The sequence below is a fragment of the Dromiciops gliroides genome, chromosome 2 (assembly GCF_019393635.1).
Source record: "Dromiciops gliroides isolate mDroGli1 chromosome 2, mDroGli1.pri, whole genome shotgun sequence".
In the NCBI taxonomy this organism is placed as follows: domain Eukaryota; kingdom Metazoa; phylum Chordata; class Mammalia; order Microbiotheria; family Microbiotheriidae; genus Dromiciops; species Dromiciops gliroides.
This window is the reverse complement of record NC_057862.1, coordinates 269,804,079-269,948,257: the sequence shown is the minus strand read 5'-3', so window position 1 is coordinate 269,948,257 and position 144,179 is coordinate 269,804,079. Positions and strand designations below refer to the sequence as shown.

At 36.8% G+C, this 144,179-nt stretch overlaps 1 pseudogene; it reads right to left on the bottom strand.

Annotated features, from left to right (window-relative positions):
• Positions 1 to 86,163: 86,163 nt before the first annotated feature.
• On the bottom strand, positions 86,164 to 87,423 carry LOC122742605 (annotated as a pseudogene).
• Positions 87,424 to 144,179: the final 56,756 nt, after the last annotated feature.

Here is a 144,179-nt window from a genome sequence, read left to right as displayed (position 1 = left end):
CAAGAACTCAAGCAATTCAATATAAGTTATACATGAGTAGTCATGGAGAACATCTCCAAATAGCCTGGTTGTGAGAGAAAACAGACAAAAACAAAACTTCAGATTAAGGAACTATCAAAAAAAAATATGCTTCAATCGGTTTTCAGATACCATCAGTTCTTTCTCTGTAGATGGATTGCAATTTTCATAAGTCCTTCAGAGTTATATTGGATCATTGCATTATTGAAAATAAATCACATGCTTCCCAGCAGATCATCTTACACTACTGCTGTTATTTTGTATACAGTACATTTCATTCTGCTTCAGTTCATGTGGGTCTTTCCATGTTTTTCTGATAGCATCCTGTTCATCATAACCTTATGTAGAACCTTAAACTTGATGAAGAATTTTCTTCACAATAGCCCAGCAGTAGGTACCATACATTTAGCCATTATAGTCAGTCATCATAACTATTTCCCTCCATCCTATTCCCTTCCCATGATATTTACTCTATTTTCTATCTTCTTTTACCCTATTCCTTCTCAAGAGTGTTTTTCTTCTGACTGCTCCCTCCCCCATTCTTCCCTCCCTTCTTTCACCCTTCCCTCCTTATCCCCTTCCCCTCCTACTTTCCTGCAGGGTTAGATAGATTGATTACTCCTCCCAATTGGGTGTGTATTTTATTCCCTCTGAGCCAGCTCTGATGAGATTAAGGTCTTTGAGCTGTGTTCTAAATTTTCTTCCTCCCTCCTCAACCCTCCCTATGAAATCAAGCAATTCAATATAAGCCCTACATGTGCAGTTATGCAGAACATCTTCACTGTCCTTGAAAGTTTTTTGCTTTTTACTGCTCCCTCCCCCAATCTACCCTTCCTTCCTTCCCCTCTTCTACCCCCAACCTCCACTTTATCTCCCACCCCTCCCACTTTCTCTCAGGGCAAAATATATTGCTATACCCACTTGAGTATGAATGTTATTCCCTCTTTGAGCCATTGCTGATGATAGTAAGGTTTACTCACTCTCCCACTCCTTCCCCCTCTTCCCCTCCGCTCTGTAAGCTTTTTCTTCTTTCTTTTATATGAGCTTATTTTTCCCAATCTACCTCTCCCTTTCCCTTTCTTTCAGTGCATTCTCCTTACCCCTTAAGTTTATTTTATTTTTTGTTTTGTTTTTTGTTCTTTTGCAGGGCAATGGGGGTTAAGTGACTTGCCCAGGGTCACACAGCTAGTAAGTGTCAAGTGTCTGAAGCCAGATTTGAACTCAGGTACTACTGAATCCAGGACCGGTTCTTAATCCACTGCACCATCTAGCTGCCCCACCCTTAACTTTATTTTAAAGATGTCATCATGGTTTAGCTTGATGGCACAATGGATAAAGCACCAGCCCTGGACCCAGGAGGCCCTGAGCCCAAATCTGGCCCCAGACATAACACATCCCACCCTGCCTTGCCCCACAAAAACAAGGATAAACAAAAAATAAATGCTTTACAGATATCATCCCTTCCTATTCAGTTTAGACGTGTGTCCTCTGTCTAAATGTATTCCTTTCAGCTGCCCTAATACTGAGAAAGTACTTATGAGTTAGAAGTATTATCTTCTCAAGTAAGAATGTAAACAGTTTAACCTTTTAATATCCCTCATGATTTCTTTTTCCTGTTTACCTTTTTATGCTTCTCTAGGGTCTTGTATTTGAAAGTCAAATTTTCTATTCAGTTCAGGTCTTTTCCTCACAAATGCCTGGAAGTCCTCTTTTTCATTGAAGTCCCATTTTCCCCCTGAAAGATTATACACAGTTTTGCTGGGTAGGTGATTTTTGGCTGTAGTCCCAGTTCCTTTGCCCTCTGGAATATCATATTCTAAGCTTCTGGTCCTTTAATATAGGTGTTGCTAGTTCTTGTTTTAGCCTTAGTGTGGCTCCACAGTATTTGAATTACTTTCTTCTAGCTGCTTGCAATATTTTCTCCTTGACTTGGGAGCTCTGGAATTTGGCTATAATATTCCTGGAGGTTTTCTTTTTGGGATCTCTTTGAGGAGGTGATTGGTAGATTATTTCAATTTCTATTTTACTTTCTGCTTCTGGAATATCAGGGCAATTTTCCCTGACAATTTCTTGGAAGATGATGTCTAAACTCTTATTTTGGTCATGGTTTTTAGGTAGTCTAATGATTTTCAAATTATCTCTCCTGGATCTATTTTCCAGGTCAGCTGTTTTTCCAAGGAGATATTTCACATTGCCCTCTGCTTTTTTATTTATTTGGATTTTCTTTATTATGTCTTGGTTTTTCATAAAGTCATTAGCTTCCATTTGTTCAATTCTAATTCTTAGGCAATTATTTTCTTCTGAGAGCTTTTGTATCTCCTTTTCCATTTGTCTTTTCAAGCTGTTGACTTTTTTCTCATGACTCTTCCGTATCTCTCTCATTTCTCTTTTCATTCTTTCCTTCCTTTCTCTAAATCTTCCTTCTATCTCTCCTACTTTCTCTTCAAAGTCCCTTTTGAGTGGTTCCATGGCCTGAGACAAATTAATATTTTTCTTGCAAGCTTTGGATGTAGGGGCTCCGATAGGTTGCTATCCTCTTCTGAGGGTGCACCTCACTATTGCTTGTTGCTAATGAAACTTTCTATAGTTCTCAACTTTCTTTGTTTGCTCATCTTGCCATTTTTTAAATTGGTTTTTAACTCCCTTTTACAGTGGGGCTCTACTTCCAAGTGACAGTGTCCCAAGGTTCAGAGGGTCCCAGTTCTTTTGGTTTGAGGCAGGACAGGTTTTTTTTTTTTCTCACCTGACCTGTTCTTTTGTCCAAAGATAACCTCAAGCCAACTTGCTAATTAACCAGCCAGCAAAACTTCGTGTGTGCTGTGGTTCTTACCTCCAACAAGCCTGTGCCTCTCTCTCACCCAGACCTCCTGCTGCTCAAGATTTCTTCCTGGTTCCTCACTGGGGTGGGATAGTCGAATTCCTCCTTGGGTCCTGCATACACCCCTGCATTTTCCACACATCCCACCCCCCTGGCCAGCCATTCAGCCCTCTCACTTGACTGTAAGCCTAGTTCCAGAAGATGCCAGTGCTGCAGCTGATTCAGAGGCTGGAGGGTAAGTTTCTCTGGTGCAGCCTGCCTGTGGACTGTGTCAGTGTGATCACGGGGTTGGATTCTTCTCGCAATTCAGCATAGCCCCTTCTAAGCTGTCTTTGGCTGGAAAATAAACTCAGTCCATCTTTTTGTGGGTTTTACTTCTCCAGAGGTTGTTTTATGGTTGTTTTGGGGGTAATTGTGTCAGGAGCTCTGTACATTCAAAGTCTTTCCTCTGCCATCTTGGCTCTGCCCTGGAACTCCCCTGGTTTTTTTCTTAAACCCAGCTCACTAGAAATGGTACCTGGTGGTTTAAAAGTGAAAGAAAACTTACCAATGCATTGCTTCTTCATAGCTTATGACTCTCATCACCTTGTGATTTATTTCTTTGTTGTTGTTCTGACTGCATTACCCCATGAACCATACTACTGTACCTGGGGTTTTCTCAGCAAAGATACTGGAGAGCTTTGCCATTTCCTTCTCTAGTGGATTAAAGTAAGAAGAAGTTAAGTGACTTGCCCAGGTCACACAGCTTGTAAGTGTCTGAGGCCAGATTTTAACTCAAGTCTTTCTGACTCCAGGTTCAACACTCTATGCACTGAGCCACCTAACTGCCTCCTGTAATTTATTTCTACTGGATCCTAAATTCACATACCAGATTTGTACATCATAATGCTTCTTTTGTATTTTGTCTTAACAGCTCAAAACCCCCTCGTTTGGTTTTCACTGATCAAACCTTTCATTTCTTAAAAGTGAGGAATGTTCTCTCCCTTATCCTCTTTCTACTTGTAAGTATTAAAATACATATAGTTTAACATTTCTACTACTCAACAGGGTTTTTCAGTAGGTAAATAATATCTAAATTGAAACTAACAGAAAAATAAATGGCAAGCTTGCCCACCCAGCAAACCAGAAGAGGGGTGAGATAGTTTTACCTGGAGGTAAAAGTCTGTCCCACCCCTTGACCTGGTTCTTAATGACCCAGATCTGGGAATCACTGGCACTGGTACTATATTCCAGCATAGAATCAGTTCAAATCTTGTGTTATCGTCTTATGTTTTATCTTTTAGTAGCTTCCATGTTTTCTTAGGTGCTTGAATCTTGAGTCTTTTTTAAATGCTTGCTCTGCTCTGATGTTTTCCAACCTTTTTTCCCATGAAAATAAGAGGGAAAGTCAAGTTTAGATGGCAAACTCAATCTGTCTAGTATTGTGCTTTCCCCCCACTCTCTCTACCATCACAAATTTAAGTTTAGTTAGAATATCTACCTCAGATCCATTCTCTTATTACCCTAAACTTACTGAAATCTGCTTTTCAAAAGTTCATTTCCTCTTTATTCTTCCTTCAAAGACATCAAAAAGTTTTAAAAAGTTTTTCATCTACCTTGCCATTCTCTCTTTTTTTTTTTTTTTGCGGGGCAATTGGGGTTAAGTGACTTGCCCAGGGTCACACAGCTAGTAATTGTTAAGTGTCTGAGGCCGGATTTGAACTCAGGTACTCCTGAATCCAGGGCCAGTGCTCTATCCACTGTGCCATCTAGCTGCCCCCCTTGCCATTCTTCTTTAGGATCAGGGGTAGGGATTGAAACCTACCATTTTTATTCCATTGCCATATATTATATATTTCGAGATAATTTCCAAAAAGAGAAAGAATTGGTGAATTAGGTTTTATGGATTGTTCCTTGTGTACATAAGATATTCAACTTTTATACTGAGGACATGCCAGTATTTTTTCTGGATTTCTGCCTCTAGTTCTTCTATTCTTCTGGTGGTGGAGAACTCAAAAGTCAAATTTTGGGGCAGCTAGGTGGCACAGTAGATAGAACACTGGCCCTGGAGTCAGGAGGACCTGAGTTCAAATCTGGCCTCAGACACTTAACACTTACTAGCTGTGTGACCCTGGGCAAGTCACTTAACCCCAATTGCCTCCCTAAAATTAAAAAAAAAGAAGTCAATTTTTTTGAGATTCTTTTTGAGGTGGGAAAGTGATACCAACCCAGGTGGGTTTGTTAGTATTCTGAAGGACAGCTTTGTAATGATGTGTACATTCAAGGAGTTGTGACTAAAAGATCTGAGAGAGAATTGAAAAGGGAGACATACCAGAGAGGAATCAGGCATGATTTGAATGGTGGATGGGTGGTGTCCAGAGCCCTAGGCATATAAGAAGTGACTCACTGAAATGTCAACATTTCTCTTTATTCATAGTACCTGCATCCCCAGAAAATGCTGAATGGACTTTCTCAGATGAGATCATTCTCTCTCTGAGATGAAATTTGACTTCATTTCTGGATAAGAGTTATATGTACTCATTTATCTAAATTTATCAGGATGGCTTCCCCAATTCCTGTTTTATTTGCTTACTTTGCTTGCTATTTGTACTTGTCATGGTGGGAAGGTAGTTAAACTTATAGAAATTAAAATGTTACTCTCCAGGGTTGAGGCAGACCTACTCCACTTCCCCCAGGAAAAGTGGCTTTTATTTTGAACTTCAACATATGAATTATGCCTCTTGACTAAAAAATCTAATGTGTGATAGGTATAATTTTAAATTCCTTATTCCCCTTGAAAACAAGAGAGCATGATATTTTGTCCAACTATATGCCAACAAATATGACAATCTAAATGAAATGCATGAATATTTACAAAAATATAAACTGCCCAAATTAACAGAAGAGGAAATAAAATACTAAATAAGCCTATTTCAGAAAAAGAAATTGAACAAGCCATCAATTAACTCCCTAAGAAAAAAATATCCAGGGCCAGATGGGTTTACAAGTGAATTCTACCAAACATTTAAAGAAGAATGAATTCCAATACTACAAACTATTTGGGGCAGCTAGGTGGCACAGTGGATAAAGCACCAGCCCTGGATTCAGGAGGACCTGAGTTCAAATCTGGCCTCAGACACTTGACACTTACTAGCTGTGTGACCCTGGGCAAATCACTTAACCTTCATTGCCCCCCCCACACACACACACACACAAAATACTACAAATTATTTGGAAAAATAGGTGAAGAAGGAATCCTACCAAATTCCTTTTATGAGACAAATATGGTGCTGATAACTAAACCAGGAAAAATAAAAACAGAGAGAGAAAATTATAGACCAATCTCCCTAATGAATATTGATGCAAAAATTCTAAATAGAGTATTAGCAAAGAGATTACAGCAATTTATCACCAGAATAATATACTGTGATCAGGTGGGATTTATACCAGGAATGCAGGGCTAGTTCATTACTAGGAAAACTATCAACATAGTCGACCACATCAATAACATAACTAACAAAACTCATATGATTATTTCAATAGATGCAGAGAAAGTTTTTGGAAAAATACAGCACCCATTCCTATTAAAAACCTTAGAGAGCATAGGAATAAATGGAGCTTTCCTTAAATGGTCTTTTTTTTTTGTGGGCCAATGAGGGTTAAATGACTTGTCCGGGGCCACACAGCTAGTAAGTGTCAAGTGTCTGAGGCTGGATTTGAACTCAGGTGCTGCTCCTGAATCCAGGGCCGGTGGGAGCTTTCCTTAAGATTATAAACATTATCTTCTTAAAACCATCAGCAAGCATTATATGCAATGGGGATAAGTTAGAAGCATTCCCAATAAGATTAGGGGTGAAACAAGGATGTCTATTATCACCATTACTATTCAATATTGTACTAGAAATGGTAGCCTTAAAAATAAGAGAAGAAAAAGAAAGTGAAGGAATTAGAATAGGCAAGGAAGAAACAAAACTATCACTCTTTGAAGATATGATGGTAGAGAATCCTAAAGAATCAAATAAAAATTACTTGAAACAATTAACAACTTTAGCAAACTTGCAGGATATAAAATAAACCCACATAAATCATCAGCATTTCTATATATGACCAACAAAGTCCAGCAGCAAGAGATAGAAAGAGAAATTCCATTTAAAATAACTGTAGACAATATAAAATACTTGGGAGTCTACCTGCCAAGGCAGGAACTCTATGAACACAATTACAAAATACTTTTCACACAAATAAAATCAGATCTAAACAAATAAAACATAAATTGCTCATGGGTAGGCTGTGCTAATATAATGAAAATGAAAATTCTACCTAAATTAATTTACTTATTCAATGCCATACCAAACTACCAAAAATTATTTCATAGAGCTAGAAAAATAAAAACAAAATTCATCTGGAAGAACAAAAGGTCAAGAATATCAAGGGAATTAATGAAAAAAATGCAAAGGAAGGTGGCCTAGCTGTACCAGATCTAAAACTATATTATAAAGAAGCTATTATCAAAACTATTTGGTACTACATAAGAAATAGAGGGGTGGATCAGTGGAATAGGTTAGGCACACAAAATACAGCAGTAAATGAATATAGCAATCTCCTGTTTGATAAACCCAGGATAAGAACTCACTATTTGACAAAAACTGCAAGATAGTATGGCAGAAACTAGGCATAGACCAACAACTTACACCATATACCAAAGTAAAGTCAAAATGGGTACGAGATCTAGACATAAAGGACGATACCATAGGCAAATTAGAAAAGGAAGGAATGATTTACTTGTCAGATCTATGGGGAGGGTAGAATTTATGACCAAAGATGAGATAGAGAATATTAAAAAATGGAGCAAGAATCATTTTGACTACATTAAATTAAAATGGTATTTCACAAACAAAACCAATGCAAACAAGATTAGAAGGAAAGCAGCAAGATGGGAAACAATTTTTACAGACAGTGTTTCTGAAAAAGGCCTCACATCTAAAATATATAGAGAACTAAATCAAATATATAAGAATACAAGTCATTCCCCAATTGAGAAATGGTCAAAGGATATGAACATGTGGTTTTCAGATGATGAAATAAAAGCTATCTATACCCATATGAAAAAAGTTCTCAATCAATACTGCTTAGAGAAATGCAAATTAAAACAACTCTGATGTACCACCTCACACCTAGCCAATTGGCTAATATGACAAAAAAGGGAAATGATAACTGTTGAAGAAGATGTGGCAAAATTGTCCACTGTTGGTGGACGTGTGAACTGATCCAACCATTCTGGAGAGCAATTTGGAACCATCCCCAAAAGGTTATAAAACTGTGCATACCCTTTGGCTCAGAAATACCATTACTAGGTCTATATCCCAAAGAGATCATAAAAAAGGAAAAGGACCCGCATGTACAAAAATATTTATAGCTGCTCTTTCTATGGCAGCAAAGAGTTAGAAATTGAGGGGATGCCCATCAATTGTGGAATGGCTAAACAAATTGTAGTATATGAATGTAATGGAATACTAATATGCTGTAAGAAATAAGCAGATGTATTTCAGAAAACCTAGAAGGACTTACATTAATTGATGCTGAATGAAATGAGCAGAACCAAGACAACATTGTGTGATGATCAACTGTGATAGACTTAACTCTTCTCAGCAATGCAATTATCCAAGACAATGCCAAAAGATTTATGGTGGAAAATGCTCTTCACATTCAGAAAAAGAACTATGGAGGCTGAATACAGACCCAAGCATACTATTTTCACTTTTGTTGTTACTCTTTTTGTTATTATTCTTATTATTTCTTGTGTTTTTTCCTTTTGTTCTGATTCTTCTCTTACAACATGACTAAAGTGGAAATATGTTTATCATGGTTTTAATGTATGAAATTGCTTGCTGTCCTCAGGAGGGTGTGGGAGAAAGATCTGGAACTGAAAAAAATATCTTTACATGTAATTGGCAAAATAATTAAAAGAAACAAATTTTTTAAAAGAAAAAGAAAAGAAGAGAAGAGAGTAAGAAAGTGATTGCCTAAGCACAGGCATCCATTCTCCTGCTCCCCTCAAGGTTGTATGCTTCTTGATCGATCTATCTATCTAACCCCAGTTGTGCACAGGCTCTATGTTGTGTGGTCAAATTGTTACATGTGGGAGCTTGTCCACAAGAATAATTTCACATAATACATTTCTCTGGCAGATTTTTTAAAAAATTGTTTTAAAGCATTGGAGTTATACCTGGGATTCTAAAATCACACTGAAGTTAACCTCAGGCTTCCTCATTGTAATTTTTTTTTAAAATCTGGTGCTTTAGTAGTGATTTCAGTTTGAATAGCCCCTGGTTATATGCTTCAGTCATAAAAATTTTTTTTTTTAGTTTTCAACATTTGTTTTTATAAGATTTCTAGTTTCAAATTTTTCTCCCTCCCTACCTTCCCTCCCCTCCCTCCCCCCCTCCCCAGGACAGCAGGCAATCTGATGTAGGTTATATATGTACAATCAAACTAAACATATATCTGCATTAGCCATGCTGTGAAAGAAGAATCAGATCAAAAGGGAAAAACCTCAAAAAAGGAAAACAAAAAGTAGAAATAGTTTGGTTCAATCTGCATCTAGATTCCACGCTTTTTTTTTTTTATTTGGATAGGATTTTCCATCGTGAGTCTTTTGGAACTATCTTGGGCCACTGAATTGCTGAGAAGAATTAAGTCTATCACAGTTGATCATCCCACAATGTTGTTGATACAGTGTACAATGTTCTCTGGTTCTGATCATATCAGTCAGTATCAGTTCATGTGAGTCCTTCCAGATTTCTCTGAAATCCATTTCCTTATCATTTCTTCACATTGTTGTTTTTTTTTTTTTAAACTTTGTATTCTGGGCAGCTAGGTGGCTCAGTGGATAAGGCAGTGGCCTTGGATTCAGGAGTACCTGAGTTAAAATCCAGCCTCAGACATGTGATACTTACTAGGTGTGTGACCTTGGGCAAGTCATTTAACACTCATTGCCCCGCAACAAAACAAAACAAAATAACAACAACAACAACAATAACACCTTTGTGTTCTAAATTTTCTTCCTCCCTCCTTCCTCAAAACTCCCTATGGAATCAAGCAATTCATTGTAAGTCATACATGTGCCAAGCATCTTCACATTAGTCAAGCTGTGAAAGAAAATAGACAGAATAACTTTAGAAAGAGGAACTGGAGACTTCCAGGGCAGAGACAAGATGGCGGAGGAAAGGCAGTAAGCTCTCAAACTCATGACACAATCACTCAAAAAAACATCCATAGGACAATTTGTGAAGCAGCAAAATCCACAGAAGAATGTGCTGAAATCATCTTCCAACCAAGGACAGCTTGGAAGGTCAGAAGGATGGAGTTGCTTTGCTGAGACAGGAGTGGAGCCCAACCCCACAGTCACCCTGACACAGTTCCAGTCCCAGGAAGGGCTCACCAGAAAAGAACACCCCCAGAGCCGCTGAATCAGCTGTAGTGCCAGTGTGTTTTGGAACTAAGCTCACAGTCAGGTGAGAGAGCTGAGCCCTTGGCAGGGGGGAGACTACAGGGATCTATGCTGGTGCTGAGGCAGAACTTGGGTTTTTCACCCCTGCTGGGAATCAGAAGGTAAGCTTGAGTAGCAGTGGCCAAGGTGGGGGAGGGACACAGGTTCGTTGGAGCTGAAAACCACAACACACAAAGTTGGTTGATTAGCAAGCTGGTCTGGGGTCATCTATGGACCAGGGAAGAGACCAGGCAAGTGAAGAACCTGCTCCTTAAATAATACCACCTGGGACTTCTTAAGCTTGGGATACTGCAGCCTGGAAACAGTGCCCCACTTTAAGGAGCTAAAAGTCAAGTAAAAGAAAGGCAAGATGAGCAGACAGAGAAAGGTGAGGACCATAGAAAGTTTCTTTAGTGATAAGAAGATCAAGGTTCACCTTCAGAGGAAGATGTCAATGTCAGGGCCCCTATATCTAAAGATTCCAAGAAAAATATGAATTGGTCTCAGGCCATAGAGGCTCTCAAAAAGGACTTTGAAGATAAAGTTAGAGAGGTAAAAGAAAAAAATGGAAAGAGAAATGAGGGTAATGCAGAAAAAACGTGAGAAAAAAGTCAACAGCGTGAAAAGCCAAATTGGCCAAATGGAAAAGGAGGTACAAAAGCTCTCTGATGAAAATAATTGCCTAAGAATTGGGACTGAACAAATGCAAGCTAGTGACTTTATGAGAAACCAAGACACAAAAAACCAAATCCAAATGAATAAAAAAAAAAATAGAAGGCAATGTGAAATATCTTCTGTGAAAAACTGCTGACATGGAAAATAGGTTCAGAAGAGATAATTTGAAAATTATTGGTCTACCTGAAAACTATGATCAAAGAAAGAGCTTAGACATCATCTTCCAAGAAATGGTCAGGGAAAACTGCCCTGATATTTTAGAAGCAGAAGGTAAAATTGAAATTGAAAGAATCTACTGTTCACCTCCTGAAAGAGATCCCAAAAGGAAAACTCCTAGGAATATTATAGCCAAATTCAAGAGCTCTCAAATCAAGTAGAAAATATTGCAAGCTGCCAAAAAGAAAGCATTCAAGTACTGAGGAGTCCCAGTTAGTATAGCACAAGATCTAGAAGCTTCTACATTAAAGGACTAGAGGGCATGGCATATGATATTCCAGAGGACAAAAGAATTGGGATTACAACCAAGAATCACCTATCCAGCAAAACTGAGTATAATCTTTCAGAAAAAAAAATGGGACTTCAATGAAAAAGAGGACTTTCAGGTATTCATGATGGATAGAACTGAACAGAATGGCAAATTTGACTTTCAAATACAAGACCTGAGAGAACAATAAAAAATTGGAGTTGGGGGACACACCTAGGGTCATGCAGTGGGTGACTATCTTGTGTCTGAGGCCAGGATTTGGCTGGGATTCCCCTGGGTCTAGGATGGATGCTTTGTCCACTGTGTCGCCTAGCTGCCCCATGATGACATCTTTAGGGTAATGCAGTTGGGGAAGGGGAAGGGCAGAGGTAGCATGGGGTGAAATCCCACATGAAAGAAACAGGAAAGGGTTTATGGAGTGGGGGAAGAGATCAGGGCAGTAAATGAATTTTACTCTCATCAGAATAAGCTCAAAGACCTTACTCTCATCAGAGTTGCCTCAAGGAGGGATTAACACACACCTACCCAATTGGGTAGAGTAATATATTTAATCCTGGCAGTAAAAGGGCCTAACACTCATCAGAATTGCCTCAAAGACCTCAATCTCATCAGAATTGACTCAAGGAGTGAATAGCATGCACACTAAATTGGGTGGAATAATCTATCTAGCCCTACAGGGAAATAAGAGGGGAAGGGGATAAAGAGAGAAGGGCAAAAGAAGGGAGGTCAGATTGGGGGAGGGGACAGACAGAAGCAAATCTTTTTTGAAGAGGGATATGGTGAAAGAAGATAGATAATAGAGTAAATATCATGGGGAAGGGAATAGGATGGAAGGAAACAGTTAACAATAGTAATCGTGGGCAGCTAGGTGGCACAGTGGATAAAGTACAGGCCCTGGATTCAGGAGGATCTAAGTTCAAATCTGACCTCAGACACTTGACACTTACTAGCTGTGTGACCCTGGGCAAGTCATTTAACCCCAATTGCCTCACCAAAAACAACAACAACAACCAAAAAAAAAAAAAACCAACAACAACAAAAAAAACCCCAATAGTAATCGTGAAAAAGAGAAAAGGGAAAAATTGTACAAAAAATATTTATAGCAACTCTTTGTGGTGGCTATATAGGGAATCAGGGGAATATACATCAATTGAGGAAAGACTGAAGAAGCTGTGGTATATGATTGTATTAGAATGGTATTGTGCTATAGGAAATGACAAACAGGATGATACCAGAAAAACCTGGAAAGACTCATATGAACTGATGTATAGTGAAGTGAGCAGAACTGGGAGGAAATATATTTAATCTTGGCAGTAAAAGGAAATATATTTAATATATTTAATATAATCTTCTGTACATAGTGACAGCAGTACTGTTTGATGAGTAATTGTGAATGACTTAACTACTCTCAGTAATACAATGATCCAAGGCAATCCCAAGGGACTAATGATAAAGCATACTACCACCCCAATAGAAAGAACTGAAAAAAAGAGCATTTGTGGATTGTACATATATAACCTATATCTGATTGGTTGATGTCTTGTGGAGGGGAGAGAAAAGGGAGGGAGAAAAATCTTATGAAAATGAATGTTGAAAACTACCCTTACATGTAACTGGAAAAAATAAAATGTTTGTTACATGAAAATAAATAAAAACAAAGAAAAAATGAAAAGAATGGAGTAAAAAAAAATTTTTTTAATTTAAAAATGAAAGAGGAACTAACAAATAAAATTATACTTCAATCTGTATTGAGATACCATTAGTTCTTCCTCTACTGATGGTTTGTATTTTCATATGACCTTCTGATATCATCCTGCTCATCATTTCTTTCACAGTTACTATTGCTAACTGTATTACCCTCCATCCTATTTCCTCCCCTTGATATTTTCTCCATTTCTCCATTTTCTATCTTCTTTCACCCTATCCCTCCTCAAAAGTGTTTTGCTTTTTACTGCCCCCTGCCCCAATCTGCCCTCACTTCCTTCATCCACCCCTCCCTTTGCCCCTTCCCCTCCCACTTTCCCTCAGGGCAAAATATATTACTATACCCATTTGAGTGTTTATGTTATTCCCTCTTTGAAGCCATTCTGATGAAAGTAAGGCTGACTCACTCCCCCACTCCTTCCCCTTTTCCCCTCCACCCCATAAGCCTTTTCTTGTTTCTTTTATGTGAGCTTTTTTTATACCCTTCCACCTTTCCCTTTCCCTTTCTTCCAGTGCATTTCTCTTACACCTTAACTTTATTTTAAAGATGTCATCATGGGTCTGTTAGGTGATACAGTGGACAAAGCACCAGCCCTGGATCAAGGAGGCCCTGAGCCCAAATCCAGGCCCTAATATAAGTCACCCCATCCTGCCTGAACAACAAAAAACATGGAAAAATGCTTTACAGATATCATCCCTTCATATTCAGTTCACATCTGTGCCCTCTGTCTATATATATATATATATATATATATATATATATATATATATATATATATATATATATATTCCTTTCAGCTGCTTTAATACTGAGAGAGTTCTTATGAGTTAGAAGTATTATCTTCTCAAGTAAGAATGTAAGCAGTTTAACCTTTTAATGTCCTCCATGATTTCTTTTTCCTGTTTACCTTTTTATGCTTCTCTAGGGTCTTGTATTCGAAAGTCAAATTTTCTCTTCAGTTCAGGTCTTTTCTTCACAAATGCCTGGAAGTCCTCTTTTTCATTGAAGTCCCATTTTCCCCCCAGAAACATTATACACAGTTTTGCTGGGTAGGTGATTTTTGGCTGTAGTGCCAGTTCCTTTGCCCTCCAGAATATCATATTCCATGCCCTCCAGTCCTTTAACATAGAAGCTGCTAAATCCTGTGTTATCCTGACTGTGGCTCTACAGTATTTGAGTTCCTTTTATCTAGTTGCTTGTAATTTTCTTCTTGACCTGGGATCTCTGAAATGTAGCTATAATATTCCTGGAAGTTTTCCTTTTGGGATCTCTTTCTGGAGATGATATATGGATTCTTTCTATTTTTATTTTACCCTTTTCATCTAGAATATCAGGGCAATTTTCCCTCACAATTTCTTGGAAGATGATGTCTCGACTCTTATTTTGGTTATGGTTTTCAGGTAAACCAATGATTTTCAAATTATGTCTCCTGGATCTGTTTTCCTGGTCAGCTGTTTTTCCAAGGAGATATTTCATATTGCCCTCTATTTTTTCATTCAATTGGATTTGCTTTACTGTATCTTGGTTTCTCACAAAGTCACTAGTTTCCATTTGTTTAATCCTAGTTCTTAGGCAATTGCTTTCTTCAACAAGTTTTTCTATCTCCTTTCCCATTTGACTTTTCAAGCTGTTGGCTTTTTTCTCATGACTCTCCTGCATCTCTCTCATTTCTCTTTCCATTCTTTCCTCCCTTTCTCTAAATTTTCCTTCTATCTCTCCTACTTTCTCTTCAAAGTCCCTTTTGAGAGCTTCCAAGGACTGAGACCCATTCATATTTTTCTTGGAAGCTTTGGATATTGGAGCCTTGACTTTGTTATTATCTTCTTCTGAGGGTGTATTCTGGTCTACCCCTCCCCCACAAAAGCTGTCTACTGTCAGCTGTTTTCTTTGCCTACTCATCTCATACAGGAAGTAGATGTCTGATTGAAATCAGATTCTCTATAGCCAGAAGCTTGGTGTGCCTGTGACCCTCCCCCACTGGGCTGCCACCTCGATTCAGCTCACTGGTTCAGAACCAGTGCACTTCACCTCAACTCCAGGAGAGACTACAGCTACTTCACCTTGGCCAACTGCTGAACCCCCTCACCAGTCCATGATCTAAGCCTCAGAAGATGCTGGAGTGGTGAAGACTCTGAGGTGTCTGTTCCTGGGAGGGTCTGGACCATTGGCTGAGGTCCTCTTTCTGCCTGATAAATAGGTTATTTCAATTGCTATTTCTGACTGGAAAATAGTCTCAATCTGTTCTTATGTGACAGGCTGTTTTGGGGTTTTTTATGGCATTATTTGGGAGTGAATGGATGGATTTGTCAGGAGCTAGGGGAAATCACAGCCTCTCCTCTGCCATTTTGCCTCTGCCTCCCCCCAGTGATTTTTATTAGGCAGATGGCTTTCAATTTCAATATTCTCTGCTTTGTTGTTATTCAATCTTTCAATCATGTCAGAGTCTTTGTGACCCCATGGATCATAAAGCTCGACAAGCCCTTCTGTTCTCCACTATCTCTCACTTTTTTTTTTGGTGGGGCAATGAGTGTTAAGTGACTTGCCCAGGGTCACACAGCTAATAAGTGTCAAGTGTCTGAGGCCAGATTTTAACTCGGGTTCTCCTGAATCCAGGGTTGGTGCTTTATCCACTGTACCACCTAGCTTCCCCCTCTCCACTATCTCTTAAAGTCAATCCAAGCTCATGTTCATTGCTTCCATAGTACTATCTATCCATTTTATCCTCTGCTGTCCCCTCCTCTTTTTGCCTTCAGTCTTGCCCAACATGAAGGTCTTTTCCAGTGAGTCTCATCTTCTCCTTATGCGGCCAAAGTATTTAAGTTTCAGCCTTTAATCTTCTTTGTTTTTTGTTTTTGTTTTTGTTTTTGCAGGGCAATGGGGGTTAAGTGACTTGCCCAGGGTCACACAGCTAGTAAGTGTCAAGTGTCTGAGGCTGGATTTGAACTCAGGTCCTCCTGAATCCAGGGCCGGTGCTTTATCTACTGTGCCACCTAGATGCCCCCAGCCTTTAATCTTCTAATGACTAGTCTGAATTAATTTCTTCAAGTATTGACTGATTTGATAACCTTCTGTCCAAGGGACTCTCAAAAGTCTTCTCCAGAGCTACAATTTCAATGCATTGATTCTGCAGTGCTCAGCTTTCCTTATAGTCTAATTCTCATGGCTATACATTGATACTAGAAAAGTCATAGCTTTGACTATATGGACCTTTGCTGGCAAGGTGATGTCTCTGCTTTTTAGAATGCTATCTAGCTTTGCCATAGCTTTCCTTCCAAGGAGCAAGCATCTTTTAATTTCAAGGCTGCAGCTGCAATCTGCCGTGATCTTTGAGCCCAAGAATATAAAGTCTTTCACTATTTTATTTCTTCTTTTTCTGTTTTCCCAGAAGTGATAGGACCAATTGCCATGATCTTAGGTTTTTTTTCTGTTAAGCTTTAAGCCAGCTTTTATATTTTCTTCTTTTACCCTCATCAAGAGGCTTCTTAATTCCTCTTCATTTTCTGCCTTCAGGGTGGTATCATCTGCATATCTGAGATTGTTGACATTTCTCCTGGTAACCTTAATTCCAGGTTTTGTTTAACCCTGCCTGACATTTTGCTTGATATACTCTGTACATAAGTTAAATAAATAAGTTGATAATATATACAGCCTTGTTGTTCTCCTTTTCAATTTTAACCAATCAGTTGTTCCATATTTGGTTCTAACTGTTGCTTCTTTGCCAGAATACAGGTTCCTCAGGTGACAAATAAGTTGATCTGGTACTTTTATCTCTTTGAGGACTTTTCACATTTTGTTGTGAACTACACAGTGAAAGGCCTAAGTGTAGTCAATGAGTTCCTTGCTTTCTTCACAATCCAGTGAATATTGGCAATTTGGTCTCTAGTTCCTCTGCCTCTTCATAAAAACAGCATTCTCTTCCTCTGATTCTCAGTTCACATATTTCAGAAACCCAGCTTGCAGAATCTTAAATATAATGTTGATGGTGTGTGAAATGAATGCAGATGTTTGGTAATTTGAGCACTGGCCTCATTTACAGTTGGGATGTCAATTGATCTTTTACAATCCAGTGGCCATTGTTGAGTTTTCCCAATTTGATAGCATATTTAGTCCAGTATCATCATTTAGCATCATCATTTAGAATTTTAAATAGCTCAGCTAAAATTTTGTCACCCCCACTAGTCATATTGATAGCAGTGCTTCCAAATGGCTACTTGAATTCATTCTTCACATAGCTGACTAGATCAGTAGCCACACCATTGTAGTTATCAGTAGTGTTAAGTTCTTTCTTGTATAGTTCTTTTTCATATTCTTGCCATCTCTGTTTAATCTCCTTTGCTTCTGTTAAGGTCCTACCATTTTTGTCTCTTATCATACACATTTTTGAATGAAACATTCCCTTGATATCTCTAATTTTTTTCATCCTTGTCTTTCCCAATCTATTGTTTTCTTTTATTTCTTTGCATTGCTCATTTAAGAAAACCTTATCTCTCCTTGTTTTCTATGAAATTATTCATTCATTTGAGTTTATATTTCTCATTTTCTACCTTTTCCTTTCCTTCTTTCTTCAGTTATTTGTAAAGCCTCCTCAGCCATTTTGTTTTCTTGCTCATCTTTTTTTTTGGAATGTTTTTGTAGCTTCTTCCTGCTCACTATTGTGAACCTCTGTCCATAGTTCTTCAGGTATTCTGTCTGCCAGATCTAATCCCTTAAATCTATCCATCACTTCCACTTCATTATGTTATTTAGGTCATACCTATATGGTCTGATGGATTTTCTTACTCTAAGTTTGAATTTTGCAATAAGAATCTCATGATCTGAGTCATTGTCAGCTCCAGGTCTTCTTTTAACTGACTAAATAGAGCTTTTTCACTTTGGGCTGCAAAGTATATAATCAATCTGATTTCAATATTGATCATCTAGTGATGTTCATGTATAGAGTCACCTTTTGGGTTGTTGAAAAAGAGTGTCTGCTATGATCAATGAGTTATCTCAACAAGACTCTATTAGTCTCTACCCTGCTTCATTTTGTATTCCAAGGTCAAACTTTTAATCTCCTCCTTTAGCATTCCAATATCCCACAATGAATGTGATATCTTGTGTGTTTGTGGATGTGTGTGTGTGTGTGTGTTATTTATAGAAGATTGTGAAGCTCTCCATGGTGATCATGATGATTTCATGGTGATCCATGATGATCAATGTTGGTCCCTTTGGTATCAGTGGTTGGAGCATAGCATAGACTTGTATTACTGTGAAATAGTTTACCTTGGATTCAAACAGGTAGTATCCCATCATTTTTTAAATATTATACATTATACCCTAGTACTGCTTTTGTTTTGATTTGGTTTGGTTTGGTTTTTTTGAGGCAATTGGGGTTAAGTGACTTGCCCAGGGTCACACAGCTAGTAAGTGTCAAGGGTCTGAGTCCGGATTTGAACTCAGGTCCTCCTGAATCCAAGGCCAGTGCTCTATCCACTGCACCACCTAGCTGCCCCCCCAGTACTGTTTTTATTGACCATGAGGGCTACTGTGTTTCTTTTTTTTTTAAATTTATTTATAGTTTTCAGTTCCAATCTCTATCCCTTCTCCCCTCCCTCCCCCCTCCCTGAGATAGCAAACAATCTGATATAGGCAATACATGTATGATCATGCAAAACATCACCATATTTGTCACTTTTCCAAGCAATTAAATCATAAAAAATGTAAAAAAAAGTAAGAATGTGAAAAATAGCATGCTTCAGTCTGTTCTATCAATATCAGTTCTTTCTCTGAAGTTAGATAGTATGTTTCATTAATAGTCCTTTGGGATTGCCTTGGATTATTGTATTACTAAGAATAGTTAAGACATTCACAGTTCTTCATCAAACAATATTGTTGTCTCTGTGTACAGTGTTCTTTTAGTTCTATTCACTTCATTTCATACATGTCTTTCCAAGCTTTTCTAAAGTCATTCTGCTTTTCATTTCTTATTGCACAATAATATTCCATCACCATCATATACCACAATTAGTTTAGCCATTCCCCAATTTAGGCACATTCCTTTGATTTTCAATTCTTAGCCTCCACAAAGAGAGGTGATAGAAATATTTTTGTACAAATAGATTTTTTCTTTTTATTGGGATATCTTTGGGATATAAATGTAGTAGTGGTATTGCTGGATCAAAGGGTATGCAAAATTCCATAGCCTTTTGGGCAAAATTCCAAATTGCTTTGCAGAATAGTTGGACCTTTTCTTAACTCCAGCAACAGTGGATTAGCATCCCAGCTTTCCCACATCCCCTCCAACAGCCAGTATTTTTGTTGCCACTCTGATAGGTGTAAAGTGATACCTCAGAGTTGTTTTAATTTGCATTTCTCTGATCAATAATGATCTAGAGCATTTTTCATATGATTATTGATATCTTTGATTTCTTTGTCTGAAAACTTCCTGTTCAAATCCTTTGACCATTTATCAATTGAGGAATGACTTGTATTTTTAAAAATTTGATGCAGTTCTTCATATATTTGAGAAATGAGGTCTTTATCAGAAATATTTGTTTCAAAAATTCTTTCCCAGTTTTCTACTGCCCTTGTAATCTTGGTTACATTAGTTTTATTTTTGCAAAAGCTTTCTAATTTTATATAATCAAAATGGTCTATTTTACATTAAATTTTATTCTCTATATCTTCTTTGATCTTAAATTCTTCCTCTGTCCATAAAGCTGACAGATAAACAATTCCATACTCCCTTAATTTTCTTATGGTAGCATCCTTTATGTGTAAATCATGTATCCATGCTGACCTTATTTTTGTATATGGTATGAAATGTTGGTCTATACATAGTTTTTGCCATACTGTTTTCCAGTTTTCCCAGCAGATTTTGTTAAATAATGAATTTTTGTTCCAAAAGCTTGGATCTTTGGATTTATCATAGAGTAGAGTACTACAGTCATTAACTATGGTGTAGTTTCCATCTATTCTATTCCACTTATATACCTCTCTATTTCTTAGCCAGTACAAGATTGTTTTGATAATTACGACTTTATAGTACAGTTTGAAACCTGGTACTACTAGACCTCCTTCTTTTGTATTTTTTTCATTGTTTTCCAAAATATCCTTGAAATTTTGTTTTTCCAGAAGAATTTTATTATTTTTTCTAGTTCTATAAAATATTGTTGATAGTTTAATTGGTATAGCACTAAATAAATAAATTAACTTAGGTAGGATTGTCATTTTTATTATATTGACTTTACCTATCCATGAGGAATTAATATTTTTCTAATTGTTTAGATCTGACTTTATTTTTGTGAAAAATGTTTTGTAATTCTGTTCATATAGTTGCCATGTTTGTCTTGGGAGATCAGCTACCAAGTATTTTATATTGGCCACAGTTATTTTAAATGGAATTTCTCTTTCTATCTGTTGTTTCTAGATTTTATTGGTTATATATATATATATATATATATAAATGCTGATGATTTATGTGGATTTATTTTGTATCCTGCAACTCTTCTAAAATTGTTAATAATTTCAAGTACCTCTTTAGTTGATTCTCTAGGATTTTCTAAGTATAACATCATATCATCTACAGAGTGATAGTTTTGTTTCCTCATTACCTATCCTATTTCCTTTAATTTCTTTTTCTTCTTATTGCTCTATCTAACATTTCTAATGCACTATTAAATAATAGAGGTGATAATAGTCATGCTTGCTTTACACCTGATTGTACTGGAAAGGCTTTTAGGTTATCCCCATTACGTACAATACTTGCTGATGTTTTTAGGTTAAATAGTACTTATCATTTTAAGGGAAGCTCCTTTTATTCCTAAGCTTTCTAGTGTTTTTAATAGGAATCATTGCTGTATTTTGTCAAAGGCCTTTTCTGCTTTTATTGAGATAATCATATGATTTCTATTGCTTTTGTTATTGATATGGTCAATTATGCTAATAGGTTTCCTAATATTGAACGAGCCCTGCATTCCTGGAATAAATCCCACCTGGTCACAGTGTATGATCTTTGTGATATATTTCTACAATCTATTTGCTAGTATTTTATTTAAAATTTTTGCATCAATATTCATTAGCAAAATTGGTCTGTAATTTTCTTTCTCTGTTTTCACTTTTCCTGGTTTGGGTATCAGCACTATATTTGTCTCATAAAAAAAGTTTGGAAGGACTCCTTCTTCACCTATTTTTCCATATAATTTATGTGGTATTGGGATTAATTGTTTTTTTAAATGTTTAGTAGAATTCACTTGTGAATCCATCTGGTCCTGGGAATTTTTTCTTGGAAAGTTCATATCTTTTTCTAAAATTGAGTTATTTAAATATTTTATTTCTTCTGCTAATCTGGGTAATTTATATTTTTATAGAAATTCATTCACTTCATTTAGATTGTCAAATTTATTGGCAGATAACTGGGCAAAATATTTTCTAATAATTGTCTTAATATTCTCTTCATTGGTGGTGAGTCCACCCCTTTAATTTTTTATACTAGTAATTGGGTTTTCTTTTTTCTTTTTTTTGATCAAATTAACCAAATGTTTATCTATTTTATTGGTTTTTCTCATAAAACCAACTTCTAATTTTATTTATTAATTCAGTGGTTTTCTTACCTTCAATTTAATTCATCTCTCCTTTGATTTTCAGGATTTCCAATTTGGTGTTTAGTTGAGGATTTGGGGGGGGGCGTTTGGTGAGGCAATTGGGGTTAAGTGCCCAGGGTCACACAGCTAAGTGTCAAGTGTCTGAGGTTGGATTTGAATTCAGGTCCTCCTGACTCCAAGGCCAATGCTCTATCCATTGCACCATCTGGCTACTCCTGGGGATTTAAAATTTGTTCATTTTCTAGTATTTTTAGTTGTATGCCCAAATAATTGATCTGCTTTTTCTCTGTTTTATTGATCTATGTGGTTAAGGATAGAAATTTTCCCCTAGGAACTGCTTTGGCTATGTCCCATAAATTTTGTTATGTTGTCTCATCATTGTCATTTCCTTTAATGAAATCATCAATTGTTTCTATTATTTGTTCTTTGACATGCTTGTTTTTTAGGATCATATTATTTAATTTCCAACTGGTTTTTAATCTCACTTTCAATTGTCCGTTATTGAATGCAATTTTTATTGCATTATGATCTGAAAAGGATGTATTTATAACGTCTGCTTTTCTGCATCTGGTTGTAAGGTTTCTGTGCCCTAATACATGATCAATTTTTGTGTATGTTCCATGTACTGCTGAGAAGAAGGCATATTCCTTTCTCTTCCCATTCAATTTTCTCCAGAGATTTATCATATCTAATTTTTCAAGAATTTGATTCCTTTCCTTAACTTCTTTTTTGTTTATTTTGTGGTTAGATTTATCCAATTCTGAGAGGGGAAAGTTAAGGTCTCCCACTAGGATAGTTTTATTATCTATTTCCTCCTGTAAGTCATTCAACTTCTCCTTCAAAAATTTAGATGCTATAGCATTTGTTGCATATATGTTATGTATTGATATGACTTCATTGCCTATGGTACCTTTCATCAAGATATAGTTTCCTTTTTTTATTTCTTTCACCTAGATCTATTTTTGCTTTTGCTTTGCTTGAAATCATAATTGCTACCACTGCTGTATTTGCTTCAGTTGAAGCATAATAGATTTTGTTCCAGCCTTTAACATGTACCCTGCATATATCTGTCTCCTTCAAATGTGTTTCTTGTAAACAACATACTCTAGGATTGGGGTTTTTAATCCATTCTACTATCCACTTTCGTTTAATGGGTGAATTCATCCCATGCACATTTATAGTTATGAGGCCTAACTATTTATTTCTCTCCATGCTATTTTTCACCTGCTTATCCCTCTCACTTTGACCTCCCCACACTCTCCCTTCCCATAATTGTTTTATTTATGATCACCACCTTCCCCAATATCCTTGTATCAGTTCCCCCTCCCCATTCTATTATCACCATCCCCTTTTTTAAACTTCCTTTTAGGTTAAGATAGATTTCTATATCCAACTGAGTGTTTGTTATTGAGCCAGCTATATAAAGCTATATATATATATATATATATATATATATATATAAGCTATATATAAAGAATATATATATATATACTTCCTAATTATTCTTATACTACAATTTTTAAGACATACAAAAATTAACATCCCTTCAATATTACTTTTTTTTTTTTGCAGTGCAATGAGGGTTAAGTGACTTGCCCGGGGTCACATAACTAGTAGGTATCAAGTGTCTGAGGCCAGATTTGAACTCAGGTCCTCCTGAATCCAGGACCAGTGCTTTATCCATCTATCTGCCTCCCAATATTACTTTATAACCACATCCTCATGACATATATTCCTAATTGCTCTAATAATTGGTCTTATAATAGAGTTATTGAGAAATATTATCTTATCATATAGAACTAGAAACAGTTTAGCCTTATTTAAATTTCTTACAGTTTTTCTTTCTTATTTCTGTTTTACTTTTTTATGTTTCTCTTGAACCTTGTATTTGTAATTCAATTTTTTTATTCAACTCTGGCCTTTTAATCATAAATGCTTGAAAGTCCTCTATTTCATTAAATGTCCAATTTTTCCCCCTGAAAGAATATATGCAGTTTTGCTGGGTATGTGATTCCTGGTTGCAAACTTAACTCCTTTGCCTTCTGGTATATTATATTCCTAGCCCTGCAATTCTTTAATGTGGAAGCTGCTAAATCCTGTGTAATTCTGACTGTAGTTCCATAGTATTTGAATTGTTTCTTTTTGGCTGATTGCAATACTTTTTCTTTGATCTGTGAGCTTTGAAATTTGGCTATGATGTTCTGGGAAGTTTTCATTTTGTGGTCTCTTTTAGGCAGTGATTGGTGGATTCTTTCAATTTCTATTTTGTTCTTTGGTTCTAATATTTCAGGGCAATTTTCTTTGATAATTTCTTGAAAGATATTGTCTAGACTTTTTGGTTTTTTGGTCATGGCTTTCAGGTAGTTTAATAATTCTTATATTATCTCTCCTAGATCTATTTTCCAGGTCAGTTGTTTTTCCTATGAGAAATTTTACATATTTTTTCTATTTTTTTGCTCCTTTGATTTTTTTTAATTGTGTTTTGGTGTCTCATAGAATCAGTAGTTTCCATTTCTTCAATTTTAATTTTTAAATAATAATTTTCTTCATTGACTTTTTGTATTTCCTTTTCCATTTGGCTAAATCTGTTTTTCAGAGAGTTATTCTCCTCAGAAAATTTCTATAGACACAAAACATGTTCCCCAAGAGAATAGCACTGGGATTTCAGGTTGTACGGGCAACATTTGTCTTAAACTCATAGAAGCTGTCTTAATCAGAAAAAAGTGACTAGAGCATCAGAGGATCTAGGATGAATAGAATCTTAGAAAAGTTAGATATAATAGACCCCTGGAGAAAAATGAATGGGGAAAGAAAAGAGTAAATGTTTTTCTTAGCTGTACATAGCACCTTCACAAAAATGGTCATGTATTAGAGTATAACATCTCACAACTAAATGCAGAAAAATTAAATATGTCTTTTTCAGACCATAATGCAATAAAAATTACATTCAGTAAAGGGGTATGGAAGCATACATTAAAACTTAATTATAGAAAAAAATCAATTTCTCAGTGATAAGCTGAGCTAATATAATAAAAATGACAATTCTACCTACATTAATTTACTTATTCAGTGCCATACCAATCAGACTAACTAAAAATTATTTTATAGAGCTAGAAAAAAACAATAACAAAATTCATCTGGAAGAACAAAAGGTCAAGAATATCAAGGGAACTAATTGTAAAGAATTAATTGTTATTTGAGGTTTTTATGCCTTGGCGAGCACTGGCCTGGGGCTCCGCAAACCACACGGTGCTCCACCCACTGATTGTAGCCGTTGCCAGGGCTCTGGCACCTCACATCATCACCACTCGCCAATGCCTACATGGGCCTGGCAAAATTATAATGATTGGAAGCCTAGTGAGGGTAGTCATGTGACTGTCAGAGCGGCCATCCCATTGGCTGGGACTGTGTGGGGTGTTTCTAGGTTTGGGGGAGGAGAATTGGGCATTCTAGGTGGAAGCTGGAAAGCAACAGGCGTTCTGCTGCATATTTTCAGCCAATTCCTGGGTGGTGGTATTTTTCAGGTATTATAATTTTCCTTTCCCCATTTTATTTCCTTTCCCTTGATCCTACTGATCCTGTTTGTTTGTTCTTGTTAAAATATATCTTGTTCAGTTTTGAGGGAGGCTGCTGGTTTCCTTCCTTGCCCCAATATTGTGGCGAGCTGCTTAGCTAGCATTCCCCAATTAAAAATCGGTCCACACAGCTTTTGGCGAGCCAACCAGGAGTTGATTAACCTAGTGAATTTCTTTAACCCACCCCCCACCCCCTTATTTGGCCTGGGGGACCTTCTTGCCCCTCCCCCACTGCCCCCTTAGGCAATCTCCCTTGCTCTTAAAAAAAAAAAATCTTAGCATTTATCTTGCTGGTCAGAGAAAAGCTGGTTCATTTTGAACTGCACCATGATTGAATATTTGGCTCCCACCTTGTATATTCTACTTGGCATATTTTGGGACATCATATTGTCCCGATTTAAACTGTTGGCCTGCTCAATACTTATTCATGGCATTGCTGGTTTCCTCCTCACAAACACAGTAAAAAATCTTTGGAACAATGGTATGGGAGAGTTTATCTTTCCCACTGAGCATATATACAATTTTACTGGAAGCATTACAACTAAATTTGAACTTTACTGTACCACTATCATTATAACTCAAATGGCTATAAATTTTATTCTCGTTATTGTCATTATTGCAATGTGGTATTTTTTCCAAAAAAGCTGTAAAGAGAGGAAGGGATATGATCATAGTAGACCATGTGTTCAGAGGGATACCAGTACAGGTCCCTCTATTGGAGATGACCTGAGTTCAGAAATAGATTTAGACCAGGTTTTAGAATCAGATCAACAGAAACTGCTCCCCTACAGAATGTTACAGCCCGCAGAGGAGCACAGCATAAAATATATAGTTCATTCAGTCCAAAGGATCTGGGCACATAGAAGAAACTTATACCTAGGTTTGATCAGAATCTGAAGTCAGGAATTTTGCAGTTAAGGTCTATATTTAATACATATCAACCCACTTGGGCCGATGTCACTTGTCTTATGGAAATTATACTATCCCCAAGTGAAATTGCAGATATTGTCACAGCAGGAAATTCCTTGGTGGCCTCTGGGGAAGTGTTAATAGACTGGCCTCTCCAGGAGCCAAACTAGGATTATAATGATCCACAGCAATTCCAAGAATTAAAAAATGTTAGGGAAACACTACTGAAAGGAATGGAATCCTGTTCTAAGAAAGTTGACAACTGGCAAAGGTTTTTTAAATTCACTCAGGAGCCTAATGAACAACCTAATAGATTTCATGATAGACTTTGTGAAGCTGCTAGGCAATTTACAAGACTGGACCCACTAGACTCAAAAGATTCCTATATTGTAAGGAATACATTCGTATATCAATCATTGCCAGAAATACGTAAATTTTTTATGACACAGTGTCCAGGCTGAAAATATATGGCTGTAGAAAGGCTTAAAGAAATTGCCACCTATATCTTTGAGGTGAATGAAGACAGTATGGCTAAGCAAAGCATTCTGGCACCAGCACTTTCAGGTCAGGCATTTAAAGGTCAGGACAAATTCCCTAAGGTGTGTCAGTACTATGAAAAACAAGGACACTCATTGAGAGAATGTAGAATTAGAATGTGGAATATTTTTTCAGGAGAAACCAGAATAATTATGGAAATTTTTACCAGAAAGGAAACAACCAAGATAATTACAGACCTTATTACAACCAGAATCAGTATAATCGTAGACCCTATCAGGGAGGTACAGAAGTACAGAATCAGAATCGGAGTAACTCTAGAATCCCTCAGAGGGAGACACAGGACTGACAGTGTCCAGGGGAGGAGTGGAAAATAAATACAGAAAGCTTTACTTTTCCAGATCCTGAATTTTTGAACCCCCTTATACCAATCCATTTACCTCCCCAGAGTAACATACCCCATGTGACCCTGAAAGTTGGGGACACGTATTATGATTGTCTGTTAGATACAGGAGCCTCTAAATCAGTCTTAGTGCATAAACCTGACCCTAGATGCAATGCTATTAGATCTTTAAATATGGTAGGAGTCTCAGGTAAGGCCCAAAGAGTGGCAGAATTAACCCCTTGCATGGTATCTATGGGGCCTTTAACTGTAGAACATTCATTTTTACTTATGCCCGATGCCCCTGTAAATTTATTAGGTCATGATCTCCTTTGCAAACTTAGAGCAACCATATCTTGTGCTCCAGATGGGCCTGTCTCTCTGTGGTCACCAGAGGATACTGTTCATTTATTACCAATTTTGATTGCAGATGCTCAAGGAGCAGTATGGGATACATCCAAAATCCCCTCTGACATTCCTGAGTCCCTCTGGGCCTCATCCTCTACTGAAGTGGGGATCCTTAAATCTGCTATGCCAGTCACTATTAAAGTTAAAGGGGGACCACCTCCATCCATTCCACAGTATACATTGTCTAAAGAAGCTATAGAAGGGATCATCCCTATAATTGAGGCTCTGAAAAAGTCAGGATATTATTGTCCCATGCCATCATTCTCCATGTAATACTCCCATTTTGCCAGTTAAAAAACCCAAGCCTGGTGCAGATGGCAAACCTGTTTATCGTTTTGTACAAGATCTTAGAGCTATTAACAATTATGTTATTCCTAGACATGCTATAGTCCCTAATCCTGCCACCATAATTTCTTCAATTCCATGTGAGGCTACATGCTTCACAGCGGTAGACCTCTGCTCTGCCTTTTTCTCTATACCAGTGCATGAGGACTTCCAGTATTTATTTTCCTTTACCTGGAAAAATACACAGTGGAGCTGGACTAGACTCCCATAGGGATTTGTGGACAGTCCTACATTATTTTCTCAAATTTTACAACAGGACCTGGCCTCTCTTACTTTTAAAGGTTCCACTTTAGTGCAGTATGTAGATGATTTACTTTTAGCCTCCCCTGATGCTGACACCTGTCAGGAAGACAGCTGCCATTTATTATTAGAACTATACAAGAGAGGCCACAAGGGTCTCTAAGTCAAAGGTGCAATGGTATTTACCTCAGGTAGAATACTTGGGCTTCATTCTGGCTGCTGGAACTCACTCTGTCTCTCCTAAGCGAGTCCAGGCTATTCAACAACTCGTTGCTCCCTCTTCTAAGAAGCAGTTAAGGGCCATTCTGGGAGCAGCTGGGTATTGCAGACAATGGATACCCTCTTTTGGTGAAATTACTAAGCCTCTTATAGTTCTAACCAAAAATTCTGTCCCAGAACCTTTATAGTTGGATTCCCAGCATCTCTCAGCTATAACAGAATTGAAGCGGGCATTGTTATCAGCACCTGCACTAGGACTCCCAGATTACAGTAAGCCTTTTATTCTTTTTGTGCATGAACAGAAGGGAGTGGCTTCTGGGGTCCTGACTCAATCATTAGGACCTGTCCAGGGTCCAATAGCTTATTATTCCAGCCAACTAGATTCTGTGGCCTCTGGGGTGCCACCCTGCCTCAGGGCAGTGGCAGCTACAGCCCTTTTGGTAGATAAAGCCTCTGATTTGGTCCTAGGTAATCCTCTTACAATACAATGTCCCCACAAAGTAGAGGCCCTCTTACTATGCCATAGAACACAAGCCTTTTCAGATCAAAGGCTGGCTAAGTATGAAGTAACCCTGCTAGGTCATGAAAATGTCACTTTAAAACGCTGTACAGTCCTTAACCCAGCAACACTGCTCCCTAACTTACCACTCTTGGGGGAGCCGTTGCATGACTGTGCCTCTTTAGTTGATATGGCTGAGAAACCCCATGATGACCTTTTGGATACACCTTTAGAGAACCCTGATATTGTCCTCTATATGGACGGTTCTTCGTTTATGAAAGATGGCACCTGTTTCACCTGCTATAGTTTCTGATTATGATATCATCTGGGCAGCTTCTCTGCCTTCACATTTTAGTGCACAAGCTGCTGAACTTGTGGCTCTTAAACAAGCCTATAACACAGCCAAACAGAAGAGTGCTACCATTTATACCGACTCCAGATATGCCTTCGGTGTATGCCATGCTGTAGACATGCTTTGGATACAGAGGGGCTTTCTAACATCCTCTGGCAAAGCTATTGCTAATGGAGACCTTATCAAGGACCTCCTATCTGCCCTGAAACTTCCCTCTGCTCTAGCAATTGTACATTGCCCTGCCCACACAGGGAACAGTGACCCTGTTTCAATGGGGAATGCACAAGCTGATTCAGCAGCCAAGCTCACTGCTTTAGAAGCCCCTGAGCATGTATTTAACCACTCACCTTCTGAGGATGTTTCTCTCCACCTAACTTATGATGATTCTGAAGTAGAAAGGTGAAAAAGGAGATTCAAGGCTAAACAGATCAATGGATTCTGGATGTCTTCTGAGGGAAAACCACTTCTCCCCCGGAAATTCTATCACCAGGTATGCCTCTCTATTCACAAGAAAGGCCATTTTGGCACACAAGGCATTGTGGACTCAGTTAGAAGGACCTGGTTAGCACCAGGTATAACTAACATAGCATCTCAAATCTCCTCGGGCTGCTCCACATGTCAGTCTTACAATCAACATGTTTTCCGTGCTAAAGCATATGGAAGGCGCCCTTTGGCATATACACCTTTTGAACATCTACAAATTGACTTTATTTCTATGCCCAAAGCAGGACAATATAAATTTTGCCTTGTTATTGTTGACCAGCTCACTTGATGGGTGGAGGCTTTTCCTGCCCCACAAGCAACTGCTGGCTTTGTGGCCAAAACTCTCCTTAAAGAAATTGTTCCTCGCTTTGGGCCACCAGCATACATTGACTCTGATAGAGGTACACATTTTACAGACTCAATTCTCTCCCAGATTTATTCTTTCTTGGGAGTAACTCCTAAATTTCATACTCCTTACTACCCTCAAAACTCAGGTCAAGTTGAATGTATGAATAAAGATCTTAAGAGCATGATTGGCAAATTATGTACTGAAACCCATTTAAAATGGCCTGATGTTCTACCCTTGGCATTATTCTATCTGCGCAGTAGACCAAGAGGTGAACTCCACATATCTCCTTATGAGATACTTTTTGGTCACCCTCCTATCCAAGCTAAAACTTTTTCCCCAGTCTATATATCACTGGTGGGAGGTGATACTTCTGTTGCTTCCTATATACAGGAACTACAAACTAGGCTATGTGAACTCCATGAAGTAGGAGTTGCTATACAAGCTGGTCCTTTAGACTTTTCCTTGCATGATTTAAGTCCTGGAGACAATGTATATATTAAGAATTTTCAGCAGACCAGTGGGACCCAGCCCGCTTGGGAGGGACCTTTTCAGGTATTATTGACAACTTCTACTGCTATTAAAATTGGAGAAAAAGAATCTTGGATTCATTGTTCCCATGTGAAGCCCATACCATTTGTGGGTAAAGTAATTTCAGATAAAATTCAACCAGCTGCTAAAGAGCAAAGAAACCAAACAGAGCACAGGGATAATAGACAGTTCCAATTTGCAAGCATTATCACTCAATTGCAAACCCTGGGGCTCAAACTCCGTAAGGTATCAGGAGATGGAAACTGTCTTTTCAGAGCCCTTGGAGACCAGTTAGAAGGTCATTCCAAAAACTATCTCAAACACAGACAAGAAACTGATAATTATATGCTCAGTCATAAAGAAGACTTTAGGTCTTTTATAGAAACAGATATTCCCTTTGAAGAATATGTTGCTGATTTGAAAAAAGCTGGTACTTGTTCTGGGAATGACACCATTGTAGCCTTTGCCAAACATAACCAACTGAATGTAATCATTCACCAGTTGAATGAACCTCTGTGGCAAATTTGTGGCACAGACAAAGTCGATGCTAAAGAACTCCATATTTTCTACCATAATGGTCATTATGACAGCATTAGAAGAATGAATGATGATTCAGAAACCCCTGCCACTTTGGCATGCAGAGAATTGGGGAACCAGTTTAAAAAATGTGGTGTACCCCAAATTCTAGCATTATAAGCTTTTACCTTAAACAAGCTTTTCCTCCTACAGGTGAAGAACTTCTCCACCAAGAGCACATGGCTCTGTCTTCTAGAAAGGGTTATTGAACCTTATTGCTTGATTTATAAGGCAATTAATGAAAATATTGAGTCTCACTGATGTTTTATTTCCTTTTGATAAATTGTTTATCATTTCAAGTATCTGTTATTGTCATTGTATTAGATAGAGAATTCATGGACAAGATGATGTGGTTTACTTGCTTAATGAAGATTCTGTAATATCAGCCATTTACATTCATTTATCATTTGTATGTCATTGTGGCTATGTATACTCTGGATATAGTTTGGGATTATATACATATATTTCAAGTATATCCTAAGTTATGCAGTGTAGCATGCATTTTTACCATCAAATTGTCTTTGGTGAAATTAATACGAGATTTATGATTTATGGAAACTTACCATTTCAGAGACTAATTGCTCTTACAATGAGCTTAATGGAGATGGTTCAACTCCACATTGCAGGCCCTGGAGAGAATATATGTACAACAGGAGAGACAGGTACATGTAAGATACCCTGATAGAGGCTGAGTGAACAGCCAAATAGATTCAGGAAGTCCATAGTTTGCTTATGAGAGCAGCTATGTAGAGCACAATTGCTAGACATAGTCCAGTTTCTTCCTCTCTCACTCCAAAAATGTTCTAGTGTCATGTTAGCCCTAATGCATGCACCTGGTTTAACTTAACTTGGCTTCTTCACTCAATCTGGTGGCATGGTCAGAATCGATCCACCTGAGACCTAGCACAATTATTAGATGTCTATGCACCACGAGATGTGGAATGGTAACCTTTCCATAACATTTTCAGGTGCCATCATGGACACATAACTAAATTTGGCCTTGATCCAGACATATAGTGGTAAAAAATGCTAGTAATGTCATAACTGTCTCAATTTTGCATTGCGTATGGATATGAGTATCCTCCAAAGGGGGGACTCCAATATGCTGTATATATATCAAGTTTAAACTTGTTTTGTATATTTTGAAGAACTTTCATTGTTTAATTTGAACGTTTTTGGACAATGCTATGCTAAAGATTAATGAAAATCCAGCAGTTCCAGAGACAACCAGAATCCAGAGACAGCCAGAGGAGGCACAGTGGATAAAACACCGGCCCTGGATTCAGGAGTACCTGAGTTCAAATCTGGCCTCAGACGCTTGACACTTACTAGCTGTGTGACCCTGAGGAAGTCACTTAACCCCAATTGCCTCACTAAAAACAAAACAAAACAAACAAACAAAAAAACTATTTGGCACTGGCTAAGAAATTGAGTGGTGTATCAATTGAATAGGTTAGGCAAAGGAGACACAGTAGTAAATGACTTTAGTAATGTACTGTTTGATAAACACAAAGACTCCAGTTTCTGGGATAGGAACTCAGTATTTGACAAAAACTGCTGGGAAAATTGGAAGATAGTATGGCAGAAACTAGGCATAGACCAATATTTGACACTTTATACTAAAATAAGGTCAAAATGGGTACATGATTTAGACATAAAAGGTGATACCACAGGTAAATTAGGAGAGGAAGGAATAGTTTACCTCTCAGATTTATGGAAAGAAGAATAGTTTATGCCCAAACAAGAGATAGAGAATATTATGAAACGTAAAATGGATGATTTTGATTCATGAAATTAAAAAGTTTTGTACAAACAGAAGCAATGCATCCAAAATTAGAAGGGAAGCATAAAGCTGGGAAACAATTTTTATAGCCAGTATTTCTGATAAAGGCCTCATCTCTAAAATATATAGAAAACTATATAAAATTTATAAGAATATATATCATTCCAAAGTTGAGAAATTGTAAAAGGATATGAACAGGCAATTTTCAGATGAGGAAATCAAAGAAATAAAAATTTCCATAGGAAAAAATGCTCTAAATCACTATTGATTAGAGAAATGAAAATTAAAACAACTCTGAGATACCACCTCACAGTTATCTAATTGGGTAATATTACAAAAAAGGAAAATAATAAATATTGGAGAAGCTGTGGGAAAATTGGAATGCATTGTTGGTGGAGCTGTGAACTAATCCAATCATTGTGAAGAGCAATTTAGAACTATGCCCAAAGGGCTATAAAGCTGTGCATACCCTTTGACCCAGCAATACCACTATTAGGAGTTTTTCCCAAAGAGATCATAAGAAAGGGAAAAGGATCCACATGTACAAAAATATTCATAGCTGCATTTTTTGTGGTGGCAAGGAATTGGAAATTGAGGGGCTTCCCATCAACTGGGGTATGGCTGGACAAGTTGTGGTATATGAATGTAATGGAATACTATTGTGCTGTAAGAAACAATGAGCAGGCAGATTTCAGAGAAACCTGGACTTACTTGAACGGATGCTGAGTGAGATGAGCAGAATCAGGAGAACACTGTACATAGTATCAACAACATTGTGTGTTGATCAACTATGATACACTTGATTCTTTTCAGCAATACAATGGTCCAAGATAATTCCAAAGGACTCATGATGGAAAATGCTCTCCAAACCCAGATAAAAGAATTGTGTAATCTAGATGCATATTGAACTATTCTTTTTCTCCTTTTGGGGGTTTTATTTTGAGGTTTTTTCCTTTTATTCTGGTTCTTCCTTTACAGCATGACTAATGCAGAAATATGTTTAATGTGATTGTACATATATAACCTATATCAGATTGCTTGCTGTCTTGAAGGGAGGGAGAAAAATTTGGAACTAGAAATCTTTTAAAAACAAATGTAACTAGAAAATAATAAAATACTTTTATGATTCAAAAAAATCAATTATAAACTAAATAAATCCAATCCCCAAAAATGAGCACATCAAAGAACACATCATAGAAACAATAAATCATTTTATTTTTAAAAATGACAACAATGAGGCAACGTGCCAAAATTTGTGGAATGCAGTCAAAGGAGTACTTAGGAGAAATTTTATATATCTAGATATATTCATCAATAAAAAGAGAGAGTAGGTCAATAATTTGGGCATGCAACTAAAAAAAAAGTAGAAAAATAGCAAATTAGATATCCCCAATTAAACACATAAGTGGAAATCCTGAAAATAAAAGGAGAGATTTATAAAATTGAAAGTAAAGTAATAAATAAAACTAGAAGCTGTTTTTGGGAAAAAAAACATGAAAATAGATGCCATTATTTAATTTGATTTAAAAAAAGAGAAAACCAAATTACCAGTAACAAAATAGGTGAATGCATCATGAATGAAAATGAAATTAAAACAAGTAGGAGTTATTTTGCCCAGTTATATGCCAGTACAACTGACAATCTCAGTGAAATGGATACATATTTATTCTTTTCCCATGCACTGGTGTGGGCTTAAGCAGATCCAGCAAAATTCCTATTCTCCACACAGAAGCCACTCTAGAAGGTTTCTGAGTTATACTGTACCAAGAGAGTGACAGACACTAAAGACCAATTACATTTGCTAGCAGAAGCTTGACTGACTTTGAGATTCATTACTCCATCCATAACCGTGAGTTCTTGGCTTTGAAATGAGCTATCACTGAGAAGTTCAAAGCTATATACATGGAGCAAAAATCCAAATATGTGCTGACCACAAAACAATGCCATATTTTTACTAGTACCAAGTTTTAATGCTGCTTGCCAGAGATGAATGAAAGCACTGGCATTTTTTTATTTCAGCATCCATTACAGCTCTGATGAGACTGTTTATGCAGGTGCCTTGACCAGAATGCCCTATGACATTGGACCTTGATACCCGAGGAATTGGATGATAAACTAGAAGTACAGCTGAGAAATTGGCACTTCCAATAGACAGCATGCCAAATATATATGTAAAACCTTTTGTCATTGAACCAGTTTTCTTTGCCTCAGTTTTCTAGATGACTGCCTGTGAAGCAGGTGGTTAAATGACCAAGGAAAAGATATGAGCCCTTTTTTCCTGAGACAATGGCAGAAATTAGATTTGAGAATTGGAGTGTTGCTTTAGACTTTGGAACACTGAACCAAGAATAGCTGGTTATATCCAAAGCATACACTACAGTAGGCTTGAATAACTGACTTTGGACATAAGGGTCAAGAAAGGATCCTAGAACCAGTAAGAAACAAGATGACCAGAAGACATGAATCTTGAAGGAATTGTTCAGAAAGTGTAGGTCTGAGGTCAGGGTGAAAAGTCTGTTCAACAGTCCCACTAAGAGATCCATGTTTAAAGGTTTAAGTTTCAATCTCTTATACCACTATTTATGGATTATTGTATTTAAGTTTTTGTGAATGCTAATGAGTCTTTAAGTTTTTTTTCATGTAGAAGAAATAAATAGCTGTCCTATATCTGATCTATATTGCACTTTGTAAAACTTATTGCTCCCTTTTTGGAAGACCCTAGAGATAAGCCTTGAAATCCTTGAGACACAATGTCAAAGCTTTAAGGGATACTTTCTAGTTCTGAAAGTAGTAACTAGTTATACTTTTAATCAAGAGAAGTGAAGTTAATAGAGGGAAACAACTTTAAGTTACTTCTCTGCTAAGCTATACTTTGTAGCTCTTTATGCTTGGAGATAGCAACCAGAATGCCAGACAGTGAAAGAGAGGCAGACATTCCCATGGCATTTCCAAGGAAAAAAATACTACCAGATCCCTTTTAATTGTTGCAATAAACATTTATTTTATTTTTTCCAGTTACATGTAAGGGTAGTTTTCAACATTCATTTTCATAAGATTTAGAGTTCCAAATTTTTCTCCCTCCCTCCATCCCTTTCCTCCCCGCTCCACAAGACAGCAACCAGGTTATATATGTAGAATTCACAAGTGCTCTTTTTATCAGTTCTTTCTATGGGGATGGATAGTAATCTTCTTTATTAGTCCCTTGGGGTTGTCTTGGATGATTGCATTGCTGAGAGTAGTTAAGTCATTCACAATTACTCATCAAATAATTCTGCTGTCACTATGTACAACTTCCTTCCAGTTCTGCTCACTTCACTATACACCAGTTCATATGAGTCTTTCCAAGTTTTTCTGGGATCATCCTGTTTGTCATTTCCTGTATAACAATATTATTCCACCACAATCATATCCCACAGCTTCTTCAGTCTTTCCTCAATTGATTTAAATACCCTTGATTCTCAATTCTTAGCCTCCACAAAGAGTTGCTATAAATATTTTTTGTACAATTTTCCCCTTTCTATCTTTTTCATGATTACTATTGTTAACTGTTTCCCTTCCATCCTCTTTCCTTCCCCATGATATTTATTCATCTTCTTTCATCTTATCCCTCTTCAAAAGGTATTTGCTTCTGTCTGTCTCCTCCCCCACTCTGCCCTTCCGTCTTTTGCCCCTCTCTCTTTATCCTCTTCCCCTCCTATTTTCCTGCAGGGCTAGAGAGATTACTCCACCCAATTGAGTATGTATGTTATTCCCTCCTTGGGCCAATTCTGATGAGATTAAGGTCATTGAACCAATTTTGATGAGTGTTAGGCTCATGTACTGCCCAGATTAAATAGATTACTCCACCCAGTTGGGTATGTATGTTAATACCTCCTTGAGGCAACTCTAATGAGTTTAAGGTCTTTGAGCCTTTTCTGATGAGTGTAAAATTCATTTACTGCCCTGCTCCTCTCCCATCTATTCCCCTACTCCATAAGCCCTTTCCTGTTTCTTTCATGTAGGATTTCATCTCTGCTCTTCCCCCTCCCCCAGTGCATTCCCCTCACCCCTCAATTTAACCTTAAAGATGTCAACATGGGGCAGCTAGCTGATGCAGTGGACAAAGTATCCACCCTAGACCCAGGGGGATCCCAGCCAAAAACCAGCCTCAGACACAAGAAATCACCCACTGCACAACCCCAGGTATGTCCCCCAACTCCAGTGTTTTATGGTTCTCTAGGGTCTTGTATTTGAAAATCAAATTTGCCATTCAGTTCAGGTCTTTTCATCATGAATACCTGAAAGTCCTCTTTTTCATTAAAGTCCCACTATTTTTCCTCTGAAAGATTATGCTCAGTTTTGCTGGGTTGGTTGTAATCCCAATTCCTTGCCCTCTGGAATATCATATTCCATGCCCTCCTGTCCTTTAATGTAGAAGGTGCTACAACCCACCAGGACACTCAAAATAAATGTTTTAATAACCATATTTTGGGGGCAACTAGGTGGTGCAGTGGATAGAGCACCAGCCCTGGAGTCAGGAGGACCTGAGTTGAAATACAGCCTCAGAAACTTGGCACTAGCTGTGTGACCCTGGGCAAGTCACTTAACCCCAATTGCCTCACACAAAAAAATCCATATTGCCTGGGTCAAGAGCTCAGGCTGCAACAGCTTTAGAAGTAGGTAAAGTATAGAGTCTTTTACACCTGGTGTTTTCAGGGGTTGTGAAGATCTATTTGATTTAAAAAAATCACTCTTACTATGCAGTGGTTGAAGACAGAAATCTCCCAATTAGAAATTAATTATTTTCCCTAAAGATTTGCTTCCTGTTAAGTGCAAATGCCACTAAGCTTCTTCTTCTCCAAGTTATATTTTATGTCTAACCAGTAATTTCTTCATTTTTACCTGGTTCTCTCCCAATGTCCTAGCAAGAAGTCTTAGCTCCTGACCTTAATGAAGCTTTCTAATCAGCCACAACAATTTTTTTCTATGTTCTCAACTTCTATCTTGAATAAATAAAGGAAATGAAACACTCTGCAGAGCACACGGTAACCAGCCAAAGCAAGCTCCTAATTGCGTGACTTCATTCCTGTCTGAGATTTGTGCATGCCTTCAACAGGGACTTCAAGGGAAACTTCATTCCTAATCCCCTTCTCAAACATTTTTTCCCTTCCATTGGCTTTTATTTTGCAACTGGCTATTTCAGGAATAGGATGAAAATAGTAACACTCTCTACTTGTATTATACCTTTCCATGGTGCTTTGTCTAATTCACATTGTCCCCTAAAATGCCTATCATCTAAGAGTGAAATATTAGGAAAAGTTTTAAAAGAAAAAAATAGAAATAGAAATATCTCCCTTTTAGTTTCCAGTCATCATAAATAAATAAATATGCTAATAAATCAAAACCCATGGGATTGCTGTTACTATTGTCCCTGTTTTATAACAAGATTGGAAAAAATACCCTAAAGCCCAGTATTTAGCCAGTCATTTTTTTTTTTAGCCAGTCACTTATAAAGATCTTGGCAGGGTCTGGATTAAACCCCTGATTTTCTGTATCTTCTTTTACTGTTCTTATGTCTTGAGTTGTACTATTGCTAGTAACTCTCTACTGTTTCTATTTCCAAAACTGATCTTTAAAAGCCACAGAAGAATGTAGGTATTTTATTTCTGCTAAATAAGAGTTATGCTCACTCAGGGTCAATTCCCACCAATTACTGATAAATTCAAGTTCAGAGTCATTGTTCTTGTGATAATTTTTAAAATTACAATACAATTTACAGATTGTTTCTATCACAGCCACAACTTAGGTTGCATTAAATATGTATGCGCCAAGTAGTATAGCATCCAAATTCTTAGAGGAGAAGTTAAATGAGTTACCAGAGGAATTAGACAGTAATGCTATACTACTAGGGGATCTGAATTTCCCCCTCTCAGAATTAGATAAATCTAGCTGAAAAATAAATAAGAAAGAAGTGAAAGAGGTGAATAGATTACTAGAAAAGTTAGACATGATAGATGTCTGGAGAAAATTGAATGGGGATAAAAAGGAATATACCTTTTTCTTAGCAGTACGTGACACATTTTCAAAAATTGACCATGTATTAGGGCACAAAACATCATAGTCAAATGTAGAAAGGCAGAAATAGTAAATGCATCCTTCTCAGATCATAATGCAATAAAAATTACATGTAAGAAAAAGCCAGGGAAAAGTAGAATGAAAATCAATTGGAAACGAAATAATTTCATTCTAAAGAATAAATGGGCCAAACAAATCATAGAAACAATAACTTCTTCCAAGAGAATGACGATAATGAGACAACATACCAAAATCTAAATGCTTACATGAATAAAAAAGAGAAAGAGGAGATTAATGAATTGGGCATCCAACTTAAAAAGCTAGAAAAAGAACAAATTAGAAATCCCCAATTAGATATTGAACTAGAGACCGTGAAAATTAAAGGAGAAATTAATAAGATTGAAAGCAAAAAACTATAGAATTAATCAATAAAACTAAGAGCTGGTTTTATGAAAAAAACAATAAAATAGATAAAATATTGGTTAATTTGATTTAAAAAAAGAAAGAAGAAAACCAAATTACCAGTATCAAAAATGAAAAGGGTGATGTTACCACCAATGAAATGGAAATTAAATCAATAATTAGGAATTATTTTGCCCAACTGTATGCCAATAAATTTGACAATCTAAATGAAATGGATGAATATTTACAAAAATACAAACTGCCCAGGTTAACTGAAGAGGAAATAAAATCCTTAAATAAACCCATATTAGAAAAAAAAATTGAACAAGCCATTAATGAACTCCCTAAGAAGAAATCCCCAGGGCCAGATGGGTTTACAGGTCAATTTTACCAACCATTTAAAGAACAATTAAGTCCAATATTATACAAATTATTTGGAAAAATAGGTGAAGAAGGAGTTCTAACAAATTCGTTTTATGACACAAATATGGTGGTGATACCAAAACCAGGCAAAGCAAAAACAGAGAAAGAAAATTATAGACCAATTTCCCTAATGAATATTGATGCTAAAATCTTAAATAAGATATTAGCAAGGAGATTACAGCAAGCAATCACCAGGATAATACACTATGACCAGGTGAGATTTATACCAGGAATGCAGGGTTGGTTCAACATTCGGGACACTATTAACATAATCAACCACATCAATAAGAAAATCAAAATCATATGATTATCTCAATAGATGCAGAGAAAACTTTTGACAAAATACAACACCCATTCCTAATAAAAACACTAGAGAGTTTAGAAATAGGTGGAGCTTTCCTTAAAATAATAAGCAGTATCTACCTAAAACCATCAGCAAGTATTATATGCAATGGAGATAAGTTAGAGGGCTTCCCAATAAGATCAGGGGGTGAAACAGGGATGTCCATTATCACCCCTATTATTTAATATTGTACTAGAAATGTTATCTTTAGCAATCAGAGAAGAGAAAAGAATTAAAGGAATTAGAATAGGCAAGGAGGAAACAAAACTATTGCTCTTTTCAGATGATATGATGGTATACTTAAAGAATCCTAGAGAATCAACTCAAAAATTACTTGAAACAATTAACAACTTTAGCAAAGTAGCAGGATATCAAATAAATCCACATAAATCATCAGCATTTCTATACATGACCAACAAAGTCCAGCAGCAAGAGATAGAAAGAGAAATGCCATTTAAAGTAACGGTAGATAATATAAAATACTTGAGAGTCTACTTGCCAAGACAAACCCAGGAACTCTATGAACACAACTAACAAACGCTCTTCACACAAATCAAATCAGATCTAAATAATTGGAAAGATATCAATTGCTCATGGGTAGATAGAGCTAATATGGTAAAAATGACAATACTACCTAAATTAATTTACTTATTCAGTGCCATACCAATCAGACTACCTAAAAATTATTTTATAGAGCTAGAAAGAATAATAACAAAATTCATCTGGAAAAACAAAAAGTCAAGAATATCCAGGGAAATAATGAAAAAAAAATGCACAGGAAGGTGGGTTAGTGGTACCAAACCTGGAGCTTTAGTATAAAGCAGCAGTCATCAAAACTATCTGGTACTGGCCAAGAAATAGAGTGGAGGATCAATGGAATAGGCTAGGCACAGGAAATGCAGTAGTAAATGACACTAGTAATGTAGTGTTTGATAAACCCAAAGACTCCAGCTTCTGGGATAGGAACTCAGTATTTGACAAAAACTGCTGTGAAAACTGGAAGATAGTATGGCAGAAATTAGCCATAGACCTACATCTGACAGCTTATATTAAAATAAGGTCAAAATGGATACATGATTTAAACATAAGAGGTGATACCATAGTTAAATTAGGAGAAAAAGGAATAGTCTACCTATCAGATCTTTGGAAAGGAAAACAGTGTATGACCAAACAAGAGATAGAGAATAGTATGAAATGCAAAATGGATGATTTTGATTACACTAAATTAAAAAGTTTCTTTACAAACAGAAGCAATGCATCCAAAATTAGAAGGGAGGCAGAAAGCTGGGAAACACTTTTTATGGCCAGTACTTCTGATAAAGGCCTCATTTCTAAAATATATAGGGAACTAAATCAAATTTATAAGAATCCAAGTCATTCCCCAGTTGAGAAATGGTCAAAGGATATGAACAGGCAGTTTTCTGATGAAGAAACCAATGCTATCTACTCCCATATGAAAAAATGCTCTAAATCTCTAATGATTAGAGAGATGCACATTAAAACAACTCAGAGGTACCACCTGACACCTATCAGATTGGCTAAAATGACAAAAAAGGAAAATAATAAATGTTGGAGAAGTTGTGGAAAAATTGGAACACTAATGCATTGTTGGTGGAGCTGTGAACTGATTCAACCATTCTGGAGAGCAATTTGGAACTATGCCCAAAGGGTGATAAAGCTGTGCATACCCTTTGACCCAGCAATACCACTTTTGGGTCTTTTGCCCAAAGAAATCATGGAAAGGGGAAAGGGACCCACATGTACAAAAATATTTGTAGCTGCTCTTTATGTGGTAGCAAGGAATTGGAAGTTGAGGGGATGCCCATCAATTGGGGAATGGCTGGACAAGTTGTGGTCTATGAATGTAATGGAATACTATTGTGCTGTAAGAAATGATGAGCAGGAGGAGTTCAGAGAAACCTGGAGGGTCTTGCATGGGATGATGATGAGTGAGATGAGCAGAACCAGAAGAACATTGTACATAATATCATCAAAATTGAGTGTTGATCTACTGTGATGGACTATATTGTTCTCACCAATGCAATGGTACAGAAGAGTTCCAGGGAACTCATGATAGAAGAGGATCTCCAAATCCAGGAAAAAAAAAAAAGAACTGTGGAGTATAGATGCTGAGTGAACCATACTATTTCTTTTTTTTTTGGTGCTGTTGTTTTTCTATTTTGAGGTTTTTCCTCATTGCTCTGATTTTTCTCTTATAACATGACTAATACAGAAATATGATTAATGTTATTATGTGTGTATACATATATATATATATATATATAACCTATAGCAGATTACCTGCTATCTAGGGGAGGGGGCAGGGAGGGGAGGGAGGGAGAAAAATCTGAAATTGGAAAGCTTGTATAAAGAAAAGTTGAGAACTATCTTTACATGTAATGGGAAAAAAATAAAATACTTTATTAATTTTAAAAAAAGAAAATACATTCATTATACAAGCAAAACATACTGATTTTGAAGATAGAATAAGTTTTTAAGACAGAGACAGCCTGAGGATCATAGGTCTCCCAGAAGAACATGATAGCACAAAAACTCTTACTATCATCATAAAATAAATAATAGGAGAGAACTGGCCAGAACTTCTGAACATAGAAAATGAAAGACCATTTGAAAAAAAATTCACGGATTTCTTCCAGAAAAAAAATGCTTTAAATTCTAAGACACAAAGTGGTTAAAATTAACAATTCAGTTCAGAAACAACTTCTATAAGAGATCAGGAGAAAGAACTTCAAATACAAAGGAAAAGAAATTCAAATAATGCAAAATTATTCTGCACCTGCCAGAAAACATAGGAGGGAATGGAATGTGTTCTGAAGAGAAATGTATCAAGATGCAACCTAGAGTGACCTACAATGAAAATCTGAATTTATTCATACATTAAAAAAGATGGATGTTCAATAATAAAGAGGCATCTAAAAATGTTTTTAGAAAGAAAAACGGAACTGAATACCTCTCGAATACCTCAAACAATAGAAATTCAGAAAGAGTTCTGAAAACAGCAATAGCAACAATAAGACAGCAGAAAAGTAGTAAGAAACTTCTTTCTAAAAGTACACAAGGAGAAAGGAGTAAAAACTTAACTTTGGTGACACCCTACCTACAGGCGAATGAATGATTTCTTTTTATGGGACTGCACTGTAACACGGGAGGGATATGCCAGAATCAAATAAGGGGTAAAAATGAGGGGTAGGTAACCACTATGCTCTCAGAAAGAGCCTCCAGGGGTGTGAGTAAGGAGGGGGGAAAGGTTAAAAGAGAGGAGGAAAGGTCTTGTTTCAGTGGAAGGAGAGGGTTCCACTGATGAATACTATCATTAGTAAAGAGAAATGGTATGTTAAGGGAAATTGGGGACTTTGCCTTTGCTTAGGCCTGGAGGATTTGGTGTTGGAGAAGTCTATCTCTCCTACCTCAAGAAGGGAGAGTTGGAATCCATGGGGGCATTTGGTACCTGGGGAATAGGATAGAATGGACACAGGAAGATTTTGAGGCAGATAAAAAAGTAATCAGGGGAGGATATAGAAGCATATAGGCAAAGAAGAGATAAAACTATCTCTGCTGATATTATGATTCATCGGGAAAATCCTGATGTGTCAGCAAGGATCCTAATTGAGACATTTAATAGTATCTGCAAAGTTGTAGGTGACAAGATAAATTCTCAAAAATAGCATTTCTAGGGGCAGCTAGGTGGTGCAGTGGATAGAGCACCGGCCCTGGAGTCAGGAGTACCTGAGTTCAAATCCAGCCTCAGATACTTAACACTTACTAGCTGTGTGACCCTGGGCAAGTCACTTAACCCCAATTGCCTCACTAAAAAAATTTTTTTTAAAATAGCATTTCTATATAATCATAACCAAACACAAGAAGCAATAATAGAAAGGCAAATCCCATTCCAAATAACTAAAAGTGCAGAAAATACTTGGGGGTCAACCTACCAAAGCACACAAAAGACTTTTGTAGATTCAATTATAAAATGCTCCTCAAAGAAATAAACAGCTTAAATAGTTGGAGGAATAATCAGTGTTCATAGCTAAGTCATAACAGTATAATAAAAATAACAATATGGCCAAAATTAATTCATACTTTTAATGCTATACCATTTAAATAAACAAGAGGATATGTTATAAAACTTGAAGTAATAAAAAAAATTCATTCAGTAAAGCAAAAAAGATGGAAAATGTAGGGATGAAGCACTTCCAGACCTCAAACTATATTATAAGGCAGCAGTCACCAAAACTATCTTACATTGGTTAAAAAAAAAAACAATAAGGGGCGGCTAGGTGGCGCAGTGGATAGAGCACTGGCCCTGGAGTCAGGAGTACCTGAGACACTTAACACTTAGTAGTTGTGTAACCCTGGGCAAGTCACTTAACCCCAATTGCCTCAATTAAAAAAAAACTTGACACTATTTGTATTTTTTAATCATTGTCTTGCTAAGACCTCTGTAAATAAAATAAAGAATATAGAAAAATCAATAAGCCATTAACTAGTGTAATTTGGAAAAAGAGAAAGGAAAATCAAATTACTGAAATCAAGAATTAATTAGGCAAATTCACAGCAAATGAAGAGGAAGTAAGAATTATCAGAAATTATTCTATATAATTATACTCCAAAAGAAAACCTGGAAGTTCAAAGGAATTTGGATATCTTCAAAAATATAAAATACCCCAACTATCAACCAAGAATAGAGATTTTAATCTCTAATACCCCAAATATCAACCAAGAATAGATAATTCAATCTCATAATAAGAAATTGAAGAAACCAAGAATTAACTGCCAAAGGAAAAAAAAAAGCACTAGGTCAGGGCAGCTAGGTGGCACAATGGATAAAGCACCAGTCCTGGATTCAGGAGAACCTGAGTTCAAATCTGGCCTCAGATACTTGACACTTACTAGCTGTGTGACCTTGGGCAAGTCACTTAACCCTCATTGCCCCACAAAACAAACAAACAAAAAAAGCATTGGGTCACAAAGATTTACTAATGAATTCTAACAAACTTTTAACAAGCCTTTAATGATTATGCCTCAAAACTAATTTAGAAAAAAAGAAATATAAGATAACTTTCTAAAATCATTTTATGAGGCTAATATTGTCATACTACCCAAACTAGCAAAAGAGAACTGAAGGCCAATCTCAGTGGATATTTATGTACTTTTTTAAAAATACACACAAGAAGACTATAGCAATATAAACAGAAAAATTTTACTATGATCCATTAGATAAATACATGAGATGCAAAAATGACTCAACATTAGGAAAACAATTAGAATAATTAATCAAACAATAAAAACAAAATAACTATGATTGTTTCAACAGATGTAGAAACATTCTGACAAAATAGAACTTGTGTTAAAAAAAATACCAAAAATAATAGGAAGGAGGCTTCTTTAATGTGATCAACACAATGTAATTAAGACCAAGAGTTAACTATTATTTTCTTTGCAATGGAGAACATAAGAAGCTTTCCTGGTACCATTGGTCGTAAAGCAGGGATATCCTTTCCCCCAACATTGATTGACATACCAATATAACTGTGCTAACATAGAAATTTATTACACTACTGAAATTAATCTATATAGTGTTATGCTGTATTTTACCAAGGGGATATTTTTACAGATCTACACAAACCAAAAACAAATATTATTTGAGGGAATAAAAGGTATATCACCTAAAGTAAAATAATGAGAAAAAATATGCCTGAAAGGAGCAAAATGTTATTAAACCTTTGATTATATTATAAACATAAAACTCTTTAATTATTAATACTTGCAAAATAAGACAGAAGTCTTCAGTGCCTACTTGTGTCCTCAGAGTTTTAGGAATAACTCTAGGAAATGGAAGGCAGTTTTTTAGGATCATTACTTATGAAACCTTACTAGTGTGTTTTCCCTATAAGAGGGGAAATTAATATTTATTAGTGAGCTTTTAGTTAGGTGTATTTGATAAGGCAGCACTCTTCGACAAATACATCATGAATTCAGGGAAAACTGGGTTTAAGTTTAGAGAGTGCACATGGCAAAGGAGAAGCTTATAAGTCCTCACTGTATGGAAGACCTTTTCTCTTTTTATGGAGTCCTTATGTACCTTTCTGCTGGGTTCCTGAACTATATTTAGTGGGGCCAGTTTGTCCTTGGTTCCCAAGGTAGATACTATGCTGTCAACCCCTGATATTTTGGTGGCACTGCCAGGACGTCCATGGAAAGTTCAAAATCTTATGACCTCTCACAGTTCACAAACTTATCAAGGCAGGGAGAAGTAGAAATTCTCTTCCTCCTCTCTTCAAGGTATTCTGTCTCAGCGACTTGGCCATGCTTCTACCACTGAACTAATCTGCCATACAAATACTCAAGTTTGTTTTTGTTTTTGTTTTTTTTTCCCAGGGCAATTGGGGGGGGGGCACACAGCTAGTAAATGTCAAGAGTCTGAGGTCGTATTTGAACTCAGGTCTTCCTGAATCCAGGGCCAGTGCTTTATCCATTGCACCACCTAGCTGCCCCTCAAATACTCAAGTTTGAAACAAAATCACTATCTTATGAAATACCATCAGGCAAGAATGTGTCTTTTCAGCCAATCCCAACACAATTATTGTGTAGCATCATTTCATGTCATCCAATGGTTTTCATTGCTTCCAAACTGACTGAGAACTTTTCACTTTTAATTTACTATCTTTAATTGATTTATTGGATCAATACTTCTATTTGATTAAGGTGAATTTAATTTAATGTAATTTAATTTGGTTAACTTTCATGGAGGTGGAGTAACCCCTTCTCCTCCTTACACAATAACTAGTGGGTGTAGCTCATATAAAAAGATAGTGTCTTCTTAAAGAAATGGGGAGCGGAAGTCCATCAAAAATGAGGGGATGTGAATAAATATGGAGAGAGGGAGACAGAATGGAGTTTTATTGAATGTGAACAGTGATAACAGTAAAAGAAGAAGAGAACCTGAAAAACCAGTGTGCTGGTGACCATCTGAAAATGGAAAGTTCCTTTGCGATGTGGGGTGGGGGAAGCCTGAATGCTTATCATATTCCTGGGAGTCAAGGGGGATTGTTTTTTAAATGATGGTTATCTCTGTCTCCTAGCTCCAATCAGGTAGTAACCACACCTAATTGACATTCCTAAAATAGAATTTCATCTCCCCTTACTTCTTAGGTGTGTCAGTCCTGTTGTCTAATTAGTCAATCTAAACTTTAATAGTCCCTTGATTCCTTGATAGGTCTGTCCTGTTATCTGGTCATCTTTGGTTTTGCTTCTCACAGGAGAAACTGCTGATTTATCCTAAACCCCATGTCATCTCCCCACTTCTTTATATCTAAGGGGAAAGGGGGAGAAGATTCTTCTGTAACTGCTTCAAGATAAATAGGGTTGCAGAAATCACAGGGGGAGGAGGGACCTGGTTCAGAGGGTGAGGAGATGTATAGGTAAGCTTTGAGCCTAGGTGAAAAAGACTTAAACAAGAGGTTGAAAAGACAAAGGGCAAAAATCAAAAGGACAAGAACCAATATCAGTATAGGAAGAAAGGGGGTCCACGAAGAGAAAAACCAGGAACCCCAGGATCCCACATTACAACTGAAGAACTGTTCACAAGTATCCATCAAAAAAAAAATCCCACTGTGCACTGTCCATAGTGTTTGCAGGGGATTCAGGGCACTTCTGTGGATTTACTTCCCTGGTTCCAGATGACTTCATTTTGGAAGTCCAAATCTAAATACCCCTTGATTTAAAGTAATTGCAATTTAATTCAATTAATCAATGCCCTCCTCAGGAGGAGCACAGACAGATAAAGATCAAATAAGCATATAAAACTTAGGTTACAGAATACTTTTATAAGAATATGACCACAAATGAACTTACATAAAAGTTACCAAGTTAACTCCAATTGTTATAAAGGAATTAAAGGGATATTTAAATAATTAATTTCAAAAGAGGGTCTGTCAAATAAGTTGTCCATAATAAACCATGTTTGTACTATAAGACAAGCTCTACAGACAGGTGTTATTTTCTTTCTTCTTTTTTTTTTCTGATAAAAGTATTTTATTTCTTTCCAGTTACATGTAAAGATAGTTCTCAACATTTGTTTATACAAGCTTTCCAATTTCAGATTTTTCTCCCTCCCTCCCCTCCCTGCCCCCTCCCCTAGACAGCAGGTAATCTGATATAGCTTTTATATATATATATATATACATATATATATATATATAACATTAAACATATTTTTGCATTAGTCATGTTATAAGAGAAAAATCAGAGCAATGAGGAAAAACCTCAAAATAGAAAAACAACAGCAGCAATAGTATGGTTCACTCAGCATCTATACTCCACAGTTCTTTTTTTTTTTTCCTAGATTTGGAGATCCTCTTCCATCCTGAGTCCCCTGGAACTCTTCTGTACCATTGCATTGGTGAGAAAAATCTAGTCCATCACAGGAGATCAACACATCATGTTGATGGTACTGTGTACAATGTTCTGGTTCTGCTCATCTCACTCATCATCATCCCATGCAAGACCCTCCAGGTTTCTCTGAACTCCTCCTGCTCATCATTTCTTACAGCACAATAGTATTCCATTACATTCATAGACCACAACTTGTCCAGCCATTCCCCAATTGATGGGCATCCCCTCAACTTCCAATTCCTTGCTACCACATAAAGAGCAGCTACAAATATTTTTGTACATGTGGGTCCCTTTCCCCTTTCCATGATTTCTTTGGGCAAAAGACCCAAAAGTGGTATTGCTGGGTCAAAGGGTATGCACAGCTTTATTGCCCTTTGGGCATAATTCCAAATTGCTCTCCAGAATGGTTGGATCAGTTCACAGCTTCACCAACAATGCATTAGTGTTCCAATTTTTCCACAACTTCTCCAACATTTATTATTTTCCTTTTTTGTCATTTTAGCCAATCTGATAGGTGTCAGGTGGTACCTCTGAGTTGTTTTAATTTGCATCTCTCTAATCAATAGTGATTTAGAGCATTTTTTTCATATGGGAATAGATAGCTTTGATTTCCTCATCAGAAAACTGCCTGTTCATATCCTTTGACCATTTCTCAACTGGGGAATGACTTGGATTCTTATAAATTTGATTTAGTTCCCTATATATTCTAGAAATGAGGCCTTTATCAGAAGTACTGGCCATAAAAATTGTTTCCCAGCTTTCTGCCTCCCTTCTAATTTTGGATGCATTGCTTCTGTTTGTACAAAACCTTTTTAATTTAATGTAATCAAAATCATCCATTTTGCATTTCATACTATTCTCTATCTCTTGTTTGGTCATAAACTGTTCCCCTTTCCAAAGATCTGAAAAGTAGAATATTCCTTCCTCTCCTAATTTACCTATGGTATCACCTCTTATGTCTAAATCATGTATCCATTTTGACCTTATTTTAGTATAAGGTGTAAGATGTTGGCCTATGCCTAATTTCTGCCATACTATCTTCCAATTTTCCCAGCAGTTTTTGTCAAATACTGAGTTCTTATCCCAGAAGCTGGAGTCTTTGTAAACCCAGGGTTTACAAAGGTCAAAGGTCAAACACTACATTACTAGTGTCATTTACTACTGCGTTTTCTGTGCCTAGCTTATTCCATTGATCCTCCACTCTATTTCTTAGCCAGTACCAGATAGTTTTGATGACTGCCGCTTTATAGTAAAGTTTCAGATTTGGTACCACTAACCCACCTTCCTGTGCATTTTTTTTTCATTATTTCCCTGGATATTCTTGACTTTTTGTTTTTCCAGATGAATTTTGTTATTATTTTTTCTAGCTCTATAAAATAATTTTTAGGTAGTCTGATTGGTATGGCACTGAATAAGTAAATTAATTTAGGTAGAATTGTCATTTTACCATATTAGCTCTGCCTATTCATGAGCTATTGATACCTTTCCAATTATTTAGATCTGATTTGATTTGTGGGAAAAGGGGTTGGTAATTGTATTCATGAAGTTCCTGGGTTTGTCTTGGCAAGTAGACTCCCAAGTATTTTATATTGTCTACCATTACTTTAAATGGGATTTTTCTTTCTATCTCTTGCTGCTGGACTTTGTTGGTCATGTATAGAAATGCTGATGATTTATGTGGATTTATTTGATATCCTGCTACTTTGCTAAAGTTGTTAACTGTTTCAAGTAATTTTTGAGTTGATTCTCTAGGATTCTTTAAGTATACCATCATATCATCTGCAAAGAGTGATAGTTTTGATTCCTCCTTGCCTATTCTAATTCCTTTAATTCCTTTTTCTTCTCTGACTGCTAAAGCTCACATTTCTAGGACAATATTAAATAATAGGGGTGATAATGGACATCCCTGTTTCACCCCTGATCTTATTGGGAAGCCCTCTAACCTATCTCCATTGCATATAATACTTGCTGATGGTTTTAGGTAGATACTGCTTATTATTTTAAGGAAAGCTCCACCTATTTCTAAACTCTCTAGTGTTTTTATTATGAATGGGTGCTGTATTTTGCCAAAAGCTTTCTCTGCATCAATTGAGATAATCCTATGATTTTGGTTTTCTTATTGATGTGGTTGATTATGTTAATAGTTTTCGGAATGTTGAACCAGCCCTGCATTCCTGGTATAAATCCCACCTGGTCATAGTGTATTATCCTGGTGATTGTTTGCTGTAATCTCCTTGCTAATATCTTATTTAAGATTTTAGCATCAATATTCATTAGGGAAATTGGTCTATAATTTTCTTTCTCTGTTTTTGCTTTGCCTGGTTTTGGTATCACCACCATATTTGTATCATAAAACAAATTTGTTAGAACTCCTTCTTCACCTATTTTTCCAAGTAATTTGTACAATATTGGACTTAATTGTTCTTTAAATGGTTGGTAAAATTGACCTGTAAACCCATCTGGCCCTGGGAATTTTTTCTTAGGGAGTTCATTAATGGCTTGTTCAATTTCTTTTTCTAATATGGGTTTATTTAAGGATTTTATTTCCTCTTCAGTTAACCTGGGCAGTTTGTATTTTTGTAAATATTCATCCATTTCATTTAGATTGTCAAATTTATTGGCATACAGTTGGGCAAAATAATTCCTAATTATTGATTTAATTTCCATTTCATTGGTGGTAACCTCAACCCCTTTCACTTTTTTTTTTTTTAGTGAGGCAATTGGGATTAAGTGACTTGCCCAGGGTCACACAGCTAGTAAGTGTTAAGTGTCTGAGACCAGATTTGAACTCAGGCACTCCTGACTCCAGGGCTGGTGCTCTATCCACTGTGCCACCTAGCTTTCCCACCCCTTTCATTTTTGATACTGGTAATTTGGTATTCTTCTTAATTTCTTTAAATCAAATTAACCAATATTTTATCTATTTTATTGTTTTTTTCATAAAACCAGCTCTTAGTTTTATTGATTAATTCTATAGTTTTCTTGCTTTCAGTCTTATTAATTTCTCCTTTAATTTTCAGGATGTATCTAATTCATTTTAGTATCTAATTGGGGATTTCTAATTTGTTCTTTTTCTACCTTCTTAAGTTGCATGCCCAATTCATTAATCTCTTTCTCTTTTTTATTTGTGTAAGCAGTTAGAGCTATACATTTTTCCCTAAGCACTGCTTTGGCTGCATCCCATAGATTTTGGCATGTTGTCTCATTATTGTCATTCTCTTGGATATAGTTGTTGATTGTTTCTATGATTTGTTGTCTGACCCATTCATTCTTTAGAATGAAATTATTTAGTTTCCAATTGATTTTCATTCTACTTTTCCCTGGTTCTTTCTTACATGTAATTTTTATTGCATCATGATCTGAGAAGGATGTGTTTACTATTCCTGCATTTCTACATTTGACTATGATGTTTTTGTGCCCTAATACATGGTCAATTTTTGAAAATGTGCCATGTACTGCTAAGAAAAAGGTACATTCCTTTCTATCCCCATTCAATTTTCTCCAGACATCTATCATGTCTAACTTTTCTAGTAATCTATTCACATCTTTCACTTCTTTCTTATTTATTTTGTGGCTAGATTTATCTACTTCTGAGAGGGGGAGATTCAGATCCCCTACTAGTATAGTATTACTGTGTAATTCCTCTTGTAACTCATTTAACTTCTCCTCTAAGAATTTGGATGCTATACCACTTGGCGCATACATGTTTAATATTGATATTACTTCATTATCTTATTTTAATTTTATTATTTTAGCAAGATGTAGTTTCCTTCCTTATCTCTTTTAATGAGATCTGGTTTTGGCTGAGCTTTGTCTGAGATAAGGATTGCTATCCCTGCTTTTTTTTCTTTAGCTGAAGCGTAATATATTCTGCTCCAGCCTTTTACCTTTACTCTGTGTGTATCTCTCTGCTTCAAAGGTATTTCTTGTAAACAGAATATTGTAGGATTCTGTTTTTTAATCCACTCTGCAATTCTCTTCCATTTTATAGCAGAGTTCATCCCATTCACATTCACAGTTATTATTACTGTCTATTCCCCTCCATTCTATTTACCCCCTTTGTACTTTCCACCCCTTATTTCACCCTATTCCTCTTCACTAACGTTTTGCTTCTCACCCCTGCCTCCCCCAATGTGCCCTCCCTTTTTATCATCCCCCCTACCTTTTCTTTACCCTTTTCTCCCTTACTTTTGTCCTCCCTTCTATCAGTCCCCCCCTTTCCCCTCTCCTTTTACTTCCCTAAAGAATGAACTAAGTTTCTTTATCCCAATGAACATATATGTTATTCCCTCTTTAAATCAAATCTAATGAGAGTAGGGTTGAAACAATGTTCACCCCTCCCTTCTTTCCCTCTATTGTAATAGGTTGTTTTTTTCACCTCTTCATATAATGTAATTCACCCCATTCCACCTCCCCTTTCCTTTCCTCCCCTTAGACTCCCTTTTTAACCCCTTAATTTTCTTTGTATCATCACATCAAAGACAATTTATATTTATACCCTCTCTGTATAGTCCTTCCCTCTGCCCAAATACATTTACAGTTCTTAAGAGTTATAAGTATTATCTTCCCATGTAGGGATGTAAACAGTTTAACCTAATTGAGTAACTTTTTTTCCCTCTGTTTACCTTTTTAAACTTTTCTTGAGTCTTGTATGTTAAGATCAAATTTTCAATTCAGTTCTGGTTTTTTCATCAGGAAAGATTGAAAGTCCTCAATGTCATTGAATGTTCATCTTTTCCCCTGAAAGAGAATGAATATTTTTGCTGGGTTATAGATTTTTGGCTGCAATCCAAGCTCCTTCGCCTTCCCGAATATCATATTCTAAGCCTTGTGGTTCTTTAATGTTGAAGCTGCCAGGTCCTGAGCAATGGTCCTGACTGTGGCTCCATGATATTTAAATTGCTTCTTTCTGGCTGCTTGGAGTATTTTCTCCTTCACCTGATAATTCTGGAATTTGGCTACAATATTCCTTGGAGTTTTCCTTTTGGGGTTTCTTTCAGAAGGTGATTGGTGGATTCTTTCAATGACGGTTTTATCCCCTGATTCTATAACATCAGGGCAGTTCTCCTTAATAATTTCCTGGAATATGGTGTCTAGATTCTTTTTCTGATCATGGCTTTCAAGCAATCCAATGATTCTCAAATTGTCTCTCCTGTATCTGTTTTCCAGATCTGTTGTCTTTCCAATGAGGTATTTCACATTTTCTTCTATTTGTTCATTCTTTTGATTCTGCTTAAATGATTCCTGGTGTCTCATGGATTCCTTATCTTCCAACTGTCCAATTTTAATTTTTAAGGCATTGTTTTCTTCATTGAGATTATTTGCCTTTTTTTTTCCATTTGGCCAGATGAATTTTTTAAGGAATTGTTTTCTGCACTCAATCTTTGTGCTTCCTTTTCCAAGTTGCTGATTCTTTTTTCATAGTTTTCTTGTTTTGCTTTCATTTCTCTCTCCATTTTTCTTCTGCCTCTCTCAATTGATTTTTAAAATCCTTTTTGAGCTCTTCCAGGAAGGCTTTTTGTTCATCAGACCAATTCACCTTCCCTCTTGAGGCTTCACATGTAGGCAATTTGAGGGTATTTTCCTCATCTGAGTTTGTGTTTGCCTCTTCCCTGTTGATACAGAAGCTCTCAATGGAGAGGGCTCTTTTTTGCTTCTTACTCATTGTTGCAGCTTATTTATTTATTTTTTAAATTGAGGTCTGCTCTGGGGGCACCAGGGTCCTTGTTTTGAGCTTCTTGTGCTGGGGTATAGTGGCTGCGTCACCGGCTTTTTACACTGAGGCCTGTATGGTATGTAGAGTTCCCCTGACCTGGACTTCCTGTCTAAGCATGCTGGGATCAATGGGCCTAGTCACGCCTATCCTGTTCGTGGCCCTCCAGCTGGCAACCTGCCATCTCAGCTGGTGCAGGTAGGTTTTGCCACTGTTCTGCTGCACCACCAAATTTTTAAGCCAGGATCCAGGGGCCTCAGTTGCTCAGCTGTGGCCTGCAGCTTCCTTCTGACTTGCCTCGACCCCCCCTTGGCACTGTGCTGCTGCCCTGTGCTATGTCTCCCTTTTTCCCAAGTCAGACTGACCTTTCCTGAAGTCTTCTAAATTATCTCTGGTTGGAAGACTGTGTCTCTCTGTCTCTTTGCAGGTTCTGTAGTTTCAGAATCCATCCAGAGGCTTGATTTAATGTTCTTTTTGAGGGAAGAGAAGGAGAGCTCAGGCAGCTTGCTGATTCCTTTCTGCCATCTTGGCTCCACCCCCATTCAGGTGTTATTTTCACATTACATAATAAACGTAAATAAAGTTGACCTTTCCATATGTGTAACAAAACATTCTATAACTTATCCTCCTGTAAGAGAACTGGTTGCTTTAAAATTCTTTTTTTCCAAAGCATATTAAGATGTTTCTAATTCAGTTTTTAAATGAATAACTAATAGCAGTCAAACAAAGCCAGATGCTTATATGCTTTGGCTCTTTTTAATATAAAGAGGACTAGAATTTCTAGGTTAGATAGTTTAAACCTTATAACTGCATCTTACTATAGCAACTCATTTGCAGTACTAACCAAAGGGCTGAAGATCCAATATTGTGTTCATGTTGATCACATGACATGATTATAGGAAATTGTCATAAAAGAAAATGGACAAATCTCTCAGGGAACAATGCTACCTTAAACTTCATGTCCACTCCAGACAGAAGTTGGATGGATAGCCAATTGCAGTGGGCCAGGGTTAAAATCATCCAGGTGAGATAATTTCTATTCCTTGTGTCATATTAGGGAATTGAGTCAGGAGAATCCTAACAGTCTTTTGCCAAAAGTCATTCACCCAGCATTTCCTATAATATACCATCTCCTACAGTTCATGTATGTGAAACCCCTTAGGATTGCTGGCACCATGGTTCATTGACTCAATAGAATACCTCAATTATCATACCTGGAGTCAACTCAGAATAATAAGAGTTGACAGTCCCATAATGTCTTTAAGTAGCAACTTCCAATAATCAGTACTGCAAGTGAATTCACTTCTCAAGGATCACATATCCTAGATAGCAGGCATTTAATATATTTGTACGCATGTTATGTAGGTGCTTTTCATCCCTAACATTACACAAATGATTTTTTCTTTAAGGTGCTTAATAACAACTAACAAGAGTTAGGATAGGTATAAATAACCCCAAATTGCATACAGAGAACAGACTAGAAAATGTTTTACATAACAGTATATAGCTTCAGTTATTGATCACATGGGCATAAACATAGGATACTATTCTCAGAATTCCTTAAAACAATGGGAACAGCTTTAAGGTAACTCAACTAGCTTGTATTCATTTCTAGACATTATAATTCCAGATTAAATAACAAATATAGATAAACTGAGATTTCTCTTTTTAACAATTTTTGAAAATTTGACATCCAGATTATTTTTTTAAAAATGATTTTCTACCATAGCTAATAAAATTGTTCACTAATTTATATACTCTTGCACACAATCCAATTAGAATTAAAGTGGTCTTTCATTTGGCACTAGAGAAAGTGACCAAGGGGTCAGCTCCATGTCAGAATGAATTTGGTAAAATTCCTATCTCTATATTCCTTCCTTTATTTTTACTTTCATACTGGGTCTATATTCAATTCCTTATGGCTTTAAGAGTCTGCCTTCTGTGTTTTCCATATTTTATCAAAAGAAACCAGGTTGTCAGTTATAGCATTCACTCTGTGCAAGTATCCTAGAGGGAAAGGGAATTAAAACTGCTGAGTGAAGTATGGTATGTAAGAACACATACATATATACCAATAGAAATTCTATTGCTAATGTCTGGGATTTTTCCCCTTTGGGGGTTCTAATAAAACAAAAGAAATGTTATTGATAGCTATATACAAAAAAAAAAAAAGAGCCAACCATATTCTTGATGGGAGAATGCTTAGAAGTGAGAAAAAGCCCCTCTGTTGCAGAGATTTGGGCAATTCCTCTCCTCATTATTCTCTCCTACAGGAAGTTGAAGGATCTTCTACCCCAATGAATGAAAGTCATACTTGAAGGGAAGAGCTAGGAAAGAATGGCATCACCCACCTAAGGTGGATGCAAAAGATGTTGTTTGTCATTTCTGAAAGAGGACCTTAATGTGATGTCATGACTTACAGTGAATTGGATTTAAGTGGGGCAGAGCTATGCAAAGTCACCAACCTCACTCTTTCCTCTGCAGCCATCTGGGTCCAGTGGCAAAATATACATCATAATGACTGGATCATTATTATCATTATTTCCTCCATCCATTACAGCAAGAAACCTTGACTTTTTAAGCTAAAACCTTTCACTGGTTTCAGTTTGGTGGAGGCAATACCCACTCAGTGATTAACTCTAGGTAAGAAAAGAGGCAGAGAAAGACTTCTTGCCTAGTCAAAAATAATGTGAATGAATGAATGAATGAATGAGAGAATGAATGCATGAATAGAAGTGGGGGAAAGACCCTCAGAGTTTCTAGCTAAAATTGAAACAATTGCTATTTACACCCATTCTGAGTCATCAGGAGGCCAAAAAATGACCAAATGAGGCTTGGGCTGGGACTTTTCATTGAGTAATCAATGAGAGCTAGAGATATTTGGATTTAAGGAGTTTTCCTTAGAGGATATCTATGGAGCTACTAGGTGGCACAGTGGATAAAGCACCAACCCTGGATTCAGTAGGACCTGAGTTCAAATCTGGCCTCAGACACTTGACACTTACTAGCTGTGTCAAGCTTACTAGCTGGGCAAGTCACTTAACCCCAATTGCCTCACTTAACCCTCATTGCCCTGCGACAGGGGTGGGGGGGGAAGATATCTAGAAGGTAAAACCCAAGAATACTTGTGAGGTTTGGGAAAAAACAGAAACAAAAAACATATTTCTTTGAGCAGAGCTCCTGCAGGTAACCTATTTATAGATTCCTTTGTATGTTTCCAAAACAGAAACACTGAATCTGACCATCTTACACATCCTGAGTCCATTGGATTGTAATATCATCTAATTGATTTCTCTCCATTTTTTCTCCATAAAAATATTAAATCCTTTAACAAAATCTTTGGTAAAATGTTCTGGGTTACATGACCAACAAGATGGATACTTCAATCCTCACAATCTCTTAAACCTTTCAAAAATAGTAATTTTGCAAAAGAGAACAATAAATTTCAGCTGTCTCCAGAGGCTGACACCAAGAATTTTAAATTCAGCAACAAGCTATTGAACTAATAGCAAATAAAGCTAATTCCAAATCCCTAACTCACTTGGTACCTCCTCTCTTGCCATCAGGTCGGCACAAGCTAACTCACAGGCTCATAACAGAACTCAACTCTGTCTACTTCCTTCTGCAGCTGATAAAACAAGTTTGATCTGGCTAGGATAGTAATGTGGCAGTCTTTTCCACCAGAAGTCACACTGGAAAGAGACCAACAGGGAAATGTGAATACACCCTCATACAACAAGACTGAGACAGCTTTGACATTCACTCCCTGGGGAAATCACCAGCAAAGGAGAGTCAGTAAGTAAGAGATAGAGCAATGTAAGAAAAAGAGATTGCTAATGTTCTCAGGAAGAAGAAAACTCAGTTAAAGACATTGAGCATGAGCCAACAAACTGATAAGGAAAATATTAAGAACAGAAGGGATGGAGCAGCTAGGTGGCACAGTGGAAAAAGCACCAGCCTTGGATTCAGGAGGACCTGAGTTCAAATCTGGCTTCAGACACTTGACACTTACTAGCTGTGTGACCCTGGGCAAGTCACTTAACCCCAATTGCCTCACTAAAAAAAAGGAAGAACAGAAGGGATGAGAGAGGTGGAGCCAAGATGTCAGAGAGAAGCCAGGAAGTTGCCTGGGCTCTCCCAAGTTTCCCTCAAAAACGACATTAAATCAAGCTTCTAAACAGATTCTGAAGCAACAAAACATACAAAAAGACAGAGACAATCTTCCAACTTGAGATAATTTAGAAGACTTCAGGAAAGATTTGTCTCACTCAGCAAAAGGGGAGCACCACACAGCTCAGCACAGCTTAGCATGGAGGGGGTCTGGGCAAGTCAGCAGGAAGCTCTTGGCCACAGCAGAGCAACTAATGCCACTTGATCCTAGCTCAGCAAGCTGGTGGTGGAGCAGACCAGTTGTGAGATCCTCCAGCACCAGCATAGAGGGCAGGCTGCCAGCTGGAGGGCCACCCACTAGACAGGCACGACGGAACCTGACCATCCCAACTCCTGGAGCAAGTCCTGGGAACAAAGTGGTGAGAAATCCACAAGCCATAGAGACCTCAGAGTAGAAAGCCAGTGATGCAGCCCATATGCCCCAGCTCAAGAAGCTGGAAACAGTGACCCTTGTGCCCCAGGAACAGATCTCAACTTAAAAAAAAATTAAGTTACAATAAGAGTAAGGAAGAGAAGAGGGCTCTTACCATTGAGAGCTTCTGTGTCAACAGGGAAGAGGACTGCCTGAAAGCCATGATCAGAACAAGAGTCTAGACACCATATTCCAGAAAATTATCAAAGAGAACTGCCCTGATATAGAATCAGAGGATAAAAATCATCATTGAAAGAATCCATTGATCACCTCCTGAAAGAGACCCCAAAAGGAAAACTCCAAAAAATTTTGTAGCCAAATTCCAGAATTATCAAATGAAGGAAAAATACTCCAAGCAGCCAAAAAGAAGCAATTTAAATATCATGGAGCCATAGTCAGGATTTGCACAGGACCCGGCAGTTTCAACATTAAAGGATCACAAACTTTCTATGATCCTCACCCTTTCTGTCTGCTTATCTTGCCTTGCTTTTACTTGACTTTTAGCTCCTTAGAGTGGGGCACTGTTTTCACGCTGAACTAACCCAAGCTTCAGAAGTCCCAGGTGGTATGATTTAAGGAGGATCAGATTCTTCACTTGCCTGACCTGTTCCCTGGTCCATAGATGACCCAGACCAACTTGCTAATCAACCAACTTTGTATGTTATGCTTGTCAGCTCCAATGAACCATGTGCCCTCCCCCCCTGGGCCACTGCTACTCAAGCCTACCTCCTGGTTCCCAGCAGGGGTAAAAAAACCCAATTTCTGCCTCAGCACCAGCACCCTCTAGTCTCCTCCCTGCCAACGGCTCAGCCCTCTCACCAGACTTTGAGTTTAATTCCAGATGACACTGGCACTGCAGCTGATTCAGAGGCACTGGGGGGGATCTCTTTCTCTGGAAAGGCCTTCCTGGGACTGGATCTGTGTCAGCAGAACTGTGGCGTTGGGTTCCACTCCTGTTTCAGCACAAAAGCTTCCTCATTCTGACCTTCCAAGCTGTCCTTGGTTGGAAAATGATTTCAGCAAATTCTTCTGTGGGTTTTGCTGCTCTAGGAATTGTCCTATAGCATTATTTGGATGGTTTTTGGAGTGATTATATCATGAGTTTGAGAGCTTACTGCCTTTCCTCTGCCATCTTGACTCTACTCTGGAAGTCGAACTGGGGTACCTTCTCAGGAGCTTGGATTGCAACCAATAATCAAGTATACAGCAAAACTAATCATTCTCTTTCAGGGGAAAAGATGGACATTTAATGAAATAGGAGACTTTCAAGGTTTCTTGATGAAAAGGCCAGAACTGAATAGAAAATTCAATCTTAAAATACAAGACTCAAGAGAAGTTTAAAAGGTAAATGGGGGATGGGGGTGGAGCCAAGATGGTGGAGGAAAGACATTAAATGCACAGAGCTCCTGATACAATCACCCCCAAAAGAGCAATAAAAGACCCCTGGAGTAGAAAAACACATAAAAATACGGACTGAGATTATTCTCCAGCTATTGATTAGATTTCAGGGGGCTGTGCTGGGCCATGAGTAAAGTCCAACCCCACGATCACAACACACCAAGCGTGCCGCCAGAGGAATTTACCCCAGAGCCTCTGAATCAGCTACAGCACCAGCATTTCTAGAACTGAGTGTGCAGTCAGGTGAGAGGGCTGAATGGCTGGCCAGGGGGGAAAAGTGCAGGGGTATCAGCAGGACTGGGGGAGGAATTTGGCTGTCCCACCCCAGCAGGGAACCAGGAAGAAATTCTGAGTGGCGGGGAGGCCCAGGTAGGGGAGAGGCGCAGGCTCATAAAGCTAAGAAAAAGGTAAATGGGGAAAAAAACTTATTCAATAAGGTGAAACTGTTTACATCCCTACGCAGGAAGATAATACTTATAAGTCTTCAGAACTGTATGTCTATTTGGGCATACAGAAGGAATATACACAGAGGGTATAAATATAAATTGTCTTTGATGTGATGATATAAAGAAAATTAAGGGGTGAAAAAAGGAGTTTATGGAGAGAACAGGAAAGGGGAGATGGAATGGGGTTCATTATATCATATGAAGAGGTGCAAAAAACCTATTACAATAGAGGGAAAGAAGGATGGATAGAGCTTGTTTCAACTTTTCTTTCATCATATTTTGGTTCAAAGATGGAATAGCATGTACATTCAGTTGGAAAAGAAATTTAGCTTATTTTTAAGGGAAGTAAAAGGGTAAGGCTAAAAGGGGGCACTGATAGAAGGGAGGGCAGAAGCAGGGGATAAAGGGTGAAGAAAGGGGAGGTGGGACTTATAAAAGTAAGGGCAGATTGGGGAGGTGGGGTAGGAGGAATAGGGTGACAGAAGGAGAAAAAGTATAAAGGGGGGTAAATAGAATGGAGAGAAAGAGACAGTAATAATAACTGTGAATGTGAATGGAAGCAAATAGCAGAATGGATTAAAAACCAGAATCCTACAAATGCTGTTTGCAAGAAATACATTTGAAGCAGAGATACACACAGAGTCAAGGTTGGAGCAGAATATATTGTGCTTCAGCTGAAGTAAAAAAATAAAATAAAACAAATAGGGGTAGCAATTCTTATCTCAGAGAAAGCAAAGGCAAGATAGTTATAATTAAAAGAGATAAGGAAGGAAACTACATCTTGCTAAAAGGTACTATAGATAATGAAGTAATATCAATATTAAACATGTATGTGCCAAGTGGTAGAGCATCCAAATTCTCAGAGAAGTTAAATGAACTACAAGAGGAAATAGACAGCAAAACTATACTTGTGGGGGATCTGAATCTTCCCCTCTCAGAATTAAATAAATCTAGCCACAAAATAAATAAAAAAGAAGTTAAAGAGATGAATAGAATGTTAGAAAAGTTATATATGATAGATGTCTGGAGAAAATTGAATGGGGATAGAAAGGAATATACCTTTTTCTCAGTGGTACATGGAACATATTCAAAAATTGACCATGTATTAGGGCACAAAAACCTCATAATCAAATGTAGAAAGGAAGAAATAGTAAATGTATCCTTCTCAGACTCATGATGCAATAAAAATTACATCTATTAAAGGCCATGGAAAGGTAGACAAAATTAATAGGAAACTGAATAATCTCATCCTAAAGAATGAGTGGGTCAAGCAAATCATAGAAACAATCAATACTTCTTCCAAGAGAATGACAATAATGAGGACAACATACCAAAACCTATGGGATGCAGCCAAAGCAGTGCTTAGGGGAAATTTTATCTCTCTAAATGCTTACATCAATAAAAAAGAGAAAGAGGAGATCAATGAATGGGCATGCAAGTAAAAAAGCTAGAAAAAGAAGAAATTAAAAATCCCCAATTACCTACTAAATTATAAATCCTGAAAAGTAAAGGAGAAATTAATAAAATTGAAAGCAAGAAAACTATAGAATTAATCAATAAAACTAAGAGCTGCTTTTATAAAAAAACAATAAAATAGATAAATGTTTGTTTAATTTGGTTTAAAAAAAGAAAGAAGAAAATCAAATTACCAGTATCAAAATGAAGGGGTGATTTCACCAGCAATGAAGTGGAAATTAAAGCAATAATTAGGAACTATTTTGCCCAACTGTATGCCAATAAATTTGACAATCTAAATGAAATGGATATTTACAAAAATACAAATTGCCCGGGTTAATTGAAGAGGAAATGAAATCCTTAAATAAGCCCATATTAGAAAAAGAAATTGAACATGCCATTAATGAACTCCCTAAGAAAAAATCTCCAGGGCCAGATGGGTTTCCAAGTAAATTCTACCAAGCATTTTAAAGAAGAATTAATTCTAATTTTATGCAAATTATTTGGTGAAAGAGTTGAAGAAGGAGTTCTACCAAATTCATTTTATGACACAAATATGGTGTTGATATCAAAACCAGGCAGAGCCAAAACAGAGAAAGAAAATTATAGACCAATTTCCCTAATGGATATTGATGCTAAAATTTTAAATAATATATTAGCAAGGCGATTACAGCAAGTGCTCACCAGGATATTAACACTATGACCGGTGGGATTTCTACCAGGAATGCAGGGCTGGTTCAACATTAGGAAAACAATCAACATAATCAATCACACCAATAAGAAAACTAACCAAAATCGTATGATTATCTCAACTGATGCAGAGAATGCTTTTGACAAAATACAGCACCCATATTTAATAGAAAGACTAGAGAGCTAGGAATAGGTGGAGCTTTCCTTAAAATAATAAGCAGTATCTACCTAAAACAATCAGCAAGCATTATATGTAAAGGAGATATTTTAGAGGCATTCCCAATAAGATCAGGGGTGCAACAGGGAAGTCAACTATCACCTCTATTATTTAATATTGTACTAGATATGTTAGCTTTAGTAATAACAGAATATAAAGGAATTAAAGGAATTAGAATAGGCAAGGAGGAAACAAAACGATCACTCTTTGCAGATGATATGATGGTATACTTAGAGAATCCTAGAGAATTAACTAAAAAGTTACTTGAAACAATTAACAACTTTTAGCAAAGTTGCAGAATATAAAATAAATCCACATAAATCATCAGCATTTCCATCCATGACTTATAAAGTCCAGCTTCAAGAGAAAGAAAGAGAAATTCTCTTTAAAGTAATGGTAAACAATATAAAATACTTAGGAGTCTACTTGCCAAGACAAATCCAGGAACTCTATGAACACAATTACAAAACACTTTTCACACAAATCAAATCAGATCTAAATAACTGGAAAGATATCAATAGCTCATGGATAGGCAGAGCTAATATAATAAAAATGACAATTCTACCCAACTTAATTTACTTATTCAGTGCCATACCAATCAGACTACCTAAAAATTATTTTATAGAGCTAGAAAAAAATAATAACAAAATTCATCTGGAAAAACAAAAGGTCAAGAATATCAAGGGAACTAATGAAAAAAATGCACAGGAAAGTGGGCTAGCTGTACCAAATCCAAAGCTTTCCCATAAATTGGCAGTCATCAAAACTATCTGGTACTGGCTAAGAAACAGAGTGGTGGATCAATGGAATAGGTTAAGCACAGGAGATACAGTAGTAAATGACTTTAGTAATGTACTGTTTGATAAACAGCCTCCAGCTTCTGGGATAGGAACTCAGTATTTGACAAAAACTGCTGGAAAAACTGGAAGATAATATGGCAGAAACTAGGCATAGACCAACATCTTGCACCTTTTACTAAAATAAGATAAAAATGGGTACATGATTTAGACATAAAAGGTGATACCATAGGTAAATTAGGAGAGAAAGGATTAGTTTACCTCTCAAATTTATGGAAAGGAGAACAGTTTATGACCAAACAAGAAATAGAGAATATTATGAAATGCAAAATGGATGATTTTGATTACATGAAATTAAAAAGTTTTCATACAAACAGAAACAATGCATCAAAAATTAGAAGGGAGGCAGAAAACTCAGAAACAATTTTTATAGCCATTTTTTTCTGATAAAGGCCTCATTTCTAAACTATATAGGCAACTAAATCAAATTTATAAGAATCCAAGTCATTCCCCAATGGTCAAAGGATATTAACAGACAGGTTTTTGTTTGTTTGTTTGTTTTTGTTTTTGCAGGGCAACAAGGGTTCAGTGACTTGCCAAGGCTCACACAGCTAGTAAGTGTCAAGTGACTGAAGCCAGATTTGAACTCAAGTCCTCCTGAACCTAGAGCCAGTGCTTTACCCACTGTGCCACCTAGCTGCCCCCAACTTTCAATTTTATTAATCAATCTCTCCTTTGATTTTCAGAATTTCTAATTTAGTATGTGTCAAGTGTCTGAGGCCTGATTTGAACTCAGGTCTTCCTGAATCCAGGGCTGGTGCTTTATCCACTGCACCACCTAGCTGTCCGCAGAACAGGCAGTTTTCTGATGAAGAAATCAAAGCTATCTATTGCCATATGAAAAAATGCTCTAAATCACTATTGATTAGAGAAATCCAAATTAAAACAACTCTGAGGTACCACCTGACACCTATCAGATTGGCTAATATGCAAAAAAGGAAAATAATAAATGTTGGAGAAGTTGTGGAAAATTGGAACACTAATGCATTGTGGGGGGAGTTGTGAACTGATCCAATCATTCTGGAGAGCAATTTGGAACTAATGCCCAAAAGGCTATAAAGCTTTACCTACCCTTTGACCCAGCAATACCACTATTAAGTCTTTTTCCTAAAGAGATCATTAAAAAGGGGAAAGGACCCACGTGTACAAAAATATTTATAGCTGCTCTTTGTGGTGGGGTGGCAAGGAATTGGAAGTTGAGGGGATGCCCATCAATTGGGGAATGGCTGAATAAGTTTTGGTATATGAATGTAATTGTCCTGTAAGAAACAATGAGCAAGCAGATTTCGGAGAAACTTGTAAGGACTTACATGAAATGATACTGAGTGAGATGAGCAGAACCAGGGGAACATTGTACACAGGATCAACAACATTGTTTGTTGATTAACTATGATAGATTTGACTCTTCTCAGTAGTGCAATGGTCCAAAGTAGTTCCAAAGGACTCATTATGGATACTGCTATCCAAATGCAGCAGAAAGGAACTATGGAATCTAAATTCAGATTAAACCATAATATTTCTATTTTTTTTGTTTTTGTTTTCCAAGATTTTTCCTTTTTGCTCTCATTCTTTCACAGCATGACTAATACAGAAATAGGTTTAATGTGATTGTACATATATAACCTATATCTTACTGCTTGCTGTCTTGGGGAGGGGCGAGGGGGGGAGGGAGGGAGAATAATTTGAAACTAGAAATCTTATAAAAACAAATGTTGAAAACCATTTCTACATGTAACTGTAAAATAATAAAATACATTTATTGCAGAAAAAAAGAACAGAAGGCATGATGGCTTCCAGATTAGATAATGTGGTCTAGGTATCTATCATACTCTAAAACAAAGGAAAATTAATATCTGATAAGGCATAGGATCCTATTTATTCTCTAAAGAACATGGAACCAAAATCGTATGTTACTGAATGATTGAAAAGAGAAATGAGTAGAGAAAAAAAATTTTTTTTTTACCTGCACAGCAGAAATAACTGATAGAATGGAAAAGCTTGAATCCATGGTAGCAAATCTTACTAAAGGAAAAAAGAAGGAACAATTGATTAGAAATGCAAATAAATAGAAGTGAAAGACAAACTGGAAGAAAAGAAGATAAAAGCAATAAAGTTAAAAGAAAACATGACTTCTATACAACAAAACATTAATCTTGAAAGCTGGATGAATAGAGATAAGTTAAAGATTAGAGGTCCCAGAACAACACATAAAAATTAAAATAGTGACAGTTCACCATAATGAAAGAAATGATATAAAAAAAAAAACTTTCTAGAACTACCAACCTAGAAAACATGTCTATGCAGATGCTTCAAAGAATCCATAAATAATCTCCAGAAAAGAAACCAAAAAACTATGCTACACAGTCATTAAATTTAACAATTCCAATGACAAACTACACATTCTGCAAGTAATCAAAGAAAAAACTTCCACTTATTAAATTCCATAGCATATGCTATTCAGAACACATCACAAACTGCAGAAGTGGTGGAACAACATATTCCAAAGAAGAAAGGAGCTCAAGATATAATCCAAGTTGACATGTCCTGAAAAATCTAATACCAACCATTAATGAAAAAAATGGACATTCAACAAAAAGAGGTATATGAAGCATTCCTACAAAAATAAGACAGATTTGAACAATGTATTTCTTTTTTTTAATTAGTCTTTTATTTAAAGTTTTGAATTTCAAATTCTATCTCTTCTTCCCTCCCTCCTCTCCTCTCTCCCTGATGCAGTAAGCAATCAGATATTGGTCATACCTGGGCAATTATGTAAAATATTGCCATATTAATAATTTTCTATAAGAAGACTCAAATAAAATTTAAAAATGAAAGAAAGTGAAAAATAGCATGCTCCAATCTGTGTTCAATCAATATCAATTCTTCATTTGGAGGTCATCATTAGTCCCGTGGGATTGTCTTGGATCATTATATTGCTAAGAATAGTTGTCATTCACAGTTCTTCATCAAACAATAGTGCAAATTGAGAAAATGTTGAAAGAAGAAGTGATGATTGAGGAACAGTCCTGAAATATCATGGATTAAATATCATAACACATTGCCTATAAAGGATTCAATATTGTTTGTGAGATTAAACTATAGAATGGGATGGCACATGATAGGGGAGGAGGAAGAAAAAATATGGAGAGGAATATGTGAGATACTCTAATTAAGTCAGTATGTTAAATGAAGGAAAAACTAATTCCTATAACCTCTAATAAGAAGGCCTACATGAAAATGGGTGAAAAGCAAAAGAACACATTGAAAAGGATAGAAATAAATGACATTTCACTGCTGGAATTACTGGGGGTGACAATGAAGAATGATACCATGGAGAAAGAGAGATATTTTGTAAAGAGAGATGCATATAGGGGGCAGCTAGGTGGCACAGTGGATTCAGGAGGACCTAAATTCAAATCTGGCCTCAGACATTTGACACTTACTAGCTATGTGACCTTGGGCAAGTCACAACCCTCATTGCCCTGCAAAGAGAGAGAGAGAGAGAGAGAGAGAGAGAGAGAGAGAGAGAGAGAGAGAGAGAGAGAGAGATGCATATGAAAATCTGCAGAGATTTGGTGATGATAGAAATTATTTTTCTTGCTTCATGGGCCTCAGAGTTCCCATGGGCAAAAGGCAAGTAGGAGAGCATGGACTCAGGAGATTTCATGGCAAATGGGGTAAAGGTGATTATTGGAAAGGCAAATTGTAGAAACAAGTGAACAATTAGGTATCTAGGAAAATTCCTAGATCTCTATTACCTTGATCTATTACCTGCAAGGATCAGAATTTCTAAGAGTGGAGCACAGAAGGGAAAGAAAGGGTCCATGGTGCAAGATGTGCAAGGCAATAAAACAAAAAACTGGTTAGAAGAGATACTCAAAAGGGATGCCCAGGGGCAGGTTAGGTGGCACAGTGTGATAAAGCAATGGCCCTGCATTCAGAGGACCTGAGTTTCAAATCCAACACTTGACACTCACTAGCTGTGTGACCCTGGGCAAGTCACTTAACCCCACTTGCTTCTCCCCGCCCCCAAAAAAAGGATGCCTTAGGAATTTTAACTCCAAGAGAAACATATGGAATAAAAAAGAATATAGTTATAAAATCTCTGAATCAATTTTTTTAAACTATGAAAAGGAAGAAAAATAATGGATTTTAAAATGGAAATAAATCTGTTTTGAGAAAATGAAAATTAGGTAGGGAGGAGTCAAGATGGCAGACAGAAGCCAGGAATTGCCTGAGCTTTCCTGAGTTTTCCCCCCAAATAACATTAACTCAGGGGCAGCTAGGTGCCGCAGTGGATAGAACACCGACCCTGGATTCAGGAGGACCTGAGTTCAAATCCAGCCTCAGACACTTGACATGTACTAGCTGTGTGACCCTGGGCAAGTCACTTAACCCCAATTGCCTCAACAAAACCAAAAAAACAAAAAAAAATAACATTAAATCAAGCTTTAAAATGGATTCTGGAACTACAGAACCTACAAAAAGAGAGACACACACACAATCTTTCAACTTGAGATAATTTAGAAGACTTCAGGAAAATTCTGTCTCACTTGGGGAAAACAGTGCAGCTTCAGCTTATCCTGGAGGGTGTCTCGGTAACAAACACAGATCAGCAGCTGAGACCCCTTGGACCTAGTTCAGTAAACTGGTGCCATAGCAGGCCAATTGTGAACCCACCAGAACCTGATTGAGACGTCAAAAACTGACTGCCATCTAGAGTAATACCCATAAGACAGATGCCACTAGGCCAAGCCAACCCAATGCAGGGAGCAAGCCCAGGGTTGTGAGGCCTCAGAACAGAAAGACAGTGACCAGGCCCCTATATGCCAGCACAAGAAGCTTGCAACATGTGGTCCATGTGCCCCAGGAGCAGAAACTCAACTTAAAAGTCAAAAAATAAGCTACAATATGAGTAAGAAACAGAATAAAGGGCCCTTGCTATTAATAGCTTCTATAGCAAAAGGGAAGACCAAAACACAAACTCAGATAAGGACAATACTGTCAAAATGCTTACCTATGAAGACTCAAAGGGAAAGATGAATTGCTCTCAAAACCAAAAAGCCTTACTGGAAGAACTCAAAAAGGATTTTAACAATCAAATGAGAGAGGTAGAAGAAAAAATGGGAAGAGAAATGAGAGTTATGCAAGAAAACTATGAAAAAAGAGTAAACAGCTTGGAAAAGGAAGTACAAAAATTTTCCAAAGGAAACAATTCCTTAAAAAAATACAATTGGAAAAAATTTGAAACTAGAAACTCTTATAAAAACAAATGTTGAAAACCATCTCTACAGGTACTGGAAAACAATAAATATTTTTATAATTACAAAAAAATATAATTGGCCAAATGAAAAAGGAGGTGCAAAAGCTTACTGAAGAAAACAATGCCTTAAAAAATTAGAATTGGGCAGATGGAAGCTAATGATTCCATGAACACCAAGAATCTGTCAAACAGAACCAAAAGAATGAAAAAAATGGAAGAAAATGTGAAATATTTCATTGAAAAACAACTAACCTGGAAAATAGATCCAGAGAGATAATCTAAGACTTATTGGACTACCTGAAAGCCATGATCAAAAGAAGAGTCTAGATACCATATTCCAGGAAATTATCAAGGAGAATTGCCCTGATATTGTGAATCAGAGGATAAATAGTCAGCGAAAGAATCCACAGATCACCATCTGAAAGAGACCCAAAAAGGAAAACTTCAAGGAATATTAGAATGCAAATTCCAGATTTATTAGGTGAAAGGGGAAAATATTACAAAGCAGCCAGAAATAAACAAATTATAATATTGGGGAATTACAGTCCAGGATTACTCAGGACCTGGCAGCTTCCACATTAAAAGGATCAGAAGGCTTAGAATATGATTATTTCAGAAGACAAAAGAGCTTGGATTGCAGTCAAGAATCAACTACCCAGCAAAACTGAGCATTTCAATATCAGGGGGAAAAGATGGCATTCAATGAAATAGGGGACTTCCAAGGTTTACTGAAGAAAAGACCAGAACTGAACAGAAACTTTGATCTTCAAATTACAAGACAAAATTTTAACAAAAATTATTAGACAGATATAAACATAAAAGACAGTAAATAATAAATACATCCTTTATAAACAACAGTGCAATAAAATAGTTAAAGAGTTTAGGGAGCACAAATGAAAGTTATTGTTTGAGTTGTGCCTGACTCATTACCTCATCCAGTCATAGTATGCCAGTTCCTTCTAGCTCCATGAAAGGAGTATGAGTCTATTTCCTGAAGTGCGTCCAAACTCATGTTCATTGTTTCTATGCCACCATCTATCCATTTTCATCCTCTGCCATTCATTTTTTACTGTTGCCGTTCAGTTTTTCCCAAGTGTGTTTTTTTTTCTTCCAATGAGTCCTATCTTCCTCATTATTGTCGCCAAAGTATTTAAACTTCAGCTTCAGTGAATAGCCTTCTATCACTGAACCTTCTAGTGGAATAGCCTAAAGTAACTTCTTTAAGTATTGACTGATGTTGATCCCCTTGTTATCCAAGGAACTCTCAAAAAGTCTTCGCCAGAACAACAATTCAAAAGTTCAATTCCGGTAGCACTCCACATCTCCTTATAGTCTATCTCTTAGTCATACATTTCTCCTGGGAAAAGCAAAGTTTTGGTTATACAGACCTTGTGAACAAGGGATGTCTCTGCTTTTTAGTTCTGGCCAGATTTGTCATAGCTTTCCTTCCAAAAGTAAGCATCTTTTAATTTCAATGGCTGCAGTTGGCATCTGCAGTGATTTTTGAGTCCAACAATATAAAATCTCATAATGCTTCTATTTCTTCTCCATTTATTTGCCAGAACATGAGACTGGTTGCCATGATCTTAATTTTTTTATGTCACTATTCAATCCAAAATTTTACACTCTCATCTGTCATTCTCATCAAGAGGTTCTTCTTAATTATTCTTCATTTTCTGTCATCAGAGTAGTAGCATCGGCAACAATATGCAACAATCTCAGGATTGTTGATACTTCTCTCCCTGTGGGGACCAATTTTAATTGGGGAATGTTAGCTAAGTGGCTTGCCGCAATATTGGGGCAAGGAAGGAGACAGCCTCCTCAAAACAGAGCAGTATTTATTTAACAAGAACGAACTTAAAAAAAACACAAACAGATCAGTAGGATCAAGGGGAAAAGAAATAAAATGGGAAAAGGGAAATTATACAACCTGAACAACACAACACCCAGGAATCAGCTGAGAACACACAGCAGCATCCTGTTGCCTTCCCAAACCTTCAAGCTAGAATGGTGGAAAACACCCCCTTCTTCCCAACAGACATAGCCCCTAGCCAAATGGCTGGCTGCTCTGACAGTCACATGACTGCCCTCACTAGGCTTCCAATCATTATCATATTTTTGCCAGGCTTCTATAGGCATTGGCGTGTGGGTGATGACATGAGGTGCCAGTGTGCCAGTGCCATGCAATGGCTACAAACAGTGAGTGGAACACCATTGCTGTTTGCGGAGCCCAGAGGCCAGTGCACGCACTGAGTTTTTTTTTTAATTCTAGCCAAAAGATGGGGTCATAAAAACCTCAATAACAATTCATTCTTTACACCCCACAACTTTATTGTCTACATTTTTTCTAATGGAATTTCTTGCAATTTCCAGGGCAGAGTGAAGATGATGGAGGAAAGACAGTAAGCTCTTGGAACTCACAACACAATCACCACCATAAAATCAAAGGAAAATGTTGAGGTCATTTTCCAGCCAAAGATGGCTTAGAAGGTGGGCAGGAGGGGTCTGCTGTGCTGGGGCAGGAATGGAACCCAAACACAAGGGTGAGCCACACAGATCCAGCCCCAGGGCAGGCTGCAACAAAGAAAGAGACCTCTGAGCTCTTGAATTGGGTGCAACACTAGTGTCTTTTGGAACTAAGATTGGTGTGGTGAGAGGGCTGAGTGGTTGGCTGCAGATGGGTGGGGGTGAAGTGTTTACAGGGGTCTCTGCTGGTACTGAGGTGGAACTCAGTGGTTTTACCCCTGCTGGGAACCAAAAAGCAGCCTTGAGTGGCAGTGGCCCAGGTGGGAGAGGGGCGCAGGCTTGCCAGAGCTATCAACCCAGCAAAAACAAAAATTTTGTTTTTCTGGTTGAAGAGCAAGTAGGCCTGGGGTTATTTACAGACCAGAGCACAGACCAGGAGAGTGTAGAATGTGCCTCATTTAAACTGTACCACTGGGACCCCTGAACGCTTGGGATAGTGCAGCCTGGAAGCAGTGCCCCACTTTAAGAAGGAGTTAAAAGCTCAAGTAAAAGGTGGGCAAGATGAGCAGACAGAGAATGATGCAGACCATAGAAAGTTTCTTTAGTGACATGGAAGATCAAGGTGCATCCCTGAAAAGAGGATAGCAACATCAGGGCTCCTACAACCAAAGCTCCAGGAAAAAAAATGAATTAGTATCAGGCCATAGAAGCACTCAAAAAGGACTTTTGAAGATAAAGTAAGAGAGGTAGAGGAAAAATGGAAGGAGAAATTAAAGTGATACAGGAAAGTCATGAGAAAAAAGTCAACAGCTTGAAAAGCCAATGGAAAAGCTCTCTGAAGAAAATAATTGCTTAAGAATTAGGATTGAACAATTGGAAGCTAGTGACTTTATGAGAAAGCAAGACACAATAAAGCAATATCCAAATGAATAGAAAAAACAAGGGCAATGTGAAATATCTTCTTTGCAAAAAAAATGCAACACCTATTTCTGTTTAAAACTGTAGAATGTACAGGAATAAATGTATATTTCTTTAATATGGCAAATAGCATTTGTCTAAAATTAAGAGCCAGAGTTCTATTAATCCAGAAGTCTTAGAGACCTTTCCATTAAGATTAAGGATAGAGTAACATCTTGGAACTCACTTTTGGTTTGAACCCTTGGTCAGTTTGGAGCAGAGCCAAGACGGCAGAGGAGAGGCTGTGACTTCCACAAGCTCCCAATAAACCCATCCACTTACTACCAAATAATGCCATAAAAAAAACCCAGAGCAGCCTAACTCACATAAGAACAGAGTGAGACTATTTTCCAGTCAAAGACGGCAATTGGGATCACCTGTGGATTGTGCTGAGAGAGAAGCCCAGTGGGTGGTCTGGATCCAGTCAGGAACAGACCATGCCTCCAGCGCCTCAGAGTCTTTGGTGCCAGCGGCTTCTTCTGAGGCTCTGTTCATGGACCAGTGAGGGGGTTCAGCAGTTGGCTACGGTGAAGTGGATGTAGCCTCTGCAGGAGTTGGAGAGAAGCGCCCTGGTTCTGAACCAGGGGGTAGAAATTGTAAGTGGTGGCATCCCAGTGGGGGAAGGGGCACAGCTATGCCAAGCGTTCAGACCACAGAGAATCGAGATTTCAAGCAACATTCCTGCTTCTTATCAGAGATGAGTGGGCAAAGAAACAGCAGACCATAGAGAACTTTTTGGTATGAAAAGTAGAATACACCTTCTCAGAAGAAGATAATAACAAAGTAAAAGCGTCAACATCCAAAGCTTTCCAAGAAATATATGAATTGGTATCAGGCTCTTGAGAGCGCTCACAAAAGGGACTGTGAAGAAAAAGTAGGAGAGATAGAGGAAGTTTAGGAGGAAATGGGAGAAAGAATGGTAAAGAGAAATGAGAGAGATGGCAGGGGAGTCATGAGAAAAAAGTTCAACAGCTTGAAAAGACAATTGGGAAAAGGAGATAAAAAAGCTCTCTGCTGATGAAGAAAATATTGCCTAAGGATTAGGATTGAACAAATGGAAGATTGTGACTTTATGAGAAACCAAGACACAGTAAAGCAAATCCAATTAAATAAAAAATAGAGGGCAATATGAAATGTCTCCTTGGAAAAACAGCTGACCTGGAAAATAGATCCAGGAGAGATAACTTGAAAATCATTGGACTACCTGAAAACCATGACCAAAATAAGAGTTTAGACATCATATTCCAAGAAATTGTCAGGGAAAACTGTCCTGATATTCTAGAAACAGAAGGCAAAATATAAATTGAAAGAATCCACCAATCACCTCCTCAAAGAAATCCTGAAATGAAAACTCCCAGGAATATTATAGCTAAATTCCAGAGATCCCAGGATAAGGAAAAATATTGCAAGCATCCAGAAAGAAACAATTCAACTATTGTGGAGCCACAGTAAGGATAATACAAGATCTAGCAGCTTCTACCTTAAAGGATTGGAGAGCTCGGAATATGATATTCTGGAGGTCAAAGAAACTGGGATTACAACCAAGAATCACCTACCCAGCAAAAATGAGTATAAGTTTTCAGGGGCAAAAATGAGAATTGAATGAAAGAGAGAACTTTCAGGCATTCATGATGAGAAGACATGAGCTCAGTAGAAACTTTGACTTTCAAATGCAAGACCCTAGAGGATAAAACAGGAGGATAAACAGGAAAAATAAATCATAAGGGATATTAAAAGGTTAAACATTCCCACATGAGAAGATAATATTTATAATTCATAAGAACTTTCTCAGTATTAGGGAAGCTGAAAGGAATATACTTAGAGGGCACGGGTTTGAATAGAATATGAAGGGAAGATATCTGTAAAGCATCTATTTTTTGTTTATCCTTGTTTTTGGAGGGGCATGCAGGGTGGGGCTGGATTTAGGCTCAGGGTCTCCTGGGTCAAGGGCTGGTGCTTTGTCCACTGTGTCACCTAGCTAACCCATGATGACATCTTCAAAATAAAGTTAAGGGGTAAGGGGAATGCACTGGAAGAAAGGGAAAGGGAGTTGTGGACTGGGGGGAAGTATCTCACATAAAAGAAACAAGAAAAAGCTTATGGAGTGAAGGGGAAGATGGGAAAAGAGTGGGGCAGTGAGTGAACCTTACTCTCATCAGAATTGATTCAAAGAGGGAATAACATACACACTCAAGTGGACATAGTAATATATTCTGCCCTGAGGGAAAGTGGGAGGGGAAGGAGATGGGGGGAGAGGTAAAGGAAGGAGGAAGGGCAGATTGGGGCAGGGGGCAGTAAAAAGCAAAACATTTTCAAGGAGGGATGAGGTGAAAGAAGATAGAAAATAGAGTAAATATCAAGAAGAGGGAATAAGATAGAGGGTAGTACAATTAGCAATAGTAACTGAAAGAAATGATGAGTAGGATGATATCAGAAGGACATATGAAAAATTCAAACCATCAACAGAGAAAGAACTGATGGCATCTGAATACAGATTGAAGTATAATTTTATTTGTTAGCTTCTCTTTCTAATGGTATTTTGTCTATTTTCTTTCACAGCCTGACTAATAAGAAGATGTTTTGCATAACTACATATGTATGACTTATATTGAATTGCTGGGAGGGATGAGGACGGAGGGAGGAAGAAAAATTAGAACACAAAGTTTTAAAAAATCAAGTGAAAAGTACTGATGAGCAGCAGGAGTTCAGAGCAACCTGGAAGGACTTACATGAACTAGATGCTGAATGAGAAGAGCGCAGAACCAGGAGAACCTCATACACAGTAACAGCACATTGTGAGATGAACAATAGTGATAGACTTGACTCTTTTTAGCAATGTGATGGTCCAAAAACAATGTTCTCAAAATCCAGAAAAAAGAACTGTGGTTTATGAATGCAGATTGAACCATACTGTTTCTGCTTTGGGGCTGTTTTTTTCCCTTCCTTTTTTAACATTTTCCCTTGTGCTCTGACTCTTCTTTCACAATATGACTATATGCAGAATGTGTTTAATGTGATTGCACATATATAACCTATATCAGATTGCTTTCTGTCCTTGGGGAGGATTAAGGAAAGGGAGGGTGGGAGGAAAATGTGGAACTAAGAATCCTATGAAAACAAATGTTGAAAACTATCTTTATATGTATCTGGAAAATAATAAAAACTGAACTACTGAAAAAAGATTAAGAGCAAAACATCATTACTATTGAACATAGGACTAGAAATATTAGATATAGCAATAAAACAAGGAAAAGAAGTCAAAGCAATAATCTAGTAAGGGGGGAGGACCGCTTACTTTTTGCAGATAATATGATGGTCTATTAAGAGAATCCAAAAGAGCAAACTAAAAATAATGACAGAATGTATAAAATGTTTGGGCATCTACCTAGAAAGACACATCTGGGGACTGGATTAATATAACAAATAACACTTTAAAGAAATAGACAGAACTAAATAATTGAAGAAATATTAACTCTTCATGACTAAGCTGTGTCAATTCTTACTCACTGCTATAAAAATCAAATGATCAAAGATTATTTTATAGAATTATTAAAAAATAATAAGAATAACATTTATCAGGAGGAGCCTAAGGTGAAGAATGAAAAGATATAATGAAAAAGAAAAGAGAGAAGGAAAAGGACTTTACAATACCAAATTTCAAATAATATTACAAAGCAGTAATCACAGAGAGCCTTTTTGGGTACGAAATACCATGTATTTGGTATTGATCAAAACTTACAGAAGATAATCAGTAGGAATGGAATAGGTATACAACATAGAGAAACAAAAAATATGCTATCCCAATGTTCAATAAAGCCAAAATCCCTCACTTGTGGTATAAGTACTCACTATTCAATAAATTTTGGCAAAATTCGGGGAAAATTGGAAAGTAGTCTGGCAACAAATAAGTTTGACCCCTCACATAATATATATACTAAGATAAGCTCCAAATGGATACATGAATTAGATATAAAAGATCATATTATAAACAAATTAGAGAATCCAGGAAGGAAATATATTTTACAAGTATAGATAGGATACAATTTCATGACCAACAAGGGATAGAGAACATGACTGAAGATAAATTGGACAATTTTGATGACTTATAGTTGAAGGGGTTTTATACATACAAAATTAATGTGCTTAAGGTTAGAAGGGACCCAGTTAACTGAGAAAAAATATTTGAAGCAAGTTTCTCTGATAAATGTCTAAGATCCTAGATTTTATATTTATATATGACTATAGGTATAGAGATATATGCATATACATATACACAACCAATTCACACAAATAGAAACAAGAGCTATTCCCCAATGAATAAATGGTTAAAGGATGAGCAAGCAGTTTCCAAAAGGGAAAAAAGAAGCTATCAATAGGCATATTTAAAATTGCTCCAAAGCATTAAATGTTAATAATGTTAATATTATAATAAAAATTATAAATATGAATAAAAACAACTCTGAGGTTCCCTCTCACATCTAGTAGATTGGTGAAGACTAAAATGACAAATGATGCTTGTTTGAGAGGCTGTGAGAAAATATGGACTATGAGTAGAGCTATAAATTGGCCCACTCTGGAAAGCAACATGGAACTATGCCCCCAAATTCATTAAACTATTTATACCCTTTGACCCAGCAATATCATTACTAGCCATAGGTTCAAAAGAGATAAAAGAAAAAGGAAAAGGACCCATATGTACAAAAGTAGTTAAAGCCACTCTTTTTCTATTGGCCATGAACTAGAAATGAATTAGAAGTGAACTGGAGGTGCTCATTAGCTGGGGGATTATTGAACTAATTATGATATGCAAATATAATGGACTAATATTGCACCATAAGAAATGATGGGTGGTCTTAGAAAAAAAATACAGGAAGTCATGTTTGAACTGATGCAGAATAAAATGAGCAGGACCAGAAATTATGCAATAACAAAAACATAGCAAAGACAAACAACTTTGAAATACTTAACTCTGATGAATGAAATGGCCAACTACAAGACTGATAAGGAAGCATGCTACCTACCTCATAACAGAGTGGTGCTAGATTCAATATATGAGTAAACCATACATTTTTGGACATCATCAATTTAGGAATTTGTTTTGCTTGGCTATTCCTTTTTGTCATAAGAATTTTATTTTCTTTTTTTTTAATGAATATGAAGTTGTATGTGAGTTATGGACTAGGTATGGTTTTCCTTCCCCTTGCCCCCAAAAGAAAAAAAAAACAGAGAAGAGAAAGGTAGCTTTGAAAGTTACATGTTGAATTAATTATAAACTTAACACAAACTTTACACAATGGAGATATTTTCATGTGCAATCCTTTTCTCTTTTATTATGTAAATGAAAATTATTGTTTTATTTGGTGTTTGTTAAGTTCAGAATAAAAAATAAAATTAATGAAAAAATTTAAAAAATACTTTGATAATGAAAGCCCCTTTTGCTTTCACAAATCCCTTTTATCAAGACTATAAGCACATAAAACTAGCTGTATACCCATTTACGAATTCAACTTCCTTCCTCTTCTTAAGGATTTTTCAAGTACCAAGAACCTGTGGAAGAGGGTCTTCTAACTGTCCACATACATTTTTCTAATTATATATATATGAATCTATTTTAATTAGGTCTAAGTTACTCTGAAAGGAAATGATGACTATGTATGACCTACCTCTTAATATAAATCCTTTTCACATGGAAATTAACTTGATAATACTCTCAGCCCCCAAATTTCCAAATAAATCTTTCCCTTTGTCTGATTTCACTCTGCACACACACCTGATTGGGAATCTTTTCCCATATGTGGAATCTGCCCCAATGACACTCTTGTCATCCAATAACACTAATCATCCTGCCCCTCTGTGTAATTTTCCTCCAAATGTCTTCCCAGTTGATGGCTCTGATCCTCAGATTGACCGTCATCTAATCTCACACTCCTCAGCCATAGGCTATAATCAATTTGTGCCCTTTTGAGCCCTCCTCCTTCTCAAATAGAATAGAGAGAAAGTCCATAAATTCCATTACTACAAGAAACTGTACTGCTACTCTGCAGTTTGGCCCTACAGAGTTGGATACATTTTGTGAAGCAATTTTATTTCCTGTAACCTACAGACTTGAAGGATTAAACTTCCATTAAACATCTTCTCCCATTATACTGCTAATACTACCTTCTAAATCATGAAATATAACTTTGTTTTATATTTTTCACATATTCTCATTTGGTTTATGCATGACAATCCATTTAGTTCTGCATATTGCTAGGCTACTTTAGGGCAATGTATCTCAAGCCAATTCTAGAAGAATTATGTCAAACATCACAATAATATGAAGAATTCTCATCATAAGCTAATGTTCCCACTAGATTGGAAGTTCTCTGAAGGTTTACATCATGCCTTTCATATGTTCTTTTTTTATGAGGCAATTGGGGTTAAGTGACTTTCCCAGGGTCACACAGCTAGTAAGTGTCAGGTGTCTGAGGCTAGATTTGAACTCAGGTCCTCCTGAATTCAGGGCCAGTGCTTTATCCACTACACCACCTAGCTGCCCCCAAACTTTTAAAATTTTTTATTATTATTTATTATTATTATTATTTTTTAGTGAGGCAATTGGGGTTAAGTGACTTGCCCAGGGTCACACAGCTAGTAATTGTTAAGTGTCTGAGGCCAGATTTGAACTCAGGTACTCCTGACTCCAGGGCCGGTGCTCTATCCTCTGTGCTACCTAGCTGCCCCGTCATATGTTCTTTACAGGATCTATCAGTGAAGGAAAGTCCAAGGGTTATCATTATGTACCCCTTCCTCTAGAAGGCATTATCTTCAAACCACTCTAGATAGTCAGCTCTTAACCCAAAGTGATTCTTGATATTTTATAGGAAAATCCATTCATGTATTTATTCAGGATTGAAGAAATATTTGCAAAGTGACTTCTATGTGCAAAGCATTAATGTAGATGCAGGATAGTAATAAATAAGGCAACACACATATTGGAATTCATTAGGAAGATTTCCTAGTCATGTGACCAATAAGCCACTTTTTCCCAACCTCTTTTATTCTTCAAACTTAAAAAAAGGAATTTTGTCCCATATGTAGAGTAATTACAGCTGAATCCACAGGACAAAGAAGACAGAACTCATTAAAAGCATCAAAGTGTCTGCTTTATCTCAAAGAAGTGAGAGAAGGGGGGAGAAGAGGAGGTGGGAAGAGCTCAATGAAAATTGAGAATTAAATCCAGTTTTGCTTATTTTAGAGTTCAAGCCTTGCCTTTTGAAAGATAATTCATCATAAGAGTGTCCTTCGCAAATGTTTGGTTACAAATGAGGAGTTCTGTGGTGCTTAGGACCCTCTGATAATTGTTTAGAAGACAGCAGCTGCTACCTAGGCTCATTGGATAAGGAATAAATTGCAACCTTTGGTGAACCAGAAGAAAAATAGACACTAAAGTACCAGACTAGAGCTGACCATACCAAAACTGAGAATAAATAAGGTTGCCAAAGCACAAATTAATGAGACCTTCAAAATGTTATTTCATTATCAATAGAAGCTTCTGGAAAGCAAGAGACATTTGTGCTTATGCTCAAGGTACTCATTTTTCTCCCTGTTCTTTGCCCAACTTATTACCCACAGAACACAAACCCAACCTCTCTCTACCTACATTATCCCCTCACACATGTTTTGTAGTGACAATATGCTGACCATGACACCTCCCACACCTCATTCTGTTTTCAAGCCTTTCCACACAATACACACTCTCTATATTATTTCAGAGTTCAGTTTATCGCACACAGTGCAGTTCATCTCTATTTCTACATTTTTTTAATGCCTGCCACCTGAGGACCATCCCTATTGTAGAGTTACTGACAAAAATTTCATTTTCCTATTCTAAGTAAGCAAAGATTTCCATTTCTATAAGAGATATGATCCAATTCTCTATATCCTGTGACTTTACTAATGTTTAAATAAGCCAAAGGTCACAAGTCACACCTCAGATATCTCTGACATGCTCTCATTACTACCATGCATTAAACAACCACATTCTGAGTACCGTTTTTGTTCAGAATCACAATTTTTCCACTTTGTTTTATATAGAGAACACTAAAAATCACAATAACTCAAAAGCTGGCAGGTACTTTACTGACTAAGATGTTTTAGAACAGAGGCTCATTACTACTTCGTGGAAAATCAGCCTATGTAGCTGAGGACACCTCTGCCTACATAACCATAATTTTATGATACTTAGTTTTTGAAAAAGATATTAAAAACTCATAAATCCAAATGAATACTTGTCTTAAAAGTATAAATCACGGTAGGCTGATAATTATCCCAATGATGTGGCTATTATTCAAATTATTTTCAATAACTACCTCTTTTGAAACTGCTTTCAGAGAAGTTTACCAGACACATGAAAAAAATAATCCCAGTACTTTATAATTACACCTTCCTTTTAGCCTTAAACAACATTTTGATAGTTTTGTTTCTCTTCATCTATGCTTATGCCCTTTGTCTCCCCCAAACATGTGCCAACTTAACTAGATTATTTACCATTTAGCACTGGATGACTCTTAGCTGTTTTCAAAAAACAAATAGCGTAAAAAATGCACCATCACAGAGGATATTAAAAATGAGCTTTAGTTTCCCCTATTGCATGAATTCTCATGTTTCCAATAAAAAAACCTAAAACACTAGAGCAGTGGGGAAGCCCTCAGCAGCTAAAGTTTGCCTAGAAGATCATGTGTGAGCAGGTTATCTACTCCCAAACATCAAAAGAGAAGGGGCATGATCATTGAGCCAAATGACTCAAATTGAAAAGTATACCTTTTGGAAGAACTGAAACATATTTTAGATATCTAGTTCCTTGTATGCTTTAGAACTCTAGATTATGTCTCTTGACTCTGACCTTTTGTGTTATGAAATTTTCAAGCTGGCATATTTTAAACAATGAATCTTTTCAACTTATTTCTTTCTTCTGTGGAGATCATTGGCTGTTCAGAGTTTCTTTTCAGTGAGGAATTTATTAAACTTCCCAAGCAACAGAGTTTACAACTGTTTTGTATATTCTCATGTCCCTGCAATCTTGGAATCCTTTATATCAAAAGGTGGTCAACTGCAGGTTATAGTTTCTTTCTCTTTCTTTCTTTCTTTCTTTCTTTGTTTCTTTCTTTCTTTTTTGCAGGGCAATGAGGGTTAAGTGACTTGCCCAGGGTCACACAGCTAGTTAAGTGTCAAGTGTCTGAGGCTGGATTTGAACTCAGGTCCTCCTGAATCCTAGGCCAGTGCTTTATCCACTGCACCACCTAGCTGCCCCAGATTATAGTTTATTTCTAATAAGGTTACTTTGGAAACTATATTTTGTGACTTGGCTTGAAGAAAATGTTTGAATTTTCAAATAAAATGATAAGTATTGCATAGTTGACCACTTTTGATAATTAATTAAAAAATTAACTATTATAAAATGTTCCTTCCCTAAGATCCAAAATAACTAAAAGAGAACACTAAGTTATTCCTTCATAGGCCCTGGCCTTATTACACCAACTTTAATTTTAGTTCATATTTACTATGCACAAAGCACTATGCTAAGAACTTGGAGAGATACAAAGATTAAGTAAAACTGGGTCCCTGCCCTCACAGATCTCCCAAGCTAGGGTTGATCATAAGTTTTGTGTTGAACACTTGGAGAACATTTAAACATCTAGTTTAAGATATCTAAGGAAGAGTTGAAATTGTAGAACTAGAACTTGGTAGAAAGGTTGGAGATATTGATAAAGGATTCACACAAAGGAAGATGAAAATTGAAGCCTTGGGACCAGATGAGATTACAACTGTCAAGAGAAGGTTGAAGGCATAACCTTGGACAACACCTATATTTAGGGGGTGAACAAAAAAACTGGAAGGAGTTGGTGAATGGTAAACTCAGTATTAGGATGAAAGAGAAAGTCATATATCAAGGAATTGAGGAATAAGTAGAAGATGAGAAAATAATTAAGTTATTCTAATTAATTCATCATCCCCATGCTTACCCCTATGGAAAATATGTAGTCAATGCAACTAACACTGAAGGGCCCTCATATCCTTTTTCTTCTTGTACTTTCTTTATGCTGTTCCCCTGCAAGGGAGCTGTACCTTTGTGTAGCTTAACTCTCAATGGTCAAAGTTGGATCTCTTCTCAATTAACAGAAGCTTCAGAGCTTGTCTTCTACTTCTACCACTGGGATTGTCTACTACATAGCTCTTCTGTAAGTTGTTGAGGAATATTCTATCTCAAGAACTGTTGTTGTTTTTTTCTTTCCATATATGGCTAGGTGGTTAAGGCATTCTGCCAGAGTCAGAAAGATCTGAGTTTGAATTTGTCCTCAAATACTTACTGTGTGATCCTCGGCAAGCCATTTAACTTTTCTATGCCTAATTTTCCTCAACTATGAAATGGGTATAATAATAGCACCTACCTTATAGGGTTGTTGGGAAATAATATCTATAAAGACCTTAGCACAGTGCAGCACTGAATAAATGCTAGCTCACTTCCCTCCTCTCAACCTCTCAACCCCCAACTTCCCTGACCTACCCTTCCCTTCCCTTCCCTTCCATTTCCATTCCCTTCCCTCCATCCTATTCCCTTCCCCATGATATTTACTCTATTATCTATTTTCTTTCACCCTACCCCTCTTCAAAAGGGATTTGCTTCTGTCTGTCCCCTCCCCCAATCTGCCCTCCCTTCTTTTGCCCCTGTCTTTATCCCCTTCTCCTCTAAATTGCCACTTTGAATTATCTCTTCTGGACCTATTTTCCAGGTCAGCAGTTTTTCCAAGAAGATATTTCACATTGCCCTCTATTTTTTTTATCCATTTGGATTTGCTTTACTGTGTCTTGGTTTCTCACTAGCTTCCATTTGTTCAATCCTAATTCTTAGGCAATTATTTTGATCAGAGAGCTTTTGTACCTCCTTTTCCATTTGGCCAATTTGGCTTTTCAAGCTGTTTACTTTTTTCTCATGTCTTTCCTGCATCACCCTCATTTCTCTTTCCATTTTTTCCTCTACCTCTCTAACTTTATCTTCAAAGTCCTTTTTGAGCACCTCTATGGCCTGAGACCAATTCATACTTTTCTTGAATCTTTAGATATAGGAGCCCTGATGTTGACACCTTCTCTGAGGGGGCACTTCAATCTTCTCTTGTCACTAAGAAACTTTCTATGGTCCTCACCTTTCTCTGTCTACTCATCTTGCCTTGTTTTTACTTGACTTTTAGCTCCTTAGAGTGGGGCACTGTTCCAGGCTATCCCAAGCTTCAGGAGGGTCCTAGGTGGTATTATTTAAGGAGCAGTTCTTCACTTGCCCTGGCCTCTTCCCTGTCCATAGATGACCCCAGACCAGCTTGCTAATCAACCAACTTTGTGTGTTGTGGTTGTCAGCTCCATTGAACCTGTGCCCCTCCCCCACCTGGGCCACTGCTACTCAAGCCTACCTCCTAGTTCCCAGCAGGGGTTAAAAAACCCAGGTTCTGCCTCAGCACCAGCATAGGCCCCCTGTAGTCTCCCCCTGCCAGGGCTCAGCCCTTCCAGCAGACTGTGAGCTTAGTTCCAGATGACACTGGCACTGCAGCTAATTCAGAGGCTCTGGGGGTCTGCTTTTCTGGTGAGGCCTTCCCGGGACTGGATCTGTGTCAGGTGACTATGGGGTTGGGCTCTACTCCTGTCTCAGCACAGTAGCTCCCTCATTCTGACCTTCCAAACTATCCTTGGTTGGAAAATGATTTCAGCACATTATTCTGTGGGTTTTGCTGCTCCAGGAATTATCCTATGGCATTATTTGGATGTTTTTGGATGATTGTATCATGAGTTTGAGAGCTCACTGCCTTTCCTCTGCCATCTTGGCTCTGCCCCGGAAGTCTCCCCTAACTAGTTTTTTGTTTTGTTTTTGTTTTGGTTTTGTGGGGCAATGGGGGTTAATTGACTTTCCCAGGGTCACACAGCTAGTAAGTAACAATTATCTGAGGGCAGATTTGAACTCAGGTCCTCCTGAATACAGGGCCGATGCTTTATCCACTGTGCCACCTAGATGCCCCCCTTAAATAGTTTTTAAGTGAGGGCTAGATCAACTCAAGAAGTAAACATTCTTGACATTTATTAGGGTAATGATTAGACAAAGTGCAGAAAGAATGTCTTTAGTTAATTCAATTATTAGAAATATCTCTGGATTTCTCTTTGACCATGCTGAAAGGAGAATCCTTAAATAGAATGGTTAAAGACAGATTAAATGATTTTAGGAAAGTGTATCTCCAGGGTACACTAGGCTAAATGAATATTGTTCTGTTTTGATTAATTAAAGCTGTACCTGAGCTTCTTAACTGTTTTATCATATTGTGAAATTTTTGCTTTTGTTTTGTGAATCTTACAAACTGTGTGTGGAAATGTCTTAGGTCAAAAATATTCCCAAGGAAGGATAGATTTCTGTTCCTTTGAATTTTATCTTTAATTAACAAAATTTTCCCTGGAAAATTTGTGCCTAAAATGCAGAGTATATAATTTTTCTTTTACAGTCAGGATCAAAGAGACCTTGACTGGCCAGGGCACTGTGCTGCATCTAATAAGGTGAAATTTAATAGGATAAATGTATTATGCCTGGGTTCAAGAAACCTCCTTAATATAAGATAGGGGAGGCATAAATAAAAGGTTTTAGTGTACTGCAAGCTCAATATGAATTAAGTGTCATATTGCAGCCAAAATATTTAATGTAATCTTGGGCTACATTAAGAGAGTCATGGCTTCCAAGGAACAGGGAAGTGATAGTCCAAATACAGACATCTGGAGTTTCATGTTCAGTGCTTGGCTCCACATTTTAGAAAGCGTTTTGATAGGGAACATCCAGGAGAGAACAAGCAGAATTCAGAAGGGTTTTCATTTCATCATCACCACTGTCATCATCTTGTAGTCATCATCACGGTCATCTTCATCATCATTATAATGATAGCTAATTTGCATATGGCATTTTAAGGTTTCAAAAGCATTCTTCATATGTTATCTTACTGATCCTCACAACCATCCTATGAGATAGGTGCTACTACTATCTTCATTACTGGTTCCCAACATTTTTTTGGTCCTTGAATACCCTTAAACATGTGTTGTGAACTTCCAAGGTAATTTAACCATATGATTTGTAATATTATTTTAGATTTATTATTACGTGTTTATAGTAACTCACAATTACAGTAAGTGCAATAATAATTTCTGCACCCCAATATCTAAGTTAAAGTTTGTATTCTATATAATATAAATTTTAATTATGAAAACCCTAATTATAAAACCTACAGAACCCAATTATGAAATAGTTATCAATATTTTACATGGGATATTTTATGAGAATTAAAAGAAGAAATTCAGTTGAACCTCATATTTTACTATTTCTGCAAACTTTGTTACATTTCTTTTTTTTTACTATGAAAAAATGCTTTAATGGTGTTATCTGTACAACATTCGATGTCCAAAGAACAGGAAAACAGCAAGTGCAGAATGCAGTGAGGACATGAACATCAGGAAAACAAGTTTGTGAGATGAATAAAAAGAGTTCATACAGCTTTCGACATAATTTACAGAGTAACTGATGGACAACTTTACGCCACCTCCTCTTAAGCCTCCTCCTCAAATTCTCCCTCCTACTCAGCTGTGGCATCCTGATACTGCTGATACTCCAGAAACCAAATCATTCGTGTTGCTTTCTGCTTCAGTGACATTCCATTTCATCCATTCCCTCTCCAGTATACCACTGTAAGAAAGCCTTTCCTGTGAAACATGGCTATAAAACTGCTCAGAAATGCGCTTAAAGAGCTTTTGGATGGCAGTTCTGTTATCAATGAAGGTGGCAGACATTTTCAGGTTCCAGGGTGGTATGTCCCAAAATAACTGCTGTTCTTGTTTTGAACATTGAGCATTTTCTCGTCTACCTCCTTCATGGGACATACGGCCTCTGAACACGGCTGCCACTGTATGATTCGCCCGTGCCTCGGTCACAAACAGTCATCATGTTCTTTGCATCAAACATCTGCTGGGTGAGCTCTGGCACAGTTAAAGCACGGTACTGCTGGCTACCACGGCTAGTCAGTAGAGCAAAGCCAGGCATAAAGAAGTGCAGACGGGGAAAGGGAATCATGTTCACTGCCAGCTTACACAAGTCAGCACTAAGCTGCCCTGGGAATCGTAAACAGGTGGTGACGCCACTCATGATTGCTGACACCCGGTGGTTCAGGTCACCACGTGTGGGAGTGGTCAGTTTCAGGGTTCTGAAACTATCATAGAGAGCTTCATTATCAATACAATAGGTTTTCATCTGTATTTTCTAAAGCTGGGTGTACCGAGAGAGTCGCATTGTAGGGCTCTACTACAGTGTCTGATACCTTGGGGGAGGGTTACAACGCTGGAAGTGTTCATGATTCTGTCTGGGTACTCTTCCTGGATCTTGCTGATTAAGAGAGTGCCTATCCCAGGCCCAATCCCACCACCCAGAGAGTGTGTCAACTGGAAGCCCTGGAGACAGTTACAACTTTCCGCTTCTTTTCTTACAACATCTAATACTGAGTCAATCAGTACAACTGAGCCTTTTGCTTAGTTGTTTCCAGCACCACTCTGGGCGAAGACAAAGTTGTCTGGCGCGAAAATCTATCAGAAAGGTCCAGACTGGACAGAGTACATTGTTCCAGGCTCTAGATCGACCAGAACTGCTCGGGGTACATATTTCCCATTGGTGGCTTCATTCTCCAGCTGCAGGTCGCTGTCCCCATGGTAGGTTCCAGCGGTGTCAATACCATATTCGTCCCTGATCACCTCCCAGAATTTTGCGCTGATTTGGTTGCCACACTGCTGGCCTGGAGGTGTATGATCTCCTCATGGTAACGGCCTGCGGCGACGGAGACAAACAGAAGTGGAAGAAGATGGGGGTGCGCAGACTACTCTACATTTCTTTTTCTTTTTCTTTTTTGCGGGATAATGAGGGTTAAGTGACTTGCCCAGGGTCACACAGCTAGTAAGTGTTAAGTGTCTGAGGCCGAATTTGAACTCAGGTCCTCCTGAATCCAGAAAACATTTGTTGAATATAAATAGCATGTTTTATTAAATAATTTACAACTTGGAAGATAGAAAAATAACAATCATATATAACTATTTATTTTGGACTCATTTATATGCATGTGTTTGGCAATATTTGGCTCAACACTAAACAGAACATGAAATATAGTTTGCTTGAGTTTATTTCTGCATTTTGATTTGAAGCAAGAATAAAGTAAAAAGGCTCACTCACACAAATATTCAGTGGAAAGTGCTAAAAGAATTTTACAAGCTCTTTTGCTTGTAAAGAATTGATTGTTTAATTAAATATTTATAAGGCTATAATTTTTGAATGATGTTTGTATTCAAATCCATTATGTCAATTAATTTTTATTTTTCTTTCTTTGTCAATTCATTATCAAGAGTTATAAAAGACCTATCAAATGGGTTGCAAAAACTATTTAATTTATTAAAAATTCAGGAAAATATTCATTGACAATTATTTCTAAAACTTTCAGATGATCTAATATCTCTTGGCAGCTGGACTGAAAGATAGTTTATTTTCTAATAAGAAATATGTAATAGTATGAAACACTCACTACCATACACAATATTGCATAGCATCCAGAATTTTAATTTCTTAATCATACTTTTTACTATTGAACCCTATAATGGTGTGTTAATTTCATTAAAAGTTTTTAAAGATTCTTCTAAATATTTTCTTTGTAGCCTTGGCATATCACTTGTACACTCACATAGGTAAAAAGGATGATCAGTGAAGAAGAAGATTAACTCTTCTTAATTCAAATAAATAAATAAGTAACCAACTAACATCTATTTGTGTTAGAAGTATAACATGTTTGCTGCTTATTTCTCTGCATAAAATGGTAAACACCCAAGTTTGTGACATCATTTAACATGTCAAAACTTGTTTGTGGATGTCTTTCCATATTTCAATACTCAAAACAATGCTTCAAAATTTCCCAGTTATGGATTTTGCTTGATCTGTGCAAATTATTCAAGAGGACCAATAGATTTCTTGTCCTTAAAAGACTGAATTAATTACATATCAAATATCTTCCCCAGTTTTGTATCCTGTTAACTCATGACCAAAAACAACATAATCTCTTCTAATTTATCATCATGCAGATATCTTACAGACATAACTAAAATTGCTAAATTACAAACATTACTTGCCTCTTCATATTGCAAAGCATAAATGCTATTTTGGAAATTCTTTCTGCATTAAATGATTCAATATCATTAGATATATAATGTATAAAACAAGACACTATTGTTAGAAAGGGATATTATCTCTAACTTTTTAACAAAATCATCTTCAAAACATAGACTTGGATATGTCTTGCAGGAGGAATGGAGCCCAAGAAATCAGAATAAGGCAGGAACTCACCTGAAGTGTCCCAAATTCACATTCAAGTGACTATAAAATAATTCTTCAGAATGAATTCTGGAGCAGCAGACTCAACAAAAAGATGGGCTGAAACAGTTTTCTAGCCCAAGACAATCAAAAAGGTTTTCAGGAAAGGTATGTCTCACTTGGATAAAAGGGAAGTTTAATCCAGTGCAGGCAGAGTCTTAGCAAGCCAGCAGCAGCAAGTCAATGGGAGGCCCTGAATCACAATGCAGTTCACAGCAGCAAGGCCCCATGGATCCAGTGCACCAGGCCAGCAGCATAGTGAGCCAACAGTGCTGGGTCTTGAGCACCCAGCATAACAGGCCAGCAGCCAGATCCCATAGTCTGGTGCAGCAGGCCAGTGGCCAGGCCATGTGGTCATTGCTACAGGCTATCAATAAGGCCCCATGGCCCTTGAGTAACAGGTTAGTGCCCAAATCCCATGGCCACAGACCAGCAGTCAAGTAGTATAATAACTTCATTACATATTTAAAAGGAATAGCAAGTTGTACAGAATAGATTTGCAGTTTCATGTAAAATCATCTCTTTTTTTTCCTATTCTGTTATAGAAATGTTTTATTTCTTAAATTCAGAAGAAAGTAAATAAATTAAACAAAAGAAAATAAAAGAAATACACTTGAACAGAGATACAACAGAGTAAAGGTAAAGTGCTAGAACAGAATCTAGTACGTTTTAACAAAATCAAAACAAAAGCAATGTTAATAATCATGTTCTCAGACCAGGCAAAAGCAAAATAGATCCAATTAAAGGAGAGAAAGAAGGAACTATACCTTGCTAAAAGGTACCAAGGACAATATGCACCAAAAGTATGGTACCAAATTTTTTTCTTTTTCTTTTTTTTTTTTTTTTTTTTTTGCGGGGCTATGGGGGTTAAGTGACTTGCCCAGGGTCCACACAGCTAGTCAAATGTCTGAGGCCAGATTTGAACTCAGGTACTCCTGAATCCAGGGCCGGTGCTTTATCCACTGCGCTACCTAGCTGCCCCCTGGTAACAAATTTTTAAAGAGTTATAGGAGGAAATGTAGTATTGGGGGACCTCAACTTTCCCTTTTTAGAATTATATAAAATCTAACCACACACACACACAAAAATAAATAAGGAAGAGAATATAGTTTAGAAAAGTTAGATATGATAGAATTCTGGAGAAAAGTGAATAGGGATAGAAAGGAATATTACTTTTTTTTTCTCAGCAGTACACAGCACATACACAAAAATAACATGTATTAGGGTTTAAAAACCTCATAATCCAATACAGAAAGGCAAACATATTAAATAAATCCTTTTCATACCATAATGCAATAAAAATTGCATTCAATAAGGAGTCATGCTGTGAGTGAAATTTTCCCCACCCCTTAGATACAAGTGATTTAACAGTAGTACTAATCAGTTTATAGACTACAAACTGTGACTTAAAATATTTAGATATTCTTTTTTTTTTTTTGGCAGGGCAATGAGGGTTAAGTGACTTGCCCAGGGTCACACAGCTAGTAAGTGTCAAGCGTCTGAGGCCAGTTTTGAACTCAGGTCCTCCTGAATCCAGGGCTGGTGCTTTATCTACTGCCACCTTGCTGCCCCTAGATATTCTTTAGTAGCTTAAGCAAATGATAATGAAGTAAGATAGATATTGGTAGGAACAAATGCAAAAGCTATATTGTCAACTTATCTGGAACAAATGCAAATGCTATATTGTCAACTTATCTACTCCATCACCTAGAATCCATCTATTTGACTTCCAATTGTGATTAGGTTTTTAAGCTGATTACCAATCAGCTTAAAGATCAACTACCAAAAATAGTACCTTCTGATATGAAAGGGACCAAGCAGAGCTAGGGAGAAGTTGGAAAGTCATGCTTAAAGCAATATAGTGGAATCCTTGACAATAGAAAATAATTCAGAGGAAAAGAGGTAAGAGCATTGTATGAGATGGTAAAGACATATTCCAATAGATGGCTTCCTATGTTATTGAGCTGTTACTTAATAATGGGGCTATTTTAAATAGGGTATATATAATGGCAAGCGACCATGCTGATGTGTCTATGGAAGTTTCTTTCTTCCTATTCCATACTTATTGTATATGTACCACTTGGATTGTGTTAAATTATGAGAGGAGTCATTGTATATAAATATATCATTGTATCCTGAATCTTGGGGTCTTTGGGTCCTAGATCTGAGACTGGCTTTATTGTGAGACAAGATTCCTCTCATCAATAAAAATATTTTCTTTGGCTTGAAGATTTTAGTTTTTTCTTCATCTAATACTGTGACTGAGAAATTTCTGCAACAATGGAAAGATAGATTAAACTTAACTAGAACTAAATAATCTAATCCTAAAAGAATGAGTGGGTCACAGAACAAATCATAGAAACAATTAATAATGGTATTGAAGAGAACTATGAAATAATACCAAGAAAGCAGCTAAAGCAGTACTTAGGGAAAATTTTATATCTCTAAATACATCAATAAAATAGAAAGAGAGAGGAGATCGATAAATTGGGCATGCAACTAAAAAAAACTAGAAACAAAAAAAATTAATTAGTTGGAAATAAACACCAAATTGAAACTCCTAAAAATCAAAGGAAAGAGTGAGAAAATTCTAGGTAAGAAAATCGTTGAACTAATAAAATATTTCTATGAAATTCATTATTATAACTATACTAACATATGTGTATGTCTATGTGTATGTATGTATATAACAATTTTTATCATTGCTGTTCAGTCCTTCAGTCATGTCTGACTCTTTATCACCCCATGGGCCAACAGTCCATTGCATTTTCTGGCAAAGATGTTGGAATGATTTGCCATTTTCTTCTTCATTTAGGCAAGGGTTAAGTGACTTGTCCAGGGTCACATTGCTACTGTCTGAGGTCACATTTAAATTCTGATCTTTCCAGTCTTTCTGACTCTAGACCCTATGCTCAATGCACTGTAGCACTAGTTACCTGCATATTATAATATTGTAGCAGTACAATTGATTCAAATGTGTATTCTTCCATGTGACTTTATTTTGGACAATAGACAGGCCATTCACCTGCAGCTAAACACTGCTGGTGCTGGTATAAACAAAGTTCAGAAAATATGGCTACTTAATCAATCAGTTGATGAAAATTAATAGAAAACTGTGATATAAAACATTTACTTTTCACTATCTAATGACAAGTGCTGTATTAAATATAAATATAAGTTCAATTTGTATATATTGTTCATTTAAAATTATATATATATATATGTATATATATATATACATATTAAACTATTATTAAGAAAGAAGTCTTTTCAGATATCTTTTTTTCTCCTTTGCCACTGGAACTATAGTTACACTCTCAAAGAAATTTTGTTGAATGAAATGACTAATGTTGCCACCAGTTCATTTAAAACTCACCAGATAGAAGAATAGCAGCATAAGTAAAGACTAAGGTTAAATAGGTTTGTTTTCACAGAATGTTTATGATGGTCCATGATAGTTTCAGGAAAGGCTTACAATGTGCATGCCCAATGATATGGTTTCCAAAACATCCTGACATTTTCACTACAAAGATGAAAATATTTATAATGTGATTATACAAACTGATAAAAGAATGATTACCTCATTCAAGGTGGAACAAGAGAGCTATTCTGATACAATGTACAGAATGAAAATGAGGATATGCACACTTATCTGACTCTCCATTCAGAATTGTTTTGTGCTTAAATGTCTGAACCCCTGTAGTGGTTTGGAAACAATTTGATGACAGGCTAATAATCTGTCAGAAACAGTCAAAGTTTAATGTAATCACTGCATGAATGCCACCTAAAGTCATTGTGTGCATGATCATGATTATTTTGAATCACTAAAGAAACTTATAATGCTTTAAACATGTATTTGCTTATTGTCATAGAGGGAAAATATATTTATAACATATTGGGCAATTATTTACTGCTTAAAGTGTCATTGAAGAAGTCTGAGTGCAAATACCTTGGAACATCATTGCAGATCCTAAAGGGTTTGTGAATCACTAAATGGGAACCACTCATCTACATTTTATAAATAATGAAATTGAAACTAAGAGAGATTATGTGACTTGCCAAAGGTCACACATCTCAAGTATCTGAGGCAGGATTCAAACTCAAGACTTCCTGACTTCAGGTCTAGCACTCCCAGTACTTAGCACAATGTCTAGCACATAATAGGTGCTTAATGCATTTTTATTGTCTGACTGACTATGCCATATATTATATGAGGATGTCAAAAGAAATTAGGGTATTTAGCCTAGAGAACAGGGAAACATTATATTTGTCTTCCAGTTTTTGAGAAGTTGTCATATGAAAGGGGAAGTAGACTTATTCCATTTGTACCTGGAAGACAAGATCAGGGTTTTCTAAATGTGTATCAAAAGATCATCACGGGGGTTTCTCTCAGCCATATCAACTAAAGAAGCACAGTCATGCAATGGCTCCCCCAAAAGTGGTAAGTTAGGGAGTAGTGTTGCTGTGTTAAGGACTGTGCAGCGTTTTAGAGTGATATTCTCATTGCCTAACAGGGTTACTTCATACTTAGCCAGCCTTTGATCTGAAAAAGCTTTTGTCCTGTGACATAGTAAGAGAGCCCCTACTTCGTGAGGGCATTGCACAGTTAGAGGGTTACCTAGGACCAAATCAGAGGCTTTTTCTACCAAAAGGGCTATGGCCACCACTGCCCTAAGGCCAAGGTGGAGCCCCAGATGCTACAGGGTCCAGTTGGGTTGAATAGTAGGCTATGGGGTGTTGGTTAGGCCCCAGTGATTGAGTCAGAACTCCAGAAGCCACCCCACTTTGTTCATGCACAAAGAGAGCGAAGGGCTTACTGTTATCTAGTACTCCTAGGGCAGGTGCTGATAACAAGGCTTGTTTTAATTCTGTTATGACTGAGAGATGCTGGGGATCCAACTGTAAAGTGTCTGGGACAGAATTTTTTGTTAGAGCTATAAGAAGGTTTGTAATTGCACCAAAAGAGGGAACCCATTGTCTGCAATACCAGCTGCTCCCAGAATGGCTCTTAACTGCTTCTCAGTAGAGGGGGGCAGAAAGTTATTAAATGGCCTGGACTCGCTTAGAAGAGACAGAGCGAGTTCTAGCAGCCAGAATAAATCCTAAATATTCTACCTGGGGCAACACCATTGTACCCTTAGACTTGGACACCTTGTGGCCTCTCTTGTGCAGCTCTAGTAGTAAGCGACGGCTATCTTTCCTGACAAATTTCAGCATTAGGGGAGGCTAAAAGTAAATCATCAACATATTGTACTAGTGTGATACCTTGTCTTCCCATCACTTCTTGCCTGCTCTCCACCATTAGACTGTAAACTTAAAAACAGAGTCTGTGCCAATAGCTAACTTTATATCAATCAGCACCTAATTCTATGATTTGTATAAAATAGATCCTTAATAGTGTTTGTAGAATTGAATTCAATGACCCAGTGAGGGTGAGTTCCTTTTACAGGAGAAAAAGAACAATAGTCCCATATCCCATAGAACAAAACAAGATAAAGTTAAAAAAAAAAAAAAAGGAATGAAAAATTGCAGCTAACAATTCAGCAAACAACCTGAAAGGTCCACACCATCCCATTTGGTGAAAAGAAGAGAGAAACGTAGAATGGAGAAAGAACTTCATCTTCCATCCAACATTAAATGGAAAAAAAAATTAACATGAATGCCTTAGGATCTCCATTTTTCTTACATTAATTTACCCCTGGTATGACCAAAGAAATGATACCTCTCTTCTCCAAACAACACATTAGAAATCTGAAATGTCTTTTACTCCTCTCTTTATTTCATTTCCCCATATTCATTTTCTGATCATCTTAACAATTCTTTTTTCACACACCTCTCATAGCCATACCATTCTTTTCATTCTCATTGTCATCCCAGAACCCTTATAATATCATGCCTAGAATAATGCTTCCTAACTGATCTCATTTTCTCCAGTCTTTCCCCACACCAATGCATACTACCACATGACATTCTTCCAATACTCCACTTTGGTTTATGTGATGTCTCTGCTTTTAAAAACAAATAAACCAAAAATACATCTTTATCTAAAATTACCAACCATTTTCTAGAACAGTGGTCTTCAATAAGATCTATTGGGATTCTGGAAATATATTAGACCTATTTTCATATTTAACTAAAAAACTGAGACAAATTACTGTTGTTATTTAGCTGTATCCAACTCTTTGTGACCCCATTTGGGATTTTCTTGGCAAAGATACTTGAATGGTTTTCCATTTGGCCTCTACCAACTCATTTTACAGATAAGGAAACTGAGGCAAACAAGGCTAAGTTACTTGCCCAGGGTCACACATCTAGAAAGTGTCTGAAGTCAGATTTGAACTCAGGTTTTCTTGACTTCATATTAAGCCTCTCTCCTATGTGCCACCTAGCTGCTTGACAAGCTTTACAAGTTTAATATAGTGATGCTAGTGCCGTCACTCTGTATGTCAGTGCTCATGTCATCTCAGACCTCTTTATTATCTTAGCAGTTATGAAAAAACTGAGAGAAGTGCTGTGTAATACCTTGTTCCTTGGTAATTTTCAATGGAACTGAGCATGCTCAGGAAGTGTGGCAGGTTTGGGTTATAAGTAGGTGGCCATTTTGGCTACCCAGATGTCCTACTGACATTGAAAAGTCAGATTGTCTCAGTGTTTCAGGTAAGTTAACCCTACTTCCGGGACTCAATTAGCTAGAGAAGTAATATTTCTACATGTCTCCTATGCCTAGAATCTCTCCCTCCTCATCACAATCTCCTGCCTTTCTTTTTAGTCCCAGCTAAAATTCTGCCTTCTCTAAGAAGCTTCTCTTGATCCTTCTTAATCTTATTGCTCCCTGATTTTGTTAGTTCCAATTTATCCTGTATCTTGTTTGTATATAGTCGTTTGTGTCCCCATTAAAATATGAGCTCCTTGAGAGCAAAATTTATTGTTATTGATGTTGTTGGGGCTTTCTTTGTATCCTTAGTGTTTAACATAGTTCCTGCATCTTTAGTGTTTAACAGTTCCTGACACATTGGAGGGGATAAATAAATTCTTGTGGACTAACTACCAACTTTTGTCTTGGGTCTCATATTCAGGTCTTTCCTTTTCTCATTCCTATTCACATCCCTATTTTCTACCTGAATGTAGGGAACTATATCAGTTTGCATATACCAGTCAAGACTGGGCTGGCTCTGGGCATAGTTCCTCATGCTTAGGTACCCACAACTACAGTGAATGAAGCACAGTCTTTTGTTCTGGAAGCATAGGCATGAGGTTGATTTGCAGTAGCAAATTGCTAAGCAATTATGTCTCATTTGGAGGGAGTGACAAGGAACTATTGAAAGTTCTGGATATGAATTGATGTATATGACACCCTTGTTTTTCCTTCTTTTGCCCTTCCCTTTATCAGTAAGGTTTCCCTTTACTCTTCCATCTTTCTCCCCTCCTCCACTTGGCCCACTTTAATTGATTTTAGCTGTTTAGAAGATGACTCTGGGTAGCCAAAATGACCACCTACTTATAACCCAAACTTTCCACACCTCCTGAGCATGCTCATTTCCATTGCAGCTTCATATTGCTCCTGAGATTCAGTCCCAAATCATCAATTTTTCTTAGATATTTGAAACTGGATATCCTGGAGACATCTTAAATTCATTATGTCTAAAACGGAATTCAACATTTCCCCCCCAAACCATCCAGACTCCCCTACTTCTTTCAAAGGTACCGATATCCTTCTAGTTTTTAGCATCACCTCACTCTCTCACCCCATGCATACTAGTAGCTGTTTCTAACTTTATAATATGTTTTTTATGGATCTTTTCTCTCCCTTCACCTTAGTTTAGGTCCTAAACACCTCTCACCTACATAATCGCAACAGCTTTTTAGTCTCTCAGTCTCAAGTCTCAGCATCCCAGTCCATCCTACACACTGTTGCCAAAGTGATTTTTTACTAAGTGAAGATCTGACCAATAGATTCACCTAATCAATCAACTATAGGAAAAATATAAAATATATTTCCTATAAGAAGAATAGAAACTCCTCTGTTTAGCTTTTGTTTTTGTTTTTGTTTTTGGCAGGGCAATGGGGGTTAAGTGACTTGCCCAGGGTTACACAGCTAATAAGTGTCAAGTGTCTGAGGCTGGATTTGAACTCAGGTCCTCCTGAATCCAAGGCCAGCACTTTAACCACTGCGCCATCTAGCTGCCCCTCTGTTTAGCTTTTTAAAGCGCTATACAATGTAGCTGGCACCCTATCTTTCTCTTGCACTTGGTAAATCAAGTGAACTGGCTTCTCTTTTCCTCACATATGACTTTCCATTTTGTATATCTGAGTCTTTAAATTAGTCATCCCCCACGTCTACAATGCCCTCCCTCCTTACTTCTACATCATGGAACCCTCTCTTCTTTTAAAACATATCTCAAACACTATATTTTGACTACATTTTTTTCTAACTTTATACTGTGAGCTGCTTGAGAGCAGGGATTGTATTTTACCTTTTTTTTTTTTTTGTCTCTCTAGTGCTTAGCATAGTACTTGGTGGAGAGTAAATTAATACTTAATTTCTATTGACAGGCTGCTTCAACCTTCTTCCCCCTCAATTACTATTGTCTTTCTTCTCAAAGTACCTTAGATTTAGCCCTTATTATGTGTTTGTATTCATTCACTTTATATTTATGCTATATATATTTTATATTTGTTGTGTCATCCTTTAGATACAAACTTCTTATGAGTAAGAATTGTTTCATTCTTTGTACTCATATTCCAGACATGTAGTATTGCACCTGGCACTAGGTGCATGATGAATACTTGCAGATTGATGGCAGGGTAGTGGAGAAAGGAAAGAGATAGATAGGGAAGTTGAAAAGTTGGGATGGAAGAGATGAAGAGAGATAGGATTACTAGCTTTGTGTGGGAGAAAATGAAACCTGGAAGCAGAAAAAGAACCGAACTCAGAGATTCCAATAAATGAACTTGTCTCAGAGTTATGCTCAAAGGATTCAGGAGAATGAAAATTCTTGGAGTCAGGAAAAGAGATCTAGTCCTAACCTCTTCCACTAACTATGACCTTGAATAAGTCATAAACTCTTTGAGTCTCAATTGTCTAATCAAGAGAGAAGACTAGATGATTCTTCTAGACAACATTCCATAGTTGCATGAGACATTTTAACCGAAATAAAATTTAGTATGTGCTAATATATAGTTTGTACTCATATTTCTTCTCAGTGTAGTAAAATAGTTTCTTACCGACTAAGCCGACTAAGTATGATGTGGTTAATGCTTCACTAATGATTTAAGTTCTAATATTTTATGTCACCATGTAGGGGAGACATGTTTTTCTTTTTCATCTCAATTTCTCCATATTCCTGATATATTTCTCATTTTTTTTAGACAGGGTTTTCAAAAAGATTTCTTATAACTCTTTCCCTGACAAGTTTCAGATTTTCATATAAGATGAAGTTTAATGAGTTCTTAAATAGGACTGTATGAATATCTAATTTAAATAAATCAACTGAGTTAAAATACTTGGGATTACATGAGTTTTCAGTTATATTCTATTTTCTTGGTTGTTACTAAAGTCATGAGACAGAGAAATGCAGAAAGACAATGACAGCTTCAATACAAGTGTGCAGTTAAATCTAGGGCTATAGGTCAAGTGATTCTGCTTTCACCTTACCTGCACTATGAGCAGTTCACTTATAAAGAAAGCAGGAAGCTTGTAAGGGTAAGTAATGCCAATCTGGCAGATGACAATGAGACAAGGGAGAAGGAAATAAATTCACCAGGTCCATACCTAAGCAACAAATTCTTTCCAAGTAGATCATTCCTAAAGAAAGTTAGTGAACCAGTCAAGGCTCCAGTTGCTCATTATATACAATTCAAGGATAGCAGTATTATTTCTTGTCATTGCCTGGCCACTGGCCCACTTTATATAGCATAGGACTCCAAAGTTCTGGTGGTTATGCCCTTCTGCCACTACAAGCCTCTGGTTCTTCATTCCACACTACTGTAGGAGTACTTTTCCAATTAAGTGGGGGAGTAGGAGGAGCTACATTGTAATTCTGAGCTGGTAGGAATAATTGTCATTTGCTTAGTTTGGGTCAGTGTCACATTATCTACAGACAAAAAAAGTATGGGAAAAAGTCTCATGCAGAGACAGTAACATACGTGAAGGAGCCTTGGACTTGGAGATCTGAAGATGTGCATTCCTAGGTCCTAGCCAGAAGTGTGGTATAATTGAGAACAGTAGCTATTAGAATCAAATCCTCGGGCAGCTAGGTGGTGCAGGGGATAGAGCACTGGCCCTGGAGTCAGGAGGACCTGAGTTCAAATCCGGCCTCAAAAACTTAACATTTACTAGCTGTGTGACCCTGGGCAAGTCACTTAATCCCAATTGCCTCACTAAAAAAAAAAAAAAAAAAAGGATCAAATTCCTCCTCAGTAGCATCCCAGGTCACCAGAGGGGTACCGTTGATGGGTTGAAGGCATGCTTATAAGCCCCTACCTCTGTGCTTCACCCTGCACTCCATGATGACCACTTAATATCAATCAGCCAATTAGCTTTTAGAAACAGGTATTTATGAAGGTGATATAGTTGGCACAAAACATTCCCCCAAAAGTTCGGTCACTAGTGCCATGAAATTAATTCCTTCTCAGGGGCTGGGCTGGAAGGCCTCCATCCTAAGCTGTCACATGCTCAATTCTGAACTAGCTTCCTGGTTTTATATAAGCTCCACAGGTAGTAACCAAGTCTCTCAACCAAATCTGAAAATGATTCCTTTATGGTGTCATTTCAGTCTTTCTCCAGTTGATTCCAAAGACTTCTAAATTGATCAAGGACTTTGGGAATTTGATTGATTCAGTCCAGGTGTTAAGGCCTTGTCTACACCTATTTCAAACCTCTGTTTCATTATCTCTACTCTTAGTAATTATTGAGGTAGGGGTATAGGACATAGCTCTTCTACATCTAATATCATTCTGGGTTTGTTTCCTCATCTACAAAATGAAGGTGTGAATTACATGGTCTCTAAGATTTCTTCTGGCTCTAGAGCTATGATCCTTCCCAAGCAATATGACTATGGACAAATCACTTAACCATTCTGACCCTCAGTTTGCTCATTTCTAAAATGGGAATAATATTTGAATTACCAATATTACAAGGGTTTTTTGTAAGGGAAGTGCTTTATAAAAGATTATATAAAATTAATAATGATGATGCCAAGCTGCTTTGAGAAAGGGAAGGTCACTTTGCCTTTATCATTCTTCCCTCCCCACCAAAAGTAGAACTAATCTAAATTCCCTCACATAAATGCTTATTTATCCTAGGAAATTATCCAAGCCTAGAAATGGTAATAATAAGCTTATGACTTATAATAACACCATACTTCATCCTGTTGCTGAAACTTAGCAATTAGATAATGTCTGTCGTATCTCAAGGAAAGCATTGCTAAAAAAAATCCTCATGTACGGAAAAATATTAATTGCAGCACTTTTTGTGATAGTAAAGAACTGGAAACAAAGAAGATACCCATTTATTGGGGAATTTATTGGGGAAACAAAATTTCACATATGAATATAATGGAATATTAGTGTTCCAAAAGAAATTATCCATATGATGAATAGAGAATAAGCAGAATCAGGAAACTATATACACAATGGCTTGAACAATGTGAATGGAAAGAACAATGGCCAAACGATTGAAAATGAATGCTGTAGGGGCAGCTAGATGGCGCAGTGGATAGAGCACCAGCCCTGGAGTCAGGAGTACCTGAGTTCAAATCCGGTCTCAGACACTTAACACTTACTAGCTGTGTGACCCTAGGCAAGTCACTTAACCCCAATTGCCTCACTAAAAAAAAAAAAAAATGAATGCTGTAGAATTACAGAGACCAAGCATGGATCCTGTTGGCTTTTTAACTCCTCTCCTGATAGCCTCTTAACTCCATTTCCTCAAATCATCTTTACCGTATAGGGAAAACTCCAATTGATATTTCTGTCTGGAATAAACCCAATAGTCCAATAGCCCAATTAGGTTATATGATTATAAGATTATATAATAATCTTTGCTTAGTCCCTAAATGTTTATTTGATTTATAGTTTTTTCAGAAACATTAACCTTCTGACAAGTTGTATAAAAATTAGCTGATGAAATATAATATAATACAGCCATTGTTTCCACAGTCATTTTTCTGCCTTCAAACAGGACTCTTAGTACATTTTTTTGAGTATTCCTCAAAACAGTTTGTGTTTCTCCACATTTTATCTGACACTGTTCATTCATAAGTGGATTTTATTGTTTTCCTTACACAAATGTTATCATTCTGCCTTTTGAGGGCAACCAAACTATTTACATCTGAAAGAGGGAAGTGCCTTATGCATGTTTCTTACATTTTTTCCATTGCTCTTGTCAGGCACACAGTAGGCATTCAACAAATATTTGTTGATTTTACTCAGATCTTAACAACCAAGAAAGGGTAGAATGATTAGCTAAAGAAGTCACTGTAGAACTTCAAGGACATAAGCAAAAATCCAGAGTACAGGATGTTGTCTTCTCAAGTAGATGACAAATATGTGGGTACATGACTAAAAGAGTTCATGAGCGGTTTCAGCAATTTCTGTTCCTGAAATATGTTTCATCAAATGTTTGATCTCCCAGAGATTCAGAGGGCTGATAACAAACTTCACTTCTTGACCCTACTTTGAAATAGGGGAGTTAATCATTGTTCACTGGAATTCCTTTTCACAAGCCAAAGAATGTGAACACTTAGTCAAGAGACATTAGGGACTATTTGTTTGTTTGTTCATTTTATTCATTCAACAATACATAAAGAAACTTCTCCACTCATAACCACACTCTTCAGTAATGAATACAAGTTCTATATATCAACTTTCTCATTTAGGTTAACTCAACTGCAATCCATGTACTCTTCCTCAAGCATCAATGGAATGGTAAACAAACCAAAACAAACTAGTGATATAAAAACACATTAGAAAAGCAGAACTAAATTTTGTGTATGTGTGTATATACACACACACACACACATATGCTTATAGAGATGTCAACAGCTTTTGTATTTTCCATCTGTTGGGCATTGTAGTTTCATCCTTAAATGATAGATTGGATAATATAGCTAAATTGGGTTTTTCACTAGCCTTCTTGTAATAACAGACTGCTTATAATCTTCCACCACCTTCCTAAGATATTATAAATGACTTTATCTTCTAAATCAGAATTATCCTTCACTGCTTGATATTTTCACTTGATAAAGTGATCAAGTGTTTTTGCTACATCAAAAAGTCTCTACCTTTATTTAGACTTTCAGTGTGACAATACATTTAGAATTCAATCCAATTCAATTAACATTTATTAGGTTCCTACTATGTGTAAGGCACTTTGCTGGAGATACTTATGACAAAATGAATGATAGTTCTTGACTTCAAGGGACCTGTTTTGTACTTGGGAGAAACAATAAGTAAACAGATATACTTAATGACAATTTAGTAGCATAACTCTCCAACAAAAAGATGATCTTATATTACCTTAGCTCTTTTCAAGGGTATGTAGGATATTATAATTTTTAAATGCTTAGCTTTAATTTATTATTCTTTTTGTTTACATTACTATATTCATTCCTCCACATCATATCATCATGGCCTTGGGGTTACCCTGGATTCTCAAAGGTTATTCCAGTGAAGTGTAAACTCTGGCAGATTCTAGCAATTGTGGAAGGGGTAGAAAGTTATTTTAGTGATGAAGAGAAATCATTCCTCCATCATGACTGATCATGTATATAGATGTATATAGATGGTGCTTTTCTTTCCTAGGTACTCACTTCAGGGTGTCACATTCTAATCAACCAACTCTACTAAGGAGTCACAGCTTTACTTTCAAACTTTCCATAGAAAGAACAAATTAAGTAGAAAGTGCTTGAGACAACTGCCTCAAAAACTAATTCCAAGTTGTTTAATCATTTGTGTACAAACATGTCTTCATTCACTTGTTTTTCCTCAGCTTTTGCAAAGCTATAACATGCTGTCCAAGAGAGGGGAAAGGAGAAGGAAAATAGACTCACTGTCTTTGATCTAACCCCCTCAAAGAAATCAGTAAAAACAGTCTCTGCTCTGACTTGCCTTTTGGCTATCACTGCAACTGTAGTCTCACATGATGGCTGCTTTCTGTGGTTTCAGCTCTTCTAGTCTCTTGCTCCTAATGCTTATTGGAATGGATTTCCTGGATATCCCTTGCTTCCTGCAATATTCTTTCATGCTCAGCAGACCCCAGGATATGTCATAGCAGGGGCCATGCGAAATCTTATTATCAGGTCCCTAGGATAGCAACTGATGATGTTGATGACTATCTTAGTACTGATAGCTTTGCCAGATTTCTTGTCTCTGTTTTAACTTATTCTCATGGCAGTCTTTGTCCTTGATGGGTTTTCCCTGAATTGCACTATGCTCATGCCCATCTCTGGCTTTCTGAAATCATCTGACTCCAATGAAATGTTCCTTATCCATGAATGAAAATTATTCAAAATACCTTGAGGATTTTAACAAATAGCTTGGTTCAATGACCCTTTCTGATTGTAAACATTAGGAAAAGCATTGGAATCCAGCACAGAATTCAAGTTGAACAGGGATTGAGTGGTGAGGTCTTCCTCAATAGTTCTTCTTTGTGGAAGAAATTAGGATGGATGCTTTAAGCTCTACAACATTGCAGACCTTCTGGAAGAGATCTGTTATTCATTGCTCAAAAGAAATCTGCCCTGGCCATTCAAAAAAGACCAAGTGAACAAAAAGATTATGTTGCCCTGATTACATCATACATAGAGCTTGTAATCTAGGATAGCAAGTACAAATGGACAATAAATTGAGCTCAATATTGAATAAAGGGAAAAGAATAGGCTTTATTGCCTTTGAGAAATTGGAAAACACCTTTAATGATCCTAAGTTCATGAAAAGAAAGGCCCATCATCTTAATACCAAAATCCTACCATTACTGCATCAGAGCAGAAAACAATATCAGATACCACAAAGTTTGAGAAATTAAAAGTAAATATTATGCAGAAGGCAACTACAGGGGAACTTCCTTGATGGAAGCTATGGAATCTAAAAGAGGAAGAGAAGAGATAGCACATTCTAGGCATGGGATATGGACTATGGAAAAGCATAGAGATTGGGAATGATAAGAAACATCAACAAGAACAATTTTTTGGAATGGTGTGTGAAGATAAATAATGTTAATAAGCTTTAAAGTTAGACATTAATTGTTAAGCTGAGAAACTTACAATAGTTCAAGGAATGGTGGGGCCATTGACAAAACTATACAATTTCTCAAATGCAATCCAATTCATTCTCTTCCTCCTATCCAATTCTTATACCAGCTTATTTTCCATCTTCAATGTCTTTTTGAGATATATGGATGGGCCAGCTTTATAGGCTTTCCATCCAACTATTTATCTTGGTCAAGATAACAGGTATTCTTTACCCACTTGTTTTTCTCCCATATTGATAATTAGTTTGAACTCTTTTCAGTGAATTTGTATCTTATTTACAAGACTATAATGTTCTGACACGATATAATCAGTAAAGTGTCATGAGCAAACTGGAGCATTTAGAGGAATTTGTCATCTATAAGGAATCTTCCATTTGTCATCTATGAAGGAATTTTTTAACATATTGTAAGGGCCAAATTTAATAATGAAAAGAGTTAATTGGGGGGCAGCTAGGTGGCGCAGTGAATAGAGTACCCGCCCTGAAGTCAGGAGTACCTGAGTTCAAATCTGGCCTTAGACACTTAACACTTACTAGCTGTGTGACCCTGGGCAAGTCACTTAACCCCAATTGCCTCACTAAAAAAAAAAAGAGTTAATTGGGTGACTTGTCTAAATATTGGGTAAGAAAAGAAACAGCCTCTTTCAAAAACGAAACAGGTTTATTAATAGAAACAAGTTTAAAACACTATATCTGAATCACACAAGTAAGATTAATAGAACTAGAAACAATGTATAAATCTCTGGGGCAAAAAGGCCCCAGGCACCCAAACCTGCCTCCAGCCCAGCCAGCTCCAAAAAGATAGCTTTGCCTAAAAAAAACCCAAACTCACCACACCTGAAATCTGCAGCTTTAAGGAGAATAAGCTGTGCAGTTTCCTCTGTTTCTGTCAGAAGGTCAGACACCAGCAGCAACTCTAAAATGTCTGCCTTCCTTCCCCATTTTCCTTAGAACAGGTACCTGATACAAGAAATCCAATAAAAATACATTAAAAATCCAATGCATTATGACATATACTCACAGAAGTTATGACTTTAGCTATCAAAATACTAATCTGATGCAATATATGACACATAAGAGAATTGCATACAATACATAAAACATTACATACTAGTGTGTATATCAACAGTTTATTCATAATAATTAAGCACAAAATAGCCTAACACATACAACAAAACACATATACATTGTGACATGTATTTCAATTATATACTAAGCATACATTATATGTACTTCATCAATAAGCTTTATCTGATTACATTTGTTACTATTTCTATTGTTTTTCCATTTTTCCTACAGCATAAGTAAATTTGTACATTGGCCAAATTATCCTGGAACTTCTATCATGATCTCTTAAAATTTTGAATGACCCAGGCTGGCTATTCCTGTCTCCTATGCATGCCTTTTGTTCCTTAAAAGTTTCCACAGTTGGATTAGTAGTTATGAAAGAAAATGCTTCTGGATTCACTCCTCCCCCTGTGTTGGAAAAGAGGTCACATTTGGGTCCTGTTACTTAATGAAAATGTCGAAAATGAACTTGAATAGCATGCCAATTGTCATTTTTTCTAGAATTTTTCTTAGTTGAGGCTACAAATTCTTTCGTTAAATATCACCCCACGTGAAATATTTATGAGTCTCTATAATTTCTCCATTATCTGAAACTCCAAAGCAAAGATAAATAGGTGATACGTAATGCCAATATGGCTGCCTGAATGGAAGAAGGCTACCCAGCTCCCTGACATTTATTGCAGAAAAAGATTTTTTTAATTACTCTGACCAGAAAATGATAAAAAAAAAACTAATGAGAAACTATAGAAAATAACTTTTATTGATAAATGCATAAAAATGAATCCATAAATCCATCAGTAACAGGAAAAGGTGGCTACCAGAAAACCTAGTAGTTATACTGGGATAAATATGGATGTAGCCTTCACGTTCAATTGAAGACAATCCAGAGACACTTGTAGCATGTAAGTCTCTTTATACAAAGACAGAGACAGAAAAGGGCTTGACCCAATAAAGTCCCAAAGTTGTCAGACACACACAACAGGCCCATTGGAAGTCATAAAGAATGTAAACTGTTAGTCCAGGTTTGGCAGCACTCATATTTGGACACTTTAGTCCTAAATCCTTAGCATTGTATCCCAAGAAAGTATAAAAATCAATGACAATACAGAACTCTGAACCTCAGCTATCCACAGAGGCCTAACCCCAGGAGGCAGACACCAATTCAGGAACCTAGGTGATCTAGGTTAAGATTAAGGAAAGCCTATGATATCACACAATAAGAGAAGTCAAAAGAATGAAAAAATAGAACAAAAAGTGAAATATCTCATTAGAAAAACAATTGGAAAAAAAGAAAAACAATTGACCTAGAAAGCAGATCGAGGAGAGATAATGTAAGAATTATTGGACTATCTGAATGCCATCATAAAAAGAAAAAAGAGCCTAGATATCATCTTTCAGGAAATTACCAAAGAAAATTGCCCTAATGTCCTAGAAACAGAGGGTAAAATAGAAATACAAGAACCTAATGAAAAAGATCTGAAAATGAAAACTCCCAGGAATATTATACCCAAATTCCAGAGCTTCCAAATCAAGGAGAAAATATTGCATACAGCCAGAAAGAAACAATTCAACTGTCATGGAACAACAGTCAGGATCACATAAGATTTAGCACTTTACACATTAAAAATGATTAAATGAAATGTTATGATTGGAAGAAAGAATTCCAGAAGGCAAAAGACCTAAAATTACAACGAAGAATAACATACCCAACAAAACAGTAAAACACTTTAGGGGAAAATTGATATTTAATGAAATAGAGGATTTCCAAGCATTCCTGATGAAAAGACCAGAGCTCAACAGAAAATCTGACACACACACACAAACAAGATTCAAATAAGGCATGAAGGGATAAACATGAAAGAGAAATCATAAGGAACTCAACAAGGTTAAATTGTTTCTATTATTCTATGGGAAGATAATATATGTAATTTTTTTGAATGGAGAAATTCTTTACTCTTTTTTTCCATATAAATACTATATTATTTTCCAGTTACATTTAGAGATAGTTTTCAACATTTGTTTTTATAAGATTTCTAGTTTCAAATTTTTCTCCCTCCCTCAACTCCCTCCCCCCTCCCCAAGACAGCAAGTAATCTGATATAGGTTGTATATGTACAATCACATTAAACATATTTCTGCATTAGTCATGTTTTGAGAGAAGAATCAGAACAAAAAGGAAAGACCTCAAAAAAGAAAAACAACAACAAAAACAATAGAAATAGTATGGTTCGATGTGCATCCAGATTCAACAGTTCTTTGTGTTTTTCTGGATTTGGGAAGCATTTTCCACCATGACACATTGCATTGCTGAGAAGAATCAAGTCTGTCACAGTTGATCAACAATGTTGTTGATACTGTGTACAATATTCTCCTGGTTCTAATCATCTCATCATCAGTTCATGAAAGTCCTTCCAGGTTTCTCTGAAATCTGCCTGCTCAATGTTTCTTACAGCACAATAGTATTCCACTACATTCATATACCACAACTTGTTCAGCCATTCCCCAATTGATGGGCAACCCCTCAATTTCCAATTCCTTGCCATCACAAAAAGAGCAGCTAAAATATTTTTTGTACATGTGAGTCCTTTTCCCTTTTTTATGATCTCTTTGTGAAAAATACCTAATAATGGTGTTGCTGGGTCAAAGGGTATGGACAGCTTTATAGCCCTTTGGGCACAGTTTCAAATTGCTCTCCAGAATGGGTGGATCAGTTCACAACTCCACCCAAAATGCATTAGTGTTCCAATTTTCCCACAGCTTCTCCAACATTTATTATTTTCTTTTTTTGTCATATTAGCCAATCTGATAGGTGTCAGGTGGTACCTCAGAGTTGTTTTAATTTGCATTTCTCTAATCAATAGTGATTTAGAGCATTTTTTCATATGGCAATAGATAGCTTTGGTTTCTTCATCAGAAAACTGCCTGTTCATATCCTTTGACCATATCTCAATTGGGGAATGACTTGGATTCTTAGAAATTTGATTTAGTTCACTATATATTTTAGAAACGAGGCCTTTATCAGAAGTACTGGGGGCAGCTAGGTGGCCCAGTAGATAGAGCACCGGCCCTGGAGTCTGGAGTTCTTGAGTTCAAATTCGGCCTCAGACACTTAACACTTACTAGCTGTGTGACCCTGGGCAAGTCACTTAATCCCAATTGCCTCACTATAAAAATTGTTTCCCAGTTTTCTCTCTCCCTTCTAATTTTGGATGCATTGCTTCTGTTTGCACAAAACCTTTTTAATTTAATGTAATCAAAGTCATCCATTTTGCATTTCATAATATTCTCTATCTCTTGTTTGGTCATAAACTGTTCTCCTTTCCAAAGATCTTAGAAGTAAACTATTCTTTTCTCTCCTAATTTACCTATGGTATCACCTTTGATGCATGTAATTTTTAAAAATTTTATCATTGTTAGGGCAGTTAGAAGTCTACATAGACACAGGGCATGATTGTGATTTGATTATGTTGGGATGATCCCCAAAAAATGAGGAGGTGAGAAAAAAGGAATGCACTGAGAGAAGGAGGAAGGAGGAAAAATAATGTGGATAATTATCTGACATAAAAGACACACACAAAGAAGAGTTTTCCAGTGGAGAGGGAAACAAGAGGGTAAAAACTTGAACTTCACTCTAATTAAAATTGGCTCAAAGAGGAAAGAATATATATAACATACATACACCCAAATTCAGTTGGTTATAGAAATCTGTCTTACCCAACAGAGAAATAGAAGAGCAAGGGGAAAAGAGAAAAAAGGAACTAGTGATAAAAATTAAGAGAGGCAATGGTAAGAAGCAAAACAGACTTCTGAAGAAGGACGGGGTAAATATATAAAGAGAAGGATAAACAGAAGAAAAAAGGATAGAGGAAATTATACAGTAATTAGAACTATGAATGTGAATGGGATGAGCTCACCTATAAAATGGAAAGAGATAGAAAATTGGATCAGAAACCAGAATCCTGAAATATCTTGTTTAAAAGAGAAACACTTGAAATAGGGAGAGACACACAGAGTTAAAAAGAAGATAGAACAGAATTTAGCATGCTTCAGCTGAAGAAAAAAAGACAGGGGGTTACAATCATGAACTTAGACAAAGCAAAAACAAAAATAGACCTAATTAAAAGACATAATCAGAGAAACTACATTTTGCTGAAAGGTACCATAGAGAATGAAGTAATATAAAAATTATTGCAAATTTCTCTGGTAAAAGTTCATTTCTCAAATATGTAGACGAGTGATTCAAATATATAAAAATAAGAGCCATTTGCCAATTGATCAAGGAATTTGAACAGGCAGTTTTCAGAAGAAGAAATCCAAGCTATCTATAGTCATAAGAAAAAATGTTCCAAATCACTACTGATTAGAGAAATGCAAATCAAAACAATTCTGAAGTACCATCCCACATGTATGAAAAATTAAAATTGCTGTAGGGCATGTAAGAAAATTGCTACACCAACAAAATAATAAAATAGGTGGAGCTGTGAACTGGTTCAACCATTCTGGAGAACATTTTGGAACTATTCCAAAAGGGTTATAAAAATGTATGTACCCTTTGTCATAGAAATACTCAGTATGTATCCCAAAGAGATCAAAGAGATGAGAAAAGGACCTACATGTACAAAATTGTTTACAGCAACTCTTTTTATGGTGGCAAAGTATTGAAAAAAAATTTTAATCTTTGTTTTTGTTTTGTTTTTGCAGGGCAATGAGGGTTAAATGACTTGCCCAGGGTCACACAGCTAGTAAGTGTCAAGTGTCTGAGGGCAGATTTGAACTCAGGTTCTCCTGAATCCAGGGCCTGTGCTTTATCCACTGTACCACCTAACTGTACTGAAAAATTGAGGGGATGTCCATCAATTGAGGAATGGTTGAACAAGTTGTGTTATATGATTATGTTGTAATACATTTGTGGTAAAAGAAATGATGAAGGGGATTATTTCAGAAAAATCTGGGAACATTGATATGAACTGATGGAAAATGAAGTGAGCAGAACCAATAAATCACTTTATACAACAACAGCACTATAACAATGATCAACTGTGAAAGATTTAGCTGCTCTGATCAATATGATAATCCAAGACAATTCTAAAGGACTCATGATCAAAAATGCTATCCACCTTCAAAGAGAGAACTGATGAACTTTGAGTGTAAATTGAAGTATAATTTTAAAAATTCCTTTATTTTTCTTGCTTTTTTGTATAACATGACTAATACAGAAATGTTTTGCATCTATAATTGCTTTCAAATTACATCACTTCTTAGTGGGTGGAGGAGAAACTGGGAGAAACAGAATTTGGAACTCAAATTTTTAAAAAAGAATATTAAAATAATTAATTTTTAAAAAAAATTTGGAAGAAAATGAAAAACAGATATTAATTACTTTATAACAAATGTTCAAACAAATTACAAAGATTGAGCAAACAGAAGAAAATATAAGGAATCTCATATGATAAGCAACTGACCTGGAAAAAAAGTCAAGGGGAGATAAATTAAGACCTATCAGACACTGTAAGCAGATAGAAAGAGTTCAAGAGCCTAATGATCTACATTAAGAATCAAATAAGATTTGGAAGCTGTCACCATAAGAAAGAAGAAACAGAAGAGCTTGTAATATAACAATAACAAAGGCAAAAGATAAAGACTTACAATGATAAGAAAGACAAAAGACAATGATTTACAACTAAGAATAGCCTGGGGAGGGAGGAGGAAATGAGTATTTAACATTTCATTAAATGGAGAATTTCCAAATATTCTAGATGAAAAAAAATCAAACCTCAGTAGAAACTTTGAATGCAAACATGGGAGTAAAAAGAATCATATAAAGGTAAATCCAAGTGAATAATCAGCAGGAGGTTCTTAAGGATGAACTGTTTATATATACATACATACGGCAATTGGGTTTAAGTGACTTGCCCAGGGTTACACAGCTAGTAAGTGTCAAGAGTCTGAGGCCAGACTTGAACTCAGGTCCTCCTGAATCCAGGGCTGGTGCTCTATCCACTGCGCCACCTAGCTGCACCTGAACTGTTTATATTCTAATGAGGCTTGGGGGGGTCCTATATATCTAACCAGAACTCTATTGTCATAAGGGGTCAAAATAATATAAAGAACTTGGGAGTTTTTAGGTTATGTTTTGATGATTTTTATGGGAAAAAAGGAGGGGGATGAAAGATACCCTAGGAAAAAGAAGGGGAGAACGAGTGAGGGATATAGAAGTCAATATAAAAGAGGCAGACAAAAGGGGAGAGCACATCACTTGAACCTCAATCTTATCTGAACTGGTGAAAGAAGAACAGACTACCCACACACAGAGTTTGATGTAGATAGACATTCAACTCATCAGGAAAATAGGAGTGAATGGGAATGAACAGAAGGGAGAATAAGAGTGAGGGAAGATTTAGGGAAAGAGTTTTCACAAGCAAAACAAAACATAAGCTTAAGGGTAGGAGCAGGGAAAATTGTGAAAAGTTTAAAAAGAAAAGATAAGAATATGTGATAAAGGTTGGGAGGAGTAAGAGAAGATGAATATAAAAGAAAAACAAAATAACAGGATAGGTAATATACAATTTATGATCATAACTGGGAATATGAAAGGATTAAACTTACCCACAAAATGGAAGAAGATATCAGAATAAAGTAGAAAGCAAAACCCACCAATGTGTTGTTTACAACAAACATAGTTAAAACATAAAAACTCACATAAAATAAAGGAATGGAACAAAACTATTATACCTCAGCAAAACTCAATAAGGCAAGAATAATAATCATAATATCACATGAAGCAACCTCAAAACCAGACTTCATTAAAAGAGATAAACAGAGAAACTATATTTTCATAAAGATAACACAGACAATTTCAAAATTTGCCATACTTTCACTAATACTATATCATCTAAATGCTTGAATGAATTACAAGGAGAAATAGAAAGTAAAATTCTAAGGGTGTGGGGGATTTGACTTACTCCTTTTCACACCTAGACAAACTAACAAACAATTAATAAGAAAGAAGGCAAGGACCTGAATGGAATTTTCAGGAGGATAGATATGTTATCTCCCTAGTGATTACTGGAATAAAAAGAGATATACATAGTTCTAATCTAAGTATGATATTCTTATAAAAGTTGACCATATATTGGGGCATAGAAACCTCCCCAAGCAAATGTAGAAAAACAGTAATATGATATATCATTTTATATCTATCAGATTGGCTAAAATGATTGAAGCGAGAAATAATAAATGTTGGAGGGGATGTGGAAATATTGGGACACTAATTCATGGTTAGTGGTGGCAAAGAACTAGAAATTGTGGGGATGCCCAACAATTGTGGAATGGCTGACCAAGTTGTGGTATACAGTTGTCCTGAAGCACTATTTTGCTATAAGAAATGATGAGCTCATTAATTTTAGAAAAAAAATAACTACTCTTGCACAAAATGGTGAAGAGCAAAATGATCAGAACCAAAAGAACACTATATATAGTAAGAGCGATATTGTTTTAAGAACAATTTTGAGTGACTAAGTCATTTTGACTAATAAATACTGAAATTAACTACAAAAGACATATGAAGGAAGATGCTATCTACATCCAGAGAAAGAACTGATAAATAGAAGTATGTATAAAATGGTTTTACATATATACACATATTAGTGTCGAATGGTAGCCATCTCTAAGGTGGAGAGGAGGGAAGGGAAGAAAGAAGGGAAAAAGAGTTATATGATAACTATTATATATTTAAAAGGAATAGTGAGTTATACAAAATAGATTTGCAATTTCATGTTCAATCTTTTTTATTCTACTATGTTATGGAAATGCTTATTTTATTTCATAAATTTGTTAAGGTTAAAATTCTAGCTAGTCTGTCTAAAATATCTAATGAGTGGTCGCCAATAAATTATAAGCTTTAGCAAGAGTTAGGCTTTTAAGCATTTATTAAGGAAAACAAGAATTTGGTAAAGAGAGAGAGAAAGGCCTAGATTTCTATCTATTAAAGGGAGAGCACATTTTTAGCTCCCTTCTCCGCCAGCGTCCCCAGGAAAGAGCCCCAGAGTCAGTGCCAGTCTCTTCCCTCCTCCTCCCACTAGTCCGCGTCACTTCCTCCCGCCAAAGAAAAGACTCCTGGTCTTGCCCTCAAAGACCTTCGCTTCATGGGCAGAACTCTTCTACAGTAAGTATCCAGCAGGTGGCGTCATTCCAATCATTACAAATTAAAAAGAAAATAAATACAATTTAAAAAGAAAAACAGTAATATTAAACACATATTTAACTGACATGAATGCAAGGAAAATTATATTCAACAAAAGGTCACTGAAGAAAGGATTCAACATTAACTGGAATTTAAGTGAATTAATCCTAAAGAATTATTGAGTTAAAGAACAGATATTAGAAATTATAGATAACTTAATTAAAGATAATGACAACAATTAGACAATATAACACAATTTTGGAGAGTCAGCTAGAGCAGTCCTTAAGGGAAGCTATACATCTCTAAACACTTTCACCAATAAAAGAAAGGAAGAACAGATCAAGATATTGCCTAAAAAGGGAAAAAAATATCAATTAAACACCAGAATAGAAATCCTGAAAATCAAAGAGATTACAGAAATTAAAAGTAAAAAAGGATAATAATAAATAAAACAAAACTTTTAAAAAATAAAATTGATAAAATAGCTCATTTAAAACTGATAACTTAAATGAAAAGGATGACTATAAAGATAGAAAGCACTCAAATTAGCAAAATAAAAATTAGGTTAAATAGGTTAATTAGGTTAAGCAATTTTAGAAAAAGAAATTTAACATGTCCTAATTAATTCTCAAAGATAAAACCTCAGGACAAGATGAATTTACAACTGAATTCTATGAAATGTCAAAAGAACAACTAATCCAAATATCAGATAAACTTTTTGCAAAAGTCGTAGTCTTCATGTGGAAGTTTTAAATAAAATATTAGAAAAGAGACTTCAAGAACATATCACAAATATTAGACATCACCATCAGTTGAAATCTATACCAGAAATGCAGAATTGGTTTAACAATAAGAGAACTATAGACTTAATTAGCTATATCAATAATAACCACAAACTATGTCCATAGGGATATAAATCTATAAAGCTCCTTTTTGTGGTAGCAAAGAATTAATAATTGAGATAACGCCCATCAATTGGAAACTGGCTGAACAAGTTGTGGAATAAGAATGTAATGGAAAACAATTGTGTTATAGAAATAATGAGCAGAATGATTTCAGAAAAACCTGGAAAGACTTACATGAACTGGGGGCAGCTAGGTGGCACAGTGAGTAAGGCCCTGGCCCTGGATTCAGGAGGACGTGAGTTCAAATCCAGTCCCAGACACTTGACATTTACTAGCTGTGTGACCCTGGGCAAGTCACTTAACCTTCATTGCCTTGCCTAAAAACAAACAAACAAACAAGACTTACATGAACTGATACTGAGTGAAATGAGCAGAACTAGGAGAATGCCGTACATAGTAATAGCAACAATGTACAAAATTAACTATGATAATTTTAGCTCTTCTCAGCAATACAATGATCCAAGACAATTACAAGAATCTTGATGGAAAATGCTATCCACGTCCAGAAAAAGAACTATGGAGTCTGGATGCAGATTGAACGTACTATTTTTGCAATTTTTTTTGTTTCTTGTTTGTTTGTGTGTGTGTGTGTGTGTGTGTGTGTATTTTCTTTCACAATACAACTAATGTGGGAATATATTTTATATGGCTTGTACATGTATAACCTATATCAGATTGCTTGCTGTCTTAGAGAGGGCCCAAAGGTGGCAGGAAAGGTGAAAAATTTGGAACTCAAAATCTTATTAAAAATGAATGTTCAGAGCTCCCAAACTCATGTCAAGATCACTGCCAAAAACATCCAAATAATGCCATAGGAAAATGCCCAGAGCAGCAAAACTCACAGAAGAATGTGCTGAAATCATCTTCTAACCAAGAACCACTTGGAAGGTCAGAAGGAGGGAGCTGCTGTGCTGACACAGGAGTCGAGCCCAACCCCACAGTCATCCTGACACAGATCCAGTCCCAGGAAGGCCTCACCAGAAAAGCAGACCCCCCCAGAGCCTCTGAATCAGCTGAAGTGCCACTGTTGTCTAGAACTAAGCTCATAGTTTGGCAAGTGGGCTGAGCCCTGGGCAGTGGGGAGACTACAGGGGTCTATGCTGGTGCTAAGGCAGAACTTTGATTCTACACCCCTGCTGAGAACCAGGAGGTAGGCTCAAGTAGCAGTGACCCAGGTGGGGGAGGGGCACAGGCTCATCTGAGCTAACGACCACAACACACAAAGCTGGTTGATTAGCAAGTTGGTCTGGGGTCATCTAAGGACCAGGGAACAGGTCAGGTGAGTGAAGAACTTGAATCTCCTTAAATCATACCACCTGGGACTTCTTAAACTTGAGATACTGCAACCCAGAAACAGTGACCCACTTTAAGGAGCTAAAAGTCTAGTAAAAAAAAAAAAAAGGCAAGATGAGCAGACAGAGAAAGGTGAGGACCATAGAAAGTTTTTTCAGTAACAAGGAAGACTGAGGTGCACCCTCAGAGGAACCTCAACATCAGGGCCCCTATATCTAAAGCTTCCAAGAAAAATATGAATTGGTCTCAGGCCATAGAGGTGCTCAAAAAGGACTTTGAAGATAAAGTTAGAGAGGTAGAGGAAAAAATGGAAAGAGAAATGAGGGTGATACAGGAAAGACATGAAAAAAAAGTCAACAGCTTGAAAAGCCAAATTGGCCAAATGGAAAAGGAGATATAAAAGCTCTCTGATGAAAATAATTGCTTAAGAATTAGGATTGAACAAATGGAAGCCAGTGACTTTATGAGAAACCAAGACACAATAAAGCAAATCCAAATGAATAAAAAAATAGAGGACAATGTGAAATATCTTCTGGCAAAATGGCCAACCTGGAAAATAGGTCCAGGAGAGATAATTTGAAAATTATTGGTCTACCTGAAAACCATGATCAAGGAAAGAGCATAGACACCATCTTCCAAGATATTCTCAGGGAAAATTGCCCTGAAATTCTAGAAGAAGAAGCTAAAATAGAAACCGATCACTTCCAGAAAGAGATCCCCAAAGGAAAACTCCTAGGAATATTATAGCCAAATTCCAGAGCTCTCAGGTCAAGGAGAAAATATTGCAAGCTGCCAAAAAGAAAGAATTCAAGTACCATGGAGCCCCAGTCAGGATAGCACAAGATCTAGCAGCTTCTACATTAAAGGATCGGAGGGCATGAAATATGATATTCCAAAGGGCAAAGGAAATGGGATTACAACCAAGAATCACCTACCCAGCAAAATTCAGCAGAAAAAATGGGATTTTAATGAAAAAGAAGACTTTCAGATATTTGTGATGAAAAGACCTGAACTGAATGACAAATTTGACTTTCAAATACAAGACCCTAAAGAACCATAAAAAATTGGAGCTGGGGGACATACCTGGGGTCATACAGTGGGCGACTGTCTTGTGTCTGAGGCCGGGTTTTGGCTGGGATCCCCCTGGGTCGAGGGGTGATGATTTGTCCACTGTGTCACTTAGCTATTTGATAACATCTTTATGGTTAAATTGAGGGGTAAAAGGAATTCACTGGGGGGGGGGGTAGGGCAGAAGTGAAATCCCACATGAAAGTAACAGGAAAAGGCTTATGGAGTTGTGGAAGAGATGGGAGAGGAGCAAGGCAGTAAATGAATTTTACACTCATCAGAAAAGGCTCAAAGATCTTAAACTCATCAGAGCTGCCTCAAGGAGGGACTAACAGACACACCCAACTGGGTGGAGTAATCTATTTAATCTGGGCAGTAAAAGAGCCTAACACTCATCAGAATTGGCTCAAGGATGGAATAATGTACACACTCAATTGGGTGGAGTAATCTCTCTAACCCTGCAGGAAAATAGGAGGGGAAAGGGATAAAGAGAGGGGCAAAAGAAGGAAGGGCAGAGTGGGGGAGGGGACAGACAGAAGCAAATCCCTTTTGAAGAGGGATAGGATGAAAGAAGATGGATAATACAATAAATATCATGGGGAAAGGAATAGGATGTTTTGGTTTTGTTGTTTTTTTTTTTAGTGAGGCAATTGGGGTTAAGTGACTTGCCCAGGGTCACACAGCTAGTAAGTGTTAAGTGTCTGAGGCCGGATTTGAACCCAGGTCCTCCTGACTCCAGGGCCAGTGCTCTATCCACTGCGCCACCTAGCTGCCCCGAAAGGAATAGGATGGAAGGGAAACAGTTAACAATAGTAATCATGAAAAAGAGAAAAGGGGGTAAAATTGTACAAAAAATATTTATAGCAATTCTTGGTGGAGGCTAAGACTTGAGAAACAAGGGAATGTCCATCAATTGAGGAATGACAGAAAAAGCTGTCTTATATGATTGTAGTGGAATGGTCTTATGCTACAGGAAATGACAAACAGGATGATCCCCGAAAAACCTTGAAAGACTAATGAACATCGATGTATAAAGTGAGCAGAGCTGGGAGGACATTGCGCGTAGTGACATGCAAATCCAAACAACTTCCACCTATCAAATTGGATAATATGACAGAAATGGAAATGATTAATCTTGGAGAAGAGGTGGGAAAATTGGAACACTCATTCATTACTGGTGGAGTTGTGAAGAGATCCAACCATTCCATAAAAAAAAAAATTCCAATGACAAACAAAAATTCTAAAAATGACCAGCAGAAATAGCTTCACATAGGAAGGAAAAGCTCTTCAAAAAACTAAAGACTATCCTACATCTTCCAGAAAACATAAAAAGGAATGGAATAATGTTTTCCAAAAACAAAGATGCAGCCAGAATAAATAGTTCAAGATGCAACATAAAATGACATAACTTGAAAACCTGAGTCTAATCATCAATGGGAAAAAAAAGAGTGAATTCAACATGAAAGAGGCATTTGGAGCAGAGAGAGGATAACAACTTCTGCTACAAAGGAGACAAGATCTTAAAGTACAATATTTTAAAATGAAATATATATATGTATATGTATTCATATATACACATGTACACATAAACATACATATACATGTAAATGCATATTCTTGTAACTAAGAACACATCCTGAAAAGTTGAAAGATGAATATAGTTCTACAACAGGAAAAAAAAAAAAGGATCTTTAATGTAATAGAAAATTTCAGGTATTCCTGATGGAAAAGCTAGAGCTGAGCAGGAATATTAAAATGAAAACACAAGACTCAAGAGAAACATAGAATGGCAAATTTATTTGAATGATTGGAAAGGATTATATGATGCTTCAGTGTTAACATTCAGAAGTTTAATGTCTTCAAAGAATATTCAGGGAGTTAAATAAGAAAAACAGGATCTGGTGAAGAGGAAGTGGGTTTGTTCTGTTATAAGAATTTTAAGGAGAGAGAAATACCCTAATGTAAAATGGAGGGGAAAGGGTGTGTTAAGAAGAGTATACAAGCGTGAAGGAAAGGATAGGAGGAGCAGGAATCTTATGAACCTGACTTAAGTGAGTCAGACAAAAGAATGTTGAAGACACAGAGAGTTTAGTGTAGAAATATATCCAACTCAACAGGTAAAGAGGCAATTATAGGGAGAAGTGGGCAAACTTCCTGGTCCAAAAGTAGGGATTAATAGAGAGAATAAACAATAAGTAAAGAACTAGAAACTAAAGGAGTTCCCATTAATTGGTATACAGATGAATAAATTGTGGTATATAAATATGAGATTATTACATCATAAAAATGAAAAATAAATATTGTTTCAGAGAATCTTAGGAAATAGGATTGACAAAAACAGAACCATAACATTTTATATGACAACACTGTAAAGCAACTTTGAAATATTAAGTAATTCTGATTTTTTAAAAATTATTATTATTTTCTCCAGAGAACCTATGAGGAACCTTATTACCTACCTCCTGACAGAGAGATGATAAACATAAGGTGTGGAGAGAAATATAAATTTTTGGACATGCCCACTGTGTAAATTTATTTTGCTTGTCTAAACCTGAATTTTATTCAAATATTATCAAGTGTGAGCTTAATTTTGCAACATTATTCCTGGTAGCATTGTATGAATGGCTGCATCCATTTGGGAGATTTGGGGAATTGTACCAACCTATGGGTTGGTTTGCCAGTGGTCCCTAATTCAGGGGTCCATGCCTATCCTTGAACTTGAATGGATTTATTATAAGAAGGATGATCCCATGAGTTATTACCCTCAAAACATTAACCTTAGGCTAGAAAATCCATGTTGCTCACCAAAGCTAATCTGGGTAGAAGAATTGGTAAACTTTCCCCCACTCCTGATTTCTTTTTTTTCTGGAAAGAAGCCAAATGTTCATGATTACTATTCATTCCCTCTCTCATTCCCTTCTTCCATGTGACCCTGATGAGAGACAGTGCATATTTAGATTTATCATATTCCCAAAATTTTATATTCTGTTTTAATTCTATTACTTCTTGGCTTGTATCTCTTCTTGTCGTCCTTCCTTACATGTCTTCTCTTGGTGCCAGTCAATTATCAAAAGGAAGTTTACTTATTCAAAGCAGGGAAAATATATAACATTGATTAATATGTGCATAGCTTCCTTTGACCTGTGTTAATCATGCTGATTTATTGGTCAAAAGCCTGAGGAAAGATCTAGTAATTCCTCATGCCCTGACTTTTTTACACATAGGCCTATAGGAAGCTATATCAACAGTCTCACCTCTAACCCTTTAACCTATTTAAGTTTCAAGTGTGGTTTAACAATTTTTAAGGTTAAAACTCGCCTACCCTGAAAGGGAAGGTTAAAACTCGCCTACCCTGAAAGGGAAGGTTAAAACTCGCCTACCCTGAAAGGGAAAGGGCCTTAGGATATTGTTCCTACCAGATTCCACTCCTTTATGGCAACACCCTAAAGATCTTACAGGTGTCAAACACATGGCCCACAGGCATGTTGTGGCAGCAACACTCTTGAATATGGCCCAGGCCACAATAAAATGTATTTGGGAAATATTTAGCACAATAAATCAAAATATAATAGAACATTGATAATGTTAGCCTATCATTTTCTAAACCAACATATGGCTGCATGGATACTTATTATGGTTTAGTGACCCCCATTTCTATTTGAGTTTGATATTACTATTCCAGAAAATTTCCTACGTAGTCTTTAGAACTTTTTCTGGAAAATCCTAATCTCAGGGAGATGATTAGCCTGACATAAACAGCACTAGAGGAGGGGGAAAAACTAAACCAGAAACATAGCAAAAACAAAACCCAAAGGAAAAAAAATAGTCCATGAAGAAAGTGTAAAAGAGAACAAAGACTAGAAATCCCAGGCTTTTACTTTCCCTCCTCACCCCCATCTCCTCAATATTCTCAAATTCAGGAGTCTCAGTGATTTGGTCCATATTGTAGGTAATGCCAAATTTTTACAATGCACAATGGATCTCCTAATATAAAACACCCTTGTGGGAAATGTAATCTGTTTATCCTGTTGTCTGATTGATGAACACAGACAGGAAAGTATCCTCAGGACTATAGCAATGATAATCACCAATTCTTCATTATAGGTCAAAATCCACTGCAGTAAAGTACCTAAATATCAATAAGCCCCTTATATAAAGTCTGTCCCAGTGCCAAGCAAGGACCTCCCTCTCCATTATAGCCTTGGGTGAGGAAATGCCTGAGCTTTGCTTCTTTTGAAGCTTCTCCTAATAAACTTCCTCACCTATTCTGAAGAATCTGAGTAGACTCACACCCATCACACCTCTTGTCAGAAAGGATCACCTGAAATTAGCAGAGACCTCTTTGTCACCCCCGTCCTCTCTGGGAAGGACTTATCCAAATGATATCCAGATTCTATCCTAGTGCCAATGTGTAGGAACCCCATCAATTTCAGATTACAGTGAGCAAAAGGCTACACTAGGCTTCCCTTTGTCATTATCTGTGCCAATCCCTACTCCACTGAGACCCCTGTTGCCTACTTTATCAAAGGTGAATGTGGTGGGGTCTGAGCACTGCCACTTCCCCTAACCCTGTGCCAAGTGCTCCCATTGTTGGGCCCTGAGTGCTTACTCCTCTCCCAAGGAGGCTGGGATACTCATTGTTTGTGCCAAAGGTCAAGGTGTTATTGCCCTTGGCTGATCCATTACATTAGGAAAAGCCATACCAGGTGGCTCAGACAACACTAAAGGGTTCTAGGCAGTTAGGCCATATTTTGGGTGCCTTCTCCCTCTGATGCATAAAATTGTTTTTCCACTATTCAGTTCTGACTATGGCTACCAGGATTTCTTGATATTTCAAACTCTGCTACCAAGGCTAGAATGTCCTAATTTTTATTTTTTAAATAATATTTTCTTTTTTCCAATTACACATAAAGCTAGTTTTCAACTTTCATTTTTATAAGATTTTGAGTTCCACATTTTTCTCCTTCCCTCCCTTCCCTCTTCCCACCCCAAGTCATGTACATGTACATCATACATGTGCAATCATTTTAAACATATTTTTACATTAGTCATGTAGTAAAAGAAAAAACAGAACAAAAGGGAAAAAACAACAACAACAACAACAAAAACAAAAACAAAAGACAAGGAAAATGAAAATAGTATCCTTTAATCTGTATTAAGACTCCATAGTTCTTTCTCTGAATGTGAAGAGCATTTTTCATCATGAGTCTTTTGGAATTCTCTTCGATCATTGTATTGTGGAGAAGAGTCTATCATAGTTGATCAATGCAAAATGTTGTTTTTACTGTGTATAATGTTCTCCTTGTTCTGCTCACTTCACTTAGTATCAGTTTATATAAGTCTTTCCAGGTTTTCCTGAAAGCATTCTGCTCATTATTTCTTTGTTTTGTTTTGTTTTGTTTTTGTGGGGTAATGAGGGTTAAGTGACTTGCCCAAGGTCACACAGCTAGTGTCAAGTGTCTGAGGCTGGATTTGAACTCAGGTCCTCCTGAATCCAGGGCCAGTGCTTTATCCAGGGGTGCCACCTAGCTGCCCCTGCTCATTATTTCTTATAGCACAATAGTATTCCATGATATTCATATACCACAACTTGTTCAACCATTCCCCAGTTGATGGGCATCCCCTCAATTTCCAATTCTTTACCACCACAAAAAGAGCTGTTATAAATATTTGTGTACATATGGATCCTTTTACCTTCTTTATTATCTCTTTGGAATATTTACCTAGTATTGTTGGATCAAAGGATATGCGCAGTTTGCCCCTTGGGCATAGTTCCAAATTGCTTTCCAGAATGGTTGGATCAATTCACAATTCCACCAATAATACATTAGCACTCAAATTTTCCCATATCTTCTCCAACATTTACCATTTTCCTTTTCTGTCATATTAGCCAATTTGATTGGTGTGACGTGGTACCACACCGTTGTTTTACTTTCTCTAATCAATGGTGATTTAGAACATTTTTTCATATCACTATAAATAACTTTAATTTCTTCAACTGAAAATTGTCTGCATATATCCTTTGATCATTTGTCAATTGGGGAATGATTTGTATTTTTATAAATTTGACTCAGTTCTTTCTCTCTCTCTCTCTCTCTCTCTCTCTCTCTCTCTCCATATATATATATATATACATATATATATATTTATATGAGAAATAAGGCCTTTATCAGAAACACAGGCTATAAAACTTGTTACCCAGCTTTCTGCTTTCCTTCTACTCTTGGTTGAGCACACACACACACACACACACACACACACAGAGAAAGAGAGAGAGAGAGAGAGAGAGAGAGATTCACAATTTAGGGACCCCAAATTGCTCTATAGATACAAATTTCCCAGAATATAAAGATCTTGATACACAGACATAGAACCACTAAGTTTAGAAAGGATTTTCAAGGTTTAACTCAATGCCTGGCTCAGAGTTTGCATGCCTATCATTCTCCTGAAGCAAATTGAAAAGTCCTTTTTGATTCCTGCTTCATCCATAGAAAAAAATAATAAATACTAGAGATGTTCTCAGTGGAAGCTTTCATTGTCACCAAGCATAATAGAAACATTTTAAAGGTAAATTTCTTCAGCTTGATGTGACCTTTTATCTGACAACTCAGAGAGTTGTTAAAACTGATAAGCAAATTTTCTTTCCAGTAAAATAAAGTATTAGAGATTTTGTGGGAAATGTGATCTGTTTATCCTGTTGTCTAATCAAATAAGAGCTGGTTTTTGTTTCTCACCAAAACTGCTTTTACTGTATTCTTCTTTTCTCACAATCAACTCAGCTGTATCTCTGACTTACGGGAGTAGGTCCCAGACATGACATTTGAGTGGATCTCTTTCAGTACTGGCTCAAATGATTGTTCTTTGTGCAATTAAAGCCCTAGTATAATGGTCCCCAAACAGGGTACTACAATTGTCTAAAAGAGATACAAGATATTTTTGCTTTTGTAATAAAAAGGGCTCCTGTTTGACTTTTTCCCTCTTTTCTTACCCTCTCTGTGGTCACTAAGGGTGAAAATTTCTCTTTCTCTCCTCATTCTGGATAACTTTAAGGAGTGTGTGTGTGTGTGTGTGTGTGTGTGTGTGTGTGTGTGTGTGTGTGTGTGTTTGTGGTGTCCATTTGAAATCAACCCAACTAAGCAAATGCCAAGGGAGTAGACTTTCCAGCTGTTGTCCGAAAAGCAGACACCATTTGTAAAGAAGCAACTGACTTCACTCTAGACGTCTCTTCTGGGGAATATAGAAAATGAATCTAGGAAGAATGTTTAGGAATTACTCTTAGTAAAATATTTATATTCAGAAGATTTTGCCTTTGTACTCTAAAGCAAAGAGAAATTTCATTCTTATAAAACTTCCCTTATAACCACTTAAAACTTAAACTATGAATCCAAAGGAAAGAATCATAGAATTGATCATTGAATGCAGACCTTCTGACTCCCCAAATCCTTTCTTCTTCATATCATAACATCATTGCCTTTACAAATTAATGAAAAGCTGTGGGGGAAAAGACACTAATCCAAGAAAGGCTCTACTAGCTAAAAGTAACATCCAGATGAACAGTGGGCCCCGTAAGAATAACTCATACCATACTTGGCAGAAAACAGTGGGGCAGATATTATGTTTAATTATTATGGGAAATGATTTAATTCAACAAACATTTTTAAGTAAGTGGAGTTGAGCAAACTACTTTTCTAAGCAATGAACATAAAACATGAAAAATAATGCTAGATCCCTGAACTCACTGAGCTTAAAATCTAGCAGAAATGGTAAGTTACAATAAGATAAACAATTAATACTGTTCTCTGCATTGCAAGTGCACATTTGCTAGAAATATTGTTAAATTAATTTATTGTTATTGTAAATCTAAGCATTTTTCAGTTTCAAGAGAGAAATGTCCAAACTGCACCATTTTCTCCAACAAGTCATTTTGCACTCACAATTTATGGGATATTAAACCAGGAATATTTCAATCAAAATTGAAAGAACAAGGGTATGGAGTTTAGGTAACAGTTCAGTTAATAGTTTGGGCTATTAAATAAAATAATAGTCTCATAATTATCAGCAATGCTTCCGAGAATCATTTTCTTCCTTTGACCACTCCCTTCAAGAACTCTCCTTTCCATCAGTCCCATGGCACCTAAACTTCCATTAATTTAAATAATCAAAGAGACTTATTTTGCTTTTAGATAGATCATTATCTTAATCTGATCAAGATGGATTTTTCTAGAGCTCCTATTCTAGAGAAGAGCCCTTTCTGGGTTGACCAGGGAAAAGGCTGCAAAGTATTCTTTGTAATATATAGTTAATGAAAGACTGATAAAGTTTCTCTTAGATTCATCCAAAGGCTGAATGGCTGATGGAATAATTTTAAATACTTTCTTTACATTTCAAAAGAGGAAAGCAAGGCACTTTGCTTCCACAATGAAAATCAAAATACATCTTAAAATATAATAAAAAGAAAACAAATTACACAATGACAACCATGTAAATGGAAAGAACAACTATATAAAAATGAATGTTGTAAAATTATAAACATAAGTATGACTCTAAGGAAGAGATGTGAGAGGACACTCCCCACCACTTCTTTGAAGAAGTGGGTGGTCTATGGGTGTTTCACATTGCACATATTTTTGGACATTTTCACTGTATTGATCACTTGTACTAATTTTTCCCTCTTTTGTCTTTAAAAATACTATTTGTTATATGAGTTGGTCCTCTAAGAAGGGGAGGGTGGAGGATACTAGGGAAAACTATGATGATATAAAAGACTATCAATAAAAACTTATTTTAAAATCCATGTATTATGGAGGTCATACAAGTTTTACAGATTATTTTTTCCAAAGGAGAAGTCAAGGAAAACATATGGATAAGCTGCTACCTAAGCTGAATCTTTAGTAGTCATTCACATTTGTAAAGTATTTCAAAGTTTGCATATTTTCCTCATGAGAACCCTGTGAGGTGAGGAGAATAAACATCATTATCCCCATTTTATAGATAGGGAAGCTGAGGCTCAGAGAACTTAAACATGTGGTTGTATAACTAGTAACCTATGACTCAAACCTTGGTTGCTTATGACCACAGGTTTAGATTTTATTTGTTTGTTTGTTTGTTTGCCATTCCACTATCCTTCCTTTTAAAAGAAGTCAAAGAATTCAAGGGGTAGAGAAATGTAAGGACCCCTGACACATGAATTAGAGATGAAACAATAAAACCTGTTCTCTAGGTCCCTCCAGGAATGAGTTATTCTGGATAGCCAAGTTATCTGGAAAGACTGCCTTAAGCAATTAAACTTTGTTTTCTTTATCTTTAAAAAAACACTTCCTCAAGTGAATGATATATGTCCCTGTGATCTATTATTCTTTTATTATTATTATTATTATTATTAACATTATTATCAAAATGGTTGTTGTTCAGTTGTGTTTGACTCATGACCCCATTTGGGGTTTCCTTGGCAAAGATACTGGAGTGGTTTGACATTTCCTTCTCCGGCTTATTTTAAAGATAAGGAAACTGAGGCAGACAAGGTTAAGTGACTTGTTCAGGTTCACACAGCTAATAAGTATCTAAGGTTGGATTTGAATTCATGAATATAAGTCTCTCTGACTCCAGAGTATCCACTATACCAACCATATCTCCATCAAAATTATAGGAATAAATAATTGAATTCATTGTTACAATGAATTATTTGGGTATACAGAGTATTCAAAGAGAACTAGCACTTCTGGTATGAAGGCTTACTGAGCCCTTTTCAGCTCTCCTCCTTCAGCTTTGGCATTCACCTTTCAACCAACTCTCACCTGTGACTCCAAGAAGCTATAGCAGCCATCCCAATAAATAGGCCTCAAAACCTTCATTCAGTTAGGAGGGTGTCTAATCCCAAGAATATTAAGACTCCCTCACCCCCACATTGGCAGAAAGCATAGATGAGAACAATTTATTTCAGTGGCCTTGAAGGTAGCTGAAATAGACACTGTAGAACACTTAGAGCTTCAACAGACATGGAAGACTTACAGATGCTAAAATCATCCACTGGATCCCAGGCCATTGATAGTTGTCTTGACTTCTGTCTTATGCTGGACTGCAATGACTCTGGAAGAGATACTGAGGCTGATGACTTTGTGCAACTATGCCTTACTTAAATCCAATTCATGCAGGAGTCAAGAAGTCACCCAATGATGTCACTGGTCATCTTTGAAAATGAAGGACAAACAACAAAACGCTAGAGTAGAAACAACAGCTTTCATTTCTGTAAGGGATTGCCATTTCTAAAATATTCTCCTTACAGATTACATCACATTTAGCGCTCTCTTCCCTCCTCAAATTATCTTGTATAAATTAACTGTATGCATATTATTTCCCTTCAGTACAATATAAACTCCTTGAGGGCAGGATCAGTAATTTTTTTTCTTTTATATCTCTAGGGCCTTTCATTGTGGTGTGTGTGTGTGTATGTGTGCATTGCATTGAAAGTAATCTTAAAATTCTCAGGAATCTTAGAGAAAATTTTGGCCAACTCTTTTATCATAAAGATCAAGGAACTGAGGTTTGGAGAGAAGAAGTATTTAATCACTTCTTCCAAGTCAAACAATTAATTATAACCACAATACTTTCTCATGTCAATGGGAGGTAACTAATAAGAATTAGATATACTTTATGGATTGACTTTCCAGGCCTTAGTTTGCCTAAGTTAACAAGATCAAGAACATACCAAGTCATTGCAACTTGACAACATAGAATCTCCCACTGTAGGCGATATGGTTTCTAGGGATTTATTTTTCCCTACAAAGCAACAGCGAAGAAACTAAACTCAAGTATCTTAAATATTCAGGTCCCATTCTTTCCAACCTACAATTTCTCAGTGAAAATGACAATACCTTATGGTCTCAAATTTTTCTATCACTTTGTGATTGCCAGATTGTGGATCACTTTGTAACACAATTAAATGATCCAATTAGAACCATTTCTAATATGGAGAAGAGAGCAGACATGAGGGGAAAAATGTTTTTTGAAAATTCCATTAATCAAAGCCACTTGGTATGTTTCATTTCAAAAATCCCTCAAATTATCTGCTGTATGAGGAATTATGAAAAAAAGGGAGATTTTTTTCCTGGGAATTGAGCCTAAGAGAAATGTCCATATAAGCCATAAACTTCCTAAGAATCCTAACACTATATTCAAGAAATGCCATTTTAAAAGAAAATGCATTTGTATTACTTTACCTCTTCTGGGAAGGAAAGGGTTTGTTTCAGTGGTGGAGAAAGGATGGCAAAAGTGCATAGCTAGCCATCTATCTAGCACCCTAGTCTTGACCTAAAACTATAGAGTCCCATTTTAGTTTGTCTCTTCCCAGGTACCAGACAGAGATGGTAAGAGCTTCAAAATGTGCTGCTTGATTTTGGCATTGGAAACCAATCTACCTGGAGGACACACTGAGAAGAGATGAATCATGTATGTCACTAACTTGAAACTGTATTCACAAGATAGTGTCAGCCACTGACCCAGCCCCCCACGCTCATTTTATTTGTGCTCATATATTTGAAAAAAAAATCTAAGTTTACTTTTTAAAAACTAAATAACATTGCCTTGTGGCACTCATATTGTATCTATTACACATTTCACTTCAAAACCTCATCTCTCCTAAACCCTCTTCAATGAGCTTGAAGGAGCACAGCAAAAGGAAAGGAATTTTCTATTTAACTAGAGCACTGACATTCTGTTACACAATTCGATCTTGTCTATTTACCTGCTCTCAAAAACACAAGGCACTAAACACAAAATGCTGAATGCATCAAGTCTGTGGTGCCATAGGTGTCTGAATGCATCTGTAGCTTCCCTCTCACTCATCAGTGTAATTGTTGTCATGTTATTCCATTTTTTGATTAGTCTAGTCCCTCAAGCTCAATGCTTTTTCTGGCCCAACGTTCTTCTGCTGGTTGTCATGGTGACTGAATTGTTAGAGAGTAGAAAGGCTCTGTTGTCTGTCATTGTTCTGTTGTGGTTTAGGTAACGCAGGAGGCAACACAAGTGAAGTGGATGGACCTTTTTAGCTCTGCATCATTTCATAGTATTGAAAAAAAATCACATAAAAAAGGAGCAAATAGGCCCAAAGAAATAACCAAGCTCTTTCTGAAAGAAAGTGCACATTATTATAAAGAGGAAAAATGGCACTAATGATGAACTGAGTGATCTATGAGAAATGCTGCTGAATATTACATTTATTATTAGAACAATTGCAGCACCTTAAACATTACATACAATACCTATCATTTTATCATTTTAGAGTGAATATAGTTTTTAACTATGCTGTTGGAGCATCACTCCCCCCCTCCCCCCAGCTATTTTGCTACTGTACAGTTTTAACCTTTCTGGTTTAATGGTTGTCTCATTGAAATAAGCAGAATTAAGAGTCGGGTGAATTTTTTCTTAAGTGACGATTTAGTGCTGTGGTCAATTTGTACTTTACTAAGATGTAGAAATTACTCTCAGGTTGGATCTGGAATGATTTCAAAAGGAAATTTGAGGCTGATCCTTACCTTAAGTGGTACAAAAATTGTAAAAGCTAGCCAAAAAGAAGTCCAATTCTTCCTTCAACTTAGTTGCCAATTTTCCTCTACTTTTGGAATCACGTGAAGAAAAAGACAATAGATGTTGTCTAATTTCTACAAGTCTTCTTCAAAGGATTTTTCTAAGTTTTTGTTTTCAGGGTTTAGTTGGTAAAGAAACTAACTGTCCTACCCTATAATTACAACTATCACTGAGATATATTTTTAAATGGTTGATGATTCTAATATGAATATAACATACAGTGAGGTTACTGTACTAGAAATCTGGTTTCAAGCTACAGTAAATTTTATCATGCTTATAGCCAATGACCACCACCAACCAGCATTTATCCATAAATATCTTTTTCTATCGATACCCCAGGACTTATACCCATTACTTTTATTGAACTAGGTATAACTCTAGTTTCATGCACATTCAGCTCCAATATCACTGATTTTGCCATTAAAAGAAAAGAAGCTGGCTAAGAGAGGGCTATTTCCCATCCGACAATCCTCTAGGAAATGTGTTATAGTGGTGCATTCATAAATGCCAGAATGCATTTCTTTAGCATTACAAGGTAGTTGATAGCAGCTGAAGTCTTTGAAACATGCTCCTCTTGCTTTCCAAGGGTGCTCCACAATGACTTTAAAAACGAACCACCAAAGAGTGTTTGAAAGGGCACTTACTATTTAGTACCCTGTAAATATATATTTTTATTTTTTCTTCATACTATTTAATGGTATAATATTCAGCTAGGATCTGTGGAAACCAACTAGCAATCACAAAAGAGACACTCTAAGGAAGAGTACCAGCACTTCCTAAATTGTGCTTCACTTCGCATATCAGAAGTGCTGCTGACTGAATTCATCATCTTGCCAAATATTCACATGCCTGTAGAATGTTTTGGGTTTAATATATTATATTCACTTATTCACTAAGGTTGAAGTTGATTTTCAATAAAGGTCTACAAATAATGCTCTTCTGCTGTGATCTTTTGACTTTCAAGATCAGCTTTTTCCCTCCCACTCCTTCCTTCATATTAAATATTCTAACCCTGGGAAATTTAACATATTTGAAACAAAAAAGATGACTTTTGAGGTTAAACCTATCCAATAATAAAAAGTGACATGGAAAAATAGGGCAGGTGAAAACATTACTTAGTAGGATAAACAGGAAGAAAATAGATGATTCTTTCCTTTTACTGAAAAAATGTCCAAACCATTCACTGCAGATAGTATTTGGCTACTCATCACTGCTCTGAGACCCCTTTTAAAAGGTTGGCAAAACTGAAAAGCTCCCCTCCCCAATTAATTCAGATTAAAGTCAACTTTCATAGATGTACCTTTGCAGGAGTGGCTTTTTTTTTCCTGGTAATGATGCCCTAACTCTCTACAATAAAATACTTTCTGAGTGGGTTTTCCTATCCATTCTTTCCCCATGGCAATTTTTACAAATTTTCTGAAACAGAGAGAGAGAGAGAGAGAGAGAGAGAGAGAGAGAGAGAGAGAGAGAGAGAGAGAGAATGAGAATAGCAGGCAGACAGAGAGAGATGGAGGGATGGAGGAAGGAATGAACAAATAAATGAACGAACATACAAACGAATATATGAACAAACAAAAAAGAAAATGCAACAGACCACCATTCACAAACCTCAAACTATCTAAATGCTTTCTTTTTGTCTTTGTTTTTGTTTTGGGGTTTGTTTGGTTTTTTTGCCGGGCAATGGGAGTTAAGTGACTTGCCCAAGGTCACACAGCTAGCAAGTGTCAAGTGTCTGAGGCCAGATTTGAACTCAGGTACTCCTGAATCCAGGGTCGGTGCTTTATCCACTATGCCACCTAGCTGCCCCTAAATGCTTTCTTTTTAGGAGAGCAAAATAAATGATAATCTATCAAAGAGTACATGTAGGGCAAATGCACAATTGTGATCACTAGGTGATTTTACATGCAAACCTGTTTGACTCTGCAAACCTATACTCTATCTTTTGGCCTTGTTTCTATAGTCCTATGTACAACTAAACAGGGAGGGATTAAGCAAGGTAGTTTAAAGCATTACATGGCAAGAGGTAGTTTGGTCCAGCTGTTCCTTAGCAATGACAAAGTAAACTCTATGGACTAACAAACTTCTTCCAGCCTGGAAGGCTATGCCTAGCTTAAGAAGCAAGAAAAACAAGTTACATAAATCTCCAGAACAACCATTGTACTTATTATATGAATAAGAGAGGGAGGAAGTTGCAAGTAAAGAGAGGTTGATTGATATTTCAGGGGAGAGACAGATGTGGAAATTGAGACAGAGAGACAAAGGGAGATAGATACAGTCAGACAGACAGACAGACAGAGACTTGAGGGATGGCTTGGGAAGCTTTTAGGTAAGGCAGCAAGGGAGGAAAGAAAGAATTTCTATTTTGTTTTCTTTTAAATGGTTTTTATGTTTATTATTGTTTTTACTTTTTTATCTGGACTTGTAATTTCATCAATGAAAGGAACACTCAAGAAGGAAATCTATCAATATAGATTATGGGATAATATATAACTCGGTGCAACTTTAGTCCAACCTCCTAATTTTACAAATGAGAAAAATGAAACACACAGTTAAAGTCACTTGTCCTGAGCCATAAAGCCTGAGGTGGAATTTGAAATCCAGATCTTCCCAATGTGATACCCATCCATCATGCTTAACTGCCTATCATTCAGGAACTTATGCCAGTGATGATTAAAGACTATCCTTGGAAATTGAAATAGCACCTATGGAATTTAAATACCATAGGTAGCATTTCTAGATGTCCTTCCATAGGATGAATGATAAAGCAGCTAGCTTAAAAAAAATTCATGAATCTTATTTTTACAAGGAAAAATGAAACTAGATGTGTCTGTGTATGTTGATTGTACTATATAACCAAGGACTCTCACAATTTTTAAATGCCCTGGAATTCTGAAAAGTAGAGAAATTGGGTTTTGTAGAGAGTTAGGTATCTCCCTAATGGAACCCGATTTACTAGAAAGTGGATAGTAGAAAATGACAGACACATGGTGTTGGGCATGGAAATGAGGAGATTCTCAAAGAAAGCAACATATGGAATTTAGGAGAGACAATCAGGAGGCTTTCTCCTCTGATTAAATAATTCATGTGAGCTATCTTATAACAAGCACATGGTGTGTATTTTTAAAGATCAGAGATCTTTCACATTTCAAACTTTAGACCAGATTGAACAAATGAATGCTCTACTTTCTACCCCTTAAAGAAAACAGTATCTGATGCCAAGGTTATAAATATGTATGTGTACATATACATATACACACATATTTATATATGTGTGTGCATATTTACATATATATACATATATATACATATATATACACCCATATATTTCATCCAGAAAAATTCCTCCTATTTCAATCCATAATACATTGGGTTTCATTTGGATATAGTTGAGGTATCTTGAAAGTTTCACTGAAAATTCCTTCAAATCCTAAGGAGCTAAAAGAAATAGTTGGGCTATGAGCTGCTTAATGCCTCTGCATGTAACAGCATCTTTGAAATTCTGATATTTTGACACTGTCAACCACTTGACAATCCTGATACAAAGAAGATCAGAGAAACCATAATCAAATGTTTTCTGACTTCATCCCCATCACAACTCTCCTCTTAAACCAAAATTAGGAAGTGAAGTGATATTTGTTTTAGAAAATACTTACCAGGCACCTGCTTAATGCTATAAATGTTATCCAGCAAAAGCAGTCTCTCACAAAGAAAATATTTCACTGGAAAGTCAATATCTGTAGTCTCCTGAAAGAAAGGGAACTGTTTCAAAGATACAAATAAAACCTCCTGTCTCAACTCTCATTCGACCTCTTTTTCCCCCTTTTGGTTTTGTTTCCACTAAGCATATTTTAGGAGCTAATCAGCTTTATAAAAGGTAGCACGGTTAATCTACTGTTTGTCTTGGTCTTCATTGCAGCTGCTTAAAAGAGAGCAAACAAAACTAGAATTAAGGTCATTCCATTTAAATCCTTCAGAAAAGAAGACAAGGACTAAGTTATTGCTGAGAGCTATATACAGGGGGGTTGGGGAGTATTTGGGATTAATAAACAATGAGGTGTTTTTTTTTTTTTTGCTAGACTCAGAGCTGCATATATTCCCATATATGTGATGGGATTACATTAGCATCTTTAAAGATTAATTGGTAGTAGAAAGAATTCCCTCACAGTATCAGGGGATACTACTCAAAAAATGCCTTCTGGGGAAATTGGCAAGAGGGCTATCTTCCCTCATAGGATCCTCCTTGTGGCATAGCACTTAGTCTGATAATTATTCAAGCTGTTGCTACAGGTAACAAACAAATAAACACTTTACAGAATACAAAATTCTCTCTTTTTCTTTAATGGTCTCTTCCAAACTCCTAGGGAATTTCCTAGGGAAATGCAAAATTGATTTAAAAAGATGTTACACATCTTAGTAAACATCACAAACCAAAATATAGTTTAAAAAGAGAGTTAAGAAGTGAAATGAATCACTTTATCTGGGCAAGCTTTATCTTTAAAGCTTGTTTGGGTTAGAGTATAGCAAATGATAAAAGTTATATTTCATGTTAACAAAATAATCACTCAATGTAAAAGGTACCTTTGACCACTAAAAGCCATATTCTTGACTTCATTTTAAGAAACTTTCATAATGCAATTATTTTTAATGTCATTTTATTAGTAGAATTCTCTTGGAAATAATGGAAGTGCTCCTTCGCTTTGACTCTCTCATGCTAGCCTATTCACCCAATCAGTTTCTAATGTTTCACAGTTGAAACACAGTTGAGTCTAGTCCTAGTGTCCTCTCCTCTCCCTCCCCCCTCCTCCCCATGGAAATTCCTTAAAGCCAGGAGCCATCAATATCTGCCTTTGTTTACCTAGTACCTAGCCTACATAGTAGACATGGTAAATTAATTTAATTTGTTTCTTAATTGAGCAGAAACAACTCATTCAGCAGACATGGGTTGAAGAGAAAATCTCTTTTATTTAATAATGGAAAGGGCTACAGAAAAAATTTTTTCCAACATCCTTGTTTTATAGTTAAAGAAACAGTAACCCAGAGAAGGAAAGTAATTTGAAAAGATCTCCCTGCTAGTATGTGATAGATCCAGGATTCAAATCCAGCCACCTGACTTGTGGTTTGACAAGCTGCCCTTAAAAGGTCAGAGGTATTAGCTTCAAATTTTGCTTTTGTTCTCAACAGATTTTAGCTACCTAATACAAATTATATTCAACCCGATATGATAATTTTTTTCTTCTTTTTTTTGCAGGCAATAGGGGGTTAAGTGACTTGCCCAGGGTCACACAGCTAGTAAGTGTCAAGTGTCTGAGGCCGGATTTGAACTCAGATACTCCTGAATCCAGGGCCGGTGCTTTAACCACTGTGCCATCTAGCTGCCTCCCCCATATGATAAATTTTTAATCTCAATAATTCTAAATGCCAATTTTTTTTAAAAAACTCTTCTTTTTTCCTTTGTTAAATACCATATAAAACAGCTCTTCACAAGGGAGGGATCCTCTTCTTTATTATCACTCATAATCTACCCCATTCTTACACTGGCACAATATGATGACATGAAATTAATTTGTAATTATTTGTGTCACCCTATTCAAAGTGTGGACTGCTGGCTTTCTGCAATGCCTAATAAGTAGAGTGGGAACTAGTCACACTCCCTTATTTTATAGAAGACACCCAGAGAGAGAAAATTATTCTCCCATAGTAACATAGCTAATGGCTGGGAATCCCAGATCTCCTTGTTCTTCTTCTTGTTGTTGTTATTCCACACTTTTGTTTTATACACACTTTATAAATATTGTTGTATACACACTTTTATACATACTTTGGAGATTAGGAATACCTAAATTATATTTTTAAAGACTTGATGAATTAGTGACTATTCAGGTTCAAATCAATACAAAAATTGGGTCATTTTAGGGAAAGTAATTGGCAAGAATAAGCAGGGTGGGTAATAAAGAATTAATTTTAAATGACCAGTAAGAATAATAATAGCACTTAGAGTAAGCTTCCCCCAAAGAATCAAGCATACTAATAATGCATAAAGCAATAGAGTCATCTTTCTCTTCTTTATAAAAAGCTGAATCTGATGCCAAGAAGTATCTTGTGTGTAACTATGTATGTATTTTTATTAATCTGAATTTTAAAATGACAGATCATTTTAATTCACAGAAGAGGGCTCTTAGGGCCTAAAAAGAATAAGGTATAAGTAGGGCAGGTGGGATAGGTAGAGTGGAGTAGGGAAGGAACATAGAGGAACAGGGAAAATCAAGTAAGAATGCAATTGGTCACTGCTGGCATGTTTTAGTTGCCAGTTGGGATAGGAGGAAGAAGATGGTGTAGCAATAAGCCTTTAGAGAAGAAGCCTGCACACTTGGCAAGACTCCTCTTCTTCATTGACTCCTGCGGAATGCTAGGTCACAACCACCTTCATACCCTGACTCTGCCCAAGTCAGTGGCAAGATCTTTAGAATATTTGAGTAGATTGTTGTTCATTTGAGTCTGGTTAGTGTCTCATCCTCTGGTCAGGGAAATGCTAGCTATTGGCTAAAATAAGAGGCCGGGAAAAGCAAAACAGGGACTCTAAGCAGCATGAAAAACACCCTTAAGCCAAATTTTAAAGAGAAATTGTTTTGTTTTTGTTTTGTAGAGACACAGGATCTTGGAAGGGGAAGGAGATAGACCTGAGTTCACTTTCTTCTCATACCTTATGGAGGAATAAGAAGGTTGAGACTAGGTCAAACATGACAAAGAAGGAGGAATCCCAGAAAGAACTCATTGTAGAAGGGCTAGGAAAGAGAGACATCCTATTTTAACTACTTATCCCCACTAACTAAACCCTCAATTAGCAAGTCCTCTAAATCTCAGTGCCTTGGGACAAAGCAAAAGTTTTCCTGCCCCAGTCACTGCACAGTGTTGATTAAAGGGAGTCTTCTGTCTTAATTTCTGTTTTCTTTTTTGTTTTCTTAATTTTGCCTTCATCTAGTTAAGTGCTAGAAATTCCAACAATTAATTGTCTCATGCTAATTAACATCCATTTTTCTGCTACTGAACAAAATAGGTTATCCCCAAATGTAGATCAGCACAACATAAATGCCAATCAATATGAAGTTCTGTTTGATATAAAGGGATTTTAACATTGTCCTTTCAATGGAAAATTTAGAGAAAGCTGTTTTATTGCAAATTTAGGAAGGTTTAGGAAATCCCAAAGGACAGTACAAGAAAAGGCCAGCAGTCTCCCTCATCTGCTTCTTAAATTGCCAGATGAAAAGCCCAAAGAGCATTCTGTTTTTCAGGGCCCCCATCAAAACCCTGAGGTTGGGCAGAATGAGTAACCCCACATTGTCAGGGGTACATAATTCCAAATCCAGCCCTTGTTTTCTATACTCCCTAAATCAAGACAGGGGAAAATCCCTTTGACAGCTGAGTGGAGGATTAATTGGTGCTGGGAAAGACTTGAAACAATGAAGCCAATTAGAAGGTATTAAGTCTAGAGGGGTGAGGGGGCAAATAAGTAGTTCAGTGGAAAGAGCACCAGGCTTGGAGAAAGGAAGATCTGAATTTAAGTCCAGTCTCAGGCATTTACCTGGACAAGTCACTTAACCCCTATTTGCCTCAGTTCCTCATCTGTAAAATGGGGGTACACTGAAGGAGGAAATGGCAAATCAATCCAGTATCTTTGCCAAGACTTTCACAGAGTCAGACATGATTGAATGATTGAACAACAATGACGAGGGCCTTCAAACATCCTGAGCCTTAAACCCCTGAGGCAATCAAGCCTCAAGGACAGTTTTAATACCTTTGAAAGAAAAGAAATAGTCTAGTCCACATTGGGAAGTGCTGGTGGATATTTCTCTACTGTAAGAGTGGAAACAAACCGAACCAAGGAAAACAATATACCAATAACTTAAATACACACACACACACACACACACACACATACACACACACAAAAAACACAATAAAATGATTCTGAATGCTTTGTAATTATAATGACCATCCTGCTCCAAAAAGGGTTAAGAAATTATACATCTCCCATCATTGCAGAGGGGGAGAATTATAGATGTTGAATATTGTATAGATTGTCAGATATCATCACTGTATTATTATTGACCTTTTTTCCCCCTTTTCAAAAAACTTTTGTTACAAGTAAAGAGACACTGGGTATGGGAGGAGATAAGGATTTTTTTTTCTGGGGAAATGAGGGTTAAGTGACTTGCCCAGGGTCACACAGTTAGTAAAGTGTCCAATGTCTGAGGCCGGATTTGAACTCAGATCCACCTGAATCCAGGGCCCATGCTTTATCCACTTTGCCACCTAGCTTCCCCCAAGATAAAGATATTGCAAAAATGAATGTGATATAAGCAAAGTAAAAAAAGGCATAAATGAACAAATAAGTGAGGTTGGACTAGATAGTGTCTAAGATCTCTTCCAGTTCTAACTTCCTAAGATCTCAAAATGGATCATCAAATATCAAAGTGACAGTGAAATTTTACATATTAAAGAGAAATTTCCAGAGGCCAAAATAGTTAATTAAAAGGTTAACATAATATCACTAATCCTTTAAGCTTACAGGAAACCAACCATATGTGAAAAATGTGATAGGATTAAAAATAACTAGCTGTGTGACCCTGGACAAGTTACTTAACCCCAATTGCCTCACCAAAAAAAAAATTATAATAATAATAACTGTCATCAATCTATGAAATAGGATATTCAATTCAATTTAAGATACAGTTGTTTTGTTTTTTTGTTGTGGGTTTTTTTTGTTTTTGGGGGGATTTTTTTGCAGGGCAATGGGGGTTAAATGACTTGCCCAGGGTCACACAGCTTATACGTAAGTGTCAAGTGTCTGAGGCTGGATTTGAACTCAGGTCCTTCTGACACAAGGGCCAGTGCTCTATCCACTGCGCCACCTAGCTTCCCCCAATTTAAGATAAAGTTGTAATGGGGCAGTTAGGTGGCGCAGTGGATAGAGCACCGGCCCTGGAGTCAGGAATACCTGAGTTCAAATCCGGCCTCAGACACGTAACACTTACTAGCTGTGTGACCCTGGGCAAGTCACTTAACCCAATTGCCTCACTAAAAAAAAAAAAAAAAAAGATAAAGTTGTAAGGCACCTACTATGTTAAAAGCACTGGGCTAAGATCTGGAGATACAAAGACAAAAATAGAAATGACCCCTGCTGGCAAAGAGCTCACAGTCTACTTTCAAAGCGGAGGCATGTCCTCTGGGTGGACTGTGGCTTAACCATAAGGAGTGTGATTAATCATTCAGAGGATGGGATGATGAGTTGCATCTCATACTCACTGCAATAGCTAATTATGGAGCTTATCTTTATCTTCTAATGCTGCCCCATTCTATATCCAGTATGCAAGTTCTCTCTCTGAATCAGGTGTCCAGCCCTAATGACCTAATGATTTCCTGGGCATTTGGGTAGCTTCATTCAGTAGCAAGGTGACATTGGGTACCCACCCACCCATCACCTCATAGATAAAGTCCAGTGGAAGATTGGGCACTAGTTCTGGGACCAATGAGTGAGAATCCTGCTTTCATAAATTTCATTTTGGGCGGGACAGGAACATAAAAGTAAAACAACTAAACTCTATTTACAAAGGTCTCACATAAACTATTGTACCACAAAAGGTTCATAACTTTGTCTAATTCCTTTATATCTCAGTCACAGTGAATACTATTCTCCCTCCTTCCCCTTCCCCATGCCATCATGTTACAATTATACCTACTCAAACACTGTGTAATTCTTGAAAGAAGAAAAAATAAATGGAGATGAAAGAAGATATTCAATTTATATACCTCTGAAGAAAGAAAACTAATTTCTTAAAAATATACCAGACTCTTGAAAAGGAAGTTTCCTACTTGGTTCAATGAAATAACAATGTAGCATAAAGAAGGTATTATCATTGAATCATGCAAATATTGACTAACTTAGCTAATCAGTGCCTGTGTATAAACAGCCTCCCTTTCCCCTTGGAGTCGCCAGCAGACAGCTTTGTGTACTCTATAGTCTCTTGTTCCTGAACCAACAACTGATAGAGTACCAGATCAAAGCCTTGATACAGATATGCCAAGCAGTTTGAGTATTAAGCAAGTGATAAGAATATAAAAGAAGTCTCAATGAACTTGCATCATATTTTGAATGGCAAATAGTTAATTATATTTATAATAGATGTCAACATTTCAAATAATGCCATGGTTCTTCAAGATTTTTTTTTTCTCAGTAGGGTGAAAACTAAATGATTTTGCTTTTAAAAAATTAGGCAAAAATGTAGACAATTGCATTACTTATGATTTTTCTGAAATGAAGCATTTAGTTTAAACATGGTTTTAATTATTTCTTCATTTTTTTAAAAAAAGAACAAGATATAATTTTGTCTGCATAATTTAAGTGAGATGTTTAAAAGGTGATGAGCCAGGAAAGGTTTGCATTAAATGCAAATAATCAAGGCCTGAATTCATTAAGGCTATCCTGGTTCTTTCAGAATTTTGATCTTTTTTTATCATTTGTATAATGCTCACTTTTATACTAACTTCAAAATACAACTATAAAGTCATGAAACTTAAGTAAGAAATTATATCTCTATCTAATAGGTACAAAAAGTAAAAAACACAGTCATTGATCTAGTCATTTTTAAATCTGGATTTGGCGTTGGTATAGATCAAATATCAGAATGATTCAATGAATTATTATTATTTTTTTTACTTAAGGTCTTTGACATCATATAGATGTGGGTAAAATCTGTATAAATTATATTTCTTGAAGTAGATAAAATGGAAACCTTGTACAGGCATGAAGTGTTAGAATAGAAATGAAGCCTTCACAAATATAACATAACATTGAACAACATGTCTTGAACATGTCTATAAACCAATCAATAAGAATTTATTAAATGTTTACCATGGGCACTGTGCTAAATATGAGGAATATAGAGCTAGAAATGCCCTCAAAAATGCAAACAGATAGATAGATCGGCAGATCAGCATATATTAAGCTCTTTCTACATGTCCAGGAACTTTGATAAGTACTCACACAAATCCAAGAAAAAAAAATACCACTCTTGCCCTCAAGGCTCTTACATTCTAATAGGGAAAGACAAAAAGGAGCCAAAAAGTTGGTGGAGCAAAAGAGAGTGAACCAATGAAGGACAAGGTGCAAAAGTCAAGAGTAGAGGTGGAAGAAAAGTAAGCAGAGATTGCCTGAGCATTTGAGGAAATGGTGGTCCTGGGCAGGAACTCGTAAATCAGAGAAGGGGATTGTGGGAAAGAAAGCAAGACTGTTGTCAAGGACTTTGAAAAATCCAGAGATCTGGGACCAAAGCCAAAAAGAAGTTAGTACAATTTTAGTTTTATTATTTACATGTACAAAAGTATGTTGGCTGCAGGGAGATAAGAAAAAGCAAGTTCAGTTAACATAATTTTACTAAGAAAAAGATGCTATCAGCATAGTAAAATCTGGAATATGGTAAAAATCATTATGTTAGCCCATATAAATTTTAGGAGGAATGGTATCCTTATAACAATTCTCACTATTACTGGCAAGTCCCACTGATAAAATCTTTATGTATCCCATATAAATTGGGGGTGGGGGGGTATCCTTTATTTCAACTTCTACTTTCATTGACAAGTCTCATTCCAAGGCAAAACTAGCTGCATCACGCTTTCTGAGTTCTTGGGGTACTTATAAGAAGTAGTGTGGTAGCTTTCTAATGCTATCAATTCAAGTCCACATTCTATTGTGTCCCCTTAAAACGCCACTTGTTGATACACTTTACCTAACTAGTGCCAGTTACTCAATATCACTGATGCCATTGACTAAATCCTTGTATCATTTAATCAATCAACATCAATTTATTTTTTTAAATAAAGATGATGAATTCACTTTTTAACAAGTTTAGTTTAAGATGTTCTTCACTGGAGATGAACAGAGAAGATAATTCTGGATAAGTAGCTTTAAGAATCAAATTTCTATCAGCATAGAGATGATAATGAAATTATAGGAGTTGAGGAGACCACAGAGGGCCCAAGATAGAGAACTGTGGGACATACAAATGTGACCTGGATGAAGATCTCAGTATAGGAGTGACCATATAAGTAGGACAACCAATAGAGAACAATGTCATGAAAACTTAGAGAGAAGAGAATATTGAGAAGGGTAATCAAGAGTCTCAAAGACCACAGAAAGGTCAAGAAGGATGAGGCAAAATTGCCTTCTCAAGGATGTTCTCTCAAGGCAACCTGAAAAGGTGTTGGAAGGGGGATCTATGGAGTGTTTGAAAAGGTTTGGGAAAGCCACCCTGCTAAATAGGGTAAGAAGTTGATCATCTTACTCCATTAAGATCCTAGTTGAGATCATACAACATAAATTTGTAGTGAATCCAGTCAGCTTGGTTTCATTTTTCCCCAGCTTTATTAAGAAACATGTGAATAGGTATAAAGGCAGGAGATAGTGGGAATGATCCAGGACTCAGGCTTCCCAAAAGAATATCAGAGATACAATAAGAGGCAGAGGACTTGAGAAAAAGACAGTGTAGATTTCAACTTGGTGAAACATCAAGGGGTCAAGTTGGGAAAGAGAAAAGAATATAGCCAGTGTGGGGGTATAGCCAGGGAAAGAACTAAGAGGACAAGGGATTTGAGATTGTGGTAAAGAAGAACAGGGTTTGGGTTTGGCAAAAGCAGAGGGAGAAGTGAAATGACAGTAAATAAGGGAATTTCAGAGTTCATAAAGATAGAATTTGAACATTTGTGTATAGAGGCAAGAACAAGGCTATAACCATCTCTGTGTAGCTAAGCGGGGGGGGTGGAGTATGTCATGGGAAATGAGCAAGTAGAAGGACTGGGAAGTAAGGGTGCTTGAGGGAATATCAAGATGTATGTTTAATTTCTCTGATATAAAAGCAATGGTTAGGGAGAAGAGAAAACTCATTGAGGCACAGAACTCATTCAGGAAAGAAAGGGAACATCCTGAATTCTGGTAAAAAACAGCTTCCAGGATTTGATTGGGAAGAGACATGGATTGAGTGAATGTTAAAGGAGGAATGGTTACTTAAATGTTGGAGGAATGGGCTTTCATTGGCCCCATTAAATTTATTATATAATTTCCATTTTCTTGCTGATTTGTTAAAAAAAAAAACAGTGCCAATACTCCTTAGAAGCAATGATAAAATCAATATTTCCACTTTATCTTCTCTTCTGCTGCCAATGAATCTGGAATAGCAAATGTAATTATCATTACAAATTTTACTATCAAAATAAATATAGACTACACTAAAAATCAGAGTAAATAGTAATTTAAGTAGATGCAATCTTGGACCTCTAACAATTTGACATCTAGAAAAACAGTGTTGGGTCTTTTTTACCCAATGTGGGTGGTAGGTTCTATTATTGTTTCCATTTTACAGATGAAGAAATTTAGGTAAGTTGAGGTTAAATGATTTGCCCAGGATCATGCAGGTAGTAAGCATCTGAGATAAGATTTAAGCAGTATTCCTGACTCTAGGGCCAGCATGCCATCCACTGCATCACCTCTAGGTGGATACCCAAAACCCCCAAACAGGGACTCACAGAATCAAGTAGCTCTAGTTTCTATACTGTGGCTAAATTATTTGACTTGAGCAAGGCATTTAACCTCCTTGAGGTTTAGTTAGTAAAAAGAGGAATTAGAGATTATCTAAAAAGGTTCATGTCAATGCTAAATTCCAATGCTAAGATACCACATGGTCCTGACATATAATTTATCTGTCTCACCAAACCCTCTCCTCTTTCAAACTTCCCTACTTCTGTCAAATGTACCAGGGGGAATGGAGGGGCAGAGTCAAGATGGCAGAGAAAAGGCTGTGACTCTCAGAGCTCCCAACAGATCTGTCCACATACCACCAAAAATGCCTAAGACAACTCCTAGAGCAGCAGAGGTCACAAAAAAAAAAAAACAAGATCATTTGCTAGTCAAAAATGGCTTAGAAGCTCCTCAGGAGGGGTCTGTTATACCAGGGTAAGAGAGGAGCTCAGTGTGCTGCGCAGACCCAGGTCCAGGCAGGCCACACCTCCAGACCCTCAGAATCTTCAGCATCAGTGGCTTTTTCTGAATCTCAGCTCACAGACCAGTAAGGGGGTTCAGTGGTTGCCCAGGGGGTCTTTGCAGGAGCAGAGGCAGAGCACATTGCCCAGGAAGCAGACTTGAATCACAGAGGCCCAGTGGGGGAGAGGAACAGGCATATTAAGCTTGTGGACCACAGAAAATCAGATTTCAATCAGATTTCTGCTTCCCAGTTAAAGAACAAGCAGACCTGTGGTTACTAACAGGCCAGGAAAGCTGAGAATGAGCTTCTCCTTAAACCATACCACCTGGGACCCCCTGAAGTTTGGGACAGTGTGTCCTGGAAGCAGGGCTCCACTTTAAGAAGGAGTTAAAAGGGAGCAGCTAGGTGGTGCAGTGGATAAAGCACTGGCTTTGGATTCAGGACTACCTGAGTTCAAATCCGGCCTCAGACACTTGACACTTAACTAGCTGTGTGACCCTGGGCAAGTCACTTAACTCTCATTGCCCTGCAAAAATTTAAAAAAAGAAAAAAAGGAGTTAAAAGCCAACAAATAGGCAGGCAAGATGAGCAGGCAGAGAAAGCATCAGACCATTGAAAGTTTCAGGAATTATACCTAGTTCCTATCCTCTTATTTTCTTCTGTATTTATTTATTTATTTATTCGTTCGTTCATCCATTAATTAATTAATTATTTATTTTATTTTATTTAGCAGGGCAATGAGGGTTAAGTGACTTGTCCAGGGTCACACAGCTAG